The sequence below is a fragment of the Arachis ipaensis genome, chromosome B6, assembly GCF_059453495.1.
Source record: "Arachis ipaensis isolate K30076 ecotype BB chromosome B6, ASM5945349v1, whole genome shotgun sequence".
Taxonomy (NCBI): Eukaryota; Viridiplantae; Streptophyta; class Magnoliopsida; order Fabales; family Fabaceae; genus Arachis; species Arachis ipaensis.
The window spans coordinates 121,388,997-121,533,175 of record NC_142441.1 but is presented as its reverse complement, the minus strand read 5'-3'; the positions used below and the strand labels follow the sequence as shown (position 1 = coordinate 121,533,175).

Below are 144,179 nucleotides of genomic sequence, written 5' to 3'. Positions count from 1 at the left end.
TTTGACCAATAATAAAAATATTGAGTATTTTTATTACAAGAGTTTTAAAGTAAAATCTTTAATATCTAATTGATATTCTATTAAATAGAGAATGAGATTCTCTCCGTACATAAATACTAATACTCTATGTACTCCATCATGTTTAAGAAACATGAAATTTGATTTAATTGAATATCACTATTTGTTAAATATTTAGACTACATTTTAGAAATGTGGCTAAATTAACAAATTTCTCACTAAATCAATTTTTTACCCATATGGGATATGAAAAAGGCATAAACTGAAACTCAACAATATTAGTGTTTGGAGATGTCTTATGTGTTAAGAGATTGTACACCAATAGAATTGATATTAGGTCCAATAAATGAGATTTATTAGTTATCCTAAAGAAATAATGAGATTATTTTTATCACTCTTCTTATGATAAAGTGTTTGTGATAAGAGGTTAAACTCCTTTTTAGGAAAGGGATTCCATCTTAAAGAAAGAGTGGGAGTATAATTACTTTTATTAGAATTGTATACCACTCAATAGAGGATATACTTTCTGAGAGTATAAAAAGTTTGATCGTCAAACTAACTTTTTAAAAAAAAAAGTATCCTATTTGTATAATGATACAATTCTATAAAGATAAATCTAACGGTTGCTTAGATTTTTTATAATCATATTTAATAAGGATTGTCCTTAAAATAAAATTATGCATTACTGTAGTGGGAGATTTCATGTTTTGAGAAAACGTGATATTTATTATGCACTAGGTGTATTTTACAAAAAGTAAAGGTGTTTAAGGTCAAAAGAGTTTTGATAAACACAGATGTGCATTGAAAAATTATACACATGATTGATTGGCTCTAGTGCAAGTGGAAAATTATTGTGATAATAGTATGCCCAAGATCCAATCCATCATGATTGGCTCTCGTGCAAGTGGGAGATTGTTGGGAATAAGTAGTATGACCACAATCCAATCAATCACGTTTCAAATAATTTGTTATTGTTATTATATTAAAATGTTAATATAATGAGGTCCTTGATTAAATTTATAGATTTATCATTGTGATAGTGATCATAATATTGAGAGATAAATCTTTTATAATTTAATCTAAATTGTTCTTTGTCATAGGATTATTAAAAAGGACATTAATAATCCGGAAAGATCAATATATATATATAATAGTCTTCATTAGATGAAGATTAATAGATCTCATTTATTAAATTATATATATAGATGGTGCATATAGAGATATGACCATTGAACTGACTCATTCTGAGAATTTCTAATGGTTATAATTACCGTATATTTGTCAATAGGATATTCTCAAGATGAACATAGTAATAGAGTTTCCTTTGACCTGCGACTGTCATAGTAATTAACAATGTATTTATTATACTTTGATTCCGGACACCTAATACCCTAGGGTGCTAGTTGAATGGATATTGGGTATGATTTAAATACTTGTAGAATTAATGATTAGTCAATAAGGAATCCGTCAACTCTCGGTAAAGAATTTGAGCTCTATGATTATAATAACTGAGATGAATAAAACCTTGGCCAAGGGGATTGAATGAATGAAGAAATGAGTTTCTTAAGTCATTCACAGTTCATTATAATAATGGTAACAAGTTAGAGTTTGACAATTAAACCATACTCTAAAGGTTAACCAAGAGCTGGAAAGATGGAAGGAATTATACTTTGTTCTTCTAAGGTTCTTAGTAAAAATATATTACTTCATACTATCGAGTCGTTCAGGAGTGTTGCTAGACGCCAACCTTGATTAGTAAATTTAGTATGACTAATTTACTACCCGCTTAGTATTGAACCTATGGGGTCACACACTAACGAGTGTTCTAATCTTTGCTGTAGAATTATTTAATTATTATTTTGATTTGATCAAATAAATAATTATATTAATTCAGATGGAATATTATTATATTCTTTGCTAGCACCAAGAATATAATAATAGTATGATGATTGAGAATAGTAAATGAGATTTGAGAATAATTAGTTATTCTATTTGCAAACTTGAATTCTAAATTTGGATGAGATCCTAACTGATTCTGTTTCAAATTGAGTTATGATATGATTCATAAATTTGAAGGATTTAGATTTAGAATTTCAAGATATGATTTAAATTTGAATTGAGATTCAAATTTAAAATCAGTAACAAATCTCATACTATATATATGTATGCCAAGAGTACAGAAAATATATGTGAGAATAAAACATAAGGATTTTATTCCTTTACCTCTACGCACATAAATGTATGTGAGCCTAATTCTTGGAGAAGAATTTTATGGTGTGCAAAGAGTTGCAAGAGGTTTCTCAATTTAGATCAGATGTCCATTGGTCAATGAGTTGACAGCAAAGGTTGGTCTCGGTGTGGATACGCATAGTGCCTTCGTACCATCGAAGGAGAAAGTAATTTTTACTAAAGCGTCTAAAGGTATTTATATCTGATCTAAAATATATATTGTTTATTGGAATAAAGTTTAAGCACAAAATAGATCTTTAGGATTACCTTATTTTTCTTCCGCTGCGTGTTATGAACACATGGTAATCTTTCAGGTAAAATAGTTGATCCCTACGATGAGATATTTTACATGTCTCGGCGATTGGAGAAATGGCCCGAGCATATCTAATTTTTATTTTGCCAAGGGCTATGGTGAAGTAATACTAATGAGTTCTTCTGGGGATGCCACGTGAAAATTTGCATGCAGCTGCCAGAATGGACATTTTTTTGATGAAGTCAATTGCATCTCTTTATAAAGTTGGCCAATAGAAGCTGACTCACAGTACTTTCTTTTCCAACGACCTTGCCTCTAGATGATTTTTACAGATGTCATTGTGAATTTCATCTAAGACTTCTTTTGTCTTTGAGGTCGGGATGCATTTTAACAAAGGTGTAGATATTCCTCTTTTGTAAAGAATATTGTGAACTAGTATGTAGTTCTGTGATTCTCTTAATAGACTTCTTGCTTCACTTTCTCCTTGAGGAAGAATGTTGAACTTGAGATATTCTATGATAGGAGTCATCCAACTCAAATTCATATTGGAGACTGTTAACGTGTCTGACTTATTGACTTATTTTATCTCTAATGGTGATTGCAGCGTCTCTTAGATCAAACTTCTATTATTACCTCCTGACATTGTATTGGTTAGCTTGGAGAGGGCATTAGTTCGGCCATTCAATTTCCAAGTTATATGTCTGACCTCAACGTCTTGGGCAGCCTCGTAGGTTTAAGCTTTCATTATAACATCTTCTAGCAAGTTTCTTTTCTCCTCTTATAGTTGCTATTCCCTCATGAATGAGAAATTTCATACAAAGGTGAGGAGTGGTGCAGTGAGTCAATTTCAAGTTTTCCGGTCTATCAGGGCATTGTAGGTTGAGGCTACATCTACGACAATATAATCGACACTTATAGTTTGCACTTATAACCCTTTAATTTGCCAAAGATAGCGTATAGAGTAATGTACACTAGAGGTCGGATGGAAGAATCTCCCAAACTAAAAAGAGTGTTTGGACATCCTTTCAAATCTTTTTCCTTCAAGCCAAGCTTATTAAAGGCTGGCATAAATAAAATGTCAGCTGAACTTTCCTAATCCACTAGGGTCCTATGAAGATTAGCATTGGCTAGGATCATTGTTATCACCATTGGATTGTCATGACTAGGTATTACACCCCTGGCATCTTCTTTGTGAAGGTTATTGTGGCAGGTCAGGAGCTTCTTCACTTTCTCCGACATGGTAGACCTTCTTCAATTGCCTTATGCAGGAGGACTTAGTTATCCTACAAATCTACCAGCAAGCATATGAATATGCATGTCAAGTGTTCTTAGTGGTCATTATCATTTTTCTCTATCTTCTTCATTTCTCTTTCTTGGTGGTCATAGCGGGAACATATCCTGTAGTGCAGAGTCGTCGTACGACATCTACGTGAACTACAATGAACGCATCGAAAGAGGTGTCAGTGACAGTTGCTATAATAGTTTGACTAATCTATGCAACTGAACCAATATAAAAGGGTACATGGCTTACCTCATCCCAGAATAACTGATCCAACTCCCGACACCATCGCTGGACTATCTGCTCGTGCTGGTCTCTACTCTGCTGTGTCATGCCGATCAACCTGTGAACATTTGCATCATTAACCACCATTCAGTCAATCTGTCTTAATATTGTTATGCGAAAAATGAAGAATAATAAAACCAAACTAAACAGTTACCTCGCAGCCATAGGGTACATGTGAATCTATTGCTCAGGTGGACATCACTTAGGAAACTTCTGGTATATCCAAGATACAGCAAATGAGTGCATCCGGCGATGTCTGTGGTAGAGGGATGGACCACAGAGCATAAAAAATGGAATGTCTATGCTAGCATCGCAGATCTCCATGACAGAGATTAGCACCTCTCAAAGTCGTCCAGTAGTGGGAGCCAACGGAGATGAACCTGATTATTGGACTTATCAGTCATCAAATAACCCCCGATCATCAACAGTATGTAGCACCTCGCATACTGTCAGAGGGTGGCTAGATCATCAGTATCGGGCGGCATCTGCCGTACACGCTCCGGAAGCCATGTCAGCTTCAGGGAGAAAGACTCCTTCCTCTGTGCGCCCTGCTAGTGGACTACAGGAGGCCTAGCACCGAGTAGCTTTTTAACCAACTTCCAGGCCCCGGTCCCGTACCATGTGTTAAAGTCACGAAAGCAACCACGCACGAGTTCTCCATTAGCGCACAGCCCAAGGTGATATACAACATCATGTAGAGTGATTATTCACTTGCCCCACGGCAAGTAGAAGGTGAGTCTCTGGACACCAACGCTCAAATATAAAACCGTTTAATAAGAGAAGTAGAAAAAAAAAATTTTGTTTGAATCAGTGTAAAAATCGAAAACCAAATCAAATCAATCAAATTTTAGTTGATTTGGTTTGGTTGATTTCACAAGAAGAACCGGTCCAATTTTTAGAATATTGATTCCTAGTTTATGGTTCCTACAGCCTACTGTTTACCCTCACAAAAGGGTGGGAGTGACACTCTGAGGAGCCAAAAATGTGACGAAGCAACGACTTCTCCCATTCTCGAAAGGATCACGAAACCCAACTTTACTTTACAAGTTCAAATTTGATTAATCTTAGATAATACACTCATCTACCACTTTTCATTGTTCAAATCTAATCAAATATTTATTTATTATTAAATCCCTTTTCCTTTCTCCAATCACTTCCTGTTGCTGCTGAGATTACTGGTCCTATATTTGTTGTTGTTGATCTTGTGATGGCTCATTTGATTGCGTCACAGGTAATGAATTCACTAACCAATTACCTTCGTTTTCTCCATCTTAGGCAAAAGGGTCACTCCAAATGGAATCAAAATTTGATTTTGACCGTTTTCTCTTTTATATTTACTTTTGCTACCTGGTTTGAGCTGTGGGTGAATACAACTAACTTTGTAGACTATCGAAGTTTGGAAATTTGAGCTGAAGTAGGCCATTTTAAAAGGAAACTAAGGATTTTTTACCATATGTTTAACTTTGTTGTTTATTAATTTTGTCTTTCATAGTTGAACAAAAGTTCTGAATTGTTTTTTGCCACTGATTTTAGCAGGTAGCTGTGGCTGTTCCTCTTGGCAACGATTTGTCTCTCAAAAGAACTGCGCTTAAGGTTTGATATTTCTTATGATCCTTATTATTTTTCTGGCCTTTGACTTTTGGAAACACTTATTATATTTACGTGCCTTTAGTTTGTTTTAAAAGTTCCTTACATATGTGAGATTTCGCTTTGATTAGTGATGATTTTAGAAGCTCATGGCAGAACAATTATAGAAATGAATATTTTTAATGTATTACTTTGTCCAAATAAACATATACTTTAAAACGAAGAAGCAAGTTTGATTTTTGAAACCAATGGGTAATGACATTGCAGTTGTTAGAGTGATAAATTATGTTGGCTTTATTTTGTTTGAAACTTACTTTTGTCATTTTAGATATACAATTTATGTTTCTAAAGAAAATCAGCTCTTGATTTGCAGGTATCTAACTTAAACTTCCAGGATAAATCATGGGCACTGGTCTTAACTTTCGACCTGAAAGCAAACAACTCTCAACTAAGAAGTCGGCATGTGACATGCATGTCGGTGCAACAAGCTAGTGTACCCAAAGTTACAGTCTCCCCTTTAGAATTGGAAGATGCTAATGAACCTCCATTGAATATATACAAGCCTAAAGAGCCATACACAGCAACTATTGTTTCCGTTGAGAGACTCGTTGGCCCAAAGGCTCCTGGTGAAACATGTCATATTGTGATTGATCATGGTGGCAATGTTCCCTACTGGGAAGGACAGAGTTATGGTGTCATTCCACTGTAAGCAGTATCATTGAGTTATTTTTCTGTTGACAGTCCACAATGCTTGAATTTTGGCATGTAAAATGGACATCTTAAAAGATTTAGAATGATTTGGTACTAATGAATAGAATTTACACATGGGTGGCAAGGAGAAAATCCGAAGAAACCTGGAAGTTCCCATAATGTTCGGCTATATTCAATTGCTTCGACGAGGTATGGAGACAATTTTGATGGTAAAACCGCCAGCTTGTGTGTGCGTCGTGCCGTTTATTATGATTCTGAGACTAGAAAGGAAGATCCATCTAAGCAAGGCGTTTGCAGCAACTTTTTGTGCAACTCCAAGCCTGGAGACAAAATTAAAATCACAGGTGGGAAAAATCTCTTCTTATTTTACAGATTCTCAGAACCAATTTGTATTGCAATAGCGTAACTCCTTCGTGTACCTTCCTCAATTGGGTGGATTTCAAATATCTTTATTATTAACGTGCATGTCTTAGTTGTAATATGTTATTCAATTTTTACCCTAGGTTGCCCTACTGATTTATGAGATAGATCTAATTGGAATCCTCTGAAAAAAATTCAGCAGCTTTGAGGGAAGAATAATCAACACTCTGAAGATATTGATAGGGCAAACCTAGATTCTGGGAATTCTAAGTAAAATTATAGTCACTACATGAAGAAACAAGTTTCAATAAATAATTGTTGACACATATTAACCCAAACCCATTAGAAATATTTGGGGATTACAAATATATCACTATAACTGGTGAAGCACATGTATGCTCTAACCATACTACCAATAAATAGAAGCTAAAAAATTAACACAAAGTTATAAAAGGTTCCTTCTTTTTATTTTTCATTCACAACTTCGATTTTCACCATCCACAATGGTGTTGACAGCTTTGCAAAGCTATAGCTTATCAAGGTAATTCACTAATTCGATAATATACACCTCACATTATGATGTTGGGACTTGTTTTACTAAATGTATGGCACTATTTGACTTCTGTTTGGTTGGTTGTTAATCAATTAGAAGTTATGAGTGTATATCATATAATGTTTTCAACTAACATGACAAACAATTATTTCATTAGGTATAGACTGAATATTTGGTATAGTCATGAAAGTTATTTTATAGGATGTATAACAGATTGGTAAGCTAAACTTAAGATGATTCCATTAGCCTATTGACTCATGAGTCACAATGCAATTGCAAATGTATGTGAAAACTTCTTGTTGATTGAGAATTGAAACTGAGAATTGAGTTATCTACATTGGTTTTTGCAGGGCCCTCTGGGAAGATCATGCTTTTGCCTGAAGATGATCCAAATGCTACACACATAATGATTGCAACTGGTACTGGTGTTGCTCCATTTAGAGGCTATCTGCGCCGAATGTTTATGGAGTTAGTTCCTAAATTCAAGTTTGGTGGACTAGCCTGGCTCTTCCTTGGTGTTGCCAATATCGATAGTCTTTTATATGATGACGAATTCACCAAATACCTTAAGGACTATCCGGACAACTTCCGCTATGACAAAGCTCTCAGCAGAGAGCAGAAGAATAGGAGCGGAGGCAAGATGTATGTTCAGGATAAGATCAAGGAATATAGCGATGAGATCTTCAAACTTCTCGACAATGGAGCTCACATTTACTTCTGTGGTCTAAAGGGGATGATGCCTGGAATCCAAGATACACTGAAGAAGGTTGCAGAGCAAAGAGGAGAAAATTGGGAAGAAAAACTTTCACAACTTAAGAAGAACAAACAATGGCATGTTGAAGTCTATTGATAATTCTGCAGCGCAGAATAATCACATGCTTGCATTTATTTACCTTAAGTCTCAGTTAGGTGTTTTAATTAAGGGTTGTTTTTGTTTTTATTAATAATCTTCATTAGATAGCTTGAGTGAACTGTACATTGTTATCTTGATGAATACAAATTTAAAGAACCAAGTAAAGGTGGCGGTAGAGACATGTTTTGACCATTTTGCAATAAAGATGCATCATAGTTAATTAATATGATGTTCAAGCATATTCAATGAATCATAGTATCAAGAACTAGGCGATAACTCAATTGAATTGTAATAATACCATAGACGACAAAGGTGTTGTGTTGTATTTGTTTTTTCAAGTCTTTGCATGCCAGACAATAGTTGAATAGTGCAACCAGTAGACTTAGATTTGGATATGCAAATCATAGAACAAAATTTTAAATCTCTTTTACTTATGAGAGGATACATTAGTAGTGATTCAAATCTATATCATAGATTTATTTTGATCCGGGGCATCATGACATGGTTCTTTCTCTATACTTTCCAAAAAAATATGGACACATGTTGATGTGTTATACTCTATCAAGGTAAACAATGCCCGTAAACCCCGAAAATCAAAACAATACATTTACAAAGAAATTGACTTTCAAGAATCAAGCTCATAATAATGTACTTTTTTTTAATATGATTTTCAGTTTTGTGGATTGTGGTAAGTTAAGCATTGGAATGACTTTTTATTATTATCTACAACTTTTCATTAGTAAATACAAGGCTAAAAAGATGCCAAAAAGGACTTGACTTTATTATCCATGGTAACGAAAAATAGCAAATAAAATAAAAAAAAAACAATAAAATAAAAAAAAACAAAAATAATGAAGGTAAAAAAGACAAGAGAGACCGCGGTGATAAAAACTATTGACTAACAACAATGTCAACAAAAACACAAGGCAGACACAAAGAAACAATCAAACATATAGATTTGTATACGTATAATTTCAAAAATCTGTTTTTTTTTTTAAACAAAAAAGTTAGATTTTCATTGCAACAAGAATAAAAATAACGACACAATTAGAAGGAGTAACGTGGCAAAACTTCACTTTCTAATAGTTTGGTATCTATTTTTATATAATGTAAAACTATAAATAGATTTATGTATCTTGTAATCAATTTTAAAATAATGTAACAATTTTAAAAATATTAGACAATTATTACTATATAAAACAAGAATTTAATTTTTATTCAACTGTGCGTGTAAAAGAATTTTGCACAAATAATTAATTATGTATTATCGTATTAAGAAAAATAACTAATTTTTAAATTTATTATTTAAAAAATAATTTACAAATATGAACACAAATAATTAATTATGTATTATCGTATTAAGAAAAATAACTAATTTTTAAATTTATTATTTAAAAAATAATTTACAAATATGAATTTAATTGAATGACTATATAAGATTTGTTATATAGATAATGCAAAAAAAAAAAAAAAAAAAAACTCATAAAACAATATTATATAGTTTTATTTCTTTAGCTTCTCAGGGATCCAAATTTAGTTTGATCAAAATGTCATGATAACCCATGGAGGTGGAAGCTTCTGCATGTTTTTTGGCCCTCAAATTGGCACGCTCCTGATAATGTATGTAATCTTGTTGTCCATTTAGATGTTCAATGATAATACAAACTTTCTTTTAAAAAATATTAGAAGCGAGAAAATTGCCGTCTGATGAATTTTGGAATTTTTTTACTTCTCTACTAAGTCCGGCAACGTGTCGTCACTGAAGAAGTTTAATTATTAGAGTTAATAGTCAAAATCATCTCTGAAAGATATTTCGATTTTCATTTTGGTCCTCGAAAGACAAAATTAATTGAAATCGTCCCTGAAAGATATACGACTTGGTCACATTAGTCCTTCCGTCAGTTGGATGATGACGTGTTACGTTAAGTGCCACGTGGCATGATAACGACGTGGTGGGTTAATACCACGTATCACAAGATGATTGGTTGACGTGTGAGATCAGTGACACCTGGCACGCCACGTGTCATATCAGTAACACGTGGCATGTCACGTGTCAGTTGACATGTAAAAAAGTTATTTAGAATCAAAATAGCTCTTGAAAGTTAAGACGTAAGTCATTTTCATCCCTAAAATTTTAAAAATTAATCAAATTAGTCCTTATATAATTTATTTTTATTTTTTCTTGATAATATTAAATTTAAAATATTTTTTGATACTACTAATTTTAATAGAAATGTAATTGACAAACAAAAAATTAGTAATTGTATCTTTTCTTAAAAATTTTTTCAATAAAATTATCTCTCTCCTTTAATTCTTTTCAAAATCTCTTATTTTTTCTATTCTAAAACTTTTTTCTTATATTATTACATTTTGCTGGAATATATATATATATATATATATATATATATATATATATATATATATACTCAAAATCAAAATTTATGTATGTTAACCTAAACAAAGTTATACCACTATTTTTTTCTACTACATCTTTTTTTTTTTATTACGGTATTACTTACATATAGGATGTAATGGTAGTGATATTAAAAGAAAAATTATATAATCTATCTCAAACATATGAAACACACAAAAATTTATTATGATCTTTGCATGTAGTACGCTTAAGAAGCAATTCGTTTAGCATATATAATAATAATAATAATAATAATAATAATAATAATTAAGCAACAAATTTTTAATAGTTTGCAAAGTTTGAAATTGAAGCAAAATTTGTGGATCTTCTTGAATTTTGACTTTTAATATCACTACCATTACATTCTATATGTAAGTAATACCGTAATGAAAAAAAAAAGATGTACTAGAAAAAAATAGTGGTATAACTTTGTTTAGGTTAACATATATAAATTTTGATTTTGAGCATATAACTTTGTTTAGGTTAACAAATATATACATTTTTATTTTGAGTATATATATATTCTAGCAAAATGTAATAATGTAAGAAAAAGATTTTAGAATAGAAAAGAATAAGAGAGATTTTGAGAAGAATTAAAGGAGAGAAATAATTTTATTGAAAATATTTTTAAGAAGAAAAGATACAACTACTAATATTTTGTTTGTCAATTACATTTCTATTAAAATTAGTAGTATCAAAAATTATTTCAAATTTAATATTATCAAGAAAAAATAAAAAAATTATATAAGAACTAATTTGATTAATTATTAAAATTTTAGGGATGAAAATGTAATTGACTAATTTGGTGTTCTAGGTTCGATTTAGCTTGCGGAGCTTACTAGGTTTGAGTTGCTACGCGTGTGGGAGCGATAAGGATTCCCTAAACTTTAATTCAATTTTGATTCCATTAAGTAAAATCTGAATTTGGAATATATATGTGTATTAGGTATGAATTAAGTTCATATACATGCATTGGAATTGAAAAGTGAGTATTTGGAGGCTTGTTGGTGATTGAAGCTTAGATTGTGACTGGTTTCTTTGAGCTTGAGGGGCTTAGTTCTAACTTGTGAGGCTGCCTTGAATTGAATAAAGTGATCGGCCAAGGTATGGTTTAAGTTTCGCGCGTTTAACATTTAAGGTGTTGTGAAAACTTAGGCTAGAGAACCATATGTTAAGTTGAAATGGTTAAATGCATTAAATGATTAGCTTTGTGGAGATATTGGATAAATTTATGGTTGTACTTGTATTGGAATTTATGAGCATAAGTTGTTGAGATTATTGAATATGTGTTCTTGAAATTGAGCTAGTGTTGGAATTTATGAGCATGAGTTGTTGGTATTGAATATGTGTTCTTGAAATTATTAATGAAGGGTTGATGATGATGTTGATATATGTTAATGGAATTTGGTTGATATATGTTAATAAAAGGTTGATATATGTGTTGAAGGGTTAATATATGTGAATGGTTGATATATGTTAATGAAGGGTTGCTCATATATGTAATATATGTTGATATATATTGGTGGTTATGGCTTGTTGAATTAGTTAAAGATAATTTAGGAGTGGTTGTTAATGAAATGGGCTTGATATGTTATGAGTATGCAGGTTTTATGAATGAGGAATATGAATTTGGTGAAAATGAGGTTTGGAAGTAATTTGGTAAAAAGTGGGTTTTGATGAACTTTGGAAGTCCATAACTTGCTTCTCAAATTTTGGATGGAAATGTGATTTGTTTCAAATGAAAGGCGGTTTTGCAAACTTTTGAACGATATATATTTTGTGAAAAACGGAATTTTGTAGAGAAAGTTATGAATGATTGAAATTTAGGGTGAAAACTGTGTTTACAGTATACCAAAACTGGGTTTTAGCAACTTTCTGGGAATTCTGCCATTTTTTTGGAAAAACGTACATCCACGCGTACGCGTGGCCCATGCGTACACGTGGCGTGGCATTTTAAACGACGTATGCGCGAGTAGCCATGCGTGCACGTGAGAAGCCAATGTGCATGATCTCGCGTACACGTGACGTACTATTCTCACCACGCCACGCGCACGCGTGACTTCTGCTTGCTGCAAAACTGGATTTTTGGTGTTTTAAACCAGAGTTTCACTTCTAAACCTTCATTTTCCTTCCTTTTAGACTTAAGGTATAGTGCTAAGTCCAGTAGCTAGTTGAAACTAGGAAAATAAGATAACTTGGGGATGAAGTAAGAGGTAAAATGATGAGTTATATGAAGGAGATGAGAATGTTAAATGAAGTTTAATGCCATGGCTTGATAAATGATTATATATTGATTATGAAAATGATATGGCTTATGAATAATGATATCGGAGATACGAGTTTTCCTGGGTAAGAACCGTGGCATGCCACCACATGTTCCAAGTCGAAACTTGATACTCTGTTGACCTTACGTCGTAAGAGTGACCGGGCACGTATAAATTCCCGGGTATGGATAGCCCCCATTGAGTGATTTGAATGATAAATGAATGTGAAATCTATGCATAGACTCATGGGGATGCACGACGGGGGACAGTCTAAGGTTTTTGGACTTGTTGGGTTGGCTGGATAACCGACAGATGAGCCTCATCAGCCATAGGATATGCATACATCATGTGCATTTGTTTGTTTTGATTGCTCTGCATTTCCTGGGTTTGCCTAATATATACCTCCTACTACCTGTTATACTTGCTACTTGCACTATCTGCTTATTACTTGTGCGTGAACTTGTTTGGTTGCTTGTCTCTGCTGAATTATGGATTATGGAGGGACGGAAGAAAGGGTGAAGTGGGTTGGTGTTATGTTAGGTTTAAAATTGAGTAAGTTTAGGAAGGTCTAGATTTTCTACCCCTATTTATGGCTTCTATTTAGTAATTAAGTTTTACAATTGTACGACGGAGTTCTAAGATTGCCTCTAGCATTCCCAGGACCTTATTTATTATACGTGTGGCACCTTTACCATATTGAAAACCTCCGGTTCTCATCCCATACTGTATTGTTGTTTTCAGATGCAAGTCGAGAGGCTCCTCGCTAGGCGTCTGGATCTTTGAAGCGGAGTAGTCCTTGGGTTATTTTGGGTTTTATGATTGTATATATATATATGTACCTATGTACTTAGCTTACTCTCCAAGAAACTTGATTATTTTATTCCTCATAGAGGTTACAGCAGAGCTAGGGTCCTATTTCTGTATTTTGGATACTTATATATATATGTAAATATCCTCCGGCCAGCCTTGGCTTCGCAGGCTGAGTCAGGAGCTAGTTATGTTGTTTTCTTGACTTTCCTTTACTCTCTTGCTTATCTTTATCATTACCTTTCAAGTTTCTTAGCACGCAAGTAATTCTATTCCTCGAGCGTTGCACTTTTCATTTTGCGAATTTGTTTTACCCGTTTTTCAAGGCTTCTAGTATATTATCTTTTCCACTATTATATGTATATATTTTACTTTGTAGAGGTCCGTAACACCACACTACCTCTGTTCTACGACTTAAGCGTAAAACTCTGTGTAGTAGGGTGTTGCATTTTGGTATCAGAGCGGTTCGTTCCTGTGAAGCCTAAGGGACGGACTGACTATGCTTCTGGGCATACTCTGGGTGTCTGTACATGCTATTTAGGGTATCTAACTGATATATGTGGCATGAATGCTCATGAGCTTGCATTTGGGACTTTGAAATTCTGGACTTGAGATATTAAGATTGATCACCTTGATATTACTTGTTTGGTATGAACAGGAACCAAATGGCATCTCGTGGGCGCGGTCGTGAGTGCAATCGAGGTCGAGGACGGAGAGTTCATGAGGTAACCATACTGGTAGATAGTTTGACCGATATCGTGACCGCAATGACGAGTATTGTCGCTGCCATTGGTGCTGTTGCTTCTGCGACCATCCGAGTGATGGATGGGATGGAACCACAAGTTGAAACTGGCAATGATGGTGGTAATGAATATGAAGGTGGACATAATGTTCCGAATACAGGAGTTTCAGTGGGTTATCCGGAGCAAGTTAACACGGGTCAGGCAATGGGGGAGAGCTCAAGGAGGACTAAGGTCGCAAGGAATAATCGCCAGGAACCCTTCACAAAGAAAAAGGGACATATTACACCTAGGAGTCAAAATTTCAAAAAGAATAATTTTGCCACTTCACATTCCCAGCGCTGGAACAATGACCGAAGGAACAACAACCGTCCGAATCCAAACTCAGAAGGGCAAACTAGTACTCAACCGGATGACTTAAGGTGCCCAAGATGCAAGAAGTACCATCCAAACAGACTATGCAGGGTCGGATTAGGCGTATGTTACAAGTGCGGGAAGTCGGGACATATAGCTCGAGACTGCCCACACAGGAAACGTCGGGATGCAGTCAAAATTGATTCTCAGACCCGAGGTAACCATGAACTAGCAGTTGAGTTTGTTTGCTACCTTGCATATCATTGATATGTAATATCCATTTGTGAAGCATGACAAGTTTTGATGATTGTGGAGTCTGAGCCGATAGTTAGTCGAAGACTATTAGTTGTCGAGATAGAGTGATACTTAGCTAACTTAGAGGAGTGGCTAGGTTCTTGATAGATAAGAACCAGAATGATGTAGTGGAAGCAGTGTGGATTATACCTAAGAAATTGGAATTGTCGAGAGCTATGAGGAGTTGCCGTTTGAAATCCAGTGACGTTATGACCTCGAGAAAGAGGAACAGAGCGGATTCAACCTTTAGTTGCTAATGGATTAAGAGACGAGTCAAGGTGAGACCAAATTCCTATATGAGAGAGAGTTTTCGAGACCATTCTTAAAGATGTGCCAGGATTTCCACCTTAGAGAGAACGTGAGTTTGAGATAGACTTAGTGCCGAAAGCCAGATCAGAGTTGATTGTACCACAAGTGAAGACATCATTATAATCAGTAGAACTCAGGACCGAGTTGAAGGGAGTATTGGAAGGGAGAATCATTTAATTAAGTGTTTCTTTGCGAAAGCATGCCAACTAATCTTCACAACTTGATCTAATCTTTCTCTTATAGCTTATGTTGAAAACTCTATCTTGAATCTTCTCTTGTAAAAGTCTAATTCATCGTTCTTCTTATTTTATTCCTTACTCGTATAAAGTTTGTCTCTTTTGGAATAAGCCTGACTTCGCCCTAATATAATCATGTAATCCTGCAATCCTGGAAACCTGCGGTACGTGGAATTGCTCTCTTATGGAAACTCGCATTCCTTTAAAGCCAACTAGAATCTATTTAATTCGACCTGTCCTCTTCTTTCTATTCAAGCTTTGATTCAAACTTCTTCCCTGAGATGCAATTAGGTTTCCTTTCGTATGCATTCCATTAGTTATGTACAACTCCAGTTAACCGTATGCAGGACTTTCTTTTGAATTCTTGTGAACACTGTTCGTGCTACTCGTACGTCCCTTTGAACATAACATTTCTTTGAAAAATCAACTCGTACTGGATTCTGCGTCGCGCATAACTCTTAGATGCAACTATTAGAGTGTCAATCCTTTAGAGTAAGACTTTTGAACACGAAAATGAACCAGCGACATTACTAGGGATCTTAGAGCCTTAATCCTCGCCGATCGTATCGCTAGTGACTAAATAGATGCAACGAGGTGCACCGTATGAATAAAATATCAGGATACGATGGAAACCTTCAAACCATAAAAAGAAGATTGATCTTTATGCCAATGCTTGTATCACTTGAGCCTAATGAATCGTTTAGGGAATTGCTACGATGCATTATTGGAGGACTTAAGATGCGTGCTGAAGCGACATCGTGAGATCGTAGTAGACGCCCTAAGCAAGAAGTTTCTAAGGGATTCTTGAACGTTAATTCAAAGGAGAATATGTTAGAAGAGTTAAAGTTCTAAGTTGGAGAGTGAGAGTGTGGTTGGAAGTGTCGGACTAAATCCATTGCCAGTTTACAACATAGTAACGATGAGATACGGGACGCGTAACGAAACAATAAGGAGCCGCCAAAGATATCAAAGTCTGGTAAACAAAAGGGAATTAAGAAGAGGTTTATATGCCTAATGCAAATGCCGAAATAGAAATCATAGAATCAAGGACTTAGGGAGTGCAGTACTGGTAATAAGGAGCTACTAAGAGTATTGAAGCCTGTTGAATCAAGAAGATACCAAGAGAGAGTTATGTGTCCAAAATCAGAAGTTGGGACGAGAAATTATTGTCCAAAACTTACGAGAAAGGATTTTTGAATTTACCTTGGAACTGCCAAGGCGTACCATGAATCAAAGAAGATGTTTTTGGGTAATCAGAAATAAAGAATAAAGTGGCAATGCATGTGATGCCGTGTTGACGCAAGAGAAAGTAAAGGGGGACCACCAGAAATCATTTGGAATGCGGCAACCATTGAAGGTTCTACATCGGAAGTAAGGAAGAGTAATTATCAGTTTCGTAATAGACTGTCGAGCACTAGAATAGAAGATGGAGATTTACAGAGCGCTAAATGCTCCTGTATTGATAAAAACTAGAGCATCGAATACCTTAGTTCCTGAATTTAATAGCCGAGACAACGGAGAAGAACTATGCAAATTCGAGTTAACAATCTCACTATGAAAAGCCGACAAAAGAATTACACAAACCAAGGATGTCCTGAACTCAAGAAGGTTACCTTAACAAGCTGGAATCAATGAGTGAGTCAAGATGAAGGGATTGAAACCAAAGTGTTTTAGGACCTGGGTTAATGGCAAGGATGGACTTTTTCGGATTCTGAAGAAAATTAGCCCAGTGGCATATCAGGTAACTCTACCCCCATATCTTCCAAACTGGTACTATGTAACACATCTCAGTTTTAGGAGTACACCTCTAATGTCAATCACGTATTAGAACTTGAACTAGTGCAACTGAGGAAGTACCTAACGCTTCGAGTAACCTCGATTAGGATATATAATAAGATAACATTGCCAAGTAGCTAGGTAGAGTAGAAGTTACGTTAGTAGAAGATGCAAAAAATGGAACTAGAAGTGGGAAATACACTTAAGAACTCAAATCGGACAGGTGGAAGGACTAGCCAGACCTCCTTTCAGATAATTGAATCTGAATTTTGAGGGCAAAATTCCTAATTAGGTGGGTAGGATTTAAACCCCATAAAACTAGCAAATAGTTAGTCAATAAATTAAATTATAATAAAGCAAATTGAAAATGTGAATTTTATATTAAATTAGGATAGAGCTCATCAAAACAAAAATTTTGATACTAATTTCAAAGATTTTGGCCCAAGATTGGACCGAATGAGCCAAACCGGTTGAACCGGATCCAAAAATGGGCCCAAGCCCAACAAGCAGCCCATTAATTAAGAAGAGAAAACCCTCTTCTCCTCCTTCATTCAGCACAACGCTGAAAGCATGCCATGGTGAAAGGGGAAAGAAACATAACCTAACGCCACCATCAATCCACCGTAACTTCCTCATCTGGGCTCCGATTGCTGTACCATTTGCGACCACACGTCCGGTGGATCGAGCTCTACATTTCTATAAGATCAATTTCACCATTAAGCTCCATTTTAGTTTCAGAATTGCTATCCCCTTTTCTATTCTTGAAATTGAAACCCTATAGTAGGATTCTGCCAATTTGGTGTTCTAGGTTCGATTTAGCTTGTGGAGCTTACTGGGTTTGAGTTGCTACGCGTGTGGGAGCGATAAGGATTCCCTAAACTTTAATTCAATTTTGATTCCATTAAGTAAAATCTGAATTTGGAATATATATGTGTATTAGGTATGAATTAAGTTCATATACATGCATTGGAATTGAAAAGTGAGTATTTGGAGGCTTGTTGGTGATTGAAGCTTAGATTGTGACTGGTTTCTTTGAGCTTGAGGGGCTTAGTTCTAACTTGTGAGGCTGCCTTGAATTGAATAAAGTGATCGGCCAAGGTATGGTTTAAGTTTCGCGCGTTTAACATTTAAGGTGTTGTGAAAACTTAGGCTAGAGAACCATATGTTAAGTTGAAATGGTTAAATGCATTAAATGATTAGCTTTGTGGAGATATTGGATAAATTTATGGTTGTACTTGTATTGGAATTTATGAGCATAAGTTGTTGAGATTATTGAATATGTGTTCTTGAAATTGAGCTAGTGTTGGAATTTATGAGCATGAGTTGTTGGTATTGAATATGTGTTCTTGAAATTATTAATGAAGGGTTGATGATGATGTTGATATATGTTAATGGAATTTGGTTGATATATGTTAATAAAAGGTTGATATATGTGTTGAAGGGTTAATATATGTGAAGGGTTGATATATGTTAATGAAGGGTTGCTCATATATGTAATATATGTTGATATATATTGGTGGTTATGGCTTGTTGAATTAGTTAAAGGTAATTTAGGAGTGGTTGTTAATGAAATGGGCTTGATATGTTATGAGTATGTAGGTTTTATGAATGAGGAATATGAATTTGGTGAAAATGAGGTTTGGAAGTAATTTGGTAAAAAGTGGGTTTTGATGAACTTTGGAAGTCCATAACTTGCTCCTCAAATTTTGGATGGAAATGTGATTTGTTTCAAATGAAAGGCGGTTTTGCAAACTTTTGAACAATATATATTTTGTGAAAAATATAATTTTGTAGAGAAAGTTATGAACGATTGAAATTTAGGGTGAAAACTATGTTTACAGGATACCAAAACTGGGTTTTAGCAGCTTTTTGGGAATTCTGCCATTTTTTTGGAAAAACATACATCCACGCGTACGCATGACTCACACGTACGCGTGACATACTATTCTCACCACGCGTGCGCGTGGCCCACGCGAACGCGTGACTTCTGCTTGCTGCAAAACTGGATTTTTGGTGTTTTAAACCAGAGTTTCACTTCTAAACCTCCATTTTCCTTCCTTTTAGACTTAAGGTATAGTACTAAGTCCAGTAGCTAGTTGAAGCTAGGAAAATAAGATTTCTTGGGGATGAGGTAAGAGGTAAAATGATGAGTTATATGAAGGAGATGAGAATGTTAAATGAAGTTTAATGCCATGGCTTGATAAATGATTATATATTGATTATGAAAATGATATGGCTTATGAATAATGATATCGGAGATACAAGTTTTTCTGGGTAAGAACCGTGGCTTGCGACCACGTGTTCCAGGTCGAAACTCGGTACTCTGTTGACCTTACGTCGTAAGGGTGACTAGGCACGTATAAATTCCCGGGTGAGTGATTTGAATGATAAATGAATGTGAAATCTATGGATAGACTCATGGGGATGCGCGACGGGGGACAGTCTAAGGTTTTTGGACTTGTCGGGTTGGCTGAATAACCGACAGATGAGCCTCATCAGCCATAGGATAGGTATACATCATGTGCATTTGTTTGTTTTGATTGCTATGCATTTCCTGGATTTGCCTAATTGAATATATACATCCTGCTACCTGTTATACTTGCTACTTGCACCATCTGCTTATTACTTGTGTGTGAACTTGTTTGGTTGCTTGTCTTTGCTGAATTATGGATGACGGAGGGACGGAGGAAAGGGTGAAGTGGGTTGGTGTTATGTTAGGTTTAAAATTGAGTAAGTTTAGGAAGGTCTAGATTACCTACCCCTATTTATGGCTTCTGTTTAGTAATTAAGTTTTACAATTGTACGACGGAGTTCTAGGATTACCTCTAGCATTTTCAGGACCTTATTTATTATATGCGTGGGCACCTTTACCATGCTGAGAACTGGGTTATTTTAAGTTTTATGATTGTATATATATGTACCTATGTACTTAGCTTATTCTCCAAGAAACTTGATTATTTTGTTCCTCATAGAGGTTACAGCAGAGCTAGGGTCCTATTTCTGTATTTTGGGTATTTTGGATACTTATGTATATATATATATAAATATCCTCCGGCCAGCCTTGGCTTCGCATGCTGAGTCAGGAGCTAGTTATGTTGTTTTCTTGGCTTTCCTTTACTCTCTTGCTTATCTTTATCATTACCTTTTAGGTTTCTTAGCACGCAAGTAATTCTATTCCTCGCGCATTGCGCTTTTCATTTTGCAAATTTGTTTTACCCATTTTTCAAGGCTCCTAGTATATTATCTTTTCCACTATTATTGTATATATTTTACTTTGTAGAGGTCCATAACACCACACTACCTCTGTTCTACGACTTAAGCGTAAAACTCTGTCTAATAGGGTGTTACATCAACTATGTATATATCTTGAGACAAATTAAACCAACTTTTCTATCATCACTATCACTGCAATTTAAAATGGACAACTTTAAAAAATGAAACACAAAAGAATTGAAAATCGACGAAGAGAGTTTGTACGTACTCTATCAACTAAACTAAATAAATAACTATCATCAATAAAGTTGATTTGCAATTGGTGCCAATTATTGATATGAATTAGAAAGAACTTGTACATGTATTTTGTCCGATGATTAGGCAATTTTTGAACTAAATATTTGGTTTCTTGAGTATTTTGTGACAGTGTAAATTATGTGTGACAAATTGCCATTCATTCTTTTGCTTAGTGTTTGTTAATGCAGGATTTCTAACAATAGAAACCAAAGAACTAAATAACACTAATATGTGCAACCACAATAACAGCAATGAAATCAAAGGAGGATTAGGTTGTGATACACAGATCAGTATCACTAATCAAATATTCAAAGAGCAATAAAAAGAAAAGAGAAGCAAGGTAATGAAGGAAACTATAAAGGGGTGGCAAAGAATGAAGAGGTTATTATTATGGCCATCAACAGATAAAATGGTTTACTATCTAATAAACCAAAGAGTATGCCTAATAAAATTCCACGAAGTATTAAACATTATTCATTTAGACAGTAATACAGCATTATATGTTAACAATCTGGTACCTTTAATATTCTTTGCCTTTTGAGCTGATAACCCAGTATTGTAAGCATAAAAGGTGCCATCAAGATCTGCAAACATCAAAAGAAATATATAAAAAAATATTTTTTGAAATAAGAATTTATAAAAGTAGAGCGCTAGATCACTAAATTTCTACTATAAGACCACTTTCACTCCAACTTGCAGGATCAGACACCACCATAAGCAGTACCTTTCAACAACATAATCTACTTCTCTACTCTTCAACAATATTGGAAGTAACTCAACAATAGGAAATGGTGTTGAAGATCACTATGTCTCACCTGTTGAATTAGTTCTCTTCTCTAAAGCTTTGTTCCAACATCAAAGAAATACTAACTGCACTTCTAGCTGCACATCAACAGATATACCCGAGTATTCAAAGATTGAAAATAACTGTGCAAATATAGAAATATAGAAAAATTAATAAAAAACAAAAGAAAAAAGCATACATATAATCAGAAGCAAAGCATGAATGGTGGTGCAAGTGCTGAGGCAAAGGCAAAGTACTCTAAATTTGTGGAAGTTGATCATAGCAAACCTGTAAATAGATATTAAAATTGCCAAACCTCCTAAGCCACTCAATTTCAAAGGACAAATAGTAATTGAAACATATTTTTTTACCATATCAAATTTTAATAGATAAAAGCAAAGGAAACAAACAGCGACATCAATTTCAAAATTTTGAGCCTGGATACATTTCTAGATTAATTGGTAATCCAAACCAAATATGCATCAGATGAAATGCCACAAGAATAAAAAATTATAAAAGTAAGTGTTGATGGGGAGTAAAATATTACCTTCCATGCTCTGCCATTCTTCCATATAGCACTATGGCTCCTAGAAATAGAGTATGCTCCTCCTATGTCCATGTTCTCTTTGCTTTGAATTTACATGTGGTTTTCTTGTCTGCAATTTGAATTCGAACGAAAGAAGGTGGTTATGAGAGAAAGATTCAAGTGAGAGACATAATTAGAATTGGATGTGTCCTAAACTCTTCAATAAAATCAATAAATGAAGCCAAGAAGCTAACAATTATTCCTTTAAAGACAAAATTGTTTTATTATATACTAATAATTTGCACCTTGGAGACATCTCTGTCTAAGCTCCTGATAGTGTTGGAAAGAAAAGCATTCTCTTTCACCAAGTAGAACATTTGTCTAAAGCCCAATTTGTCTACTTGACGTTCCAAGATTCAAAATGTACAAAAATAAATACGCATCTAAATATTTAAAAAAAAAGGCTTCAATTTTCTCATTAAATTCCAAACTAAAAAGAATAGAATGGGTATGAGTATACATACAATTCTAGTAAAAGAATATTGTAGTAAGTGTGTTTGATTGTGTAACTACTGAATGTTATACATCTACAAATCAATGCTTTCAATGGCATCCTATAAAGCCTCGAATCTTTCAATAGCCGATTTTCAAACTGTATTTATACCATTTCTGGAAGAAATAAATAAATAATACATTCTTTAGCCAAAAATAATTTCTCAAAGAAAAAGAATACCTATTGAGGGTCCATTCTTCTTCCACCTTTGGCAGACTCTTTTTCCCTTCTGCAAGAAGAAGCAGCTGAACTAAGCATTGCTATTAAAATGTTTCCTTTTTCTTTACTCTGAAAAATAAAGAAAAAACATTTATAACAGCAAAACACAAATTTCTGGAACTCTGTTCTATGCTTTGTTTGTTGCTATGAACACCAAAACATGAAGTTTAATAAGAACATAAATACAGTTTAATAAGAATACATGTAAATAAACACTGTTAAAAAACGTAAAAACTTAAAAAATTAAAAAAGACCTGTTTTCAATTAAATACTCCTTGAGGCCAAAAATGAAAGCTAACAGTTCAGGGGAAAATAAGGCTACAGTTGGTGAGAGAAAGTGGAAAAGTGGACATCGTTGATGAGCTCTTTAATGGGGCTCTTTTATCTCCTTGAGTGCCAGTGCTGATGACGAACCTTGCGGGTTTTCCGGCTAGCTTCTGCTCCTTCCACGGCGACGACATTTACAACTTCTAGCTCTATTCTGATGAGTGAATGCCCAGCCGTCTCTGGTGACTTGAAACACAATTTTCAGTTGGTGAGATGAAGATAAAATGAAAAAGACGATCAGAGAAGAGAGAAAAAGGAGAAAGAGTGTCGAAAGAAGAGAATGATTTTGATTTTTGTGGGTGAAGGAGAGAGAAACCCAAAATTAGATAGAAAAAAGGATTGCCATCGATCCCGCTCAAATTATTGCAGTACGCTCCATTACCCTTCCATCGTTTTGGGATTGCTGATACTCTAACATGCGTTAAACACAATGGATAAGAAGGTACCTTAGAATTTGGGGGAAAATTGCTGCTTCTTTTCCTTTTCTCCATCAGGGACAATGACTTCTCAATCCATTATTAACCCCAATCATCCAATCAGAAGTTAGCATTTCCGTTTTCTTCCCCTAGATGGTCGTTTTGGAATTGCTGCGAGAATGACGCTCTTCAACTCACTGGGCAAAGATCTCCCCCGATAACACAAATTGAAATACAATTGTTTTCACGCGTCGAGCCCATGGAGGCGGAATCGGGGACACACTTTGGGTTGAGAGAAAATTCGCAAATCCTTTTCTTCTCTATTTTAGTTTTAGAAAAAGCAGGAACAGAAATTTTGGCCAGATGTCGATGGATTGGGTAGTAGCCTACTGTTGGGACTACCCAACTTTATAATAATAAATAGATAGATTATAAGAACTTTTTGAAAACATTTGATCCATAGAAACTAATTATAAAATATTTTTTTGTAATTTTTATTTTGTTATTAATGATTATTTTTTCATATTTTATTTGTTTATTACAGGAAAGAGTTAAGAGTTAGTATAAAAAGAGCTTGATATAAATTAGATTATAGACGAAGAATTTGATACTAATTAACTTGTTAAGTATTTATACAATTAGTGAATTACTTTAACTTACTTTGATGTATTTACAAGGGATCACTAATAAAATTTTATTTTATAAATGTTATTATTGCTTCTTTTCAACGAATCAAAATAGTTTGTAATTGTATTTTTATTCTTACTTATCGTAAAGTTTAAATCATGTTTACCATAACAGCCTTAAATCGAAAAATAAAAGCAAGATGTAATAGAATTATTTTCTGCTTATAGAAGAAAAAAATGATTTTCATTCCACAAAAGGAAAAAGAAAAGACATTCATAGAACAAAAATTATACTAGTAAGTCACGGGTGCATTCGCATGGCCTTATTCAAAATATTTTTTATTAAATTTAATCCTAATAGTTTTAAATGAAGTGGACAGAATGACTAAATTAGTGTTATGAATTATGATTGATAATAATAATAAATATTTGCTTCATAAGGGTAGTCTTATATTAGGATACAAACCTTCTTTTAAAGCATTTGTTGTATCAAACACTATATCTTTAATTTAGAAAAAAAAAAAAAAAAACACACAAAATATCTCTTTTAAAATAAAAATAGATTTTGTAGTTGACTTTATATGACAGTAACTTGTACATCTTATTTTTATATGAAGTAAAAGATAATTTTTTATAAATTAATTTTAAGATAAAATTAATATAAATTCTAATCAAAAGATTTTATCTTTTTAGTTTAATTTATTAGGATTATCTTATCATTTTTTTTTATTTTTTGTTGCATATTTGTACAATTTAAAGATAAAAATTTTAATATATACATATCATAAGAAAATTTTTATTGATTTTTGTCTCATGCAATTTTGAGCCTCAGTTTTGAAGATTTAAATTAAAAAAAATAAATATCCATAATAAATTAGAACACCCAATTTTTTCATAATAATGAATAACACAATCAGAAATTTCATTACTAAAAAAAATCAATCGATAAAGTCCGCTTCTATTTTTAAAAATTTTAAAAAAGTCTCTAATATTTAATTTATTTTAATTTTATTTTTGATGTTTCAATTATATTTTAAATATATCTTTTATTAATCTTTTAATAATCAACTATAGTCACTATTATTTATTTTAATTCTGATCTTAAATTAAAAATTCTAATGAACCCATGATTTTTTAATTTAGAGTAAAAATTAAGGTTAAAATTAAAAAAGATTAAAAGTGAAAAAAATATACTATTAAAAGAGTAACGAAAAGAGTATAATTAAAAGATATTTAAAGTAATTAAAAAAAAGTTAGTTATCTAATATTATTTATTAATTTAATACTTATAAAAAATTGAGTGAGTTTGATTAAATTACTTGTTACTTTCTTGAAAAATGGTGTCAAGTCAAAGCTTTTGTTTTTCTCAATTTCTCTCCCCTTCAAATGAAAAGCATTAGTCCTAATCATTGTTTTCTCTCTTTCTCCAAGACAAAAACAATGCCGACATCATTCCTTCATTCATACACACTACTCAAAAGATAATACCGTCGGAAATTGTTGCCGCCGATCTTTCCTCCGATGACCCTACTCCAGCGCCGGTGAACATTTTCAAAATACAAACGGAGAAAGGAAGAAATCTGAGACTCAACAAGAAAAAATGAAAAGGCAGGAAACACTTCTTATTGAGTCTGAACAGAAGAAAAAATCTGAACAAAATAATGAAGAAGGAAATGACGTCATCCAGCTCATGGTGGTTCCACCGCCGTGCTGGTCGCCCTCGAGCACCGCCAGGGTCACGGCGCGCGATGTTCACTGACTCCGGTTAGATTTCATAAAAAGTTGTTATTTTTTCCCTCCACATTTACACCACCTTCCATTTCCATTGTAACAAACTTTGCTGCTCTCATATACAATGAGTTTAAAGTTGAGTAAATAGTCAAATTGGTCCCCGAAAGATAGCTCGATCTCCAAACGAGTCCCCGTAAGAAAAAGATAATAAAAATTGTCCCCGAAAAATTTAAAATTGGTAACGTTAGTCCTTCCGTCAATGTTTCGTGAATTCTGTCAGTGACGCCGTTAACTGTTGCTTATGTGGTTGTCAGTGTGGCATATCAGCATACCAGCTTGGCGCAGAGTGGCTGGTGACAAGATATGTTTCCATATGTATGTCAAATTAGTCCTAGGTCTGTAAACCCTAATCCCCTCTTCATTTTAAATTGCCATTGTTGCTACAGCTTGAGATTGATTCTGCAGAGGCCGAAAATTCATGACCGATTGCACGATGGGTAGCGTAGGTGGGGGTCGCAGTCGACAAGTGTCGCAATCACACGGAAGCCATGCTTCGAGCTCTTCGCTGCGGTGGCAGAGGAAGAACTCCGACCAAGTTTGCTTTTGTGGGCTGAAGACAGTGATCAAGAAGTCCGTGACAAGAGAAAATCTTGATAGATTGTTCCATGCTTGTCCAAGATACCGGGTGAGTTATCAATGCAGTCTTCTTGAAACTTCAAATTATTTGAGTTGGATTTTGACATTTTGGTACCCTGATGTTGTGCAGAAGGGCAGCCACTGTAATTACTTTAGGTGGGCTGAGGACGACGAGTATGACAGATTAGAGCACTTAGGAGAAGTTAAAACTGATGCACAAATGGAGAGTGATGCTGCTTTGTTGAACCATAACATATCTTGGAGAATGATGACCTTAGAAGCTGAAGTAAAAGGACTTAGGATGCAACTGTATTTTGAATTAATAGTTGTGATTGTGGTTTTATGATTATCTGTATGTTCTTTAGTGGGAAGTGAAGCAGTTACTGTGAAAAGGTGAAAAGGATGATGCTACGAACCTTGATAGTTTTCTGTTGTTGTGAAAACCTTATATGTTCATGTTTCTTTACTAGTAAAAAGGTTATTTACATGCAACATTATATTGTTGTTGATCATAACATAATGTAAGCAAATCAGAATAAGCAGAATTAAAATTAAGTGAAGTAGGAATATCATAACATCATAACATCACCAATGGTGTACTAGTTTCCATTGTCTCAAATTCAAATAACAACATTGTTTTAACATGATAATAATCCAAAAGGTAGTAGCTGACAGTTGAAAGCATTATACCATAAAGGGCTATACAAAAAACAGGGCTATTGAAGATACCACAACTACCACATTGTTTATAAATGGTAAAATTTAGCCCCGACAAAATAACAGATACTAAATGCCCTATATTTTATGTCTTCAAGTCTTGAAGTCATTCCATGTCTTTTTTCCTGGGAGGTTTGAAACCCGGAGTTGGAACAAATGTCATGAAGCTGGCAAGTTTCTTGGCTGTTGCGGAGCTGCTACCCTTGATGGTTTCAGCAGATACAGCAACTGCTCCTGGAGAGGCATTGGTTGAGGCCTTCTTCTTTTTCTAGTCTGCATCAAACAGTTATCATCATTGTCTGAAATAAAAAATAGCTACAAGTAACCAATGCTCAAATTAAAACTCTTTAGAAGATTACCTGAGTGACATTGGTTGAGTTGTGGGATTGTTGTGTCAGTGGAAGCTGAGCATGCTGAGTAATAGAAATTTCAGTCTGTTCATCTGGAGCAGCTGCTGCTACTGCAGGTAGTGTCTGTATGGGTTGAGTGTGATCTTCCTTTTCTGCTTCTGGACCAGGTGCAGGTTATGGTTGTTGAACAACTGCAAGCTACAATTGCATCATCCTTGCTTTCTCCTGAGCATCGTCTTACTTTTTCTTGCTGCAAGTTCTCTTATTGTGGCCCACCTCTCCACAGTACATGCACCGAATTGGAGCATACTTCCTTTTCATTTTTGTCTTCATGTCAGTGGGTCCTTCATCCTTGTCCTTCCTTCTATTTGTTGTTGGTCTGCCTGGTTTAGGTTTGATAGGAGGTAGAACAGGTGCAGGAGAACCAGTTTTCTCCCATACATCTTGTCCCTTGACAGGATTAACATTGAATTGGTATGTTCTTCTGTAAGCATCCATGCTCAACCATTCGTGGCAATACTCCTCAGGCCTCTTATCATTTTTTTCTTGAATGGCTAATATTGCGTGCATACAAGGCATTCCTATATATTTCACACAAAAAAATTCATTCAGTTAAGTATGAATCATGGTATGCATATGAAAGAAGAAATCAGTTATGAATTCAACCTGTCAACTGCCAAAACCTGCAGGAGCAAGTATGCTTCCCCAAATCTACCACTATATTAGTAGGCCATCCTTAAACTTCGTAAACTTCCTCTTTCGCATCACCCGACTAGTAGGGAGCCCAGTTTCTGGATAACTTAATAAGAGATTATAGCCTACTTTGCTGAACTGGAGCAAGTTTTCCTTGATAACTCAGAAGCTTCAGTCTATTATCAGACATGCTTTTCATAACCATTCTTCGTACCTCCTCTGCCAGACTCAGAATAGGCTTACCTCTGTCATGCTTCATCTTTGCATTGAAGGATTCATAAGCGTTGTTGCAAATGTTGTCGACCTTTGGCCCTTCACTGAAATGGGCTTTGGTCCAAGCTTCCTTCGGCCACTTGGCTAAGTATTCCCAAGCTTTTTGATTAATCCTTTTGACTCTATTCATATTCCTTTCGAACTCAACCAGGGTCCTCGATCTTGCACACTCCCAGACTAAGTCCTTAAGTTCTACGCTGCCCCACTGTTTGGAGAAGTTCCTCCACAAATGCCAGACACAAAATCTGTGTGGAACTGCTGGGATGAGTTCTTTGACAGCTGGTATTAACCCCTGCACAAACAAATAAGCCCGACAAGATTTACAGTCATTACAATCCTCAAAGAAGCATCATTAAATAAAAAAAGTCCTTAAAAATCGAATCGTGATTCAAATTGGTCCTCACCTTTTGCATGTCTGATATGAAACACAAGTTCTTTGCCTCATATTCTCCCAGGTCTGATAGGAGCAGCTCCAAGAACCATTTTCAGTTCTCTTTGTTCTCAACATCAACAATTGCATATGCAATCACAAAAATGTGATTGTTTGCATCCTGTCTGCATGCAGTGAGAAGTTGTCCTCCGTGTAATGTTTTAAGAAATGCCCCATCTAGACCTATCAATGGCCTACAGCCTGCCTTGAAACCCTTCTTACAAGCATCTAGACAGACATAAAATCTCTCAAACTGAGGCGGATTATCAGTTATGGGAATCACACCCACCTGAACTGTGGAACCTGGGTTAGCAGTGAGCAATTCATGTGCATAATTTCATATCAACCCATATTGAGCAATCTCATCCCCTTCAACTATCTTCCTAGATGCCTTAAGAGCTCGGGTAATGCATGAACTATTCAGCTTCACGTTGCACTTCCTAACAAACCACTCATACACCTCCTTATGCTTCATCTTAGGGTGCTTCCTAAGTTTTGGGTATAACTTGTTCACAGTCCATTCCAATGTAGCAGCTCTATTTTTTTGCTTTCTTGCGCAAGTGTGATTGTCAACTAGTGTTTTTATCTGCCAGGAACCATCACTGGGGTTGTGTCTACAATATACTACCCATGGACAGTCTTCACACTTACAAACCGCCCTGACTCTAACCTTGTCATTCTTACAGAACCTAATATTCCTACCCCATTGTATAGTGTAATCTCTAGTGGCAGCCATAAAATGTTGCTTGGATTTGAAAACCATACTTACCTCAAACTTCAGATCACCAAATTTGGCCTTGTCATTATAATGTGGATACACAGCTGGCCCTTCATCTTCAGAGTCTAACTCATGGGCAGAATCTTCTGACTTCCATTCATCTCCATCTGATGATTCTTCCCAATCAAATTCGTCGTCTGACTTTGAAATTACATGAAAATACCATAAGATTTGTGTAGAAAAAAAATTAGTTGAATCAGATCTATTAAACAAGTAAATTCAATAACAGATACACAATTAATTATATAATACCTCCATCAGAGCATTCATCAGATTCGATGTCCTCATAGCTGGAGTCATCAGTGTCAATAGCTTTGTCCCTTGTTCTGTCAGCAGTAGGCCTAGGCTGCTCTCTGTGATCTACTTTCTTGGCCCTAGAAGACTCTACTTCATCAACTCCATTATCACTGTCACTACTGTATATGGAATCTCCTGCAATTTTTTGAGGCTTGTACAAACTGTCTTCAGCACTATCATATGAAGCATGAGATTCACTATCATCTGTAACTGGAGTTGCTTTAACCTGCCTTTCAGATCTTGTACTGGTTGTGGCTTTCACCTTCTTGTTGATCTTGTCGGCTGCTGTAGCCTTGCCACTCCCTTTAGCAGCATGGGGTTTAGTCCAAGGTTTGGGCTGCTGGATGGGCTTTTGCATGGGCTTAGTTTTGGGCTTTGGAGTGGGCTTATGTGTGGGCGTACATGTGGGTTGGGGGTTGGACTGAGGAGTAGGCTTAGGTGTAGGCTTAGGAGTGGGCTGAGGTGTGTAATCATTTTGATTTTCTTCATCAAGATATGCTTAAATATAAATTTTAGCTTACTTTTAAAACAACTAAAATGGTTATTTGGTCAACCTTATCAACTAAATACAACAACAATTATAGCATTAAAAAGGATAAGGATCGCCTTTTGAACAAAATTCATATAGCTAAATAGTTAAATTCATTTTAAAATATTTTTTTGTTATTCTTTCTCACTGTTGCTCTCATAATAGCAAATAAAAGGCCTTGCAGAGGAAAAATTAATAAAAAACAAAAGAAAAAAGCATACATATAATCAGAAACAAAGCATGAATGGTAGGGCAAGTGTTGAGGCAGAGGCAAAGTACTCTGAATTTATGGAAGTTGATCCTAGCAAACCTGTAAATAGATATTAAAATTGCCAAACCTATAAATGCCTAAGCCACTAAATTTCAAAGGAGAAATAGTAACTGAAACGAATTTTCTTTTACCATATCAAATTTCAATAGATAAAAGCAAATGAAACAAACAGTGACATCAATTTCAAAATTTTGAGCCTGGATACATTTCTAGATTAATTGGCAATCCAAACCAAATATGCATCAGATGAAATGCCACAAGAATAAAAAATTATAAAAGTAAGTGTAGATGGGGAGTAAAATATTACCTTCCATGCTCTGCCATTCTTCCATATAACACTATGGCTCCTAGACACAGAGTATGCTCCTCCTATGTCCATGTTCTCTTTGCTTTGCATTTGCATGTAGTTTTCTTGTCTGCAATTTGAATTCGAATGGAAGAATGTGGTTATGAGAAGAAATGAGAGAAAGATTCAAGTGAGAGACATAATTAGAATTTGATGTGTCCTAAACTCTTCAATAAAATCGATAAATGAAGCCAAGATGTAACACTCTCACTACCAGAAAGTCACGCTTCTGGCTGCGCCACTCTGATAGCAAGACGTATTACGACTACTTTATATACTTAATATTAAAATAGGAGCCTGTGACTTAACACCGTATCGCTGATTTTCTTGAAAACCGGAAATAAATACTTTATAATTAAAAAAAAAAAGCAGGCATAGATTCATATACAAGACTTCTTAAATAATATCTTATAATATAATATATATATAAAACATACACCTCCTATCCCTCTTACAAACTCGTAATAACAAAGATGAGGGAAGAAAATAATCTAATTAATACAACAACATATAAACCAAACGCAGTATAACTCTTCATAATGGTGCATCCGGTTCCTGAAAAGGTAAAGCTGTAAGGGGGTGAGAACCTAACCACATGGTCTCACCACGGAGTTTCAAAGTTGTCATAAGAAGATATTTAATAAGAAAACTGTTTTCAAGCTCCAGTGATTATCATTGCCTTATGAATCTTTTAAAAAAAATCCAATAGGTAATATTTCAAAAACCTTTTCAAAGAAACAATGTTTAATATTTCAGAAATCCGAAACCTTTCCTTTCTTATAGGAAAATCTCAATCAGAAACTAACCACGCAATCAAACAACATAATCATTAATTCAGCACCAAAGTTCATTCTCAAATGTAGCACGCCAGGACAAACACAGGCAAGACAGACAAGGAAAGCACAAGTAGGTAGTAGTTACAGCAAATAGTTCAAGTAGCAGTTAAGAACAGTTTAGCAATTAGGCAAACCAAAACAAGTTCAAACCCAAGCAAAGCATACAAATGCATATGATGCATGCCTGTCCTATAGCTGATGAGTCTCATCTGCCGATTATCCAGCCAACCCGACAAGTCTGAATTGTCCTTAGACTGTCCCCCGACGTGCATCCCCAAGAGTCTATGCATAGCTTTTTCTCAAATAATCAATATTGTTCAATGGGGGTAACATTCTCGGAAATTTATATATAGCCCGGTCACACTTACGTCGTAGGGTCAACAGAGTATCGAGTTTTCAACCTGGTACACGTGGTGGCAAGCCATGGTACTTTATCGAGGGAACCTCGTATCTCAGATAATTCAAATTCATAATCCACATGAGTAATTCAAAGATCTTATTTCAACATTCTCAACATCATCATCATTCATCAACTCAAATCTCATTTCCAATTTCATTCAAAACTCATGTTTCAAAGAAAATCCTCATCATCCTTCTTTCCATTCCGTTCATTAACAATTCCAATTCAAGACATAATTCCTTCTTTTAAATAAATCAATCTTAAAACATATAACGTTTAAAACCAAATCTTTTTAGACAATTACTTCAAACGAAACTTTTAATTTTATAAAATTTTGGCAGTATCTCCTCTAAAACTCGGATTTTGCCACTCTTTTCGGGTTCCAACCAAACCAAGCCAAACACCTGCTAATCACTCAAATCACTTCCAATAACAATTTTCACAACAACCACACTCAACACAAGGAAATTGCAAAATCCAGAATTCAATCAACCAATCCTATAAATCGCAATCTAAATCAACCTCATTCAACAACATTAATCAATAATTAAGAACTCTCGATTTTCTCAAACAGTTTCAAACCAAACCGTTCCTCAAACCCTGTTCGAACCATTTCCAAAATAGTAAATTATTCTCAATAAACAAACCGTTTTCAAATATCAAGTCCTTTCCAAATTTGTTTTTAAAATCAAATTCCGATATCAAATCGGGTTCAATATCAAATCAAATTTCAATACTAAACCTTTCCTAAAAATTGAATCGTTTCCAAAATTAAACTAAATGCCATTATTAAATCTCTTCCAACAACTCTAGAAAAACTACTTTAACAACATCATTCAACTAATCATAATATTCAACTTTCTCAATCAATCCATCAATCAATATAACTAATAACCTCATTCATCCAAAACAACTCAATTCAATTCATAAGACTTACGAAATCACCAAAAATGTATTTTACGCATTAATATCGATTTATAACAACTCTGAAAAGTAAACAAGTTTAAGAAAAGCGCCCCTACCTCAATGTCTCAATCGTAGAATTTAACTCAATAATCCCCTTTATCCCCAATTCATGGCCGCAGCAGCGATCTTAGCAGTTCCATTATCAATTATGACTTTGCAATAGATAAATCGACAGTGGCTAGAATGAAAACATATTTCTGTAATTAGAGTAAGGGTAGCACAGGGAAACCAAATAGTAGTAGAACAAAGGCAGAAACATTATAAATTTCAGAATTAAAGGAGTTGAAATCAAAATAGGAAGAATAGTGCTACCCGAGACAACAACAGCGGCGACTCCTTCTAGGCTTGACGGTGAGGTTTACGACAAAATCTTCAAAACAACTGGTAGTAGCTTCAAAGGAGACGGAACCGCAAACCCTAATAATTAGAATAAAAGCTAGAAGCAAGAACAGAACAAAAACAAAAAATAAAAACAGAACGAAAACCAAAAGCAAGAATGCTTGCCTCAGTTCATTTTCATAGTGGTGGTGAGCTCCCACAGCGACGACGGCTAGGGCTCTGGTGGCAATGGTTCCTTCAACGGCAGCGGTGGAGCATCCTTCGACGGCGATGGCTAAGAGAACACCCACCACCACGCGTTCTCCTCCTCCTCTGTTCATTCACGATTCTCCCTCCCCCTAACCTAATCGACGACGCAGCTTCAGAGATGCACCGAGGATGCGGTGGCAACGGCGACGAGGCTCGGGCTAGACGGGCCGACGGCGACAGGTCAGACATGCATCTCCTCTCCTCGCGGTTCTGGCGGTGGCTCGTGGATGGACCGGCGGTGACGGCTTGGTGACGACGAAAGCTACTTCTTCCTCGCGCTCAGCCATCTCAACGGCGACTGGGCAAGGCACGGCGACAACGGCGGCCTTCACGCCTGCGACCGTGACAACGATGGTGACGCTCCTCTCTCTCCTGAGCTCTCTCTCTTCGCGGCTCTGATCTCTTTGGCGGCGTGACGGCGGCGACCGTGGGCTCCTCGCCGGCGCCGTTCCTCCTCTCTTCTCCCTCGATACCCCTTTCTCCCTTCCTTGTCTTTCTTTCTTCAAGCTTCCCCTGTTTTCCCCCTTTCTATTCTTTCCCTTTCTTTCTTTTTTTTCTTCCCTGATTTCCCTGCCCCACTTCGTTCTTCCCTTTCTTTTGTTTCTTTTCTTTTTTCTGAAGGTCTGCATAAGGGTTGAGGGGGTGGCGGTGGTAAATTAGGATTAGGATGGGGTGTCTTAGATAGTTTTAATAAAATTAGGGGTATAGAGTATTAATTAAAAACCTAATTTTAATCTATTAAAATTACTTTGAAAATGTTATTTGATTATTAGTTTACTAATTGACTTTTAATAGAATATTTTAATTTAAAATTAAAGATAATATAATTAATTTTCTTTGTTTATAAAATTAAAATATTAAATTTTAGAATCTCTATTATTTAACTAAATTGTATAAAATTCATATTCTTTTGCTACTGTTAAGCTGTATAATTTAAATATAGAAAATTATTCAATAATTATAAAATTTAGTAAAATTTCTAATTTAATTGTCAAAATTTGATTTAATTACTTTTAATGAAATAATTTCTAAAAATAGCATCTTTAATGAATAAATAAATTGAAATTAACTCATAATAATATTTTTCGAAAATTATGGGTCTTACACAAGAAGCTAACAATTATTTCTTTAAAGACAAATTTGTTTTATTATATACTAATAATTCGCACCTTGGAGACATCTTTGTCTAAGCTCATGACAGTGTTGGAAAGCAAAGCATTTTCTTTCACCAAGTAGAACATTTGTCTAAAGTCCAATTTGTCTACTTGACGTTCCAATATTTAAAATGCACAAAAATGAATACGCATCTAAATATTTTAAAAAAAAAGTCTTCAATTTTCTCACTACATTCCAAACTAAAAAGAATAAAATGGGTATGAGCATACATACAATTCTAGTAAAAGAATATTGTAGTAAGTGTGTTTGATTGTGTAACTACTGAATGTTATACATCTACAAATCAATGCTTTCAATGGCATCCTATAAAGCCTTAAATCTTTCAATAGCCGATTTTCAAACTGTATTTATACCATTTCTGGAAGAAATAAATAAATAATACATTCTTTATCCAAAAATGATTTCTCAAAGAAAAAGAATACCTACCGAGGGTCCATTCTTCGTCCACCTTGGCAAACTCTTTTTCCCTTCCGCAAGAAGAAACAGTTGAACCAAGCATTGCTATTAAAATGTTTCCTTTTTCTTTACTCTGAAAAAATAAAGAAAAAACATTTATAACAGCAAAACACAATTTCCTGGAACTCTGTTCTGTGCTTTGTTCGTTGCTATGAACACCAAAATATGAAGTTTAATAAGAACATTAATATAGTTTAATAAGAATACATGTAAATAAACACTGTTAAAAAACGTAAAGACTTAAAAGAGACTCTGTTTTCAATTAACTGCTCCTTGAGGCCAAAAATGAAAGCTAACAGTTCAGGAGAAAATAAGGCTACAGTTGGTGAGAGGAAGTGGAAGAGTGGACATCGTTGATGAGCTCTTTAATGGGGCTCTTTTATCTCCTTGTGTGCCAGTGCTGATGATGAACCTTACAGGTTTTCCGGCTAGCTTCTGCTCCTTCCACGGCGATGACATTTGCAACTTCTAGCTCTATTCTGATGAGTGAATGTCCAGCCGTCTCTGGTGACTTGAAACACAATTTCCAGTTGGTGAGATGAAGATAAAATGAGGACGATGACCAGAGAAGAGAGAAAAAGGAGAAAGAGTGTCAAAAGAAGAGAATGATTCTAATTTCTGTGGGTGAAGGAGAGAGAAACCCATAATTAGATAGGAAAAAAGATTTCCATCAATCCCGCTCAAATTATTGCAGTACGCTCCATTACCCTTCCATCGTTTTGGGATTGCTAATGCTCTAACATGCGTTAAACACAATGGATAAGAAGGTAGCTTAGAATTAGGGGGAAAATTGCTGCTTCTTTTCCTCTTCTCCATCAGGGACAATGACTTCTCAATCCATTATTAACCCCAATCATCCAATCAGAAGCTAGAATTTCCGTTTTCTTCCCCTAGATGGTCGTTTTGATATTGCCGCGAGAATGACTCTCTTCAACCCGTTGGGCAAAGATCTCCCCCGATAACACAAATTGAAATACAACTGTTTCCACGCGTCGAGCCCATGGAGGCGGAATCGGGGACACACTTTGGGTTGAGAGAAAATTCGCAAATCCTTTTCTTCTCTATTTTAGTTTTAGAAAAAGCAGGAACAAAAATTTTGGCCAGATGTCGATGGATTGGGTAGTAGCCTACTGTTGGGACTACTCAACTTTATAATAATAAATAGATAGATAATAAATAGATAGATTCTTGCAAAATACACATGAAAATGACCCATGAAATGTGGATAGGTGTCAAAATGAGCTTAGCATTAATGTAATTTATTTCGTGAGAGTTAATGCAAATACAGAAGTTGACCTAATTCCCAAACGCTACAAGTGAGGTGAGTCTTGTAAGATCCGAAAAAATATTAACTAGTTAATTAATTAATTAATTTATTAAAAGTGAGCTAAGAGGGTTTAAATAGTTCGGTTTGGGTTAAAAATTTATAATTTACAATTTAAAAATTTATAGATAAAAATTTAACTTAGAAAATTAATTGGAGCGCGAAAATATAATTATTTATGGAAAAACGTGTACTGACATTATATTTAACTGTACAGACTTAAGTCTGTAACACTTATCTTTAAAATTTTGCCCTAGGTGGGTCAATAGGCGGAAGAATGAAAACGCCCCTCATTAAAAGTCACTAAAGTGACTCACCCTCCCGTTTCAACACACTTAGCCAAAGAGGGGACAGAGAGCTCGAGAGTGAGAGTGAAGATGGGGGAGAAATTCCAAAATCTAAAAACACTATTCATCTCCTAAAACACTATCCCCACAAGCCAGAGCTCCGATCAACGATCTGTTTGCAGCTACGCGTTCGTCTCAGATTTTATATAACTTTTGCAGTGAGTAATCACGAGAACCTTACTCCATTACTCAATTTTCATCCATTTTCGCGTTTTTGGTATGTGTTGGTTGAAATTGATAATTTGGTGCTTTAGGGGAAGCTCAATCTCAAATTCTAGCGAGGTTTTGATCCAAGATCATATAGAATAGGGTAAGGAATATTTTTCCTTTATTTCTCTCTAGTTTATGCGAAAAGCTGGTATAAACAATTGAGAATTTGATGTAATTAGATTAAATGGAGTAGTTTGAATGCTTGGCTTGATTTGGTGCGAATTTAAGTGCTTGGCTTGCTTGGTGAGGAGTTCGTAGAGATTCAAATTGGCCGGAGAAAAGGTTCAAGAGGTTGGAACCACCGTCAATTAAGGTACGGATTTTGGTTTCAAGTAAACACCATAAAATGTTATGTGAAAACCTAAGTTAGATGCCTTAGTGTGAATTTTTATGTTGGGTAATTGTTATATGTGGAGTGGATTTGTGGCTGGAGGCCTTGATTGAGTAAATTGTATGTTTTGGTTTGTGTTGAGGTTGAATTATTATCAATGAAGTAGAAAATTGAATTGTTGATTGATGGTTGAATGAAAATTGGATCGGAGACCATAATTGGATGAGTTGTATCCCTTGATAAGTTTAGCGGAATTGATTTGAGTCATGTAAACTATGGATATACATTGATTGTATTGTGGTATAATGGTTGAGCTTGAAATTGTTGTAAGTGATACATAAAACTGAATTTGGATGATTAATTGTTAACATAAGTTTGAATAAAGAAAAAATGATATGGTTTTGAAAATGGTTAAATGAAGGTTTGGATGATCAATTATTGATTTTGATTTTAATAAAAAATGACATTATTTTGGTAATGGAGATTTATGTTTGGTGAAAGTTTGTTGTTAGATGTGTTGTAGAGTGAAATGGATAGATATGGTTTGAGTTGAGTGTTGAAATGAGCATTTTGTATTGGTTTGGAAAGAAAAGAATATGAGAAATGGAAATTTTGGTTATGCAGAAAATTAGTGTAAACTGAAAATTTTGGCCAATTTCAATGGGGCATAACTTGGCGCTTGGAGTTTGGAATTGGATGAAATTTATGTTGAATTAAAATTGGAAATTTCTACTTTAAGATTGTCGAAGAATGGAGGGAAAACAATTTTTGTACTAAAAGTTATGAGTTTTTAAAGTTCGGACGTCACTGTTGAAAATTCTGCAGAATTGCAGAATTTTATAATGTGTGCGTGTGCACATAGCTGATTTTTGAAAAATACTATTTTTGTACTATTAAACTTTTCTGGTAAACTTGTAACCCCCTGTATCCTCTGTATGAACTCTAGAAATCATCTTTTTGACCTTAATATCATTAGGGATGGAATTAATGAATTTAAATTGGGGGTACTCCTCTATAAAACATGTAAAATAAGATGTATTAGATGTTATGGGAATAGTGGTTTGTCCTGCCCACGGTGAGGACGGTGACTTAGTCCCGCTCACGAAATGATAAAGTTGATTATTTAATAAAAGAATGGGGTTATGATGAGTTATATCTCCCAAAATTGGTTGGAATTGTGAATTAATTGTAAATGTGATATTGATTACTTGCTTGACCAAGGACGGTGGTATCGTCCCGCTTGCTCAGTATGCGGTTATTATGTGGGGATGGTGGCTTTGTCCCATCCACAGTGAGGATGTTGGCTTAATCCAGCTCATGGAATGATGAGATTGATTATTTAATAAAGGAATGGGGTTATGATTGGTTAAGATTATGATTATGATGAATTTGATGATGATAGTGAGTTTTGGTTGATAATGATTATTGATTGGCAAGGTCGTGGGTTTAGTCCCGCTTGCGTTACTAACATTGTGGGAATGGTGGTTCATCCTGCCCACGGTGAGGACAGTAGTTTTATTCCGCTCACGAATAGGCAAGTTGAAGATGAATGATTCCCTCTTTTGTTGCGGTGTGGATGTGAGGAAGGTGGAAAGACACTCTTTTCCATATTATTCTCTCATATTTCTATTGGTTGTAAGGTGAAAATATACACTCCTTCGAATATGGAAAGGCACACTCCTTCGTAATTCTTCTAGGAGAAGGTAGAAAGGCACTCTCCTTCGATAATATTCCTCCTGGGGATGCGCAACTAAGAGACAATGTCTGGGTTAGCTACTGGCCGGATGTGTCGAGTCTGGCACTTTAACTGACACGTGAGCTCACGGACAGTATGACAGACATGCATCATACTGCATTTGTTTGTCATTGTTTGAGTGTGCATAATTGTTTTGGTTTGCCTAACTGATTATCCTACTTAACTGTTAGTTGTACTACTTATTCTAATTGTGCTTAATTGTGATTACTTTGTATTCACTTTGTGTTTGTGATTAATCCTATTGAACTGAATATGTGATTGAAAGATCTTATGACTGAGGAAAGATGATGATGTATTGGAAATGATTAAGACTAGAGGTAGTCACCGAGCTGAGATTTAGCGGATTAACCATGTTGGGATTAGTTTTAAAATCCTAGGCTTGAACTTCTGTGAAATTGGAATTAAGATTGTTTAGAGGGTTCATATTTCTTTATGTAGTCTTTATTTGGAACTATTACCCTAATGGGAACCTTCGAGTTCTCACTCGTCGTGGATTTTCTATTTTTCAGATATAAGACGTGACGTACTGGTGCACGAAATCGTGATTGTTCGTTCCCCATCAACGGCGCCAAAAACTCAGCACACACGTTTGCAATCTTAAATTCTTTTTCACAATTTCAATACAACTAACCAACAAGTGCACTGGGTCGTCCAAGTAATAAACCTTACGTGAGTAAGGGTCGATCCCACGGAGATTATCGGCTTGAAGCAAGCTATGGTCACCTTGTAAATCTCAGTCAGGCGGATTCAAATGGTTATAGAGTTTTAATAATTAAAAAGATAAATAAACATAAAAAAAAGATAGAGATACTTATGTAATTCATTGGTGAGAATTTCAGATAAGCGTATGGAGATGCGTTGTTCATTCTGAATCTCTGCTTTCCTACTGCCTTCATCCAATCCTTCATACTCCTTTCTATGGCAAGCTGTATGTTGGGTGTCACCGTTGTCAATGGCTACTTCCCATCCTCTCAATGAAAATGGTCCTCTACGGTTTTCCGCATGGCTAATCAGCTGTTGGTTCTCGATCGTGTAGGAATAGGATTTACTATCATTTTGCGTCTATCACTACGCCCTACAGTCGCGAAATTGAAGCTCGTCACAGTCATCCCATCCCAGATCCTACTCGGAATACCACAGACAAGGTTTAGACTTTTCGGATCTCAAGAATGCTGCCAATTGATTCTAGCTTATACCACGAAGACTCTGATCTCACGGAAAGGAAGACTCTGTTGTCAGGAGAGGCAACCATGCGTCGTGGACCAGGAATCCAAGAGATACACACTCTAGCTTATTTTCATGTAGAACGGAAATGGTTGTCAATCACGCGTTCATAAGTGAGAATGGTAATGAGTGTCACATAATCATCACATTTATCATGTTCTTGTGTGCGAATGAATATCTTAGAATAAGAATAATAATGAATTGAATAGAAGAACAATGATACTTTGCATTAATACTCAAGGAACAGCAGAGCTCCACACCTTAATCTATGGTGTGTAGAAACTCCACCGTTGAAAATACATAAGAACAAGGTCTAGGCATGGCCGAATGGCCAGCCTCCCCAAATGGCATATGAATTCGAAAAAATAGGGAAAAAGACCCCTAGTACAATAGTAAAAAGTTCTATTTATACTAAACTATAGTTACTAGGGTTACAGAATTAAGTAATTGCAGAAATTCACTTCCGGGCCCACTTGGTGTGTGCTTGGGCTGAGCATTGAAGCTTTCACGTGTAGAGGTCTTCCTTGGAGTTAAACGCCAGGTTGCAGCCTATTTCTGGCGTTTAACTCTGGTTTGTAACCTGTTTCTGGCGTTTAATTTTAGAATAGGGCAGGAAGTTGGCGTTTGAACGCCTGTTTGCATCGTCAAAACTCGGACAAAGTATGAACTATTATATATTGCTGGAAAGCCCTGGATGTCTACTTTCCAACGCAATTGAGAGCGCGCCAATTGGGTATCTGTAGCTCTAGAAAATCCACTTCGAGTGCAGGGAGGTCAGAATCCAACAGCATCTGTAGTCCTTTTTCAGCCTCTGAATAAGATTTTTGCTCAGGTCCCTCAATTTCAGCCAGAAAATACCTGAAATCATAGAAAAACCCACAAACTCATAGTAAAGTCCAGAAATGTGAATTTTAAATAAAAACTAATAAAAATATACTAAAAAGTAATTAAAACATGCTGAAAACTACTTAAAAACAATGCCAAAAAGCGTATAAATTATCCGCTCATCACAACACCAAACTTAAATTGTTGCTTGTCCCCAAGCAACTGAAAATCAAATAGGATAAAAAGAAGAGAATATACTATAAATTCCAAAATATCAATGAAACTTAGTTCCAATTAAATGAGCGGGACTAGTAGCTTTTTGCCTCTGAACAGTTTTGGCATCTCACTTTATCCTTTGAAGCTCAGAATGACTGCCATCTATAGGAACTCAGAATTTAGATAGTGTTATTGATTCTCCTAGTTCAGTATGTTGATTCTTGAACACAGCTACTTTATGAGTCTTGGCCGTGGCCCTAAGCACTTTGTTTTCCAGTATTACCACCGGATACATAAATGCCACAGACACATAACTGGGTGAACCTTTTCAGATTGTGACTCAACTTTGCTAAAGTCCCTAATTAGAGGTGTCCAGAGTTCTTAAGCACACTCCTTTTTTTGCTTTGGATCTCAACTTTAACCGCTCAGTCTCAAGCTTTTCACTTGACACCTTCACGCCACAAGTACATGGTTAGGGACAGTTTGGTTTAGCCGCTTAGGCCAGGATATTATTCCTTTGGGCCCTCCTATCCATTGATGCTCAAAGTCTTGGATCCTTTTTACCCTTGCCTTTTGGTTTAAAGGGTTACTGGCTTTTTGCTCTTGCCTTTTGGTTTAAAGAGCTCTTGGCTTTTTCTGTTTGCTTTTTCTTTTTCTTTTTTCTTTTTTTTCTGCCATTTTTTTTCTTTCTTTTTTTTTTCGCAAGCCTTGTTTTTTTCACTGCTTTTTCTTACTTCAAGAATTAATTTTATGATTTTTCAGATCATCAATAACATTTCTCCTTTTTCATTATTCTTTCAAGAGCCAGCAAATTTAACATTCATAAACAACAAATTCAAAAATATGCACTGTTCAAGCATTCATTCAGAAAACAAAAAGTATTGTCACCACATCAATATAATTAAACTAATTTCAAGGATGAATTCGAAATCATGTACTTCTTGTTCTTTTGTGATTAAAACATTTTTCATTTAAGAAATGTGATGGATTCATAGGACATTCATAGCTTTAAAGCATAGACACTAGACACTAATGATCATGTAGTAAAGACACAAACATAATTAAACATAAAGCATAGTAAATGTAAAACAGAAAATAAAGAGTAAGGAGATTAAAGAACGGGTCCATCTTAGTGATGGCGGCTAGTTCTTCCTCTTGAAGATTTTATGGAGTGCTTTAGCTCATCAATGTCTCTTCCTTGCCTTTGTTGCTCCTCCCTCATAGCTCTTTGATCTTCTCTAATTTCATGGAGGAGGATGTAATGCTCTTGGTGCTCCACCCTTAGTTGTCCCATGTTGGAACTTAATTCTCCTAGGGAGGTATTAATTTGCTCCCAATAGTTTTGTGGAGGAAAGTGCATCCCTTGAGGCATCTCAGAGATTTCATGATGAGGAATTTCCTCATGCTCTTGTTAAGGTCCATGAGTGGGCTCTCTTGTTTGCTCCATCCTTTTTTTAGTGATGGGCTTGTGAGATGAATCTCTCCATCTCCCATGACTCAGAGGTGGAAGCTTTTTCCTTCCCTTTCCTCTTTCTAGAGGTTTCTCTGGCCTTAGGTGTCATAAATGGTTATGAAAAAACAAAAAGCAACGCTTTTACCACACCAAACTTAGAAGGTTTGCTCGTCCTCGAGCAAAAGAAGAGAAGAGGGAGTAGAAGAAGAAGAAAATAGATGAGATGGAGAGGTGTGAGTGGTTCGGCCAAGGGGGCTTGTAGGTGGTTATGATGTGTGAAAAGGAAGGAGTGATGGTTTGAATTTGAGTGGGTGGGTGTAGGTGGGTTGTATGATGGTTTTGGAGGAGTAATGGAGGTGATTGGTGGAGGTTATTTTGGGGAAGATTGTTATGGAAAAGTGTGAGGAGGAAAGAAGAAGAGAAGTGGGGGTAGGTGGGGATCCTGTGGGGTCCACAGATCCTGAGGGGTCAAGGACTTATCATCCCTGCTCCATTTAGGGGTGTAAACGCCCTTAGAGTGCAATCCTGGTGTTTAACGCCAGATTGCTGCTTGTTTCTGGCGTTTAACGCTAGCTTGATGCTTCTTTCTGGCATTAAACGCCAGTCTGATGCTTCTTACTGGCATTTAAACGCCAGTAAGCTCTTCCTCCAGGGTGAGCTATTTTTAATGCTGTTTTTCATTCTGTTTTTGATTTTTCAGTTGTTTTTGTGACTTCACATGATCATCAACTTACAAAAAACATAAAATAACCATAGAAAATAAATAGATATAATTAAATAACATTGGGTTGCCTCCCAATAAGTGCTTCTTTAACGTCAATAGCTTGACAGTGAGCTCTCATGGAGCCTCACAGATAATCAGAGCATGGTTGGGGCCTCTCAACACCAAACTTAGAGTTTGGCTGTGGCCTCCCAACACCAAATTTAGAGTTTGAATGTGGGGGTTTTATTTGACTCTGGATTGAGAGAAGCTTTTCATGCTTCCTCTTCATGGTTATAGAAGGAGAACCTTGAGTCTTGAATACAAGGTAGTCCTCATTCAACTGAAGGACCAACTCTCCTCTGTCCAGAGGACGTCCCATGAGGCTTTTTTCATTGGGACTCACGTCCTCCTCACTCTCTCCAGGTTCGGTCATGTTGGTCATGGTTATGGCCTTGCACTCTCTCTTGGGATTTTCTTCTGTATTGCTTGGGAGAGTACTGGGAGGAGTTTCAGTAATCTTCTTACTCAGTTGACCCACATGTGCTTCCAAATTTCTAATGGAGGACCTTGTTTCATTCATGAAGCTTAGTGTGGTCTGAGATAGATCAGAGACCATGGCTGCTAGGTCAGAATGGCTCTGTTCAGAATTCTCTGTCTGTTGCTGAGAAGATGATGAAAAAGGCTTGCTATTGCTAAACCTATTTCTTCCACCATTATTGTTGAAGCCTTGTTGAGACTTCTGTTGGTCCTTCCATGAGAAATTCGAATGATTTCTCCATGAAGGATTATATGTGTTTCCATAGGGTTCTCCCTTGTAATTCACCTCTGCCATTGCAGGGTTCTCAGGATCATAAGCTTCTTCTTCAGAAGATGCTTCTTTAGTACTGTTGGATGTAACTTGCAATCCATTCAGACTCTGAGAAATCATATTGACTTGCTGAGTCAATATTTTGTTCTGAGCCAATATGTCATTCAGAGTATCAATTTCAAGAACTCCCTTCTTCTGAGGCGTCCCATTGTTCACAGGACTCCTCTCAGAGGTGTACATGAACTGGTTATTTGTAACCATTTCAATGAGTTCCTGAGCTCCTGTACGGGTTTTCAGATGAAGAGATCATCCTGCAGAATGGTCCAATGACATTTTTGACAACTTAGACAGATCATCATAGAATATACATATGATGTTCCATTCTGGAAGCATGTCAGTAGGACACCTTTTGATCAAATGCTTATATCTTTCCCAAGCTTCATAGAGGGACTCACCTTCCTTCTGTCTGAAGGTTTGGATTTCCACTCTAAGCTTGCTCATCTTTTGAGGTGGAAAGAATTTGGCCAGGAAAGCACTGATTAGCTTTTCCCAAGAGTTCAGGCTTTCCTTAGGTTGTGAATCCAACCATGTTCTAGCTCTGTCTCTTACAGCAAAAGGGAAAAGCATAAGCATGTAGACCTCAAGATCAACTCCATTGGTCTTGACAGTGTCACAAATTTGCAAGAATTCAGCTAAGAACTGATGAGGATCTTCCAAAGGAAGTCCATGAAACTTGCAATTGTGCTGCATCAGAGAAACTAATTGAGGCTTAAGCTCAAAGTTGTTTTCTCCAATGGCAGGAATTGAGATGCTTCTTCCAAAAAAGTTAGAAGAGGGTGCAATAAAGTCACCAAGCATCTTCCTTGCATCTCCATCATTGTTATTGGGTTCGGCCATGTCTCCTTCTTTTTCGAAAATTTCTGTCAGGTCCTCTCCAGAGAGTTGTGCTTTAGCTTTTCTTAGTTTCCTCTTAAGAGTCATTTCAGATTCAGGATCAGCTTCAATAAGAATGTCTTTATCTCTGTTCCTGCTCATATGAAAAAGAAGAGAACAGAAAAGAAGAGAAATCCTCTATGTCACAGTATAGAGATTCCCTTATGTGAGTAGAAGAAGAGAAGAATAGAAGAATGAGAGGAGAAAGAGATGAGAGGGGGAAGAATTCGAAAATTAAATAAAAAAATAAAAAAATATTTTCGTTTTTATTTTAAATATTAGTTATAATTCGAAATTTAAAAAGAGAAACAAAATAAAATTAAATTAACATTTAAAACAATTAGTTAATTAAAAGGAATTTTGAAAAAGTGGGGAAGAGTTTTCGAAAATTAGAGAGAAAATTAGTTAGGTGGTTTTGAAAAAGATATGATTGAAATAGAAAACTTTTAAAATCAAACAAAAAAGTCAAGTAGTTAATTGAAAAAGATTTGAAAATCAAATTTGAAAAGATAAGAAGTTAGAAAAGATTTTGAAATTAAGTTTTGAAAAAGATGTGATTGAAATTTATTTTGAAAAAGAATTGAAAAAGAGATTTAAAAAGATTTGATTTTTGAAATTAAAGTTGATTACTTGCCTAACAAGAAATTAAAAGATATGATTTTAAAATTTTAAAGATTGAACCTTTCTTAATAGGCAAGTAACAACTTGAAATTTTTGAATAAAAATATTAATAGTTAGTATTAATTTCGAAAATATGAGATAAAAATAAGAAAAATATTTTTGAAAATCAATTTGAAATTTTCGAAAATATGAAAGAAAAAATGAAAAAGATTTGATTTTCGAAAAAGATTTGAAAAGATAGAATTTTTAAATTAAAAATTTGACTTGACTCATAAAAAACAACTAGATTTTTAAAACTTTTTGACTAAATAAAATCAAATTTTCGAAATTTATGAGAAGAATAAGGGAAAGATATTTTTTTTATTTTTGAATTTTTAATGAGGAGAGAGAAAAACATCTAAATGACACATGACATAAAATTTATGAATCAAAACAAGGAAAATATGCAAGAACACCTTGAATGTCAAGATGAACACCAAGAACACTTTGAAGATCATGATGAACATCAAGAACATAATTTTGAAAATTTTTAAGAAAAGAAAAACATGCAAGACACCAAGCTTAGAAATTTTCAAACTATAGACACTAACAAATTGAAAATACATATGAAAAACAAGAAAAGACTCAAAACATGAAAATGCAAAGATCAAATAAAGAAGATCATCAAGAACAACTTGAAGATCATGAAGAACATCATGCATGGGTTTTCGAAAATTTAAAGAAAAATTAAAAAGATGCAATTGACACCAAACTTAAAATTTGACACTAGACTCAAACAGGAAACACAAAATTTTTGGTTTTTATGATTTTATTAATTTTTTTTTGTTTTTTCGAAAATTATTTTGGGAAGAACGAAAAAGAAGAAATTTTTTTTGTATTTTTCAAAAATAAGAAATAAAAGAGCTTTAAAATAAAATAAAATTACCTAATTTGAGCAACAAGATGAACCGTCAGTTGTCCAAACTCGAACAATCCCCGGCAACAGCGCCAAAAACTTGGTGCACGAAATCGCGATTGTTTGTTCCCCATCAACGGCGCCAAAAACTCAAAACGCACGTTTGCAATCTTAAATTCTTTTTCACAATTTCGATACAACTAACCAGCAAGTGCACTGGGTCGTCCAAGTAATAAACCTTACGTGAGTAAGGGTTGATCCCACAGAGATTGTCGGCTTGAAGCAAGCTATGGTCACCTTGTAAATCTCAGTCAGGAAGATTCAAATGGTTATAGAGTTTTAATAATTAAAAAGATAAATAAACATAAAATAAAGATAGAGATACTTATGTAATTCATTGGTGAGAATTTCAGATAAGCTTATGAAGATGCATTGTTCATTCTGAATCTCTGCTTTCCTACTGCCTTCATCCAATCCATCATACTCCTTTCTATGGCAAGCTGTATGTTGGGTGTCACCGTTGTCAATCGCTACTTCCCATCCTCTCAGTAAAAATGGTCCTCTACGATTTCCTGCATGGCTAATCAGCTGTTGGTTCTCGATCGTGTAGGAATAGGATTTACTATCCTTTTGCGTCTGTCACTACGCCCTACAGTCGCGAGTTTGAAGCTCGTCACAGTCATCTCATCCCAGATCCTACTCGGAATACCACAGACAAGGTTTAGACTTTCTGAATCTCAAGAATGCTGCCAAATTCTAGCTTATACAACGAAGACTCTGATCTCACGGAATGGAAGGCTCTATTTTCAGGAGAGGCAACCATGCGTCGTGGACCAGGAATCCAAGAGATACACACTCTAGCTTGTTTTCATGTAGAATGGAAGTGGTTGTCAATCACGCGTTCATAAGTGAGAATGGTGATGAGTGTCACATAATCATCACATTCATCATGTTCTTGTGTGCGAATGAATATCTTAGAATAAGAATAATAATGAATTGAATAGAAGAACAATAGTACTTTGCATTAATTCTCGAGGAACAGCAGAGCTCCACACCTTAATCTATGATGTGTAGAAACTCCACTGTTGAAAATACATAAGAACAAGGTCTAGGCATGGCCGAATGGCCAGCCTCCCCAAATGGCATATGAATTTGAAAAAATAGGGAAAAAGACCCCTAGTACAATAGTAAAAAGTTCTATTTATACTAAACTAGTTACTAGGGTTACAGAATTAAGTAATTGATGCAGAAATTCACTTCCGGGCCCACTTGGTGTGTGCTTGGGCTGAGCATTGAAGCTTTCACATGTAGAGGTCTTCCTTGGAGTTAAACGCCAGGTTGCAGCCTGTTTCTGGCGTTTAACTCTGGTTTGTAACCTGTTTCTGGCGTTTAATTTCAGAATAGGGCAGAAAGTTGGCGTTTGAACGCCAGTTTGCATCGTCAAAACTCGGACAAAGTATGGACTATTATATATTGCTGGAAAGCCCTGGATGTCTACTTTCCAATGCAATTAAGAGTGCGCCAATTGGGTATCTGTAGCTCTAGAAAATCCACTTCGAGTGCAAAGAGGTTAGAATCCAATAGCATCTGCAGTCCTTTTTTAGCCTCTGAATCAGATTTTTGCTCAGGTCCCTCAATTTCAGCCAGAAAATACCTAAAATCATAGAAAAATACAAAAACTCATAGTAAAGTCCAGAAATGTGAATTTTAAATAAAAACTAATAAAAATATACTAAAAAGTAATTAAAACATGCTGAAAACTACTTAAAAATAATGCCAAAAAGCGTATAAATTATCCGCTCATCACAACACCAAACTTAAATTGTTGCTTGTCCCCAAGCAACTGAAAATCAAATAGGATAAAAAGAAGAGAATATACTATAAATTCCAAAATATCAATGAAACTTAGTTCCAATTAAATGAGCGGGACTAGTAGCTTTTTGCCTTTGAACAGTTTTAGCATCTCACTTTATCCTTTGAAGCTCAAAATGACTGCCATCTATAGGAACTCAAAATTTAGATAGTGTTATTGATTCTCCTAGTTCAGTATGTTGATTCTTGAACACAGCTATTTTATGAGTCTTGGCCGTGACCCTAAGCACTTTGTTTTCCAGTATTACCACCGGATACATAAATGCCACAGACACATAACTGGGTGAACCTTTTCAGATTGTGACTCAGCTTTGCTAAAGTCCCAAATTAGAGGTGTCCAGAGTTCTTAAGCACACTCCTTTTTTTGCTTTGGATCTCGACTTTAACCGCTCAGTCTCTAGCTTTTCACTTGACACCTTCACGCCACAAGCACATGGTTAGGGACAGCTTGGTTTAGCCACTTAGGCCAGGATTTTATTCCTTTGGACCCTCATATCCACTGATGCTCAAAGCCTTGGATCTTTTTTACCCTTGCCTTTTGGTTTAAAGGGTTAGTGGCTTTTTGCTCTTGCCTTTTGGTTTAAAGAGCACTTGACATTTTCTGCTTGCTTTTTCTTTTTCTTTCTTCTTTGTTTTTCCGCCATTTTTTTTCTTTCTTTTTTTTTTTCGCAAGCCTTGTTTTTTTCACTGCTTTTTCTTGCTTCAAGAATCAATTTTATGATTTTTCAGATCATCAATAACATTTCTCCATTTTCATTATTCTTTCAAGAGCCAGCAAATTTAACATTCATAAACAACAAATTCAAAAATATGCACTGTTCAAGCATTCATTCAGAAAACAAAAAGTATTGTCACCACATCAATATAATTAAACTAATTTCAAGGATGAATTCGAAATCATGTACTTCTTGTTCTTTTGTGATTAAAACATTTTTCATTTAAGAAATGTGATGGATTCATAGGACATTCATAGCTTTAAAGCATAGACACTAGACACTAATGATCATGTAGTAAAGACACAAACATAATTAAACATAAAGCATAGTAAATGTAAAACAGAAAATAAAGAGTAAGGAGATTAAAGAACGGGTCCATCTTAGTGATGGCGGCTAGTTCTTCCTCTTGAAGATTTTATGGAGTGCTTTAGCTCATCAATGTCTCTTCCTTGCCTTTGTTGCTCCTCCCTCATAGCTCTTTGATCTTCTCTAATTTCATGGAGGAGGATGTAATGCTCTTGGTGCTCCACCCTTAGTTGTCCCATGTTGGAACTTAATTCTCCTAGGGAGGTATTAATTTGCTCCCAATAGTTTTGTGGAGGAAAGTGCATCCCTTGAGGCATCTCAGAGATTTCATGATGAGGAATTTCCTCATGCTCTTGTTAAGGTCCATGAGTGGGCTCTCTTGTTTGCTCCATCCTTTTTTTAGTGATGGGCTTGTGAGATGAATCTCTCCATCTCCCATGACTCAGAGGTGGAAGCTTTTTCCTTCCCTTTCCTCTTTCTAGAGGTTTCTCTGGCCTTAGGTGTCATAAATGGTTATGAAAAAACAAAAAGCAACGCTTTTACCACACCAAACTTAGAAGGTTTGCTCGTCCTCGAGCAAAAGAAGAGAAGAGGGAGTAGAAGAAGAAGAAAATAGATGAGATGGAGAGGTGTGAGTGGTTCGGCTAAGGGGACTTGTAGGTGGTTATGATGTGTGAAAAGGAAGGAGTGATGGTTTGAATTTGAGTGGGTGGGTGTAGGTGGGTTGTATGATGGTTTTGGAGGAGTAATGGAGGTGATTGGTGGAGGTTATTTTGGGGAAGAGTGTTATGGAAAGGTGTGAGGAGGAGAGAAGAAGAGAGGTAGGGGTAGGTGGGGATCCTGTGGGGTCCACAGATCCTGAGGGGTCAAGGACTTATCATCCCTGCAGCACATGACGCTTTGTCACGCGTACGCGTAAGTCACGTGTACGCGTCATTGGACTTTTCACTGGCCATGTGTAAGCATCAGCCACGCGTGTGCGTCATCTGTCGAATGCACCAGTCACGCGTACGCGTCGTCCATGCGTGCGCGTCGCTACCAGATTCTGAAATACTTAATTTCTTGTGTTCCTTCCACTTTTGCATACTTCTTTTCCATCCTCTAAGCCATTCTTGCCCTGGAAAACCTGAAAACACTTAACTCACATATCACGGCATCGAATGGTAATAAGAGAAGATTAAAATTAGCAAATTTAAGGCCAAAGAAGCATGTTTTCAATCATAGCACAGAGTTAGGAAGGAAAATGTAAAACATGCGAATTATATACATAAGTGTGAGAATCATGGATAAAATCCACTCAATTCAATACAAAATAAACCATAAAATAATGGTTTATCAATCATTGCGGGTTGAAAAAAATTAGGGGACAATGTACTTCAATCATTTTAAATGTATTATTATTATTATTGTTATTATTGTTATTATTATTATTATTATTATTATTATTATGGTTTCTGTTTTTATCTTACTTTCACCTTGAAAAAATAAGTTATTCACCAAAAACCAAGTATACACCTTTCCAATTTACATCCGCCAAAAACTAAAACACAAGCCCATGCTCAAAAACAACAATAACCAAAAAAATATAATCCAAATTAATAATTCCTTAATACTATAATATTATCAGACTTCACACGGTAATCAATCTGTAAAAATTTCTGCCATCTGCCATCGCTGCTTTGTCTCAGAACTTGTCTTCTCCTATAAAAACAACAACCACACGTGTTCTTCTTTTTTAATGCCAACTCCTTTCAGCAGATGCTGAAAAACTTTTGTTTTAGCACCATAGTCGAACCCATTATATAAATCCATTTTAGTGATAGTAAAATAATAGAGACTTGTTTTAATTTAGCTTTTGTATTATTTATATTTTGAGTTTTTTTTACTAATTTTAATAAAAACCTCAATAACTAACCTTTTCATTTTCTATTGAAATGATCTTAGAATATTTTAAAATCTTTTTTGGATTATTTTAAAAAGAAAATAATTTATTAAAAGAGAATGTGAATATTTTATTTTATATTATAAAATCTAATAAAAAATACTAAAAATAATAAAATAATGGATAAACTATAATTTTTAGCTTTAAAGTTTGATAAAAATTTTAAAAATAATTTTAGATTTTATTTTATTTTAATTTTATTTTAAAAATTTTTTATTTTCATTAAATATATTTGTAGCGACTAATTTTTTAAAAAATTTAAAACTAATTCAATAATAATTTCACAAAAAAACCTTTAATATAAACAAATAAAACATAATTGTGATGTATTATTGATTGATTGGTTCTAAACGATGATGCATGAACACTGACATGGACACGGGATACGGACACGAGATACTACATAGGACACATGGACATATGAATTTTAAAATCTTATAAGACGCAAAGACACACATGACACACACACACACACACACACACATATATATATATATATATATATATATATAATATAAAGTATTTTTTAGATAATTTATAATGATATTTTGATAATTTATTGAAATTAAAAATATAATTTAATTTTTAATTATTTTTAATATTTTATTTTAATTATATAAAGTATTTAAAATATTTTTTTAATAAATAATAATATATACTATTTCTAAATTTATTTTAAGAATAAGATTATACATGTTGATACGTGATGATATTTAAGTGTGTTTAAAACTCTAAATATGTCCGGAGAAAAAAATTTATTTTTTATTAAGATACGATTGAACATAGCAGACACACATATCCAATAAGTATCGATGTATATTGTATTCGAAATATGTTCAACACTTGGATATAATAATTCAATGAAGTGATCTTGTTTCGTAAGTCTTAAATTAAAAAAAAAATTAATTATTAAACAAAATTAAAAATAAAATAAAATTTAAAAATATTTTTTAATTTTTCCAACAAAGTTCACATAAAAATAAGAAGAGAACTTATTGGTCAAGGTCTCAAGGAACAAGGATGATTTTTTCACCCTATCATCAATGAATTTCAAGTCCAATCACCGGTTCACCTCTAATATCAAATCATATTCTCCGACACACTCTCACAGTCCCACTCTCAGCAATGCCTTCTTGTACAGCCATTAGCTCATCCCCTTCCCGCTCCTTCACCTTCTTCACCATCGCCTCTTCCTCCTCTGACTCACCCAGGCCCATCTCATACTCACCAATTCCCACACTCTCCGAAGATACACACCCTCCCAGGCCCAAGCCCAAGCCCATTCCGAAGCCCACAACTCCCACCATCCGCTCCCGCCTCAGCCAGCTGTGTCAGCAGGGCGACCCACACCTTGCGCGCCACCTCTTCGACTCCCTCCCCTTCCCCTCCACCGTCCTATGGAACACCATCATCATCGGCTTCGTCTGCAACAACCTGCCCCTCCACGCCCTCCACTTCTACGCGCGTATGAAGTCCACCCCCTCCACGCGCTTCGACTCCTACACTTTCTCCGCCACTCTCAAAGCCTGCGCCCTCTCCCTCAACCTCTCCACCGGAAAAATCATTCACTCGCACTTCCTCCGCTGCTTCCAAACAAACCCTAACCCCAGCCGGATCGTCTACAACTCCCTCCTCCACATGTACTCCACTTGCTTGCCGCCAAACGCGACCCAACCGGAACGCGATTATGTACTCAAGGTGTTCTCCGTTATGCCCAAGCGAGACGTCGTTGCTTGGAACACCTTGGTTTCATGGCACGTCAAGACGGAGCGCCACGTGGAAGCCGTTAAAGCCTTCCGCCAGATGATGCAACGGGGAATAACGCCCAGCGCCGTTTCTTTCGTGAATGTGTTCCCCGCTGTGGCTGGGACTGGGGATTCGAGAACCGCACGTGCTTTGCACGGGTTGGTTGTGAAGTTTGGGAATGAGTATGTGGATGACTTGTTTGTTGTGAGCTCTGCTATTCTTATGTATGCTGAGGTTGGTTGTTTGGAACGGGCGAGGGTGGTTTTTGAGCGGTGCTCGGAGAAGAATACTGAGGTGTGGAACACCATGATTGCAGGTTATGTTCAGAATAACTGTCCGGTTGAAGGCATTGATGTTTTTGTTGCGGCATTAGATTCGGATGAGGCGGTATGCGATGATGTAACGTTTCTTTCTGTTATCAGTGCTGTTTCGCAGCTGCAGCAGGTAAAATTGGCTGAGCAGATACACGCCATTGTACTGAAGTGTTTGGTGGTTTTGCCTGTTATGATTCTCAATGCAATCATGGTTATGTACTCGAGATGTAGTTCTGTTGAAACTTCGTTTAAGGTTTTCGATAAGATGGTGGAAAGGGATCCCGTATCATGGAATACTATAGTTTCTTCCTTTGTGCAGAATGGTTTAGATGAGGAAGCATTGATGCTTGTCTGTGAGATGCAGAAGCAGAAGTTTGCTTTTGATTCTGTCACGGTTACTGCCCTTCTTTCCGCAGCTTCTAACCTTAGGAACTCACATGTTGGAAGGCAAACTCATGCATATCTAATTCGGCATGGGATAGAATTTGAGGGAATGGAGAGTTATCTGATAGATATGTATGCAAAATCTGGCTTCATTAGAACTTCTGAATTGCTATTCGAGCAGAATTTCCCGAGCGACAGAGATCAGGCCACATGGAATTCTATGATTGCTGGTTATACACAGAATGGGCTCAATGAGAAAGCGATTATAATTCTTAGAGAGGCATTATTACACAATGTAGTGCCTAATGCAGTGACCTTGGCTTCAATTCTCCCAGCTTGCAGCTCAATGGGAAGCATAGCCTTTGCTAGGCAAATTCATGGATTCTCCATTCGTCATTCATTAGACCAAAATGTTTTTGTGGGAACTGCTTTAGTTGACACATATTCCAAAACAGGGGCCATTGCTTATGCTGAAGATGTCTTTGCCAGAACACCTGAGAAGAATTCAGTCACATATACTACAATGATGATGAGCTATGGACAGCATGGGATGGGAAGAAAAGCTCTTACCTTGTATGATTCTATGCTGAGATCTGGCATTGAGCCCGACGCGGTTACTTTTGTTGCCATCTTGTCTGCTTGTAGTTATACTGGTTTGGTCGATGAAGGTCTTCAGATATATGAGTCTATGGAAGAAGTGCATAAAATTAAGCCATCCATTGAGCATTATTGTTGTGTTGCGGACATGTTAGGGAGGGTCGGGAGGGTGGTTGAGGCATATGAGTTTGTTAATGAATTGGGTAGAGATGGCAATGCAATAGAAATCTGGGGATCGCTTCTTGGTGCTTGCAAAAATCATGGATACTTTGAATTGGGAAAGGTTGTTGCAGAAAAGCTGCTAAATATGGAGAGAGAACAACGGATGGCAGGCTACCATGTTCTGCTCTCAAATATTTATGCCGAGGAAGGAGAGTGGCAAAATGTTTATAGAGTGAGGAATCAGATGAAGGAAAAAGGTTTGCAAAAGGACATAGGCTGTAGTTGGGTTGAGACATCTGGGTTTTTGAACTGCTTTGTATCTAGAGATGAGAAGCACCCTCAGAATGCTGAGATATATAAGGTCCTGGATCAGTTGACCAAGGACATGAAAGATGCAGGTTATAAACCATCTTTTGGTCCAAATTTAAATATGACTTTGGAGCCCAATGAATTAAAGTCAATGGTTTAAAACAAAATTTTATGAAAGTGAGCTACAAATAGCATTTTACAGCGTGCATTTGCTGAGGAAATGTCATGGTTGTCAGGGATAAGCATAATTGATAATAGTGGTCGCATATGCTTATCCAGACTACTGGGACTGCTGCTTTGTGACAACTAACTAGGCTAGCTATTTATTCAAAACAGATTGTTGTTGATTGCCTCCACCAATTCATGTACAATACAGTTGTACAGTTGTACAGTTGTCTTGAATCTCAGCCTGGGATGTTTATCGGTTGGTCCAGATCGTCCGTTATCCCTGCCAATGTTTTAGGCATGTAAACGGGTTGGGTTAGGTCAGGTTTGAGGGAGAATAAGAACCCATCTAATGAAAATTAATCTGTTTGGTTCGGATGGGTTGGCTCAGATCGTCAGTTATCCTGCCAATGTTAGTATGTTATACACATAACAATATGCACGTCCGTGCTGGAAATTCTGTGTGGTTTTTATTATCCAATAGTTTCACCTCATTTTTTGCATAGATAGTTAGATACCTTTGTTCCTGGTACTAAGTGTTCAATCTAATAATATTTTGATCATATCACCGCAACCAATGTCAGATGATGTAATTGGGATGTACATCAGGAAGTTAGCGTTTTTGTTGTGCTTCATAAAGTGACCAATGTAAGTGTATAAGATGCTGTAGGTGATTCCCCATACAAGTTATGCTAGAGGCATTGACCTTCCATAAAGATGATAAGTTGGAAGATAAACTGCATGGTTGGGATTGGGATTGTTTTGTCCTCTATAGATAGTTAGAAATTAAACTCAATACAAGTTAGTAAGTTACTGAATCTGATGTCAGTGCACATTTTGGGATGCTGTTAGAGAATGAGCAAGGGTCTGATGTTACTTGCTAGTGGAGAAATGTTTTCTGCACAAAAGCTTGACTTTGCTGCTCAAATCACCTGAATTTGAATCACATTTTACAATGGTTGCTAAGGTTTTCAAGGTAGCACTTCCCTCAATCTTTTTATGATTAGTTAGGGTAGCATATCTTTTGCTTGTTGACTAATGTTTATTGGGTTTTATTTATACAGACACTCTTACTGAAGAAAACGAGCTTTCCGTCTTCCCTTCAATGCTTGACACATTTGTGACGAAATTATTGGCTGCTGCTGAAAAGTCCAAGGCTTGAGTGGATGTGCTTATTTTCTACTTTTTGAAGACTTATCTAGAGATTCTTTCACACTTTTTGCTGATCATTCTCATGCTATAGAACTGATCCATCTGTCTACAAACTTTTTTTATGGGAACCTCATTGGTGAGTTTTCCTGCTTTTTTTTCCCCCCAAAACTATACCTGAATTAATATTTGATATTCAGGTACTGTAGATAAAATCTTACTATATATAGTTAAGGGACAAGGTAAACTTCCGCCCCATCTCATTTCATTTTATTATTCTTGTTTTAACAATCGATAAATGCATAGTGATCTGTTTCTTTTTCCCTCTAAAGTGAACAGGAGGCCTTTTTATTCCATCTGTTAAATTGACACCTATACACGAGGATAGATGTCCCTACTTCATAAATGATCATATCTACAATTATTTGGCCACTGATATGAGATGATACGATATTTGTCTCCATCTGACGTAAATTATAATTTTTTGATTGAGAGGTTGTGTCTGGCTCTGCCTGCGGATAAGCTTCGTATATGGATGGGAGTATGGGAGACAGGACGACCTCGCACATAGGATTTAAATTCTCTAAATTTTAAATTTTATTTTAGAGAATAAAGTGTGAGAGATCACACCATCTATTTTATAAGTGGGACTAAGAGTAAATATGAGAGAGAAACTATTTAATGGTAAAAAATTACATTTTATTTTTTAAAGTAAAAATTCACAATTTAGAGAATCTAAATTCTTCATATGATGGCAACACAACCCAAATCTACTGGTACTCACCTGTCCTTACCGGTTGGGACGGGTAGGTGCAAGGCAGGTTTTTGGTGGGATGGATTTAGGAAATATCCGTCTCAGTATAATATATAGAGTAAAGTGACAATTAGATCTTTGGATTTTGACTTCAGATTAATTAGTCCTTGAAAAAAAAAATATTAATTAGGTTCTCTACGATGGACATATATGTCCTTTCGTCATGGATAGTGCGAAACGAAATAGAGTTGTCCACGTATTTCGCTATCTACAATAGTGCGTGTTTCGTTGTTGCCACATGAAAATGAAAAAGATGTAGTTTTGAACCGTGAATCATTTATTATCTTTTGAGTCTTCATATAACCTTTATTATTTGCTTTTTATTTATTATGAATCCTACTAAAACAGGTAAAGTTTTGTTTCAAAAGTTATCTAGATGACGATCAAATATGTCATAGTAAGTAACACCACAGGTAAGTTTTTTGTGATATATTGATAGAAGGACATCATGTATTCATGTTTGCTATTGTGAAAGACCAAATTGGTATTTTTTTTAAAGATTAATTAGTTCGAATTCAAACTTTTTAGAGATTTAATTATCACTTTACTCTAATATATATAAATATATATAATACGTAAAAGAATTAATGAAATGATTATTAATTTCGATATTGTATTTGTTCATACCCTGGCCCAACGCTAAGGCCCAGGTCCAAACGAAAGGCCCAATCCAAAGGATTGAGCCTCATCCTACGCCGACCTCTGACCTACGAAGTCGGTTCTTGCCACGACTTGCTCTAAAGAAGTCGGGAACGAAGATTAGCTGGCAGATAAGCACTCACTCAAATGAGTAACTGCCCCTAAAATCTCTCCACCCACTTCCAGGAGCCATATCCTAACTTCCCTAAGATAAAGGGACGGTTATTCCCCCTTAAATGGTGGAACTACTCCAACGGTGGTTATGCGTTCACCACTATAAATACACTAACACTCCTCAGGTATCACTAAGCCCAATACTCTCTAGACATGTTTTGCTCCCTTGCTGACTTAGGCATCGGAGTGTTCTTGCAGGTACCACCTCCAATTCTCTCACACACAAGTCGGACGGAGGCCCTGGATTGCAAACCTGCTCAAAGGCTTCCTTCCTCAGACGATTGGGTCAACCCAACTAATCCAACCCAATAATCTCCGGTTACCCATCGTAACATTGGCGCAGTTGCCGGGGAACCGAGAGATCAGCCAGTAATGGCGGATATATTACCTGAAGATGGTCATGTAGCGTCAGATTCCGAACAAGAGAATCTGGATACTGGAAACAATGACGCAGATTTAACCCATCACCAAGGAACCAATGACCAACATAGGGAAGGCACCTCTGGGTTAAAAAATCCAAAGATGAACTCCTCGGAGGGCGCGAATCAGGAAAGGATGGACCACCCCATGCGACCGAACTAATGGGACTAGTCCATGGCCACCAAGATCGTTTGGAACAGCTGGAACGACAAAGGGAGGCAGAGAGGAATCTAAGGGAGGAGATGGCGAGACGAAGAGTTAGAGGAAAAACTCTTAAAACTAGAATCCCCCCTCAGAGGTTGGAACTCCCGCGGCGATCGAGAAGAGTCGCCCCTAGGAGGGGAGGACCCATTTAGTGAGGACATAATGAGGGCAAAAGTTCCAAGAAACTTCAAAAGCCCTGATATGAACCTCTATGATGGAACCACGGATCCGAAGCATCATTTAAGCAATTTTAAAAGTCGGATGTATCTGGATGACGCTTCTGATGCAACGCGCTGCAAAACTTTCCCGACACCCTATCGAAAGCGGCGATGAAGTGGTTCGATAGCCTCCCTCCAAGGTCGGTCACCAACTTTGAGGACCTCTCGAAAAAGTTCTTGATGAGGTTCTCCATCCAGAAGGATAAAGTAAAGCATGCACCGAGCCTCCTGAGAATAAAGCAGGAGGTCGGAGAACCTCTACGGGACTATATAGAAAGGTTCAACAAAGCATGCTTGGAGATTCAAGACCTGCCCACTGAGGCAGTCATTATGGGGCTAGTAAATGGACTTAGAGAAGGCCCTTTTTCGCAGTCCATATCAAAAAGGCACCCCACCTCCTTAAATGATGTACAAGAGAGAGTTGAAAAGTACATCAATATGGAGGAGAATGCCAGATTACGAGAGCCGAGTTGGCGACCGGGGCACCCTCCCTCAATAAAAGAGAGGGAGAGGGACCCCAAGAAAAAAGAGGAGGTCGGTCCCGATAGGCCGAGGAGATATCACTCCTATACTCCTCTAAAAGTCTCCGTAGTGGATGTATACAGAGAAATCTGCGACACTGAAAGACTGCCGCCTCCCAGACCCATCAAAAACAAAAAGGGAGGGAACCGCGGTGACTATTGCGAGTACCACAAGATATATGGCCACTCAACAAACGACTGTTACGACCTAAAAAATGTGATAGAAAAGTTGGCTAGAGAAGGCCGACTTGATAGATATCTCATGGAAAGATCGGAAAGTCATGGGAAAAGAAAGCGAGATGATGAGGACAGAAGAGACCCACCACCGCAAACTCCTGAGAGACATATACATATGATCTCAGACGGATTCGCGGGAGGGGAACTCACCAAGTCCTCTCGCAAGAGACACCTCAAGCGAGTTTACTAGGTCGGGAGTGAAGCCCCCAATCTCCCGACTATCTCGTTTACAAAGGAGGATGGGCAGGGAGTAATCCCTGGACATGATGATCCAGTGGTGATCACGATGATCCAGTGGTGATCACCATGATCCTAGCGAATGCCCACCTCCATAGAATCCTAGTAGATCAAGGGAGTTCAGCAGACATCCTTTTCAAGCCCGTGTTCGACAAACTAGGGTTGGATGAAAGGGAGTTAAGAGCCTATCCCGATACCTTGTACGGACTAGGCGACACGCCGATAAAACCACTAGAATTTCTACCCATCCACACTACCTTCGGAAAGGGAGAAAAATCCAAAACTCTGAGCATAGACTTTATAGTCATCGACGTAGAGTCAGCATATAATGCCCTAATAGGCAGAGCTACCCTAAATCGACTCGGAGCGGTGGTGTCTATCCTTCATCTTTGCATGAAATTCCCGACACCTGCGGGGATAACAATAGTATGGGGAGATCAGAAATTGGCAAGAAATGCTACAATGAAAGCCTGAACTTGAGGGAAAAAGGCAAAGAAGTCCACACCATAGAGCTCGGTGGTACGAGAGCCAAAGAAGAGCTGCGACCACAGCCAGGAGGAAAAACTGAGGAAATACAGGTCGGCAAAGAGGAATGGAAAAACACCAACATAAGGGCCAGCCTAGAGGAAGTCTTAAAGAAAAGGTTGACCAAGCTCTTAAGAGACAATTCTGACCTCTTTGCCTGGAAAGCTTCCGACATGCCAGGGATAGATCCCGAGCTCATGTCCCACAGGCTCTCAGTATATCCAGGGTCACGACCTGTACAACAGCGAAGGCGTAAGCTTGGCCCAGAACGAGCTCAAGCGGTGGAGGAGCAGGTATAAGCACTTCGGGAAGCCGGCTTCATCAGAGAAGTTGAGTATCCAACATGGCTAGCAAACGTAGTGCTAGTCAAAAAGCAAAACGACAAGTGGAGGATGTGCGTCGACTATACCGACCTGAATAAGGCGTGTCCCAAAGACCCTTATCCACTCCCAAGCATTGATGCTCTAGTGGACTCTAGCTCGGGATATCAATACTTATCGTTCATGGATGCCTACTCGGGATGCAACCAAATCCCGATGTACAAGCCGGACCAAGAGAAAATATCATTCATCACGCCTAGAGCCAACTATTGCTACGTGGTCATGCCTTTTGGATTAAAAAACGCAAGGGTCACATACCAAAGGCTGATGAACAAGGTGTTCGCTCCCCACCTCGGGAACTTAATGGAAGTCTACGTAGATGACATGCTAGTAAAAACTAGGGAAGAAGCCGACCTCTTGACAGACCTCTCGCAAGTCTTCGACACCATAAGGTTACACGGGATGAGGCTAAATCCCGCAAAGTGTGCCTTCGCGGTTGAGGCTGAAAAATTCCTAGGGTTTATGCTGACGCAAAGGGGGATCGAAGCAAATCCCGACAAGTGCAAAGCTATCCTGGAAATGAAAAGGCCGACTTGCTTAAGAGAGGTTCAACAATTGAATGGCCGACTTGCAGCCCTCTCCAGGTTCCTGGCAGGATCAGCACTAAGATCTCTTCCACTATTCTCTCTACTGAGAAAGGGATGTCAGTTTGAATGGACTCCAGAATGCGAAGAAGCATTCCAGGAGTTCAAAAGGTTCTTGAGCCAACCTCCAGTCCTAACCCGACCTCTAGTTGGGGAAGAGCTCGTTCTATACTTGTCCGTAGCAGACAAAGTTGTGGCATCAACGCTGATACGAGAAGATGAGGTCGGGCAACATCCCATATACTTCACCAGTAAGGTTCTACAAGGCCCTGAGCTGAGGTACCACAAACTCGAGAAGTTTGCCTACTCCTTAGTAATAGCCTCTCGAAGGCTACGACCTTACTTCCAAGCCCATACAATAAGAGTCCAAACGAACCAACCCATGAAGCAAATCCTCCAAAAGACGGATGTTGCAGGGAGAATGGTTCAATGGGCAATAGAGCTCTCCGAGTTCGACCTGAAGTATGAAACTCGAATAGCAATTCATGAGCGGATAATTTATACGCTTTTTTGGCAGTGTTTTTACATAGTTTTTAGTATGATTTAGTTAGTTTTTAGTATATTTTTATTAGTTTTTAAATAAAATTTACAGTTCTGGACTTTACTATGAGTTTGTGTGTTTTTCTGTGATTTCAAGTAATTTCTAGCTGAAATTGAGGGACTTGAGCAAAAATCAGATTCAGAGGTTGAAGAAGGACTGCAGATGCTGTTGGATTCTGACCTCCCTACACTCAAAGTAGATTTTCTGGAGCTACAGGAGTCCAAATGGCGCGCTCTTAATTGCGTTAGAAAGTAGACATCCAGGGCTTTTCAGCAATATATAATAGTCCATACTTTTCCCGAGTTTAGATGACGCAAAATGGCGTTCAACGCCAGCTCTCTGTCCTATTCTGGAGTTAAACGCCAGAAACAGGTTGCAAAGCAGAGTTAAACGCCAGAAATAGGTTACAAACTGGCTTTTAACTCCAAGAAAGACCTCTACACGTGAAAGCTTCAATGCTCAGCCTAAGCACACACCAAGTGGGCCCGGAAGTGAATTTCTGCATCATTTACTCATTTCTGTAAACCCTAGTAACTAGTTTAGTATAAATAGAAATTTTTACAAGTATATTTACATCTCTGGACGTTTAGTTCTTAGATCATGGAGGCTGGCCATTCGGCCATGCCTGGACCTTATCACTTGTGTATTTTCAACGGTAGAGTTTCTACACACCATAGATTAAGGTGTGGAGCTCTGCTGTTCCTCATGAATTAATACAAAGTACTATTGTTTTTCTATTCAATTCAAGCCTATTTCTTCTCTAAGATATTCATTCGCACCCAAGAACATGATGAATGTGATGATTATATGACGCTCATCATCATTCTCACTCATGAATGCGTGCCTGACAAACACTTCCGTTCTACATGAAAGCAAGCTTGAATGTGTATCTCTTAGCCTCCTGATTTACGATCAGAGTCTTCGTGGTATAGGCTAGAATTATTGGCGGCCATTCTTGAGATCCGGAAAGTCTAAACCTTGTCTGTGGTATTCCGAGTAGGATATGGGAAGGGATGGCTGTGACGAGCTTCAAACTCGCGAGTGCTGGGTGTAGTGACAGACGTAAAAGGATTACTGAATCCTATTCCAGTATGATCGAGAACCGACAGATGATTAGCCGTGCGTTGACAGCGTATTTTGGACCATTTTTACTGAGAGGACGGGAAGTAGCCATTGACAACGGTGATGCCCTACATATAGCTTGCCATGGAAAGGAGTATGAAGGATTGGATGAAGACAGTAGGAAAGCAGAGGTTTAGAAGGAACAAAAGCATTTCTATACGCTTATCTGAAATTCTCACCAATGAAATTACATAAGTATCTCTATCCTATTTTACGTTTTATTTATCTTTTAATTATTAAAACTCTATAACCATTTAAATCCGCCTGACTGAGATCTACAAGGTGACCATAGCTTGCTTCAAGCCGACAATCTCCGTGGAATCGACCCTTACTCACGTAAGGTTTATTACTTGGACGACCCAGTGCACTTGCAGGTTAGTTGTGCGAAGTTGTGACAAAGAACTAAGATTATGAACGTGCATATAAAGTTTTCAGTGCCGTTACCAAGGAATGAACGATCACGATTTCCCCACACCAGCAATCAAAGCCCAATGCCTCACCGACTTCATAGCAGAGTACGCGGGAGAACAAGAGAAAAGACCAACTATGTGGGAGCTATACGTAGATGGATCCTCAAACAAGACAAGAAGCGGTGCAGGCATAATACTATTTAATAAAGGGGGAACACATATAGAGGTTTCCCTCAAATTTGAATTCCCAGCTTCTAATAATCAGGCGGAATATGAAGCCCTGATTGCAGGACTAAAGCTGGCAGAAGAGGTCGGTGCCACCAAAGTACTGATATTCAGTGACTCTCAAGTGGTGACCTCCCAAATAAATAGAGAGTATCAGGCCAAAGACCCAAACATGAAGAGATACTTGGAAAAAAACTCTGGAGTACCTCGGGCGCTTTGTGGAAACCGAGGTCAAACATATAACTCGGGATCTCAATAGCAGCGCGGACGCCCTCTCCAAGTTAGCGAGCACCAAACCAGGAGGGAATAATAGAAGCTTGATCCAGGAAACTCTCCAAGAACCCTCTGTGGTGAAAACAGAGGACAAACAAGATGTCCTTGAGATAACCGGGCTAAACCTCGGATGGATGAATCCCTTGGTAGAATACCTAAAATTCGACATCCTCCCCAAAGAGGAAAAAGAGGCCAAGAAAATTCGGAGGGAAACACAATACTATACTCTGGTGAAAAATATCCTCTATAAAAGAGGAATATCAACACCATTGCTGAAGTGTGTACCGACCTCAAGGACGACTGAAGTACTAGAGGAGGTTCATGATGGGATCTGTGGAAACCACCTCGGAGCCAGGTCGCTTGCCAGAAAGATAATCCGAGCTGGGTTCTATTGGCCGACCTTGCAGAAGGATGCACAGAATTCGTGAAAAGGTGCCAACCATGCCAGCTGCACGCAAATTTCCACGTGGCTCCTCCCGAGGAGCTAATCAGTATAACTTCTCCATGGCCCTTCGCAAAATGGGGGATGGATCTGTTAGGATCTTTTTCCCAGGCCCCAGGACAAGTCAAATACTTAATCGTGGGAATAGACTACTTCACGAAGTGGATAGAAGCAGAGCAATTAGCCACCATCACGGCTCAGAAAAGTCGGAGGTTCCTCTACAAAAACATTATCACAAGATATGGGATACCTCATTCCATCACCACAGATAATGAAACCCAATTCACCGACTCTACTTTCAAAAGCTTGGTAACCAGTATGAAAATCAAACACCAGTTCACCTCGGTAGAACATCCACAAGCAAACGGACAAGCCGAGGCAGCTAACAAAATCATACTAGTAGGTTTAAAGAAAAGGCTGCAGGATGCAAAGGGAGCTTGGGCGGAAGAGCTCCCACAAGTGTTATGGGCTTACCAGACGACGCCACAATCTGCCACAGGGAAAACACCCTTTCGACTTGTCTATAGTGTAGAAGCCATGATACCAGTAGAAATCGACGAACAAAGTCCAAGGGTGATCCTCCATGATGAAGTCGGGAACATACAGGGGCACAAAGAGGAACTTGAATTGCTCTCCGAAGTCCGAGAGCAAGCCCAAATAAGAAAAGCGGCATTAAAGCAAAGAATGACTGCCAGATACAACAAGAAAGTCATTCGAAGGAGTTTCACCTCAGACGACTTAGTCTTAATCAGGAACAACATTGGAGTCAACAAATCTGGGGAAGAAAAACTCGCCGCTAATTGGAAGGGACCATACAAAATTAGGGAAGTCTTAGGAAAAGGCTATTATAGGGTGACCGACCTAAACGGCACCGAGTTACCAAGGTCGTGGCATGCTTGTAATATGAAAAGGTACTATAGTTAAAAGTGAACTCTACTCCCTGATGTACTCTTTTCCCAACTTCATGATTTTTTCCCAAAAATCAAAGGATTTTTTCTAAAGAAAGGGTTTTTAACGAGGCATCACAGTAGAGACTAAGGGAAAATAGACTATCAAAAACCCTTAGTAGCAGTAAAAATACCTTCCCAAATAAATAAAGATCTTTTACGATATCTCTTATAAATTCCTTCTTGCTTTTTTCCTTCTACGAAACGCGCCGACTTAAGCTTGACAAAGCGTGAAAATCCCATGAACCGACCTAGATGGTCGTCATGATAAAACGAAGAGGTACAAGTCGGTGTAAAGAGGTTATAAAAGTCGATCATGATAAATTTGGAAAGTATCTGACTTACAAGTCGGAAAATCGAGAAACCACAAAATGCATTGCAAAAATAATCTAAGTCATAAAGGCTCAATAAATCCAAAAAATTGGGTATAAGGAATACCAAAAAGAGACCAGAAAACCTATCGAAAGCACTAAGGCAAAGGCTGTTCCAAAGGAAAACTTAAGAGAAGGGGCAGTCAGCCAAGGAAAAGGTTTCTAAAACGCAAAGATCAAAAAAGATTTTTTTCGAAGCCTAAGACAGAAAAGCATGCACACAACAGACAGAGGTAACTTAAACCCTTATCCAAAAAAGGGTATTTTTTGTTAATGGCCATAAAAGGCTGAGAAAATGTCAGCAGAATACCATTACAAAACTAGGAAAATAAATAGTTTAAAAAAGAGGGGACCCACAAGCCGGGCCCCCAATAGCCACAATCAATTTTTTTCAAAGAACATCACCACCAGAGCCGAGAGGAGTAGTCGGAGCAGCACCAGAGTCAGGAAGTGTAGTCGAAGTGCCATCAGGACTAGGGAGAGAAGTATCCATAGGAGACGGAGTGGAGGTTCCGGGAGCTTTCGAGGAACTCGGAGCATCCTTTGGTCGGGGAGGAGACTCCATTATCCTCTGCTCCCGAGTCTTTAAATCTGACTCGGTGACATATTGGGGAGAGGGAGGAGAGACTATAGCCCCGTCAATGAAGACCTTGTCCAGATCCAAGGGAGAGAGATCCAGGTCGGGAGCGAGAACTCCGACCTGTTCCTTAAAGATCCTCCATGCTTCCTCGGCCCCATCAGCAATGGAGTCCTCCAACTCGGTATAGGCATTCTGAGCTTTCAACAAATCCTTCTTCACCGCCACGAGGTCCTCGAACAAGCTCGAATAACTCTCCTGCGCCTTCAACCTCAGGCCCTCCGCCATGTTGTATTGGGCCTACAACTTACTTTCCCTCTCCTGGAAGCCATTCCTCTCCTCCTTCAATTTGGCGACCTTCTCCCTCAGCCCCCTCTCCTGCTCCTGATATAAGAGAAGCCTCCCCTCCAACTCCTCAACCCTCGAGGAGGAACCCAGAGAGCTAAGAGGGGTCTTCTCAAAAATATCAAGGAACTTCGTGCACACCCCCGCCGCCCTGATACTCTCCTGAGCCAGAATAGTAAGGTGGTTCCGAACAGAAACATCATCCATACCTATACGGGTATGGGGATAGATGTACTTCCGAACGAATTGAGGTGCATCCACCTTGACCTCACCCTCAAAAGAAGAGCTAGACTCTAAAGTCTTGCGCTTCTTCTTTTCTGGCTCAGGGGAGGATCGGGGAGGAGGGGACGGCAGAGAAGAAGATGAGGAAGAAATGACAATGGGTTGAGTAGGGGTCCCCAAATTGCGAGAAGAGAGGGGAGGGGAAGGAAGGGAAGAACCAGCCGCCCTAGCGCCGCCGACCCTGGCGCGGGACCTCGCCTTGGCCTCCTGAACTCGCTGGTAAGACTCCCTGGAATTCTTCTTTGCCATCTCTGTAAAAAACAATGAGGTAGTTAAAATCAGAAAAACAAGTCAGTAAAAACAAGTCGGAAACAAGGATAAATAAAAGACTACCTAGTTGTCTTTGGACAAAGGTCGGCGACCCCTGGAAAAATTTTTTGGTATCCAGATAGGGGCCCTCCCCCATACTTCTCGGAGGAACCCCACAATGGCCGCCTCCACCTCATCCAAATCTTCCAAACTATATTTCTCACAGGGGGAGGCCTCTAACCAATACAGAGGGAAGTGAGGGGAAAGATTCTCATCCAGGAAAAAAGGGGTGGTGACCCTCTACGGCTTGAACTTTGAAAAAATAATTTTTGAAGTCATGGAAGGATTCATCGAAAAGGGTGAAGACTCTCTGACCTTGTATAGCTCGGAAAGACACCCACTGCTGTTTGTTATTTTGCCCACTAAAGGGCTTGGTCATGTGAAAAAGGAAAAAGAAAATCCTCAAAGAAGTCGGAAAGTCTAAAGCATGGCTAACAAACTGGTAAATTTTCAGAAAACCCCAGGAATTAGGGTGAAGCTGGGTAGGAGCAATACGACAATGACGTAAAACAACAATCTCAAAATCAGAAAAAGGCAGAAAAACGCCCAGGCGAGTGATCATACTCTCATACATATAGAAAAAATGAGGGGCTGCCTCAGAAGCCCTCCCGAAACAAACTCGGTCTTCCGGACCCGGGGCAAGCAGTTCATACTTTGGCTCATCCTCATCAGAGGTACAGAGCCTATGATGAGTGCGAAGGTTGATGATAAAATCGGTATCAACAAAAGGTTCTTCCCCCAGAACCGTGACATCCACCCACTGAGCCAGAATTTCTATGGAAGACATTTTTTCCTAAAAAGGATTAGTGAAAACCTACAAAGGAAAAAAGGAAAAGAATAAAAAACAGGGTCTCTAAGGGGCCTGGAATCAAACAGAAGCCTACAAGCCAACTCCTCTCTCTAAAATAAAAGTATGCAAATAGAAGCACTTTATAAAAAGAGAAGAGAGAAAAACTAATCTTCGCCTGGAAAAGGGATAGGGGCAGAGAAAGATGAATTCCTTCAAGTAAGAATTTCTTCCGAACAGAGGAGAGGAAGTTTGAAAATTCGCAGAAACGAAACAACGAAAGAGAGGGAAAGTATTTATAAACACGTTAGGGGCATAATGGTAAAAGTAGAAGCGGTCATAATAGGTGCATCGTTACCAAGGTAATTAATCCCTACGTATAGATACACGAACCTCTAACGGACGCGACGTTTGATTAGATGCGATTGTGAAAATTCAAAAGTCACGAAAAGTCACTTCGGTTCCAAATGATCACATCGGTTCCTCTACAGGTCGGCTACGACCCCGAGTAGAATACTCGAACCCAAGTCTTGAAAGAAATTGGGCTCGAGTAGGGGCACTGTTCATACCCTGGCCCAACGCTAAGGCCCAGGTCCAAACGAAAGGCCCAATCTAAAGGATTGAGCCTCACCCTACGCCGACCTCTGACCTACGAAGTCGGTTCTTGCCACGACTTGCTCTAAAGAAGTCGGGAACGAAGATTAGCTGGCAGATAAGCACTCACTCAAATGAGTAACTGCCCCTAAAATCTCTCCACCCACTTCCAGGAGCCATATCCCAACTTTCCTAAGATAAAGGGACGGTTATTCCCCCTTAAATGGTGGAACTACTCCAACGGTGGTTATGAGTTCACCACTATAAATACACTGACACTCCTCAGGTATCACTAAGCCCAATACTCTCTAGACATGTTTTGCTCCCTTGCTGACTTAGGCATCGGAGTGGTCTTGCAGGTACCACCCCCCCCCCCAATTCTCTCACACACAAGTCGGACGGAGGCCCTGGATCGCAAACCTGCTCAAAGGCTTCCTTCCTCAGACGATTGGGCCAACCCAACTAATCCAACCCAATAATCTCTGGTTATCCATCGTAACAGTATTATTCTTATAATTTTAGTTTAATTTATGTTATATATGTAATTATAGTTATATAAATTTTAAAATTTAATTTTATTTGTTGGATTTTAATAATTATACGGACAGATAGGTAAGGTAGGATAAAAGCGAGTTAGGATTCAACTTTTACTATTTGTAAATAGAAATGGAATGCACTTTTTACAAGTCATTGTAGAGTGGAGCAGAGTCAAATAGGACAAAAATTCACTCTTAGGTATATTGTTGTCACTTGTCACCCGTACTCCTACTTCTCATTTCACATCTGCAATTTTTTTCATCCTCATATTTATGAAAGGAAAATATTTCTCTCAATTTTTATTTTTTTTTTGAAAAGATATAATGCTATGAGATTTTTACAAGAATATTTATTTTAATAAAAATTACGTTCATTCTATTATAATTAAGATAAAATAGATTTAATATCTTTTAATTATATTATATAATAAAAATTAATAAATATCAAATACTTAAATCTTAAATAAAGTATATAATATAATTTTAAAACAAAAATTATTGTAGATTCTAAAAAATTTTTATTTAAAGTATTTTTTAATTTTATTTTATAAAATTGTCTATTATTTGAACGTTATTGCATGACAATTATTTTCTTTTTACTATTTTGGTTTAATAACGCACAATCCACAAGCCTCCATAACGACAATCTTTCTCGAGAAAGCTCTTCCTCATAGTTCCAAACTAACATGCCAGTTGCCACTTTCTGTACACGTGAAAAATGCTTTACATTTCTATATCTGCTATTTAATTCCTCAATTTTCATTCCTAAAACATATTAGCATGAATATTAGTTTTTAGCAGATGTATCACCGATTCATTATTGATAAATTAATAACATAAGACCTGGTAAGTTTTATCTTATATATCAGTATTTTAATAATAGTAAAACAAAAGATAATTAGACCAATTTAACTTATATTAATATCTTTTAAAAAGTAAATTATACTTCTTTTAGATCAAATTGAGTTATGTAATTTTCAATGGTTTTTTATTTAAATAAAAAAAATTTAATATTCAGGTCCACACAAGAAAAAAAAAAAAGAAAATTTTGCATCTACGCAATATATTTCTCAACCTAACTCTAATTCGGGGTGGCTAATTTGATTTTATGTTTCTCATCAACACGAAATCGGAGTGGATACTGGATACACGAGTTTTACATTTGTCTATTTATTCAAGCTAAATCCTAGTAGGTGGCCAAAATTCAGCTTGTTCGACATTATGTATGTCACTACCACGATTTAGTAACATTTTGAAGTTTAGTCTTTTTTTACTAGACTGCGAGAGATGTATAGGTTTCACTTTTTAATTTAGACGTGGGAGGGGAAATGGTGTAGAAAGCAGATATGGAATATATAAGTGCTTTACGCAATTTTGGTGTCAGGAGCAGAGTACACAAATCTCTAAATTTTTTTTATTTTTTAAATACAAATCAGAGGATTCGATTACCTTCACCAAAATTTAAATTTCCTTCTAATTGGACTGTCCTATTAGTAAACTTAATTTTTTTTATAAAAAAATCAAATAATCCGATTTCTTAATCTCTATTTCAGACAAAGCTATTCTCACATCTATGTTTAACACCTACATTTTTCACAATAATACACAATACACACTTCTTATATCCAAAAAAATGAGCCTATAGATTTTACGTTCAAATGTAATTAATATTCAAATTCTCCCATGATTTACATGCATGAAAATAGGATAAATATATATTATAATAAAAGCTGGTATAAGACAATCAGGTAATATTAAAACTATTTTATTTTATTTTGCTAAATTTTCCAAAGTTGTACATTTGCTTTTTATGTATTCGCCTAACTATATTTGATAGAGAAAAAAGGTTGATGTTCCCTATTTATCTAATGTATAATAACTATGATAATTAGTCAATTTTAAAAGATAAAATACCTAATTTGACCCCCTGTGTATTTACTGGAAAGAGACAACACAATTTTTAACTTTATTATTTTGATAAAAAATGATTCTTCTATTTAAAAATTCATCAAATACTAGAGGAGTAGAGGTTTAAAACCCACCAATTATAAATAAAACTTTCATTAATTTAATTGCTCTTTGTATTTAATGACTCTTTAAAAAAAAATGATTATGTTGTTTCAAAATAATAAGGTCAGGATTTTTAATTTTTATTTTTTTATTAAAAATAATAAAACTCAAATTTATGATTTCTTAAAATATAAAAAAATATTATACTATTTGAACTATAATTCATTAGGATCAAGATTATTAACTTAATAATCGTTGAATTGACTATTTTAATTTAGATAAGAATTAAAGAAATTAAGAGAAAAATTCAAATTAGCCCCTGACAATTACCTCGAAAGACAACGAGGCCCCTGACAAAAAAAACCTCAATCCGACTCCTGACAAAAAAATAAAACCCAACCCGGCCTCTGACAATTACTTCGAAAGGACAACGAAACTCCTGTGCCAAAAAAAAATAATGTTATTTTTTTTGGTACAAGGGCTAATTAGTCCAAAAAAAATTATCAGGGACCGGATTGGATGTTTTTTTTCTTGGGGGCCTCGTTGTCCTTTCGAGATAATTGTCAGGGGACCGGACGGGTATTCACTCAAGAATTAAAACTGTTTATATAGTGTCTTTTTTATTATCGTCGTCTTCCACTTTGTTCTCCTTAAGGTTTCGAGTTTTTCCGGAATAAAATTGAGGAAAAAGAAAAATCCAAAATCAAGAGACGAAATTAGGAATTTAGGATAGAATCTATTGCCTGTTGATTGTTGATTGTTGATTGTTGATTGTTGAATGTTGATACGGATAAGGTGATTAGATGATAGCAAAATACTGGCGTGGATCCCAGTAAACATTCTTTTAAATTTCTGTTATATATATATATATATATATATATATATATATATAATTTATATTATAATATAGTAAGTATAATATAGTATATAGTTTCAGGCACAATATCATATCATTAGATTAATACTTAATATAGTCACCAAAAAACAAGATTAATACTTAATATGGTTTCAGGCACCGCAGTGTCACACGCAACAACTGCTTCTGACTCATAGCGGTAGCGTTATTTGTGCACAAAATTCTCCGGTGGATGGGTTCATAGAAGTTTGCAGCTTTTCCTGGAATAGAAAAAGGTTGATCAGGGTTCAGAATTAGGCCGATCATCATCATCAACAACTCTTAATCTTGTTTTTGAGAATGGTGGTGTTGGTGTTGGTGTTGGAGGAAGGTGGTCAAGTGGATTTGGGAGCTTGATTAGAAGGAAGCAAGTTGATTCAGTTCAATTCAAGGCACATGGTGGTCATCATCATCAATTGGCTAGGAAGTTATCTGCTGTGGACCTCGTTGCTATTGGTAAACTATTCAAGACCTTAACTTTGAATTAGTAATTGTGATTGAGTTCTTGAGCATTTGTTTGGAGTATACGGTATGTTAGTTGATGCTGTAATTTGTAATGTTGTTGTTTACTTTGTATCTGTTATGTGTGTATACTGTACTTGAATATGATCATTTGCTTTTACTTTCCCTAACCAAGTAGGTTGTTGGTTTTGAAGCGTGTTTGAAACAAGTTTGGTGATATTTTTATTTAATTTATTTATTAATTTTGTCCCCCCCCCCCCCCTTCTTTCTTTCTTCTGTTTCTATATGAGTTTGTTGTTTTGGTGTTCTTGGTGGATATTGCTAGGGTGGAGTGCCTTGTCTTGTTTCTGGGGTTTGCAAATTCGAAGTAGGATTGTGCAGATAATTACTATATGAATTTGTTTAGTTTAGACAACTTGTTTTTCTTTGCTACTTCAAGTATTGTCTTTGATGAAGTTAAGTGAAAGTTAAGGAGTATTCTACCAGAACTAGACAATTTAGAGTAGATTTCACAAACAGGACAAATACTTGAAAAGTTTGTGCTCAAGTAATTTACTGATTTTTTGCATGGTAAATTATGCTGCTTCTTTTTTTTCTGAATCCAGCTGGTGAGAAAAGACTTGATTTTTGTTTTTGTTGTGGTCGCTAAGAATGACACCAAGTTTCTTAGGAGCTTTCTTACTTTATAGAAGCTAATTTGGTTTAATGTTCTTTTCTCTTCTGAATTATTCCGGTTACATTTTTGGTTGTTCATAAGAAACAACGCCTAATTGACACCACATATACAATTGCTAACTTTGGATTTAATTTGCATTTCCTCTAGTACCTGTGCATATAGCATTTATCTTCTTTGTACCAAACATATTCTTTTCCGGAGTTAAGTAACCATTCTTTGAAATCAGGGGTTGGATCTACAATAGGTGCTGGTGTATATATTCTCATAGGAACAGTTGCTAGAGAGCATGCAGGACCAGCACTTGTGATATCACTTCTCATTGCAGGAATAGCTGCTGCACTATCGGCTTTTTGTTATGCGGAGCTTGCATGTCGATGCCCCTCCGCAGGGAGTGCTTATCATTATGCATACATATGCCTTGGAGAAGGGTAAGTAACAATTAACTATAGGTATATTAATTAACTGAACTCCTATGTTATTTGAACTATAGTTATATTGATTAACTGAACTACTATGTTATTTGAAGAACTACTCTGGTAATTTTTCAACACTGCCAGAATATTTAAATGGTTAGTAATACTATCCTGCTACCAAATGTCTCTAACGGAGTGAGGTTAATGCATTTGGTGATATTGATGATTTTGTTTTCTGAAAAGAATTTTGCTTTGGTGATTACTATGTTTTCCTTGTTTGCTTTCATCATATTAAATCCATGATTTCATTATTGCTGCTATTCTCAGAGTTGCTTGGTTGGTTGGTTGGGGCTTGATTCTTGAATATACTATCGGTGGTTCAGCTGTTGCTCGTGGCATAACCCCAAATCTGGTTTGTTAGGATTTTTTACTGTTTTGTCTGAAGTGCGAACTACTTTTCCCTTTTTCCATTTGTTGCATCGTCGTATTAATTTTTGTCTTGCTTATTATAGGCCTTATTTTTCGGAGGGTGGGACAATCTACCTTTCTTTTTGACACGGCAAACATTACCAGGTCTTGGTGTTGTTGTTGATCCATGTGCTGCTGCATTAATTGTTATTGTGACCTTACTCCTGTGCCTTGGAATCAAGGAGGTATGCATTTTAAAATACAAACATGTAATCTCCCTCTTTCCCTCTCTAGTTTTTCACTTACCTATGTCATCTAATGTTGATGTTTCAGAGTTCAATGGCACAATCAATAGTGACAACAATAAATGTCTGTGCAATGCTTTTCGTCATTATAGTTGGTGGATATCTGGGTTTCGAATCTGGATGGATTGGATATGAGCTACCTAGCGGGTAACGTATGGTGTGTGTTTGTGTGTGGCTATCTGCATCATCTATAACACAACTCTGATTGATATAAGATGAAATGTCGATTTTATCTCAGGTATTTTCCTTATGGAGTGAATGGGGTGTTTGCTGGGTCTGCAATAGTTTTCTTTTCATACATTGGGTTTGATGCAGTCTCCAGCACAGCTGAGGAGGTAAATATTCAGTGCATCCAATCATTGTTGCACATTTCATTTAATTTGATGAATAAGAATGTCAGACCTGTCATTATTCCGGTAGCGCGGTTGTAGGCAGAATAATTCTTTGTAGCTGTCACAAGCATCCACAACTTTTCTTTTGTTCTTTGAAGTTGATATTGTTAAGTATATAACATTCATGTCTCTGTCTCATAGTATGACATCAGCATATGTGATAAAACAGTTTATAGTTTTGACTCTTATTGGTCTCCATTCTTTTAATGAAATGTGAATAATAGTTTAATCTTTCCAAAAAGATGGTTCTTTTCACTATTTAAACTTGTGAGTGGGTAATTGTTGATCTTTCTTAGGGAAACAAATAAAAAACGACATTCTCTTGATTATTGTATCTAAGATTTTCTATGTCATTATCATGCAGGTTAAAAACCCTCAACGAGATTTGCCCCTTGGCATATCAATAGCGTTATTTATATGCTGCATTCTTTATATGCTTGTATCAGCAGTTATTGTTGGCTTGGTACCATATTATAGGTTGGACCCTGATACACCGATCTCGTCTGCATTTTCTAGCTATGGCATGAAATGGGCCGTGTAAGGTTTGCAAGTGGCACACTGTTTCATTGTTTAAATATATGATGTCTGTTTCCATTTTAGTTTAAACTCCATTTTCCTCTTGGCAGCTATGTAATAACAACTGGAGCTGTCACTGCTCTTTTTTCCAGTTTGATGGGTTCACTTCTTCCTCAGGTGCTAATTTAATTGATTTGTTTAACATCTTTGTTGATTTTCACTTGGTCACGGTCTTCTTTGTTTTTTATTTATTTTTAAATTACTTTTCCCATTCATCTAGGTCCTATGATTGGTTTGGGTTATTTTATTTTCTTTATGAATGGTATAGCATTAGAATAAATGGTACAACTAGAAGTCAGGAACTGAGATTGGTCAAAATGTCAAAATAATCTCAAAATAACATTTTCTTATTTAAACTGCAAGCAAAGATGGATGTGGGTAAATTCTGAAAGGCATTTTGGTGTTGGTCTAAGGAAGTTTTTATATCATTAATTCATTATATACTTGGCATTTATGTTTGCAGCCACGAACTTTTATGGCGATGGCTAGGGATGGTTTGTTGCCCTCATTCTTCTCAGACATCAATAAACACACGCAAGTTCCTTTGAAAAGCACTATTGTCACTGGTGTCCTTGCAGCCACTCTTGCATTCTTTATGGATGTTTCCCAGTTGGCAGGGATGGTAAGTTCAGGTGGACAGGAGCTAGTGATGATAACTTGGAAGATGTGTTTTCCTTAGATTTTAAATATAAACCAGTTGATATGTTCTTTGCTTTGGGAATACAGGTTAGTGTGGGAACATTGCTTGCATTTACCACTGTTGCAGTCTCGGTTTTGATCATCAGATATGTTCCACCTAATGAGATACCTATCCCATCCTCGCTTCAAAAATCTATTGATCGGCATTCTTGTGGTGATGATGAAGATAGGGCAAGTCCTATAGATACTGCTAGTTATTGTGATAATCACCTATATGGCAAGTCAGAGGCTCTGCTTGGACAACCTTTAATTATAAAAGAAATCAAAGGTAAATATTTTGAATCTTCTGATCCCTTTATGAAATGGTTTTGGATAGATTTAAGAGTCTAGGCGTATCTGTAATTTTGCAAGTATAGAAAGGCTTCTTGTCCTGGTTGATGATTTATGTGAGATGGGATTGGAAATGTTACTCATTGGACTAATTGTAATTGGTGTGGATTAGGTTATTTCTGCTTGAATGCATTCAGGTAATTTTGCTGTAACTTCGCATTGTCTAAGCTGTTATGGTGACATCCCATAATTATGGCCCACCTAACTTGACAATACTCTACTTTGGGATCGGCTCAAAACACTACTTTTTTGAGTCAAGAAAGAGAACTGTAATCTCTACATTTTAAACCGGGAGCATATTTTAGTATCTCTTTTAACCTATTTTGAAAATTTCAATCTATATCTGTTAGGGACTTGGGTATTATTGGTGCCCAAAGTCTCACATCAGGTAGCATAGGATGATTGATGTTGTATTTAAAGAGAGTGGTTCTTCCCTTGTGACAGATATCTTTTAAGGTGTGGTTTTCCACTTTCCTTAGTTACATAACAACATCACATGCACACAAAGCCCATTTTGATTGTGTAGAAGTTTGTGTTTTTTTACTGTATCAATCTTTGCATGATTGCATCCATCTTTTATGATGTGCTAGTTAATGAACTTGTGTTTCAATTTATTTGCAAAGAAGAACAAAAGGAGAAAAGTAGGCGGAAACTTGCTGCATGGACTATTGCTCTTCTATGCCTAGGAATTCTCATAGTTGCCTTTGCTGCTTCAGCCAACAGGTGCCCCAGGTCTGTCAATTTTGGCAATCCTCATTCCTCCATTTAGATTAACATGAAAATCATCTTACTTTCCTTTTTAGAGATGGTTTTCCACTAAATATTGCTATTCTATTAGATATTTTTGGTTGACTTATTTGCAGTAAGTGTGTAATCATGTGGTATACATTTTTGTTAAAAAAAGTGAAAAGAAAAATAAACGAAGAAAGACTGTTTCATTTGGGTTAGCAATTTAAATGCCTTGAATTCCCTTTTGTTCTGCATATGCAGCATTTTGCGATTCACATTGTGCGGAGTGGGTGGAGTTCTTATTTTGTGCAGTGTTATTGTCCTTACCTGCATAGGACAAGATGATGCAAGGCACAGCTTCGGACACACAGGAGGTATGGGCATACGAATTAAAATATCTAAACTAGTCAGATTCTGATGCATTGGTAAAAAGTAAATTTTTGTAGCTAGCTCATTCAGATGTTAAACTTTAGCAAAGTGTAAATCTTCCTCCGTTGTTTGTCTCTTTTCCTAAGGAGCTTTTGCTGAAATCTTAATTGTTCCTGATACCTTATATTTCAGGTTTTGTTTGCCCATTTGTTCCATTCTTACCTGCTGCCTGCATTCTTATAAACACCTACCTCCTAATTGATCTTGGGTGAGAAATCTCTTCACATCTATGCTTCTTGTTTTGTGTATGCATAGATGAGTTTATGGACGATAAACACGAGTACCAATGTCTGACCACTCTCTTGTGATTGAATTTCAGAGTTGCCACTTGGCTGCGAGTGTCCGTGTGGTTGCTGATAGGAGTGTTTATATACTTATTCTATGGCTGCACCCACAGCTCGCTGTTAAATGCGATCTATGTTCCCTCAGCATGTGCTAATGAAATCCTTGGAATTCGAGAAGAACATCTAGCCTAGTTAGTATTCACACAGCAGGGACCAGAGTTGATGCATGACCTTCTCCATTTATTATTTATTTAGTTACACCAATTGTAAATTTACTATTCTAAAATCAGGACTTTGTTAATGGTAACAAATTGATGGGGGAGGAGGACCCTTATTGTTGCATTCCTTGTCTATATAGATAACTTATTTCAGTTATTTGTTTCTTCAACACTGCCTGTGAATTTATGTATGCAGAGTAGGTAAAAAAGAGGGCATTATTGCATAGAAGGAGAGGGAATAATAAAGATTTACAGAGTACTAGAGTTTCCATAAATAGACAAAAGTACACGAAAGAATTTAGAAGAGATAAAAGTACACATAAAAAATTCGTAAATATCAGAGTACACCTCAAATATTGTTTTTGATGGACAAAGTGCCATGTTGTAAGGGTTTGATGTTTACAAATTTTTAATGTGTATTTGTGTCTATTGAAAACAATCTCTAGGTATATTTTAATTTTTACGAATTTTGGTGTATATTTTTGTCAATATCAAATTCTTTCATCTGCACTTTTATCTATTAACTCATGGAGTAATATCATTTGCAATAATATTTGACAGAAAATTATAATTCCTTTCAGAAAACATAGTTCTCTTGTCTGATTTACTGCTGCCAAAATGCAAGAGAATAAGAAAACGGATGTTAAAGCAATAAATTATTTTGTTGTCATGTCCTCTCTCACTTTTCTTTCTGGTGAATAAAAAAATTTTACATGATTCAACTTCTTTGTTAACTAATTTTTATCAACATTTTAATAACCCGTGCTTTTGTTCATTTCATCTGAAAGGGTATGTATGTATAAGCAACAATTCAATTTTCACTGTAGATATAGTTGCTTATGTGACGTATAAATTCACTCCGAAACTCAGAATCATTCTTTGGATTATCTGACATTACCCAAATGCTACTCAGTACTAAGCATTGACAGTTTGACACTACTACCACACTTTCCATGAGAATTGGCACCTAAAATACATATGATATGCTCTCATCGGTGCTATTAATGCAAAGTACACATGTTTCACTCCAACAAAGAGAAGGAGCGAAAGGAGCTATTCATGTGTTGTGTGACACAGCACCTTTTTCCTTATAGACTTGTTAAGATACAGATGTTATGGAGCAACCTTGGGTAACAAAATGTTAATCATGATTTATTTTCTTTGTTAACTTATTTATACTTTGAGTATCAAAATACAGATGTCTTATAGACACTTAGAAAAGAATCAAAAGATTAAAAAAAATTTTGAAAAACAAGAGTTGAGAGTTCAAATATCAAAGTGGTGCACCCCAAAATCTAAAAGTAGTGAATGTATATGATAGATTAACGCCTTCATCCTTCATTCCAATACTTTCCTTCTATGCATTGTCTCCGTTATAATACTTTTCCAGCATACCTTATGGCTGCTGAAATATTACCTTGTTCATTAACCCCTCCTATCTACATAAACTTTGTAGTCTAAATTCCAAGAGTCAAAATTAGTGTTCCGAATCTCTGAAATTACACAAGCATGATTAGGTTGCTTTTCCAATCATCACACAACTTCTGAGATTGAGTTGAAAGCAATCCTTGTTTATCACATAGCTGAGTTGATTAGCAAATTTATTAAAACAAGTAATAATGGCACACAATAAATAGATACACCCAGCAAGTTGATTGCTGCTACCACACTTATGCTGTTAACAATATCTTTAATCATCCAACCATATAATACACTTTATTGAGACTGAAACTGTGCTTTCGCAAAAGCCAATCATTATTTAATTTCTTTTAACTGAACTGAACCCAACTCCATTCACTGCAAATTTCACTTGTTATTTGTGTTCTACTGTATGCTAAACTGTATCAAAGATTGTGCTCGTATAGCACCAATCTGGCTAAGGACAAGAAATAATACACAAATGTACTTGCAGCAACCCTTAGCTAATTTTGACAACCTAGTCACACATCATTCAAAGCATGACAAGAAGCTCTTCCCGTACACAATAAATAACAAGCAAGTAACTACATTACAATATACTTACCTGGACGTGGTCAATGAGTGATCAAGAAGACTCATGGCCTAGGTTGGTGACCTCCATTGCACTCTGGAGGGGTGCCAGCTTAAAGTCTCCCCAAGAGGGAGAGCTTACGTCATAATTTGTGATAGTGGGGCCTGCGTTCGCGCGGCCCCTGTCCAACTATAGTTTAAATTTATTAATATGTTTTAATATTTAATGTTTAATACATTATTTGACTGATTTTTCAGCACTAAGACGTCCGTAATGTATATGTAATGTGTATGTTAGGGGAAAAAATAGCTATGATTAAGCATAACTAGCGTATGGTACATGTAACAGAATATTTCAGCATAACGACACATGGATCTGTCATTGAATAGATGAATTCTCAGATGGAAGAAGCTCCTTGCAATTGCAAGAAGAAAAGGATGTGCGTCTTAAAAGGACTCATCAATTAAAGGTTACAACCTTGCAAGCTTCAAGGCTTTAAGAGGGGGTGGGGGGGGGGGGTGGTTTTTTATCCGCGTCTTCTCTGATGAATCCTTGCAATAACATATCTCTTTTTAAGGGAGATTATAGGATAGAAAGAGTTTTAGGTATACCGGAATATCGATGTTTCAGTTGTTTTAGTTGATCTGAATTATAAAAAATATATATAATATATATTAATTAAAATATTTGGAATATCGGTATTCCCAAGTACACTGATAACTTTCCTATAGGATATGCTTGCCATGAAATTGTAATATTCCGATACTAAAAGATTATTACCATTATTGGAAAAACTTTAAAATAACATAGGGACATATCATTCTACCCTCATTCACTTTTAGTGTAAAAAGTGCTTCGGTATTCCAGTGAGAAAAAAAAAATCTTGAATGAAGTCTGTCAAGTTAGTTCCACATCGTTGGAAGAAGAGCTAAGGTGCTCCGTGGTTGCTAGTTAAATAAGAAGGAAATAGCTTCGTTATAACATACTTACCTGGATGGGGTCTATGGGTAATCAAGAAGGCCCATCGCTTAGGTTGATGACCTTCATTGCACTTAGAAGGGGTGTTAGCCTAAGGTCTCCTCAAGTAGGAGAACCTACATCATAATTTGTGGTAGAGGGGGCACTTAGAAGGGGTGTTAGCCTAAGGTCTCCTCAAGTAGGAGAACCTACATCATAATTTGTGGTAGAGGGGGCCTGCGTTCGCGCGGCCCCTATCCAATTTCAGTTTAAACTTATGCTTTTGTTTTAACTTTTATTACTTTGTTTTTCTTTTTATGTAAGCCTCCTCACTTGAAAACTTAAGAACTAAGCAGCTACAGCGCACACTGAAGGCGTGTTATGTTCGGCCGCAGATAAGATCAAACAGCTCTGGCCACTGCAAGAAATGCCCCACTACTTGAATCAAGCCATGTTCCAAGCAAATTTTTAAAGGGCGTTGATAAGAGTAGAAACAAAATATAAATATCAAAAAATTTTCAAACCATTGTAATCTGGTAATTTATTATATAAGGCTTCAAAAGAGTTTTAAATGTTAAAATATACTATGGAACTCAATTTATTTAATAAACAGCATGATTGATAGCATAAAACTAAAAATTAAGAGATAAATTAAATTGAAACATGAAGATTCTTGCAACATTTAAAATATATTGATTTTTTACCGTACTATTTTGTTGAGGTATTTCAACACAACTTCATTGATGAATGATTCTTTTGGATGAATAAAATTCAGTAAGAAAAACTTCAAGACCATTATCGAAACGAATAATCTTAATTTTTGAATTGAATTAAGTTTCCACTAAAGCCAAAAAAATTTTAATACATTATGAAACCTCACTTTTAGATTTTAGTAAAACAATTTAAGTGAATCAGCTAAAATCATCTACTATAATTAAAAAATATTTATGATAATGAATAGAGACAATTCTAAAAAGTCTCCAAATGTTAAAATGTAATAATTCAAATAATAGCATTTACATGATTTAGACTAGGTAAAAAAAAAGTTTTATTTGTTTAGAAAAAAGCATACATCACAAACTTTATTTTGGTGGGGTAAAATAAAAAGGTATTACCTATGTAAAAAATTGATTCGTTCTCCATAAACATAACCCAAAGGGAGATGCCACAAATATAATGATGGGTGTGATGGTGTGTGAAGTTTATTGAAGGAAAAGATATGGTGGTGTCATAGGCTTTGTCAAGGATGTACAATCCTTCTTTTAATTTACCAAACTAATAGTCTTCAATGTGTTTGATTCTCGTAAAAAACATGAATGTTGAGAAAAAGTGAGATCACATAGAAGCATTGAAGTAATTTTAGAAACAGAAATTAGATTGAAATAAAACATTGGCAAATACAAGATATCATTCAAGAATAATGATGTTGAAAATTTGAGAACACCTTTATATTGTACAATAACTTGTAACCCATTTGGCAAGTGAACAATAATAGGTTTAAATTTTGTATAAGAAACAAAATTTGACAATTTTGAAGGTATATGATCAGTGGCACTAGAATCAATTATCCGAACACGAGAAAAATTAGAAGAAGATGCAATATTGTTTAAAATAGAGAAAGTGTATGAAGAACAAAACAAATGAATACCCAAATTTGGGCTAGGAAGCAGTCCAATTTGAAAAGTCGAGTCATTTTCACTACAAGAAATATCATTAAAATCGACGGCCAAATCGACGGCTAGGCCGTCGATAATATTAAAAATCAACGGCAAAATGGACGGCAGTGGTGGTCGCTATTAAGCTTGTCGATTTTTTAAAATTCTAATAAAATCGACGGTATGTCAAACCGTCGATATATTTTAAATAAAATCGACAATTCTAGCGTCGATAATATGAGGTTAAGTTTTTCCCATATTAAGTAAAAGCGACGCGTCTGTCGTCGATGATATTAAATAAAATCGAAAACTAACTGTCGATTTTGGATTTATTAAAATGGACAAGCATACCGTCGATTTTGGACTTACTAAAATGGACAAAAAAACCGTCGATTTTTAACTTATTAAAATAATGGACAAGTGAACCATCGATAAAATTATAAAAAGATTGACAACTTCTCTGTCTATTTTTTATTTTCTTTTGTCTATTTTGAATTTAAAAATCGACATTACTACCGTCGATTTTAATAGCTACAGTTTTTTTTATTATTTGAAAAATAATAGTCAATTAAATATTAAATATGAGACAAATAAACTTTTAAATACAAAAATAAAATTTATATTAAATAATGAGTTTACATATCAAAACAATAATAAACAATCCTCTAACTTAAAGATTTAAAACAAGATAAATAACTAAACTCCACTAATAATACAAAATATTCAAAACAAAGTAAATAATCCTACTCGTACTCATCTAAATAGTCCTCATCTGAGTCATCGAGATCTTCAGAATTATCCTCCATATGAGCGCCCTGTGATTGTCCTGGGGCTGCAAGATAGGTGGGACTTTTCTTCCTGGGGCTGCGCTTTTCTGGGAGCTTGGAAAAGTAAAAGGAGGAGGTGGAGGGACACATGATCTAGAACTACTAGGACCCATGACCCTCACATACTCAGTCAAGCTACTAAGTTGATGACTAAACTGATCCATTTGTGAGTTACTATTGTTGAGATCCTCACGCAAGGATTCAACCGTCTGTTGCCACTCTCTTTTCTCCCTTTGATAGCGGTCTTCAAGCTCTCTATATTTAGCGGCATGTTGTTCAACTTCCCTATTGAGTATTATGATTTGTTCTCTAAGATCCAAAACATCAGTGCTGGTGGTCGTGGTTGGCCCATCAACTCGGGGTCGCACCATGAAAGAGTTCCTTACCTCACCCATGCCATATACCCTACCTCTTCGTTTTTCACCCACTGTCTCAATCCATATGCTTTCCTCAGAGACAAGCGGTGGATTAGTTACACCAGCCTCTATAGTAGCCTGTCGCTCTTGCTCAGCCTGAAACATGCGCTCTTGAAATGTCTCCTACAATGATTGGTAAACTAGTTTAAGTATCAATAATAATGCAAAAGTTAAGAAGATATGTGACAAAAATAAGTCCAAAATTACAATGAAGGAAAGTATTAAGTCATTTTTTTTTCACATTCTAAGTTACACAAAAAGCAATTACAATGAAAATAGGTAAGTTACCTTTGCCATTCGGGAGTGTTCATCAACCCATTGAGTCCTATCCTCTTTGCGAGTATGGGTGTGCTCAAAAAACTCATCCATACGCGATGGTCTTTCAAGCGATTGATTCTACATAATATAAGTAATAATCAAAAGAAAGAAGTTGATATTATTGTCAAGGTTTAGAAAAAACTCAATTTTTGCATTATTACTAGTCAAATAACGTTCTTGCATAATTAGGCAAATTAGAACAATCAGCAAAAAGGAAACAATCAAGGGATCTGTATGCATTTGTGTTCATAATAACCAAGATAAATACTATGTATACATATAACACAATGATTACCTGACTATGTTTCCATTTCATGTCACCTAACACAATCTCCACCAAAAATAATATTTAAATCACAAATGTCAATGATGTTTCAGTTTACCCTCGGCAACAGAAGCCGTAAGATGATGCATATGACATGAAGCTTTCTCCATGAGTGTTGACTAGCTCCTAATGTGACAGCAAAGTAAAGATAAACACTGCAAAGGAGAACTAGTAGAACAAGAGCTGACAAGAGTGATCCCGTGCCTCTCCATGAGTGTTGACCAACTTCCCAGCTCATTCTTAATTAAGAAGGTACCATTTATTACACACAATAGGTTTATTACTTTTAAACTAGTCAATTTGATTCTAGATTCCTCGTTAATAGATTTTATTTTGGCATGAATATCTCTAGAACTTCACAAAACAGTGAGACCAGGTAGGCCCATTCGTACATATAACATTATTTATAATCTTTAATTGTTAGCATCTCATCCATCATCAGAGTTGTAGATTTCATTATTTCTATCTCTCAAAATCTATCAAAAAATTAAATAGAACAAGAATGTGTCTCATAAAAATCCTACTTCAGCTAGTTGTTCAAGCTAGGACAAACATACTAAGGAACAATGAGAAAAACAGTGCATCAAACCAGATTACATATTTTTTGTAAGAAGTATTCATAAACATCAACAAACTAGATTCTAAATCATTTCAATCTCATATCTAATTCTAAATGCAGGTGCTAACAATTTGAGTCTATAAACAACTTACCAAGCGTAACCTCGCTTCTGGAAAGGTGGTGCCTCCTGCAGTGTGAAGAGAGGTACCTCGAGTTGATTTTCTAGCAGCTGTATTTCTCACCTGTAATTTCCTATAGGCATCAGTGTCCCAACGTCTCATCAATTCACCAAGAACTTCTGGTGGGATCCAATATGGACGGGCTCCTTTTTTGCGAATGGCATGGAGCATACCTCGTAGGTGCTTGGCTGCCCTGAACCTCCAAGCTTGATAGATGTCATCCTCTTCTGTATCAAGAATGTCAAAGCATTTCTATTTTAAAAAAGAAATAACATCTTGCTATTATATAACATACTATAATATATAAGATTGTAAAATACGTAAAAAAAGATAGATAAAATTTACCCTCCATTCTGTCCACCATATTTTTCAAGTATCATCATCTCCCTCATCAAAACTCAGCCAAGACTTGTTGTAATTTTCCTTAAAAACTTGAGAAATGCGCTTCAAGCCAGGCTTAGATGGGTGCCAACTACATCAATAATTTCAAGGTATATCTGTTCAGTGTGATAGGCAATTTTCATAATCATAGGAACAGTATAATTGAAAAAGAAAAATGAAAAATAGCTTTTAAGTTTGAAAGAATACTCTTGAATTTCCAGTAAAAAAGTGTGAGGTCCCGACAAGTTCTCACAATAAAATCTCATAATATATAGAAAGGGACATTAGCTTATATCATCAATATCTATATACCACCAACATTAATTTAAACTAAAAGAGGAGATCAGAGGGATTATTGTGTATATTCCTTGGCCAATGATTAGCAGAAGTTTATATCAGCTAGCCTAGATTCTAACTAATTATAAAGACATATTATTTCATAAAACTGAGACATGCTATTCATAAAATTTAAAGCAAATAACAAACCATTTGGCACCATCATATCTAAGCTTAGGAGCACTTGTGGCGGAGTGACCAGTGGCAGTGGATGTTCCTGGACCCTGAGTATCTTGGGTACCAGTAGATGTGGATTATTTTTCCCCACAAGATCCTGCTCGACTGGGAGCTACGATAGCTGGATCACTCTGCACACCATGTGAGGCAATGTTGGGATGCTCATTGGTTTGTTGAGCGCATAATCTTGGTGCACCCGGAGTAGGCATCATGTGTATCTGAGGCTCCTGACGAGAGGGGGTAGTAGTAGCAATAGGTGGCAGTCTCCCACTAGTCGGAACAGTCATGCCTGATGATGACCCAACGAGAGTGTATGGATCTGCATGTAAGTCAAGCGGGCGACCGGTAGAAAGCCTAGGCCTCCCCTTTCGGCCTCGGCCACGACCACGATCTCTGTCTTTACCAGAGATATGTATAGTAGCTGGATCACCCTTTTGGCCTCGGCCTCGGCCACAGCCACGACCACGACCGCGATCTCCGTCTCTACCAACCATATCCTGTACACATTGAAATTAGGTTTTAATAGAATGAAAATTATTTTTTAATTAAAAACTTGTCTCTTCAATGAAATTAACTTTTCACCAAAAGAAAATTTTCCCTATATAATATGGCAGCTTGTATTTTTATGTGTGTGTGTGTGAAATAGTAGTAATATGGCAGTTTATAATAATGGAAGAGATTTTTGGTCAATGTAATTGCATACAGCTATGTGATTATATCTGGCTAGTAAAGGGCACGTTAGTATTAATCATTTGGTTTCCATGACCTAGCAATTCTTAAAAATAGTAAGAGACAGATCAAGAGAGAAATTGGCACATCACATGGTATATAAATTCTTATATTATTCAAAATTTCGGATCACAACAGCATCTGACATAACATGGATTGCTGGAAGCTTGTCATACGCATGCACAAACACTAGCTAATACAAAGAGGCAAGGGAAAAAAAGAAGGGGAAAAAACCTCTGAAAAGCAATAAGATTGAGAAAGTAATATACCTGGGCAGATGAAGTCCCTCCTGAACCCAATGTTTTACCCTATAGAGAAGTAAAATGCCACATGAAGGTTAATGGAGGTAACAGATGCCTAAACAAACAAAACATGAAGGTATAACAATAAAATTGAAAGAAATGTGAATTTATCTTCATTTCCCAATTAACTTGAGTAATTTTGCATATTTATAGATCTTATAGTTAATGAACTTTTAAAACTGCAAGGTGAAAACTTCTCTGTCTGGCTTATCATATTGTTACAGGATGGCTATCAACTTGCTTGGGAGTTGGACAATGCTTGGGAACAAAGTATAAAATTAGGATCTAAGATTGACATTAACCTTGAGGTATCGGACACACTCATATCTAATAAGATGGAAACACATCATTTTTTTTATTTGAATATAAGGCTTTTGAAAATAATGGTTAATCATACAGGAATCAGTTCTGAATGTTGATTTGATAATGAATCTGTTTTGGCATTGTTGCTTTCAGATACGAGAGAGAAAGAAGGCTACAAATTGCCATTATTCACGGAATGGCTAGAATGGCAGCTATGATTGCTTCCACCTACAGAGCATACTTGGGAGTTGGTCTTGGCCCTTTAGAAGTAGGAAATTCTTGTTCATAATTGGCATCATGAAGAAGAAACTGAAGGCGACACTTTAAATTTAAATGCTGCTAAAAACTAGCACGATTTCTTTCCTCACTGTTGTGATGAGCAAAGCAGTGTAAAAGCGGAAGAGAGGAAGAATACTAAACTGAAGTTTATTCGTTTGTGTGAGTTAACTTTACAGAGATACAAACTACTCCTATTTATACATAAAGCTAACACTCTTATCTTAACTAACGAACCCTTATCATTGGTAATTAGTAATTACATTCATAAAGAACTCTTATAACAGGTACATCTGTGTGGCCAAGTCTTTTATGCCATAGTTCAATTGGGTTATAATTTTGTTTATTAGTTAATAAAGCATATTTAGATGAATCATTGATATTAGGTAAACCAGAACCAGACTTGCAAAGAGTAAGAAAAGGAGTAACACATTTAGACACAGGACAGAATGAGTAAGCCTACACCAAATAAGCTAATTAGAAATAGTCAAATGTGAATCATGCATTCTTAGCTACACATTTTCTTACAACACTTGACTAGTTATTAGAAGATGCCATCATGTATAGAATATGTTTAATTACACATGTAACAATACATAGATATTAGCAGATGCCATCATGTAACATATTACATTAACTCCCAAGTGATCTTCAAATACCAATTTGAAAAAAAGTTCATTAAGATTAAAGATCAGCAAGCATGCCACTAGCTAAACCCGGACGCTAGCGACCAAAAGGTTAGCTCAATGTTTTTCTTTAAACCAAATTTGGTAACCTATATTTTACAAGGTCACGATTCCACTAGTTCGCACAAAAATGTCACTATTCCAAGTAATTATTCACACATACATCTAAAAGAAACCACCTAAAATCTGCGTCTCAAATATCAAATTGATTTCATGAACTTAAGGTCCTAAACTACACAACCTCTTCGAATCGGTTGCTAACTCTACTAAAACATACTCTGAATTCACCAATAAATTTCTCACAATGTCTTGATCATAATGATAACAAGTCCTTCTTTATCTCCATAATTCTTAACTAACCCTTAACAATCCCTAAATGTGCCTAAATCTTAATGAGCTACCACAAGTGTTAGGCCTTATGGTGTATTGGTGCACGAAATTGTGATCATCAACAATGGCGCCAAAGACTTGGTGCTCTCAAACGTGAATCACACTTTGTCACAACTTCGCACAACTAACCAGCAAGTGCACTGGGTCGTCCAAGTAATACCTTACGTGAGTAAGGGTCGATCCCACAGAGATTGTCGGCTTGAAGCAAGCTATGGTCACCTTGTAAATCTCAGTCAGGCGGATTCAAATGGTTATGGTGAATTGATAATAAAAATATAAATAAAATATAAACTGGGATAGAGATAATTATGTAATTCATTGGTGAGAATTTCAGATAAGCGTATAGAGATGCTTTCGTTCCTCCTGAACCTCTGCTTTCCTGCTGTCTTCATCCAATCATTCCTACTCCCTTCCATGGCAAGCTTATGCAGGGCATCACCGTTGTCAATGGCTACATCCCGTCCTCTCAGTGAAAATGGTCCAAAATGCGCTGTCACCGCACGGCTATTCATCTGTCGGTTCTCGATCATACTGGAATAGGATTCAGTCATCCTTTTGCGTCTGTCACTACGCCCAGCACTCGCGAGTTTGAAGCTCGTCACAGCCATCCCTTCCCGGATCCTACTCGGAATACCACAGACAAGGTTTAGATTTTCTGGATCTCAAGAATGGCCGCCAATAATTCTAGTTTATACCACGAAGACTCTGATCTCATGGAATGGAAGGCTCGGTTGTCAGGCGAGGCAACCATGCGTCATGAACCAGAAGGCTAAGAGATATGCACTTAAGCGATTGCAAGTAGAACGGAGGTGGTTGTCAGGCACGCGTTCATGGGTGAGAATGATGATGAGTGTCACGGATCATCACCTTCCTCAGGTTGAAGAACAAGTGTATATCTTATATAAGAAATAGGCTTGAGTTGAATAGAAAAATAATAGTACTTTGTATTAATTCATGAGGAACAGCAGAGCTCCACACCTTAATTTATGGTGTGTAGAAACACTACCGTTGAAAATACATAAGTGATGAGGTCCAGGCATGGCCGAATGGCCAGCCTCCAAAACGTGATCCAAGGATCAAAAGATAATCCAAAGATGTAAATACAATAGTAAAAAGTCCTATTTATACTAAACTAGTTACTAGGGTTTACAGAAATGAGTAAATGATGCAGAAATCCACTTCTGGGGCCCACTTGGTGTGTGCTTGGGCTGAGCATTGAGCTTTACACGTGTAGAGGCTTCTCTTGGAGTTGAACGCCAGTTTGTAACCTGTTTCTGGCGTTTAACTCCATTTTGCAACCTGTTTCTGGCATTTAACTCTAGAATAGGGCAGGAAGCTGGCGTTAAACGCCAGTTTGCGTCGTCTAAACTCGGGAAAAATATGGACTATTATATATTTCTGGAAAGCCCTAGATGTCTACTTTCCAACGCAATTGAGAGCGTGCCATTTGGAGTTCTGTAGCTCCAGAAAATTTACTTTGAGTGCAGGGAGGTCAGAATCCATCAGCATCTGCAGTCCTTCTTCAGCCTCTAAATCTGATTTTTGCTCAAGTCCCTCAATTTCAGCCAGAAAATACCTGAAATCACAGAAAAATACACAAACTCATAGTAAAGTCCAGAAATGTGATTTTATTTAAAAACTAATAAAAATATATTAAAAACTAACTAAATCATACTGAAAACTATGTAAAAACAATGCCAAAAAGCGTATAAATTATCCGCTCATCATGTATCATACTTAATAAACTCTCCTTGAACTTTTTTAATCTTATATCACTCAATTGGAACCAACACCAAACAAGATAGAAATAGCAACTACTCAACTATCTAATTCTTTTTTCAATTATACGGAACAAATATACATAAACATAGAATTCAGATGACAATAGAACATAGAACCATGGTCACGAACTTCATATAAATAACTCCAAACAATAAAATTCCAGATAAAACATGAAAGATGCAAAATCAGGAAATTAAAAATGAAACCTCGAAGCATGCCGGAATCATTTTCGGGAGGAGGATCAGTTCGGGGAGCTGGAGGTGGACCGGGGGAAGCGGTGCGGCAGCTGAAACGGCGTCGCCGAAGGAGGACAGTGGTGGAGAGTGGGTGAACAGAAGGAGTGAGTGAAGGAGAGAAGAGAAGGAGGTTCACGGAAGAAGAAGGGGTAACCGTGACGGAGGAACGACGACAGTGGAGAATGACGGTGGCGCAACCGTGAATTTGGGGTAGAACAAAAGGGAATTGTGTTTCTGGTGATTGGGGAATTTGGGGATGAAATGGTGAATTTGGGGGAATTGGGTTCTGAACTTTGGACGCCGAATCTACACCGTTTTCTTAATTTAGAAAGCGATCTAGATCGTTTATATTTATTGACGGTAGATGTTGTCGATATTTTAAATAACAAAATCGACGCCATGTTCGTCAATTTTAAAATAAAAGTATTTTTCCCTCCTTGTTTGTCGATAGTGTGACGATAATAGTGTGAAAGTTAATTCATTATAAATATATCAACAGCCTGGCTGTCGATTTTAATAATTTATTTTTAATTATGTATTTTTGACAATATCGACAGCAAGCTGTCGAAAAATATCGACGGCAAAAATAGCCATCGATTTTTGGCGTCGAAAAAAGGCTTTTTTCTTGTAGTGTTTTATCCTTGTTTTCTGAGGCATGGGCCTTCACCCGTTTCAAAAAAGCCACTAGAGTTGTGTGCTAAGAGGAAATGAAGCTCATTATTGGCTGCTCCTGGACTGTCTTCAGTGTATCCCTACCCCCTTTGAATTAGAGTTTGTGACGAATGTGGCAAGGAAGAAAGGAAAGAGGCCGTGACACTATCACAGAAGAAGGAGCCCTGTTGCTGAAGAGGTGCGATCGTCCTAGGAATCGCGGATGCCGGGGGGGGGGAGGGATTGGGCTTCCTATAGCAAACGTCCACAATATGCCCCCCTTTTCCACAAAACGTGCACAATTTGAAAGGAAAAAGGGAATGAAAAATCCAAGAAAGCTCAAGGTTGTTAAACCGTTCCCCGGTTGAAAAAAGCAGATCATTAGGAAGAGAAAAATGTATTATACTGGTGAGAAAACTATGTTTATTTTTAGAAATAACTTCCATGGTGAATAATCTGCTCTAAGAATGGTAGTTATTTCTTATTAGAACAGGAGTAACAAGAATAGATGTAAAATTTTTGCTACGATGTATATAATAGGGACTAGATTGGTCTTGAGAGACGTCCATGGTATATGGTTAAGAAGAAGGAAAAGATAATGGTGTTTGAACATTAGGATTTGAAGTTTTAGCCAATTGCTTGGGTATGAACAGAGCCGTAATGGATCTAATACTAAAACAAGAATTAGGCAGAGAAGTGTAAAGATGAATGAAGTGTGTATTACTCTTTCATTATTGATTAATGATTACAAAAGTTATATATTATACAGGAAGAAAAACACACAGCTTAGCAAATCTGTATAACAATTAACAAATCTAGAAAAAGAATCTTATCCTAATAGAAAAGGTGAGTCGCCACATTCTAAAACAAAAAATAAGAAGCATGAGTAAAAGAAAATTAACAAAGAAGGAAAAATTGTTTATTCTGAGTTTTGAATTTAGGCCTGATTCTTGGTGCACGAAATTGGACTCCGCAAGTTTTGCACAGATAGATCGGCAAGTGCACCGGGTCGTCTAAGTAATACCTCAGGTGAGTGAGGGTCGAATTCTACGGAGATTGTCAGATTGAGCAAGTAGTGTCTATCTTGTAGATCTTAGTCAGGCGATTAGAAAAGATGATTGTTTGTTTGAAAGCATAAACAAAATAGTAAAGGAAACGAAATACCAGATTAGTGTGAAAGCGATGATAGATATTCAGTTAAGGCTTCGGAGATGCGTATTCTTTACGGATTAACTTTTCTTACTGTCTACTTCAATAATGAATGATTCATTCAATAGCAGCCATAATTGACTAACTCATGTAGCATCCTCATCAAGTTAACTCATGGCTTCCCACTATAGCCGAAGGTGAAGCACTAAGCAATCCACTCCCCTTCGCGATCATACTCAAAACGCCACAGACAAGGTTGGATCTTCCGGATCAGGGAACGCTGCTTCTCAGACTCTAACCTTAATGCCACAGAGACCTCAGTAACCCAGGGTCAACGAAATTTTATGTCACTTATCCAAAGTCGCCCAGGCACGCTCTTGGAATCTGCAGTACACTCTCTAGCTATGGTTCAATGCTATCCGGGTCAGGACTCACACGGAACCCATGTAGAACAAGGACGATTGTCACGGGTCATCCTCAATTCATGAGATGAAGAACGAAAATGCACAAGAGAATGAAATCAAACGTATATTAAAATAGAAATAGTAATATTATTAATCCATGAGAATCAGCAGAGCTCCTAACCCTAACTTAGGAGATTTAGTTGCTCATGCTTTACAGAAACCAATGGTGAAATGTACGAATGGGAAAAGATCCTTAACAGTGGTGATCTTTGTTTTATATATACTAACCTAATAGCTAAGAAGTACAAAAAGTATGACAGACTAGACTAGAGGTGCGAAAATCCATCCTTGGGCCCACTTTGGTTGAGTACTTGTGCTGAGCTTGGCGTCCAACTTAGGGAATGGGGCGTTGAACGCCCATTAGGGAGTTGATCCATGCTTCCTTGCTTCTTGGTGGGTGTTGAACGCCCCAAAAAGGGTGGTTCTTGGGCGTTCAACGCTGGCTTGTCTCCTTGGGGCGTTGAATGCCAGCAAGGGGGTAGCTCCTTGGCTTGGGGACAAGCAAACTTTTAAGTTTGGTGTTGTATAGTGCGCTCTCTATTTACCTTATCATCAGTGGCACCATAGGGAGATGAATGTTCTTCATAGAGGAGCACAGCCGAAGGAATGAGATGGCCACCAGCATAACTGAAGTGGTTGAATTCCTTTCATTCTATTTCTCCTTCCGTTCTTATTTTGTTGTCTTCTGTTTTCTGTTGCTTTGATTGCCTACATGATCTTTGGTACTTTCAGTTCTTAGATTTAGTTTCATTATGTTATTTGCTTTTAATTCTAAAAAGTTTCTCATGTACCGCTCACTAAGCTAGAATTCAAAAGAAAAACAAGAAGAAAAAGATGTATTACATGAGAAATAGAGTTTATATGAAAGAGTAGTCTTATTTACTTAAATGTGGTGGTATTTTTGTGATTCTGAATGCATGACATGAACCATGCATATTTGAATTTGAATCAAATGATGTTGATGTACAAGGAACAGGAATTTAGAGAACTATTATGAATTCTCTGAAGTAAACAAAAGCTTAATCCTTGAAGCAAAAGAAACAGCAAAAGAAAAATAAAAGCAAGGTCCAAGCTAAGGCTTTAAGTTCCAATGATTAGAGTGGTCAGACATGATTAAAAGCTCAAAGAGTTATTTCTCTAGTCATATGCTTGTGGTGTAAATGTGTCAAGTAATCCTTGAGATAGAGCACTAAGAGTCGAGATCAAGTGTATTTAGCAAAGTATGCCAAAGGCTTTGAGCACTACTGCTTGGGAGTGACTGAAAGAAAAATCAGAACTAAAAGAGAGTTCCCCATTTAAGTACTTGTGGCATTTTTGTGTCAAGTAAAGCTTGAAACAAAGCATTTAAAGTCACGGCTAGGGAAATTTGTTGTGTTCAAGGATTAAGCTGAAGTATAAAAGATTAGAGAATTTATAATATTATCCGGATCTAATTCCAAATGACAGTGACATTCCTCTTATTCAAAGGATAGTGAGATGCCAAAACTATTCAGAATTGCAGTGTATAAACTCCACTTTAAGAAGAGACAGGAGCTTGATTGAACACTCACTTCTCATGCAAATTCACACCCTAAGCCTATATTAGTTTTGGTTGCTTGAGGACAAGCAACAATTCAAGTTTGGTGTTGTGATGCGTGAGCATCTTTCCTATCTTTTCTTAGTGAATTTGCATTCAAATTTGTGAGTTTAATCAAGATTTAAATACTTCTTAGCCACTATGAATACTACTTTGAGTTGTGTACAATTCTGTTTATTTCAGGTAGCATTCGGATTGATTTGACGGAGTTTTATAGAAGAAGAGGCAGAAAGTGGATGATGCTGTCAACCCTGACCTCCCTGCACTCTAACGGATATAACTTGAGCTATAGAGGTTCAATTGACGTAATTCCAGTGGAATTAGAAAGCTAACTTTTAGAACTTTCCAACAATTTATAATAGTATGCCCTTCTTCTTTATTTTGTTCGGCCAATGTGGCGCCTAACTTGGAATTTCCCAAGTTAGGCGCCATGATTTCAAAGTTATTAGGTGCCAGGAAGGCCAAACCAACGAAGTTAGGCGCCATGAATGTGAATTTAGGCGCCAGTTCAACGTAAAGCACTCCCAAGTTCACTGCCATAGTGGCGCCTAACTTGGAAAACTCCAAGTTAGGCGCCAACCTTGAATCAAGACATGGTTCCCACGCTCCTCCAAGCATTCATTCGAAGATCTTTTATTAATTTTGATTAAAACTTTATTTTAATTACAAATAGGAAAATATATTATTTAGTTTTAGAAAATATATTTTACATTAATTAGGATTAGATATAAAAGGAAAAAGAATCAGCCCTTCATCTCTTCTCTTTGCTCATACCTCATTCCGCACTTTACAGTTTTTCAGAATCCTTATTTTCTCTCTGAACCATGAGCAACTAAACCTCCACCATTAAGGTTAGGAGCTCTGTTTATTCCATGGATTAATACTATTACTGTTCTATTTTAATTCATGTATTGATTTCAATTTCAAGAATTGTTTTCGTTCTTTATCTTATGAATTTGGGTGGAACGAAAGTATGACCTTTATTCTAATTGAGTTCTTGTAAAACTTGGAAAAGCTCTTTACTTGAACAACAGCTTGAAAATAATTTCTCCTAAATTTCTAATTATCTGGACTTAACAGGATACGTGACATATAATTCTCTTATATTTGGGTAATTAGGATTCCTGTGGCATATAAACTAGAATTGAACTTAACCTTCTAATTGGAATCAAGTGACCAAGGAATTGGTGGTTGATGAAGGTTAGAGGAGACTAAAAAGGTCTAAGAAATTAGGGTTTAGTCACATATAGTTTGCCATGAATTGAATCTTGCATGATTAAAATAGTTGGTAAGAAAAGTTAATCCGAAAAATAAATATCTCTGAAACTTTAACTTTTTTCTCTCATATTATTCACACCAATTTACTGCTTGCTTTCTGATATTCTAAATTTACTGTTAATGCATGCTTGTGAACTCTCAAAACACCATTTTCTGTTTGTCTAACTAAGTAAATCACATAATTATCGTTGCTTAGTCTATCAATTCTCGTGGGATCGATTCTCATTCATTTGAGGTACTACTTGGTATGACCCGGTGTACTTGTTAATTAATTTGTGAACTTTAAATTCTGCAGGATATATATTACCAGCCCTAATTATCTATAGAATATATTTTGGACTTTAATTTTTTTTTTGGGCCCTTTTAAGTTATACACTAAGATACGAACAGAAAGTATAAAAAACTAAATTTTTATTAATCAATTTTAGTGTTTTAGTTTAAAATTTAGGATTTATATATGATTAAAAGTTTATGTTTTAAAATTTAGAATTTAAAATAAATAAATTAATTTTTAAAAAATTAACTGATAGCTAAAAAAATTAATTACCTAATATTATTCTTTTAAATACAACCAATTATCTATTAGAATATTAATAAATAAAAGTTAAAGCATCATTAAAATTTATTAGTATTTTTAATGATTAGTCTAATATTTTGGTCTAAAAGAAAAACTATGACCGTAGAATGAAATTCGGGCGCCCAAAATGATACAAAATTAGGAAATGCGTATATTTGAGTGCCCCTACTTGCAAGCAATCCTGTGGATAAACGCAGTTCATGTATTAGCATAGAATGTAAAGCATGCTTCCCAACAACTTCTCCATCTTTGTCAACTTATCCCTTTCTCCATGTCATCATCTTCCTTGCATTGTATAATCGTAGCTTTTCAATCATTTCTTAGGCACAAATAACGTGAGAAGGAGCGACCACAACATAACACACTGGTTAAAAGAAAAAAGAAACAATAACAACAACCACTTTTTTTGTGCCCATAATTCATTTTGATTAATTATAATTTGTAATTGGGTTGGTTGGTTATTGTGGGCTGACCAAAGCTTGTTCCCTAACTTTTGATGGGTGTTTGGGTTTGTTCATGGGGTCGTTCAAATTTTTTACCAGAAGAAAGCAAGTTGATTCTGTAGAAGTTGAAACCAAGGGTCTCCTTGCCAAGGAGTTAACTGTTCCTCATCTAATTGCAATTGGTAATCAATTCATTAAATAATTCTTTATTACTATTTTGATTCTTTAATTGATTGATGATGATATATTAGGTGTTGGTTCAACAATTGGTGCTGGAGTGTATGTTCTTGTTGGAACGGTTGCAAGAGAGGAAGCAGGACCAGCTTTGACAATTTCATTTCTGTTGGCGGGAATAGCAGCTGCTCTTTCAGCATTTTGTTATGCAGAACTTGCAAGTCGCTGCCCTTCTGCTGGGAGTGCATATCACTATTCATACATATGCCTTGGAGAAGGGTACTTTCTTTTATTTTAAATAAAAGTTTTGCTTTATCCTTCTTCTTTCATTTCAATATGTGAAAAGCCAAGGGAATGAAGAAAGATTGGTTTCTCTTTTATCTATCTATTGGCAACTTTGGTTTGGAGATATATATATATATATATATATATATATATATATATATATATATATATATATATATATATATATATACAGATTGACAGTGGGCTGTATACATTGATCATCAATTGAAGCAATTACTTTGTTTGCAGTGTTGCTTGGCTAATAGGCTGGGCATTAATACTGGAATATACAATTGGCAGCGCTACTGTTGCACGTGGCATAACCCCTAATTTGGTATATATATTTCCATAACGGACTGTTGATTATATCACCCTAGTCCAACTATATGTTTTGTGGTTGATCTTTTATAGCCTTCTTCAATGTTTTTAATGCAAGTTGGTTAAAGTAAGTGATATAAGTATTCACATTAATCAGGCTGCGCTTATTGGAGGAGCAGACAAGTTGCCCATCTTTTTATCACGGCAGCATATTCCTGGAATAGATATTATTGTGGACCCATGTGCAGCAATTCTAGTATTCATTATAACCGCACTCTTGTGTATTGGGATTAAGGAGGTATTTTTCTTTAAATTGTCTCCATTCCCAAATATGTTGTACCAATTAAGAAATATTTGATACGTACATGCAGATTGCAGTAGTGCAAGGCACAATTACATCAATCAACGTATGCGCTTTGCTTTTTGTCGTAACAGCCGGAAGTTACTTGGGTTTTAAGTTTGGATGGGTTGGATATGATCTTCATAATGGGTACCTATCTTTTCTTTTCCTTTCAAGAAAAACTAGTTTGAGTGGAAAACTATTATTTCTTGAGTTTAACTTTAATACACTAATAGTATATTAGATGGTTATTCAGACATTAATTATCATTAAAAATAGTTATTTTTTCTTGTAATGTCAGTGTATTAAAATTACATTCTTATTTCTTTTATTAAACTTATTTTTGGTGATAAGCCATAGAGTTTTTATAGCGATTAAAAAGATTTTTATTGATGATTGTTATAATTGTTACTAAATTTTTTTAATAACATATAAGATGATCAAAGTTTAATTGTCTATTAAAAGTTATTTTTCTTATTACGGTTAAAAACAAAATAAATTATCAACTAAAATAATTTTTTTGGTAATGTTTGATAAAATTTCCATTCGATACTACTGAAAACATGAGCACTTCTTTTTAATTATGATCTGTTTGTGTTTTGCATATGCTATATATAGGTATTTTCCTTTTGGGGTTGATGGAATGCTTGCTGGTTCTGCAACAGTCTTTTTTGCATATATAGGTTTTGATGCAATTGCTAGCACTGCTGAAGAGGTATTGTATTGTACGCATTTTCAATTATATATATTAGAGAAAATTCCATTCTCCTTTCCTGCGAGATACTAAAATGACACTCCTTTCCCCTCTATTTTATAAATGTACATCTTTCTCTCTTCTAACTTTTAAAAAACCTCCTCTTTAATCCATTTTAAATTTTTTGTGTTAATTAATGTTAACTTTATCCATTTTTTAAGAAAAAATAAATTAATTTTTGAGAAAATGTCCATTAAACAAAATTTTATTTTTTATCATTAAATTTTACTTACCAAAATATCCTTTAATAAATTATTCTTTTATTGATTAAATTGTATTTTTACCAAAATATTTTTTAAAAAATTAATAATTAAATTAATTTTTTCTAAGATACCTATCTTTCAATAATTTTTAAATTATTAAATTGTGATTTTACTAAAATTTTATTAACAATTATTTTTATATTTACTATTAATTTTTTGATATCAATATATATTATTTTAACATTAAATACAAAAATCTTACCACTGTTAATATGTATAATAATTAATATATATTGATATTAAAAAATAATTTTACTAAAATTTTTTTATTTAATGTTAAAATAATATATATATAGATATCGAAAAATGAATAGTAAAATATAAAAAAAATTGTTAACGAAAATTTTGGTAAAATTATAATTTAATAATTAAAAAATTATTGAAGGGTATTTTAGAAAAAATAATATAATTATTAAATTTTTTTAAAAATATAATTTAATTAATAAAAGATAATTTATTAAAGGATATTTTGGTAAGTAAAATTTAATGATAAAAAATAAAATTTTTGTTAATGGATATTTTTTTAAAATAATTTTTTCTTAAAAAATGGATAAAGTTAACATTAGTTAATACAAAAAATTTAAAATAGACTAAAAAGGGGATTTTTTAAAAATTAGAAGAAAAAAAAATGTACATTTATAAAATAGAGGGGAGAAGAGTGTCATTTTAGAATCTCGCAGGGGAGGGGAGGGGAATTTTCCCTATATATTTGTTGAAACATCATAAAGACATAAAATATAATGGTTTTATTTGATGGATGAGCAGGTGAAAAATCCTCAACGAAACTTACCACTTGGTATCGGTGGAGCCCTGTTTCTATGTTGTGGACTTTACATGATGATTTCCATTGTTGTTGTTGGATTAGTACCTTATTATGCAATTGATCCAGATACCCCAATTTCATCTGCATTTGCCAAACATGGCATGCACTGGGCAGCGTAAGTTTATTATATCAATCATGCTATATATATAATCAATAAATATTATTATTTTAAATCAGTATTTAATCATTAATAATTTATATTAATATTTATAAAGATTTATACACATAAAATATATAATTTATATTTATATTTATTAAAATTTACACATATAAGTTTAACACAGTGTTCCTTCATATATATATAAAATCATATTTATTATAATTTACACACATAAATTAATAAAATTTATTTGTTTTTAATATTTTTAGTAGCCAAATATTAATCAATTAGAATTTAAACATATAATTTAACACAATTTTCACTCATATAATCACATTTATTATAATTTACACACATAAATAAAATTTATTTGTTAAAGATAATTTAATATTTATAGTGGCCAAATATTAACCAAAATTTCTAAAAATTAAATTAGCGACTTCCAAAATTTTATTGTGTACTCATGTGTCTAATTTGTCATTAAATTTGGATGGTTCAGTATTATCAAAGTCAAATAAACTTTATTTCTTATTATTTGATTGCAGATACATTATAAATGCTGGAGCTTTTACAGCTCTTTGCTCAGCATTGATGGGTGGTATACTTCCTCAGGTAAATAATTAGTAGTAATTTTGTTGTGCTTTGCTTTATATATGAATGGTAACTATAGTAACACATTTAAATGGATAATGTGGTGTATTGAATTAACTCAAGTATAGTGTATTGGATTTCATTTAAATTGTTATATTCTATGTATAAACTCCGAAATATTAAGAAGATAATAATTTAAAATTATTTTATTTAATTTAATTTTATTAATATAATATTTATAATTCATATTTATTATATTTAATATTAATAATTATTTTATTAATAATGAATGAATATAAAATAACTATAAACTGCTTTTGGCTTATTTTCATGCCCACAAACATTTTTTATGTTTAAGTTGTTTGTTCATTTCATTGCAAATTTCCACCATTTTTTTCTTATAAAGTATTTCATTTGCCAGAAAATTTTGAATTTTCTTTTTTAATATTTTTCAGCCACGAATCTTGATGGCCATGGCAAGGGATGGGTTACTGCCACCATTTTTTTCTGACATAAATAAGCATACTCAGATTCCTGTGAAGAGCACAATAGTTACTGGCCTTGGTGCTGCAATCCTAGCATTTTTTATGGAAGTTTCTGAACTAGCAGGGATGGCAAGTCCTCTTTCTTAATTTTTGTTACCAACATATATATTTGCACACAAATACACATAATAATTAATTTGATAACTGATTTTTTGTATGTGCATAATATTTTTGAATAATTATATGTGTCAAAAATGTAAATTATATATAAATCTATTTTTATCTTATGCAAACTTTTTATTAGGTCTAAATAACTATTTAACTTTTAAAGATTAGGATTTTGACAAAATAAACTTTAAAAGATACAAATGACAAAAAGACTCTCTAAATGTTTGACAAACTAAATCAAACATTTCGTCAATTTATTATATATTTATATAAGTTTTAGTTTATTTTATTAAATAGAGTATATTTTTGGAGATCATCATTTTGTCATTTGCATATTTTAGAGTCTATTTTATTAAAATTATAATATTTTAGATGCAAAAAACGACTATTTACATTTTTTTATTACTCATAAAGACTCGAATATTATGGGATAAAATTTACTGATTATCCCAAAAGCTCTCTTTATCTCTGTCTATGGTTTCAGTAGCAATTTTTATGGCATGAAACTAGTGTTATTATTAATCCGAATGTAGCATCTGTGTATTGCAGGTTAGTTTGGGTACACTCTTTGCATTCACCATGGTGGCAGCATCTGTATTAATTCTAAGATATATTCCTCCAAATAAAGTCCCATTGCCCCCTTCTCTCAAAGACTCTATTGCTGCAGTGTCAAAGCAATATGATGATATAAACAATGCAAAGACTAGTTCAAAATATGAAAACACAAAAGCTGCTGGTACTTCTGAGGACACAAAACCTTTAATTGTCAAGGATGATGATGTTGGGATTGAACGTTCATTTTTTGCTGAATATTTTACCCTCAAACGCTGTGAGTTTTGACCTTTACTTCTTACTTTTTAGTAACCTATAAATAATGTTATTTTAGTGCCCAAGATTTGTAATGTGTGTTATTTAAGTAGCAAATACCTTTCCTGTTCATAATACACACATTGGGGTTTAATTTGATTCAAACTATGAGCATATATAAAGAGACTTGGAGTAACAATCAAGTTGTCTCTGTCATCTTAAGTTCTCAGTCCAAATCATATAAAAAACCAGTCACTGATGTAATTATCAAATGGACTATGCTCCGTGTGTATATTAAAATTAGTCACCAAAGTCAGCCATTAATATAAACTACACGTTGGAATACAAATACATATTGAAAATAAATTAAATCACATATATATTTATACACAAATATATTGATAGTTGATTTTAGTGGCTGATTTTGGTGTACGAATAGTATTTTTGTTAAGGAAAAGTATAGGGTACCAACATATTATCTGCCAACTTATTACCAATAATAGTTAATTATTATATTTTAAACACATATATAAAGAGACACATCTAAAAAATATATCTATAAAGACACTTCTATTAAACACAGCTATAAAACAGATATTTTTGTTAGACACATCCATAAACCCACTTCCATTAAACATAGTTATAAATAAGAGTTGGCAGAAGTTGGTAGAAATGCTGTTGATAACGTAACGAGATTGGTTAGTTATTGAATAAACTAGTTACATTATATTTTTTGGATATGATCTTTTCTCAGATTCTGCATTAAGATGAGATATTTGTGTACTGTGCTGCCAAATTATGACCATATATAATTACTTTATTGTAATTTTTGAACTTTTATTTATTTATTTATTTTTATGTGTAGATGTAAATAACGAAAATAGGCGCAGAGTTGCTGGACGCATGATAGCACTTACATGCTTAGGGGCATTTGTCCTCACATATTCATCTTCTAATTTATCTCTTCATAGGTTAGTCCAATTGAATATTGCCATATATTTTCTCAGGAACTCATATAGTTAAATTTTTTTTCTTGTTAAGGCATTGGGGGCATTTTTTTCATGTTCTAATTAAGTTGTTTTATTTGTCATTATTTTTATAACTACTACCAGTTTTGTTCGCTTCACATTGTGTGGAGTTGGAGGCATTACTCTTTTATCTACTCTTGCCTTTCTAAGCAGTATGGAGCAAGATGATGCAAGTCAAAATTTTGGGCATTCTGGAGGTATGGCCCTAGCTACCATTGTGTTGTTAGCGAGTGTTCCATTCGTATTAATTAATGAGGAGTGCTAGGCTAGTAATTTTTGTTATTTAATTTGTAGCTATTAATAAGTAGTCATCAATATAATTTTAATGGTGTGAGATTTCATCCAATGACTCACTTTTCTTTTGCTAATTACATGCTGGTCAGAATTTAATAAAGTTGCTGCCCCTAAATTTTTTTTTAATTAATATTTAAGGAATGTCATGAAGATCATTTTAATTAATGTTATACTATTGAATTCTATCATCATTAGTATAAAAAAAGAAATTAATACTCTCATATTAATATCTTTTTTCAGGTTTTGTCTGCCCATTTGTGCCACTATTACCCATAGTTAGCATTCTCATCAATTCATATTTACTAGTTAATCTTAGGTAAGTATCAATGCTGACAATTTTAATTTTAATTTTAATTTTAATTTTAATTTTAATTTTAATTTATTTCTTTATATAAGAAATTAAATTTTTTGATATGGGTGCCAAGGTTGAGGTGTGGTGCTAGATAATTATTGTTCTTTTTTATAATTTTACCAAATTTTGAATGAAATTTTTATAATTTAAAAATTTGTAATTGAATATTTATAATAAATAAAAATTTTAATTGAATTTTATTTACTATTTTTGTAAAAAAAAGTGTAATTTTAATAAAATAACAATTTAAAATTTTTATAAATTACATCCAAATTTAGATGATTATTTGCAGTCAACATAATAAATAGTTATTTTTATTAATGTGACATTGTATAATTGGCTATATATATATATAAATTTACACTAATATTATATTAAAATTAAATTAAAAAAAATCTTAAAATATCATTTTTTTCGTAAATTATATAAATTTACACTAATATTATATTAAAATTAAATTAAAAAAAATCTTAAAATATCATTTTTTTCGTAAACTATATAGTATATATGAATAATAACCCTATTATATGTACACTATAATCAGTCACAATATAACATACACAATAAAAATAAGTTAAACTATACGTATAATTCTACATAAATATATAAAGATTAATTTAGTAGCTGATTTTTTATGTACACATAATATTTTTTATGAATAACTATGAATATTTAATTTCAATGTACAAGTTGTATATATAATGGTGTTGTGTATGTGTTTCAGCATGGGGACGTGGTTGCGCGTTTCTGTATGGCTAGCAGGAGGAGTGCTAGTTTATGCATTTTATGGCAGAACTCATAGCTCTTTGAAAGATGTCATTTATGTGCCAGCAATTCAAGTCGACGAAATTTATCGAGCTTCCAAAACTTGTCTTGTTTAAACCTCAATACGTTAGGCTCTAAGGAATTTATGCCACAAAAGCATCTCTCTACGATTTGTGCTTATCACTTGTTTATTACAAGAAAGAAGGCCAGGCTATTCCTATCTGACTTAAATTTTTATCTCAACTATTCTCATTACTGGTTGTTACAAGTTGAAAGATGTCATGTTGAGTGAGTAGTGTAGAGCTAGTTTTGTACCATGTAAATATCTAAAATTGTAAATAGAATTTTCGTTGAGAAACAGTGAGAGTAAAATAACAGGTCAGAAACTGATAGCTATATTAAAAGTGTATCTCTATTGGGAAGGCAATATATGAAGAAGCATAATAAAATATGGCTACATAGGAATGTTAGGATAACCAAGTTTTGTAATTTGTAATTATCAATTAGTTATTATTGATATTTTTAATGATGTAAAATTTTATCTAATAAGATGAGATTACTCATTTTTTTTTTTTATGGTTAAGTGTTGGGCAAATTTTAATAAAAATGCTAACTCACTAGACTTTCTCTAAATTTTGTAATGTTTATAAATTTAGTGTTAAAATTGTCGAACTTATCTTTTTATAATAAATTTTAAATATTTAAAATTTATTTATTTTTATATTTTTTAAATTAAATATTAATTTTTATCTTTTTTAATAAATTATATATATATATATATATATATATATAAACACCATAACATCCACCATAAAATATTCTCACGGCGCTCAGTCGCTCACGTTATTCATTTGTCGACAGTTAAGTTTTTCAAGAAAATTTTGCAATTTACACTAAGTAGTAAGTATCTTTTTATTTGCATTTCTGTCGTTAATTAATTTAGAGCAATGTTATCTAACTAATAAAATTTATTATTTTTTACTAATATTTGATCAATTTTAAATTTTAATAATATAAAAATAAAATATTAATAAAAATATTGACTAATATTGATAAAAAGTGTTGACTCCTAATATTTTTCATTAATTTATTAATGCACAAGAAGATTATTACTAAGGTAGCATTTATTTTGAAGTATTAGGACGGAAATTAAAAAACTAAGAATCAGTACCATGTTTATTAATTCAGAAACTGGTACTAAAATTTTAATCTTTGTCCCTAAAATTTCAATATTGCAGTACCTCTAAAAAATGGGAATATAGATGACTAAAATTTTTGGGGACAGAAACTGAAACTTTAACAACATTTTATACCTAAAATACCTCAATTTCAATTAATTAATTCCAACTTTATTCTTTGTGCAAATTAAATTAGAACATCATTCTTATTTCAACTTGTGTATGTTCTCATACTCTGTACGGGATAATACATAAAATTATATAATTTTTTTAAATAAATTAAATAAAATATATATAGTAATTATTATTATAAATATTTTACAAAGTTATAATTAAAATCAAACTCTTAGAATTTTTAATATTAAAAATAATTAGTATTTGTCTTAATCAATTTGAGTTTGTTGAGTGATCATCTCACTCATCTGTTCAAACAATTATTAGGAGTTAGAATCTCACCTTGTGTGTGTAGCAATTCATTGACTAGCAGTAAACTCTTAATAAATGGAGCATCAATATATGGTTAGACTTGACAGGAGTACCCGAATATATGGGTACCCAACTCGTCCATACCCGGTTGGAGAGGGTAATAACTTACCCGAGTCGGGGCAGATTTTGCTCAGGACAGGGCATGGTCGGGTTTAGGGTTTGCCTCACATCACAGATTTAGTGATTCACAGTTTCAGTCCATACTCTATAGCCATGCAAGAGAAACCTAGTCATCCTCACTCATAGTCTTCTTCTTCTCGACTTCTTCACAAAAAAACCTCATAGCTCCCGTCATTGTCGTTGTTGAGCCCATTGCTGCCTACCCCCTTCACAGCTTTCATCTTCCTTCACAACTCATGTTCTGTTACTGTCGCTACTGAGCCCGTCATCACCTTTCTCCTGCCGAGTCCCTTTTCTCTAGGTAAATTCTCCCTCTCTCTCTGTGAGTCTGTTAAGTTTTTCTCTTCTTCTTCCACAGACTTATCACTTAGTCATCGTCACTATGAGCCCTGGCATTGCCGTTGCAGTTTCATCTGAGCCTGTCACTGAATAAAATAGAAACTTTATTTAAGTTGGACCAGTTGAAAATAGGCATGCATGAGATCAGTTTTGCACGTAATTTCTGAATTTCTCATCCAATTTTGATCTATGTGGTTGAGTATTTTAGTATGGCGATCATCGTGGTTTCGTTGTGACACTAATATGATAAAAACTGCGGTAATTTTATAACTAATATATGAGACAGACCAGATTATTAAAGTAATCAGGAAAATAACATTTAGATGTGTGCAAAAATTTATAAGATGTGATTATCTCAGGAACATATATATATGTATAGCCCAAGTGAAAGATCGTTAGAAAATTATTATTTCTTAATATATTTATGGATAATACATATATTAATTTTAATCGCAAATTACATAATTTTACATTAAATGACTTATATAACGGTGATCTCATTTATTGTCATAAATATTAAATTAAATAAATTATTATTTTTTTTGATTTGGATAAATGAGATTAAAACCATAGATACTATTTTATTTGAGTTTTAGGGTTTAATAAGTGTCACACTCAAATGTAAACAATGACTTCAGAATTTTGGTCTCCAACACATCAAACTCGCCTGAGTTATATTTCTTAATAATTTAACATGGATGATATTGAGATTGAAAAATCCTAAAATTTTTAAATAAAATAGAATTTTTATTCAATCAAATGATGATAAATAATTTTTTTGAATTAAATTATATTAATGTGATCATTGGATGATAAAGAATGCTAAATAAATAAATAAAGAATATTTTAAGAGCATAGAAATATTAAATTGTCATTTCACTTTACCTTTTTAATCAACGACAATAAATATCTTGAATTAATTAAATTTTTACAAAAAATTATATACCTAAAATTATTTCATTTCTTCAAAAATCTTTTAAACATATAATGGTTCAATGAGATGTTGACTATTGAGAATTGAATATAATATTTTTAAATTCGTATTTTCAATAAAAAAGATGCCCTTAATTCTATCCATCCTAAAAAATTCTATATTCACTGTTACTTATCCATCTAAATAATTTTAACATTGATAGAATATTATTTTTAGATACAAAAAATTTAAAATATATTTATTCTATTTCAAAAATCAATATTCATATTTAACTTAGGATTTCAACAAATATGAAAAAAATATTATATTTTTTATTTAAAAAAATAAAATATCTATAAATATATTTTTGTGTTTTAGCTTTAAATTTTTCAAAAAAATTTGACAAGTTAATGAAATCAAATCGTATTTCTATAACATATATAAGAATGTATATTACACATAAATAAAAAATATTAGGTGTAATAAGAACAAATACATAAATTAAAATAAATTTTAGAAAAATAAAAACTAATAAAATATTAAAGAAAAAAATATAAATAGAAGAGAAACAAAATTATCAGACAGAAAAAAATAATTTAATAAATTTTATGCATGTGTATATAAAAAAAGAATAAAAAGAAGATATACAGTACCTTATTTAATTTAGCAAGATTTATGAGAATGAATGCATAAAAATAAAAAAACAAAAATTAATAAAAAAAACTAAATATCTGAATTAATATAAAAAATAAAAAGTAACAAAATAATAATAATTCATCATAATCTTAATCTTTTATTATAATTAATTAATAACAACATAATTAGTCTACCATCATCTTAATCCAATTTAATATAATTAATTCTAATTAAGTAATCAAATAAATTAAATATAAATACGTCTAATATAATCGTATAAAGAAATAATAGATTTTTTTATATAATTAGACATATTTTATATATAGTCACAAAAAAAAAGACATATTTTATATATATAAATATTCAGGATAAAATATCACTTTAAAATGAGATTATTATTATTATTAGTAACATATAAATATTAAAATTGTATTAGTGCATTAATTGAAATACATTATTAGAATAAAAAGTTGCAAGAATTAAAATAATTGAAATTTATTAACTTTAATTAATTAAATTAGCATAAAATAAGAAAAAGATTATTAATTATATTAAATAAATTAAAAATATTACTGAGCAAAGCAAATGTCATAAGAATTATATTACTAATTAAAAAAATTAAATTAATCAATTCAAATTTTTATTTTTTAATAGAGAATTAAAGATCACCAATGAGTAAAAATAAATGAGATATAATAAAAATTAATTTTGGTAGTATAAATAATTAAATTAAATTATTATATACAATTTTTATTTTTTTATCTTATTATAATTTAAGTTAACATTAATGGTAAAAAACTAATTTTAAATAGTCCCAATTTGTATTTTACAACATAACTAAAGCACAATTCATAATTTTTTATTTTGTGATTAATCAATATTTTTTAAATTTTTTAGTTAAGTCTTCTGTATTTTATGATTGATAAATTTTCTCTACAAAACACAAATTTGTGATGAATTATTACAATCACAGTTAATTAAAAAAATCAAGAAAAAAATTACAAAAAATCAAATAAAAGATAAAAAATAGAGTAAAAATTTATTTTAAAACTAAAAATTTGTCAATTGTGTTAGAAATTTAAAAAATTTGTATCTTATTATATAATTAATTTTACTCACTTCAACTTCATATTATCTCTTTGTATCCAAAAAAATATATAATGTCACACTTATTTCAAAAAAGATGAAAATTTTCAAATACACAGTATAATGTATAATTTAAGAACAATAAAATAAAAAATATCTAAAATTTTATAATAATATTTGAAATTTTCAATGACGATAATACAAGAGTTTAAATCTATCAAATGAATTCAATAGTTACCCTTTGCACATCTTATTTAAATTTGAATTTTAAAATTTAATTTATATCTTCTTTTTTCTCCTAATATAAATTATTTTTGACAAAAAATAGGAAAAAAATCTATTAGACCAAAAAACTATTCTATCAAAGAAGTATTATAGGGAGATTTATAATTAAAGAAAATAATAAAAGTATTAATAATCATAAAGAAGAAAAAATAAGCTCATATTAAAGAATGTTAGAAAAGAAATAATAAAATTCATATTGATAATAATAATGCTGAGTAATGATGTTACTACTTTAAGCTTCTAACCTCCGTCTTTGGCCATCATTTTTTTTTTGCTTTTTTTTTATTTAAATTATAAAGTCATACAAAAAATAAAGAACAATTCAAGAAAACGAAAAGAGCAAGATCAATAGTAACTATACAATCAAAATACATAGAAAAAAATAAACTATTATATGATAAAATTAATATGAGTATATTTTATCATTAAATAAACAAAGTTAACACAAAACAAAATTACACGTAAAGAACAAAAAAAGAAAAAAGAGTTAAAATATCCAAAATGATAAAAAGATTATTTTTATAATTTTATTTTGTCATGTTTATATATATATATATATATATATATATATATATATATAAAACAACGAACTTCTAACTAAATTAAATTGTATTTATTATTATTAGAAATGGTAAGAGAGAGTAGTAGAGAAAAAGTTTGTGTGCATTCAAGTTGTGTAGAATGATACAATATAGAAGGGTATTTATAGGTGCTAAGAGAATCAAAATAATAAAAACGTAATATCTTATAATAAATATTCAGATATGTTGAATAATGTTAATTGATCTAATTGATCCTAATTATACTCTAACAATTATATTCAATTAATTAATATACATAATATTAAATTGTGTGATACTTAAATATCTAATCAAATCAATTAGTTAATATAATTAATCTATCATAATAAATTGTATTTAATGAGTTAAAAGAAATAAATCAGAAAATACTTTCAGAAGTATACCACGTCAGCTTTATCATTAAATGCAAAAATCCGATTTTTATATAATAGAACTAGTGTATGTTCCCGTACTCTGTACGGGATAATATATAAAATTATATAAAGACTTTTAGTAAAGAAAATTAAATAAAAATATATATAATAATATTATAAATATTTTACAAAGTTATAATTAAAATCAAACTCTAAGGATTTTTAATATTAAAAATAATTAATATTTGTCTTAATTAATTTGAGTTTGTTAAGTGACCATTTCACTCGTCCGCTTAAGCAAGTATTAGGATGTTCGAATCTCACTTTGCGTGCATAGCAATCCATTGGCAAGCGATTGACCCTTAATAAATGGAGTATCACTACGTGGTTAGACTTAGCAGGAGTATCGAAATCCGTGAGTATCCGACCCGTCCCTACCCGGCCAAAACGAATAATAACTCGACCCGAGGCGAGGCAGGTTTCGTTCAGGGCGAGTGTTCGAGCGAGACAGAATGGGGTCGGGTTTAAGGTGTACCCACCTCAAGGTATATACATATAAATACCTTTTATGGGTTAGAATTTGCCTCACATCACAGATTCAATGATTCACAGCCTGAGTCCATACTCTATAGCCACATCAGAGAGACTCAGTCATCCTCACCCAAAGTCTTCTTCTTCTCGGCTTCTCCACAGAAAACCACACAGCTCTCATTGCCATCACAGCTTCTGTCGTCTCGCTACTGAACCCGTCACTGCCTACCTTCACAGCTCTCGTCGCTGTCGCTGCTGAGCCCGTCACCGTCGTTGTTGAGCCCGTCGCTACCTTTCTGCTGAGCCCATTTTCCTCTAGGTAAATTCCTTAAGCCCGTCGCCGCCTTCCTTCTGTTGAGCCCCTTTTATCTAGGTAAATTCCTCTCCCTCTCTCTCTCCCATCACATTGTGAGTCTATTAAGTTCTTCTTTTCTTCTTTCACAGACTTATCACTTGGTCGTCGCTACAGCTTTGTGTGAGCCTGTCACCGGAGCCCCTTTCTCCTGAGCGTGTCGCTGTCTTCCTCCTCTATTTATCTGTCTGCAGATAATTTTTTCTCTCTCTCTCTCACATTATGAATGACTGAATCTGTATTTCATTGAATATATGTAAAACCCGGTTAATTAATGACTAATTATCCCATAAATGAGAATCTATTATAGAAAGCCAAAAATGTAATTTTTATGGCTTAATATGATAGAGGAGCTTGAGACGAAAATTTTGATACCAATTTTATAGAAATCGACCCAAGATTGGATCGAACGGATCAAATCGAGCCAACCGGACCCATATTGGGCCCTTAGTCTAACCAAACTAAACCTAAAACCCTCATTTCAGTACTTTCTCTCCTCACTAAACACAAGAACACGCTGAAATAGAGTAAGAGAGGGGAAGAACACTCTCTCAAAGTTCTACCTCTCATTTGATCTTCAAACCACTATAACTTTTGATCCGGAGCTCCGATCTCCGCACCGTTTGCAGCCACGTGTTCACCGCGGAGAGATCTAAAAAATCCACTACTTTATACTTGAGGTAAGCCACGAAATTAGTCCAGTTTCTCATCCCTTAAATTCGAATTTTTGGGTTAAAAGTGTTGAGATTTTGGGCTCTTTGATGTTATAGGACCCAACTAGCTTGAAGGAGAAGAGTAATCTTGTCTCCTTGATCCTTTGGTGTGGTAAGATTCTCAACCCTAGTGGAATTTGATAATTTATGATGTTGGGTATTGAGTTGTTGTGTTTGGATGTGATAATTGTGGCTTAGGTAGTGCGTATGTGAATATTGAAGCTTGATTGAGATTTTGGGAAGGTTGGAAAAGGACTTTCGTGTGATAAAAATCTGTTCTTGGAGGTGTTGAGACCTTGAGGGCTTGTGGAAAAGTGATTTGGAAGTGCTCCAGATTAAGCGGAGAAATCGGCTAAGGTATGATCTCGGTTTCCTGTATCTAAAATGTAATGTGGTGTGAAAACTTAGGCTAGAGGCCCTAAGATAGGTTTTGAATTGTTGATGTTGTTGAATGGTTGAAATCAATTGTATGGTCATATATGTGATTATGAATATTGATAATTTGGTGGTGTGATGCATGAGAGATATGCATGTTTGATATATGATTGATAATTAGTTGAGGTTGAAATGTGGGTGAAACCATGTTGAGAATGAGGGTGGTGACAATTGTATGTATTGATGATTGATTGGAAATGGTATTGTTGGAAATTGGAATGAGGAAAATATATATAATGGTATTGTGTTTTAAATTGGATTATTTGATGAGATTGGCCAATATAGTGGGTTGATGGTTATGGTTTTGATAAAAATGTTAACATTTAAGTTGAGAAGGCTTGAAGTTGATTTTTGATATGTTTTGGTTGATTTTCAAAAGGGTTGGAATTAGTTTGTTTTGAAAATGGCTCTTTGTGGTTTTGTATGAAAATGTAGTTTTTGGGCATACTTTGGCGGAGCATAACTTGGACTCCGGATCCCTATTTTGTGTCAAACTTATTTAGAAATGAAATTGGATCCGGGATGTTTATGCCGTTCGAAGAATGAGCGAAAAATGATTTGAAACGGAGAAGTTATGCCCATCGGAATATTGGGATTTTAAACTGTAAATTCTGCAGCTTTTTAACTTAGAAAAATTTTTGGCAGAAAGCACTCCCACGCGTAGGCGTGGCCGACGCGCACTGATGCATTCGCATATTTGCTATTTTAACTAGTTAGTTTGGTTAGCTTTAGTTTAATTTCATTCATTATTACTAAAATAAACAAGCAATTTTGTGAGTTTTCTCTCCATGCATTCATGAACCAAGAACTAAGTAAAATTTGGCATAATCCATGCAAATGATTCAAGGAGTTTATAAACAAGTTGATGTGAATGATTTCCTTGAAATTCATTGCATAAGATGGCAAGACTTTGAGGAGGATTTTTGGTTTATGTTAGGTGATGAAGCAAGAAGACAATGGAGCAAGAAGGCTTGAAGATACATCAATCTTTGCAAGGAAACAGGGGAGTGCACGTTGCCAACTCCAGCGTGTTTGTGAACAACGCCAGGATCTTGAAGCAGAGCAAGAATTGGAGCTCGAACACGTTGCCCAGCAGAGGATGAACTAGTGTGTTCATCAGCAACGCCCACAACAATGCTAGGCCAAGAAATGCTAGGCCAAGGAAGGCTCGAGCACGTTGTTGGCTTGGGATAACATGGGGTGTTTGGCAATAACGCCAGCAACAATGCTGGCCACTCCAAGGCATCTCTGGAGAAGCTCGAACACGTTGCCCAGCAGAGGATGAACTGGCGTGTTCATCAATAATGCCAGCAACAATGCTGGGAGAGTTGGCGTGTTCCTTGGCAACGCAAGGCCAAGAAATTGGGCCAAAGAAGAGCTCGAAGACGTTGTTGCCTTGAGGTTAAACTGGCGTGTTCATCAACAACGCCAGCAACAACACCCAAAGCTAAGAAATTGGGCTAAAGGAAGTTAACTGGCGTTGGCACTAGCGTGTTTGGTAACAACTTCACCAACAACTCCAGCAAAGTTGGCAACTTGACCTCACTATCTTCAAAGATGCATAAATTGAGTTACAGAGATCCAATTTGAGTGCTTCTAGTTGTGTTGGAAAGCTGACATCCAGACTTTCCAATGATATATAATAGTCTATAGTGTAGCATGAAATGAAAGCTCAAATCAGAGTCATCTTTAGGCCCCAAAGACAAGAAAATGAAGATGAGATTCAAGGAGGTATGAATGAACCAAAAAGAGGCTCGAACACATTGCTAGGCAAGGGATGAACTGGCGTGTTCCTTGACAACTCCAGCAACAATACCAAGGCCAAGAAATTGGGCTAGGGGAGTTCACTAGCACGTTGGCACTGGCGTGTTTGGCAAAAACGTCCCAACCAAGGTAGCCTGACCTTACCCTCTTCAATGGAGCATAACTTGAGCTAGGAAGATCCAATTAAGATGATCCAAAGTACATTGGAAAGAAGACATTTTGATCTTTCGAATTATATATAATAGTCCATATTGAAGCAAAGGATTGAAGCTCAAAGTTCAGGCAACATCAATCATGAAAAGTGAAGTTGGAAAGGAAGAATGGGCCAAGTATTTGGCAACAACTTGGGCAACAACGCCCAAAGCACCAAGCTCCAAGCCCAGGAAATGCCATAGCACATTGCCAACGTGCAACAAGGCTAGCGTGTTTGCCAATAACGCCAGGCCATTGGGCCAGAAGCAATGGGAATGAGCTCTGCTTCCTCTATTTGGCAACAATTCTTCCATTAAGCAAAATCAACAAGAGCAAGGCCCAAATTTCTAACCCAAATGGAGAATCTCAAGGAATTTTAGGAATAGTATAAATAGAAAATAGTTTTGTACTTAAAAATGACTTTTTTTTTTTACTTTTACACGGAGACACTTTTACTATTACACTATCATTTTTTTTACTGCATCTCACCTGTCTTCTATTTTGTTTTTCTTGCAACTTTGAATTTGAGTTTTAGAAGGAATACTTCTTCTTCTTCTTCTTCTTCTTCTTCTTCTTCTTCTTCTTCTTCTTCTTCTTCTTCTTCTTCTTCTTCTTCTTCATTCTTCTCTACACTTAGTTTAATTTTCATCTTTGCAATTGTTGTTAAAATTTGAGCTATGATTCACTAAACCCCATTATCATTAGGGGGAAGAGCTCTGTTTATTTGAATGAATTGATAACTCTTCTTTTCCTTCTCAATTCAAGTGGTTCATCCAAGAGAAAACTCTTGTTCTTCAAAGATTCAATCACCATCGAGAGAGGGGTTGCATCTACATGAATTGTGTGATGAACTTGAGAAAGGAGTCACCTAATTCAGTTTAGAGTTCATCCTTTCATAATTTCCTTGATTAATACACCTTGGGTTGGTATGTGAGATGTAATCACCCTTGGTTGAGATCCTGAGAATTGTGTGGCTTGAAGGATTAGTTAATGAGTTTCATCTCTTCTCATGAACAATTAAATCACGAGAGTGGCAATTGATTGTGTTGATGATAAATTGAGTTACTAAGAGATTGGAATTCAATTACCTACAATCTGCCATGGATCTATATCCATGATTGAGAAGGAATTGATCAATATCAATTCATGAGAATTTGCATCTCTGATCCCTAATGATCTCTCCATCATTAATTATCATTTCCTTTGTTCTCTAGTTATTTGATTGCCCACTATCCAATTCCCTTTTATATTAAAGTAATTTAGCATTCCTGCCATTTAAATTCAGCTCTCAATTACTTGCAATTTATTTTCTGCACTTTATATTCCCGCGTTTTTACATTCTTGCAATTTACTTTTGATGTCATTTAAGTTTCTTGTAATCTAAGTTTCCGTTATTTACTTTCAGTCATTAAATTTGCTTCCCTTTACTTTAGTTCTTTAAATTTCTTGTCACTAAATTCCTTGCAATTTCTTTTAAGCATTCAAATCTCATGAAATCAAAACAATGTTTTCTTAACTAGAATACCATTTAACTAAAGTTGCTTAATCCACTAATCTCCGTGGAATTGACCTCACTCCGGTGAGTTTTACTACTTGATACAATCCGGTATACTTGCCGGTAATTACGTGAATTCTTAATTTTTACGTATCAAGTTTTTGGCGCCGTTGCCGGGGATTGGCAAAGATTAACAATGATTAAGTGAATGGTAGTTTAGATTAAGCATTTTTATTTTCTTTGTTAAGACCCACTAACTGTTTGATATTTTGTTTCATTAACTTTAACTTCACTCTAGCAATAGAGTATTTTACTTGTGTTGTTGGTTTGGTTGTATGTCAGAAGCAAGGAGAGAGGTCTCCACCTTTTGTGAGAGTGACGAGAGAACTCTCCAAAGATTGAGAAGAGAAGCAAGAGGGAAAGGAGTAATCGGTGAAGAAGACTCAGAAGGAGAAGACCAAACCATGGAGGGCAATCTGCATAACCATCCTGAGGGAGTTGCCAACAATAACGGCCCACCACAAAGGAAAGTTCTAGCTTCTTACACTTTCTCCAATCCCAGAAACTGTGGGAGCAGTATACTCACTCCCAATGTTCACGCAAATAACTTTGAATTGAAGCCTCAGCTTATCCCTCTGGTGCAAAACAATTGTTCCTATGGAGGAGGTCCCCTTGAGGATCCAAATCAACACCTATCTGTCTTCCTAAGAATATGTGAAACTGTCAAGACAAATGGTGTGCATCCAGATATTTACAAACTGCTGTTGTTTCTATTTTCTTTAAGGGACAAGGCATCTCAATGGCTTGAGACATTCCCCAAAGAAAGCATCAACACTTGGGATGATTTGGTGAATAAATTCCTATCTAAGTTCTACCCACCTCAGAGGATCATCAGATTGAAGACGGAGGTGCAAATATTCACTCAAATGGATGGGGAATCATTGTATGATGCATGGGAAAGATACAAAGCTCTGATTAGGAAATGTCCACCTGAGATGTTCAGTGAATGGGATAGACTTCAAAATTTCTATAAGGGGTTAACTCTAAAAGCTCAAGAGTCCTTGGATCACTCTGCAGGAGGCTCGCTACAATTGATGAAGACAGCCGAGGAAGCCCAGAATCTCATAGACATGGTAGCAAACAACCAATATTTCTATGCTCATCAGAGGCAACGCTGAAGAGAGGAATTTTGCGTGGTCTAGAAATTCGCAGATAAATCCTCGTTGCAGGTATAGCTTCTAAACCAACAAAAGTCCTTTCTTACAAACGTTTTGGTTGTCACAAGTAACAAACCCCTTTGAAATTGATAACCGAGTATTTAAACCTCGGGTCGTCTTCTCAAGGAATTGCAGGGAGGTGTTCTTATTATTGGTTATGAGTCTTGTAAATTGGGGGCTTTGAAAGTAAGAAACAGGTAATTTAAATGACAAGAAAAATAAATTAATAATAATAAAATCTCTTGGCAAGGTATTAGAATTTGGAATTTCTATCCTAGTTATCCTTATCAGGTGTGATGAGAATTGGGTTTTAATCCCACTTAGTTAAGTCAAGTGGACTAATTAGCTTGATCCTCAAGTCCTAGTCAATCCCGTGGGAAGACTAGCTTTAGAGCGATCTAGATCAATTAGTAATCTGCCAATTTCAACCACTGCTGAGTTTGACAACTCAAGTGTTACCAATTACTTAACCAAAGCCAAAAGGAAAGAGAATCTACTTGAATGAAAATAATTTGAATACATAAATTAAAGAGAGCAATCGTAATTCTGAAATACCTCAAAATATATTAAATAGAACATTCAAATCTTAACATGGGAAGGTTCATAAGCTAAATTGGAACATTAACAAGTAAAAGCATTGGAATAATTAAAAATAGAAGAGAAACATTAATTAAAAGAAAATATTGAACCTGGTATTGAAGCAATAAAATTAAAAAGGAATCCTAATCCTAAACCTAAGAGAGAGGAGAGAACCTCTCTCTCTAAAAACTATATCTAAAACCTAAAACTGTGTGTTGTGAGCTTATTATTATGAATGGATATATTCCCCCACTTTATAGCCTCTAATCTGTATTTTCTGGGCCAAATACTGGGTCGAAAATAGCCCAGAAATCGCTGAAGAAGAAATCTGCCACGCTGATTTTTGCCACTGCGACGCGTCCGCGTGGAGCACACGTTCGCATCGCCTAGCGTCAGAGCAACTATGACAAATTATATATCAAATTGAAGCTCCAGACGTTATCTTTCCAACGCAACTGGAACCGCATCATTTGGACCTCTGTAGCTAAAGTTATAGTTGTTTGAGTGCGAAGAGGTCAGGCTGGACAGCTTTAGCAATTTCTCCAACTTCTTGTATTCCTTCCACTTTTGCATGCTTCCTTTTCATCCTCTGATCCATTCCTTTTCTGTAATCTCTGAAATCACTTAACACACATATCGAGGCATATAATGGTAATAAGAGAGGATTAAACATAGGGAACTTAAGGCCAAAGAAGCATGTTTTCAATCAAAGTACATAATTAGGAAGGCAAATGTAAAACCATGCAAATAGTATGAATAAGTGGGTAAGAACTTGATAAAAACCACTCAAATGAGCACAAGATAAACCATAAAATAGTGATTTATCAACCTCCCCACACTTAAACATTAGCATGTCCTCATGCTAAGCTCAAGAGAAGCTATAAAAGTGAATGAGGAAAGTAAGAAAGTATGAAATGCAACCTATCTATATGAATGCAACTATATGCTAAGATGTTTCTATCTACTTGGTTAAGAATAAACAAGTTCTCCAAGACAAAAATAATTCAAATTCCACTAATTCATATCATATAATAAAAGACAAGTAAACTTGTAAGAAGATAGCTCATGAAAGCAGGGAACATAAAATTAGGCACTGAACCTTTACTAGTAGTGTATATCACTCTAACTCTCAAGTGTCTAGGGTCAATCACTCTACTCTTCTCTAGTCATGCTTTCTAAAACTTTGTTCTTCATCTAACCAATCAACAAATATTTAATGTTCCAATGCAAACATCATGAGGTCTTTTTAGGGTTGTAATGGGGCTGAGGTAAAGGTAAGGATATATGTATGGCCAAGTGAGCTTTATAAAGTGAATCCTTGATTAGTCTAAGATCTCACCTAACATATACATACTTTATACAATTTTAAAATACTTTACCTAGCTACCCAAATTTTTCCCACTTTTGTATTACATGCTCATGTATCAAACTTATTTTTGAATTTTTGTCCCATGTGCATTGATTCTTTTTATTTTGCATTTGGGGTAATATTATTTTTCTTCTTTTCTTCTCTCTCTTTTTTTTTGTATCCCCTTATTTAATTACTTAATATATTTTTTCTTTTTTCTTTCAATACACGTGGTAATTTAATTATTTTGATTTCACCTGAGCATGCTTCCCAAATTTTCAAATAATTTAATTTCCTACTTTTTTATATCATCCCATGTTCCCATAAAATTCTCCATACTTAAATTATACACAATATCTATCTTAAGCTAACCAAGGATTTAACTTGGGATTTTTATTTTATTTTTCTGCTTAAGGCTAGTAATGTGGTTATGAAATAGAAGGGGGTTAAAAAGTTCAAAGTGGCTAACAAGGGTGATGTAAAAGGTAAGCTTATTTGGGATAAGTGAGCTAATAATAAATAATGGCCTCAATCATATGCAAGCATGTAAATACACTAAATAATGGACATATAGAGTGGAACAAAGTAAAGATTACAATCATAGAGAAGAAAATACACAAGAATAAAAATTTATGGTTAAATAATGTAACCATGTAAATAAGCTCAAAATCTCACGGGTTGTGTGTTCTTTAGCTCAAAAAACCATGTTCCAAATACAACTTCAAACAAATTTAACATAAAAATTTTTCAATTTTAAATTAGTGAAATTTTTCAAAAAATAGGGTCTTAAAAAGAAACTTATTATTTTTCAACCAAGCAATAGCTAAATGCATAAAATCAAACAAACATGCAATTAAACATGCAAATGCAAAATGAACAAACAAAGAAAATAAAACAATGGTGTTGGAAAGAAAAAAATAGCTAACCCATGGAGATCGGTATCGACCTCCCCACACTTAAAGATTGCACCGTCCTCGGTGCATGCTAAGATGTACAAGTGGACGGGCTGCTCCAACTGATGCTTTTCTCCAAAGATTGTGCAGATGGACTTGTCTGTCTCCCCATGTAAACGTCTTCCGGTTTCCTTCCGGGTGGCCATCCTGAAAGAAAAAGGGAAGAAAAGTAACCCAGAAGTAAAGATAAGAAAATAAATGAAGTATGGGTGGGTTAATGCCAATTGATAAGGGTCTCATTTACATGGAAGCTTCAACATGTACGTGAAAAAATAATAAAAGCACATGGCATACCAAAGGTGCAGAATTTGCAACAATGGGAAAGAGAGTGGGGAAGGAGAGATAATATAAATTCATGTCAATGCAAAAGTAATACAGATATAAAAGATTGGCATTGATTTAAATAATATTACCCAATCAGAATAAAACAAGTCACTAAGCACCCAAAATAATTCAAGAGAAGATGCAACAGTTAAATAAGAAAATTTTAACACCAAAGGAAAAATAATGAATTTAGAAAAGAAAATAAAAATAAGCACAAAATTAAGATACAATGAATGAAATATGCAAATAAATTAAGTAAAATAAAATGAAAGATAAAAAGAATGGGAAGGGAAAGAAGGGAAGAAGAAGTAAGTAAGAAAGGAGAGAGAAAGAAGAAAAGATAGAAGAAATTAGGATTAGAAAAGAAAAGAAAAGATAATTGGCGCTGATCTAGATAAGTTGTGCGGCGCAGGCGACGCGGATGCGTGGGTCACGCGATCGCGTGACCTGATTTGTGCGATTGGCGCGAGTGCAGCCTCGCGTTTGCGCAACTCTCTGTTCGAAACTCTTTTCACCAGATTTTTGGGTGACGCGGTCGCGTGGTTGACGCGATCGCGTGGATGGCCATATTTGGAAAACGACGCGGCCGCGTGGGGAACGCGTTCGCGTGGGAGGGCTTGGGCTTCCAGCACGAGTCCAGCCCTATTCCAGCCTAACTTGCTGCCAAACACCCATTTACGTCGATTTTTAGGGCACGCGTTCGCGTGGGTGACGCGGACGCGTGGGAGGTATGTTTTCAAAAATGATGCGGATGCGTCAGCGACGTGGTCGCGTGGGGTAATTTGTGCCAAAGGCACGCCTCCATCCACGCTCTCGCGTGACTCTCTGTTCAATTCTCTTTTCTTCAAAACGTACTGGTGACGCGGACGCGTCAGCGACGCTGCCGCGTCGCGTGCGTGTTTTTTTTTAATGCAGGATGCAGAATGCAATGCTAATATGAATGTTATGCAAAACTCCAGGTTCAATACAATAAAATAAAATAAAACTCAAAAATAAATAAAACTAAATAAAAAATGAAAAAGGAACGATCATACCATGGTGGGTTGTCTCCCACCTAGCACTTTTAGTTAAAGTCCTTAAGTTGGACATTTGATGAGCTTCCTGTTATGGTGGCTTGTGCTTGAATTCATCCAGAAATCTCCACCAATGTTTGGAATTCCAGTAGCCTCCGGGATCCCAAACTAGGCGCAGAAAGCCTTCAAGTAAGTTGAAGCAAGTGACAAGGCCCCAAGAGTGTTGATTGCTGGACTGAATTCCGGGGTCCCAAACCTTTCTTTTACACCCGTCTTCTTGTTGATCATCATGATTCTATCCGGGTGATAAGCAATCTGAATTCTCACTAAAGCATCCAAACAACTTCCTAGACCCATTCAGTTGAGCTTTATACCAACCTTTGTATTTAAACTTTGAATATGCAACCATGTTGAACCTTGCTTGACAACTCCAACCACTAACCATCTTCCTCTTACTCTTAATGCCACAAAGAGCTCTAAGTTGACCATCCGTCTCCAGTAGCCCATATTCAAGTGGAATTAGAAAGCTAGGGGGTATGAATTTTACCTACTTGAATGTTGTGAAGGATGATGACAACTTAGAGGGAGGGGTCTCCAATAACTTTGGCAAGGTGATTTCAAGCTCCATTCCCTTGTGCTCTTTGACAACTTCCACCTCTTTGCAAACTTCTTTAATTTCAACCTCTTCCTCTTGGTAGCTTTCTTCCAATTCAATCTCTTCTTCATTACTTACCAAGGGCACAGGAGGTTGTGCTTCTTCTTCTTTAATTTCCATCTCTTGATCAACCTCTACAAAGTCTTCAACCATGATCTGCCTTGGAGGTTGTACGCTCTCCTCAACATCAACATCAAACACCGTGGAAGGAGGCTCTGTGACTGGACTTTCCAATGGAGGTACAACATCTCTTAAGTCTGCAACCACTTCTTCCTTTTTAATAATTGATGCTTTGTCCAGTTGTTTAAGTATAAAATCGTACTCATCCTCGATGATTTTCTTTCCATGACAACTCCTTTCAACTACTCTTTCATCTTCAAGGGTCTCTCCTACCTTTACCCGTAGGGCCTCCTCTAGCTCCTTATGAAGTATGGATTCGCGAAGATGATTCCTTTTTTCCTGTTCTATATCAATAGCATATCTCATCTTGCTCTTGGATTGATGGATGTCGGTGCTCTCCTATGGAGGGTGGTGATGGGATGAAAAGATCATTATGTGGTTGAAAAGGAAGTGCACTAGAGTTTGAGGGTTGAATATTGGAGGTAGATGGTTGGTTCATGCAGGATATAAGATTTTGGAGTGTAGAGGTGAGACCAATGATGTTAGAGATGAGTGTATTATTATCCAATGGAGGTTGGGGTGGATCTATGTATGGTTCATTTGGTTCATAGGGTGGTTGGTATGGTGGATGTGGGTTATATGGTTGGTGTGGTAGATATAGGTTAGGGTCATATGGTGGTGTTTGGTGATGAGGGGCTTGTGAGTATGGTGGTCCAGAGTTGTGTTGAGGAGGCGGTTCATAATCATGTGGTGGGCCTTGTTGGTAATTACAAGGGGGTTCACCATATTCATCATCTTGGTATGCTCCCTAGAATGGCTCTTGACCATAGTAGTTTGGTGGTTGTTGGTTGTCACGGAAGGGTCCACCATAACTATTGTCTTGGTATGCATTGTGGAAAGGTCTTTGTCTGTGGTACTGTGGAAGGTGTTGTTGCCGGAAGGGTTGATCAGATCCTCGTGACTCCTTCCATTTTTGATTATTTTGACCTTGATGCATGTTTCTGTTATAATTTCCATTCCTTGCAACAACATTGGAACAAAACTCAAAGCGAGAGGGGTGAGAACTCATAATAGTAAATAAAAATTAAAAACGAAAATAAAAACAAATTTTAAATTAAAAGGTTATTGAAATTTAAATTTTGAAATTTGAATTTTAATTAATTTTTTAAATTTGAATTTTGAAAATTGAAATTTGAAATTTGAAATTTGAGTTTTAAATTTTGAATTTTTTTGAATTTAATGAGGAGAGAGAAAATACAATAAAATGACATTAAACTTAAAATTTTTAGATCAAAACGAAGAAAACAACTAAGAACAACTTGAAGGTCAAGATGAACACGAAGAACAACTTGAAGATCAAAATGAACACCAAGAAAAAAAATTTTTGAAATTTTTTTTAATAACTAAATAAAAACCAATAACCTCTTAATTTATGAAAAAGCAAAAATAAAAACAAAAATAAAAACAAATAAACAAGCAGAAAGTAAATATTTACAATAACCAATAATAAGGCACACGTTTGCAATTCCCCAGCAACGGCACCATTTTGAAGAGAGGACTTTTGCGTGGTCTAGAAATTCGCAGATAAATCCTCGTTGCAGGTATAGCTTCTAAACCAACAAAAGTCCTTTCTTACAAATGTTTTGGTTGTCACAAGTAACAAACCCCTTTGAAATTGATAATCGAGTATTTAAACCTCGGGTCGTCTTCTCAAGGAATTGCAGGGAGGTGTTCTTATTATTGGTTATGAGTCTTGTAAATTGGGGGTTTTGAAAATAAGGAACAAGTAATTTAAATGACAAGAAAAATAAATTAATAATAATAAAATCTCTTGGCAAGGTATTAGAATTTGGAATTTCTATCCTAGTTATCCTTATCAGGTGTGATGAGAATTGGGTTTTAATCCCACTTAGTTAAGTCAAGTGGACTAATTAGCTTGACCCTCAAGTCCTAGTCAATCCCATGGGAAGACTAGTTTTAGAGCGATCTAGATCAATTGGTAATCTGCCAATTTCAACCACTGCTGAGTTTGACAACTCAAGTGTTACCAATTACTTAACCAAAGCCAAAAGGTAAGAGAATCTACTTGAATGAAAATAATTTGAATACATAAATTAAAGAGAGCAATCGTAATTCTGAAATACCTCAAAATATATTAAATAGAACATTCAAATCTTAACATGGGAAGGTTCATAAGCTAAATTAGAACATTAACAAGTAAAAGCATTGGAATAATTAAAAATAGAAGAGAAACATTAATTAAAGGAAAATATTGAACCTGGTATTGAAGCAATAAAATTAAAAAGGAATCCTAATCCTAAACCTAAGAGAGAGGAGAGAACCTCTCTCTCTAAAAACTACATTTAAAACCTAAAATTGTGTGTTGTGAGCTTATTATTATGAATGGATGTATTTTCCCACTTTATAGCCTCTAATATGTGTTTTCTGGGCCAAAAACTGGGCCGAAAACAGCCCAGAAATTGCTGGAGAAGAAATCTACCACGCTGATTTTCGTCACTGCAACGCGTCCACATGGAGCACGCATTCGCGTCACCTAGCGTCAGGGCAACTATGGCAAATTATATATCAAATCAAAGCCCCGAACATTAGCTTTCCAACGCAACTGAAACCGCGTCATTTGGACTTCTATAGCTAAAGTTATAGCCGTTTGAGTGCGAAGAGGTCAGGCTGGACAACTTTAGCAATTTCACCAACTTCTTGTATTCCTTCCACTTTTGCATGCTTCCTTTCCATCCTCTGAGTCATTCCTGCCCTGTAATCTCTGAAATTACTTAACACACATATTGAGGCATCTAATGGTAATAAGAGAGGATTAAACATAGGAAACTTAAGGCCAAAGAAGCATGTTTTCAATCAAAGTACATAATTAGGAAGGCAAATGTAAAACCATGCAAATAGTATGAATAAGTGAGTAAGGACTTGATAAAAACCACTCGAATGAGTACAAGATAAACCATAAAATAGTGGTTTATCAAACGCCAACCCGTTCAAAAGAAGGGTGTGTTGGAACTAGAAGGAGTGGACACTATCTTGGCACAGAACAAGTTGATGCACCAACAAATCCAGCAACAAATGGAAATTATGGCTAAGAGAATAGATGGCCTCCAACTAGCTTCAGTGAACACAACAAATCAACCCTCAATTGAATAGGGTCAAAATGAAGCAGGCAACGTTGAGCAGCAACAAGAACATGTTCAATATGTGCAAAATGCCTCAAATTCTTCTCAAAATGACTTCTATGGTGACACATACAACTCATCCTAGAGGAATCACCCCAATCTGAGATGGGGGTGATAATCAAAACCATTGGCAGAAGAACAACAACTCCAACCATTCCTGCAACACAAACAGCCAAAATCATTCATCTAACAACACTAACCAATACAAGAAACCACAAAACACATACCAACCACCTCACAACAACTCACAAACTCACCAAAATACCTTCCCCGCACCAACATCCAACTCACAAAGCTATCATCCCATCTCCCCAAATAACTTCCAGCAACAACAATCACACCCTATCATACCACCAATTGACCATCATGAAACTAGGATCTCAAGTCTTGAAGCAGCCTTACAAAACCTTGCTCAAAGCACACAATCAATTGCTCAGACCACTCAAAATTTGCTCAAAGGACAAGAGAGATATGAAGCCACCATGAGGAAACTTGAGCGACAAGTGGGACAATTAGCCAAACAAGCTGAACGGCCAACCAATGTACTCCCAAGTGATACAATCCCCAACCCAAGGGAAGAATGTAAAGCTGTGCAGTTGAGAAGTGGCAAGGTAGTTGGAAGAGAAGTCAACAAAGAAGCAATAGGGCATGAAGTGGAAGATACAATAGACAAGAAGGAGGATGAAAAGGCATCAACATCCAAAAAGAGCAAAGAACTTGTGGAGCCACTAAGCAAGTTGCCAACCCAAAACAACAATGCCAACAACAAGGAAATTGTGAAGCCATAACAAGAGGAAAGAAATGAAGGGGTAAAATCTTATGCACCCAAACTCCCTTACCCAACAAGGTTACACAAAGGAATACGAGACCAACAATTCCCAAAATTCTTGGAAATCTTTAAGAAACTTGAAATCAACATTCTATTGGCCGAAGCTTTAGAGCAAATGCCATTATATGCAAAGTTTCTTAAAGAATTGATCACCAAGAAGAGAAGCTGGCAGGAGAAAGAAACCGTGCTCCTTACTTAAGAGTGTAGTGCCATCATTCAAAAGGGACTTCCACCGAAACTTAAGGATCCAGGCAGCTTCCTCATACCATGCACAATTGGAAACATGGCCATTGATAAATCACTTTGTGACCTGGGAGCAAGCATTAACTTAATGCCTCTTGCCATGATGAAGAAGCTGATGATAGAAGAGGTTAAACCTACAAGGATGTCACTACAACTTGCTGACAGATCCCTCAAAATACCAAATGGAGTAGTGGAGAACCTCTTGGTAAAAGTGGAAAACTTTATATTCCCAGCCGACTTTGTAGTGTTGGACATGAATGAAGAAGGGAGTAACTCGGTCATTCTTGGTAGACCTTTTCTGGCCACTGCTAGAATAATCATTGATGTGGAGAAGGGGGAGATGATCTTCAGAGTACATGATGAGCAGATGACCATAAATGTCTTCAAGGTAATGCAATATCCAGCTGAGAAAGAGAGCTGCATGAGGATTGATGTGGTGAATTCTTTAGTTGAGGAAATATTTGAAGCAAGCCATCAAGTGAATCAGGAGGAAGTCCAGGACATCCATGAACAAGAAGAGAACACATCGCAAGCACCAGAGGAACCAATTGAAGCCAAGAAAGAAGAGGCGCCACAACAAGAGTTGAAACCACTACCCCCTCATCTTAAATATGCATTCCTTGGTGAAAAGAATAGCTTCTCAGTGATCATCAACTCTATATTGAGTGCAGAGGAAGAAGAAAAACTCCTTGTAGTGTTGAGAGCTCACAAGGATGCATTGGGGTGGACCATTGATGACTTGAAAGGCATAAGCCCTGCCATATGCATGCATAAAATACTCTTGGAGGAAAATTCTAAACCAGTGGTACAACCTCAAAGAATGTTAAATCCCACAATGAAGGAGGTTGTTCAAAAAGAAGTACTAAAGCTACGTAAAGTTGGGATCATTTACCCTATCTCTGACAGTCTATGGGTTAGCCCAGTGCAAGTAGTACCCAAGAAAGGCGGGATGACTGTCATTGTCAATGAGAAGAATGAGCTTATTCCAACAAGAACAGTGATAGGATGGAGAATGTGCATTGACTATAGGAGGCTGAATGATGCCACACGAAAGGATCACTTCCCCCTCCCTTTCATTAACCAGATGCTCAAAAGGCTGGCTGGCCATGCTTATTACTGCTTTCTTGATGGATATTCAGGCTATAATCAAATAGTAGTTGACCCCATGGATCAAGAGAAGACCTCCTTCACCTGCCCTTTTGGAGTTTTTGCTTACAGAAGAATGCCATTCGGATTGTGTAATGCCCCAGCTACCTTTCAGAGATGCATGTTATCAATCTTCTCAGACATGGTAGAAAAATTTATTAAAGTCTTTATGGATGACTTCTCCGTTTTTGGTGATTCTTTCAATGCTTGCTTGCACCATCTTACCCTAGTCTTGAAAAGGTGCCAAGAAACCAATTTAGTTTTGAACTGGGAGAAATTCCATTTTATGGTACTCGAAGGAATTGTTCTTGGTCACAAAATTTCAAGAAAGGGTATAAAGGTGGACAATGCAAAAGTAGAGATTATAGAAAAATTTCCACTGCCAACAAATGTAAAAGCTGTTAGAAGTTTCTTGGGCCATGCTGGATTCTATAGACGATTCATCAAAGATTTTTCTAAAATAGCAAAACCACTAAGCAATTTGCTGGTGGTGAGCAATCCTTTCTCCTTTGATGATGAATGTAAACATGCCTTCGAGACTCTAAAAGCTAAGCTCACCACGGCACCAATTATCACACCCCCAAGTTGGGGATTGCCTTTTGAACTTATGTATGATGCAAGTGACCTTGCAATTGGTGCTGTGCTGGGGCAGAGGAAGGACAAGAAGCACCATGTCATCTACTATGCAAGCAAAGTATTGAATGAAGCTCAAAGAAATTATACCACAATGGAGAAAGAGCTACTAGCCGTGGTGTATACTTTTGATAAATTTAGGCAATATTTGATTAGATCTAAAACCTTAGTTTACACTGATCATGCTGCTCTCAAGTATCTAATGTCAAAACAGGATGCCAAACCAAGGCTAATTAGATGGATATTGCTTCTACAAGAGTTTGACTTTGAGATCAAGGATAAAAAGGGTAGTGAGAATCAAGTTGCTGACCACCTATCAAGGTTGCCACAAGGGACGAGTCAAGACACCTCTCAACCAGTGAATGAAAATTTTCCAGATGAGCACCTCTTGCAAATTCAACAAACTCCTTGGTTTGCGGACATGGCCAACTACAAAGCAGGAAGGAGTATGCCACAAGAGTATACAAGGAAACAAGTTCAGAAGCTGCTACATGAAGCTAAGTTATTCTTGTGGGATGAGCCCTTCCTATTCAAAAGATGCCCATATGGAATGATTAGAAAATGTGTGCCAGAGGTTGAAATGAAGGACATACTATGGCACTGTCACAACTCAAGCTATGGTGGTAATTTTGGAGCTGAAAGGACTGCTGCAAAGGTTCTCCAGAGTGGGTTTTATTGGCCCTCTATCTTCAAGGATGCTAGAGAATTTGTGAGTCATTACAATGAATGCCAAAGAACAGGAGGATTGACAAAGAAGAATGAGATGCCTCAGAAGTTCATTTTGGAAGTGGAACTCTTTGATTTATGGGGAATAGACTTTATGGGACCTTTCCCTCCATCCTACACATTCAAATACATCTTGGTGGCAGTGGAGTATGTTTCAAAATGGGTAGAGGCAATAGCCACCACCACATGTGATGCTAATGTGGTATTGTAATTTCTAAGGAGAAACATCTTCACTAGGTTTGGAGTACCGAAGGGACTTATAAGCGATGAGGGAAGCCACTTTTGCAATAAACAATTGAACTCTCTCCTCCATATATATGGAGTAACCCACAAGGTAGCCACACCATATCACCCACAGACAAATGGACAAGCTGAACTTGCAAACAGAGAGCTAAAGAGAATTTTGGAGAAAACTGTGAGAGCAACAAGAAAGGATTGGGTGAGGAAGCTGGATGATGCACTTTGGGCATATAGGACAGCATTCAAAACCCCATAGGAAGATCTCCATTTCAGCTGGTGTATGGAAAAGCATGCCATCTGTCTGTAGAGCTTGAACACAAAGCTTTTTGGGCCACTAAACTATTGAATTTAGATGCTCAAGCAGCAGGAGAAAAGAGGTTACTACAACTCAATGAATTGGAAGAATTCAGACTGGAGGCATATGAGAATACCAGAATATACAAGGAAAGAGCAAAAAGGTGGCATGACAAGAAGATCTCTCCAAGAACATTCGAACCAGGCCAAAAGGTGTTGTTATTCAACTCAAGACTGAAGATCTTCCCTGGGAAGCTGAGATCTAGATGGACTGGTCCATACACCATCACCAAAGTATCTCCTCATGGCTATGTGGAATAACTTGATGAAACCTCAAAAGAGACTTTCACAGTCAACGGGCATAGGGTGAAACTTTATCTTGGTGGCCCTTGGAGCAAGGAGGAAAGAATACACTTATTAACATAAGCAAGGGAGCTGCAATATCAAGCTAAGGACAATAAACAAGCGCTTCATGGGAGGCAACCCATGCACAGGAGTCTTTTACTTTCATGCTTTAGTAATTAATAATAAAAGGTTGAACCATATACATCTAAGGGAATAACGATTGAATTAGCATATAGTGTGTGTAGGGTACTAAGTTTGGTGTGGCTAATCTTGAAGCAAGTGCAAAAGTTATTTTTAACACTTAGTCACAAACTAAGTTTGGTGTCCACATATACACGAAATGCTAGATCATAGAACAAACATGTAGCCATTTCCCCTAGGCATATGGAAGCAACCATTAGATTTCAATTTTGTCTCTTTTTGCATCATAATCCCTTTAAAAATTGTAGTATTAGTCCAAACATTACAAGGAATTCTAAAGCCTCTATATTCTTGTTGCAGGAAAGTGAAAGAAAGAAATGATGGGAGAATCTTGAAGCGGAATCACGGATACACATACAAGAAAGGAGAAGTCACATGTGCCTTGGGTTTTGTGCATTGGGAAGAGCACCTTCACATGCATTAGCTAGAAGATTCATGCTCCCCATGACTTGACCGAGCCATCAAGACTAACATTCCATCATCAATGTTGCCATAACACTCCAACAACAACCATAAAACCTCACTTTGTCCTCACGCCTATATCTACTACTCTCCATCACCACACTTCATCAATTCACCTCAGCCGAAATCACACTCACCCCATTAATCATCTTTGTTTTACAAATCTTAGCCTTAATCTTGAAAATTGCTATGCAAAGCTCATAAGGCACCATTCTCCTTAAAGACTACCCAAACCATCTCCACTCCCTACCCCCCTTCACAATCATTTTCAAGCCTTCATTTCTTACCTTATGAACCTATCATTCTAAGCCTCACTCATTTACATTTCTTGTATGCTTGAGGACAAGCATTTCTCTAAGTTTGGTGTGGAAGATTCGGTCATCAATTGAAATCCAATGGCCTCATCATCAGGAGCTAAAAAAGGGAAAGGCAAGCAACCCATACAAGAGCAAACCGCATTTGATGAGAGAAGGTTCAAATCCAAAAACCATGAGCGCATCTTTAATTGGATGATAAGCAAAGACATTATTCCGGAGGTGCCTTTTAAGCTAAGAAAGGAGGAATACCCTGAGATACAAAAAGTGATTAGAAAAAGGGGATGGGAGCTTCTCTGTAATCAACCTCAAGTTGTAAGTATGCCGCTCATCCATGAGTTCTATGCCAATGTCATAAAGAAACCTGATGATGAAGAACCATACTTGAGCTATGTAAGAGGGGTGGTGGTCCACTTTAGCCCAGACACCATCAATAGGGTGCTAATGACCAAGCTAAAATGGTTTAAGCAACCCTACTATGAGGAGAGGATTGGATATGACCCAAGGTGTGTAGATGTGTTAAGTGATCTATGCAAAGTGGGTACAGATTGGGTGTTGGATTCACAAAAATAACCACTCAAACTTAGAAGGGGTGATCTTGTACCTCAAGCAAAAGGATGGCATGATATAGTGAGAAGATCATTAATCTCCACCTCAAACAACTCAGAGGTGACAGTAAATAGAGCAGTAATGATCCACTGCATAATAAAAGAAAGAGAGATCAATGTGGGAGAAATCATAGCCAAGAACATCATTCACATAGCTGAAAATGTCCAACAAGATAGTTGGCTAGGATATCCTAGTACTATCTTGCGCTTATGCGAAGAGGCTTGAGTACCACTTAAAGAATTTGAAGACACAGACGTGGTGTCCATTGGGAAGCTTATCACCAAGGAAAGATTAGAGTATGTCACCACAGTCCAATTAGAGAGGCAGCCTCTAGCAAGAAGAAAGAAAAGGAAAGAAGCAAGACTAGAGGAGGAGCATGAAGAAATGGAAGAACCAAGTGCCTTGAACATGAATCAACTCCAAGCCGCTTTGGAAGGAATCTCTGGGCAATACTCACAAATTCAAAGAAGTCAAGAGGAACACGCTCAACAACAAAAGGACCTTTGGCAATTGATGGATCAACAAAGAGGAGTTCAAGCTCAATGGATGGATCAGCAAATGCACATGATGGAACTACAACAAGAGCAATATACCAAAATGCATGAAGCCATCAACAACTCAACTGCTGAATATGAAAGATCCATGAATAAGGTAATACAAGAACATGTTCAGTTGAGGAGAGAGCAAGCTCAACAAAGGGAACTCTTCCAAAGGATAGATGATAGACAAGACACCCTTTACAGAGAATTCAATGAAAACAGAATGTTCAAGGAGGCCAGACACATAGATAGAGTTGAATATGATATGACCACTCAAGAAAAGCTCAGCTACATTTGTGGGACACTCCCAGTGCTCAACCAACAAATCCAAACATTCAATGAAGCACACAAGGTGTTGGAAGAACAAGAAATCTCAAGGGTGAAGTTCAACATTCAAAGGCTAAAAGATAAGATGGTAAGCTCAGGGATATGGAGGAAAGTGGAGGAGGGTTCAACAACAAAACAACAAGGAGAAATAAGAAAGAAGAAAAGGGAGGATCCAAAAGGCAAAGGAAAGCAAGGAGAATCAAGCAAGGGAAAGGAACCCAAAGCTTAAAGGTGGTAAAGTTCTTTTAGTATTTTAATAAATAAAGAAGATGTATGTCTGAAACATGATATACCTTCTAGGATTCTTTTTATGCACTTTCATGTTTTGCACTTTCATGATTACAATATGCATTTTCATGTTTACATCATGTATCACGCATATGCTTGGAATGTATGCTTGTCTTAAGCCCTTTTGTTTGATAATTGAATAAAAGATGTAATTTGAGCAAGAACAGAGAGAAATCTAGCCTAGTAAGAATAAAGTTTTTCCTATAAAAGTGCTAGTATACTTGCTTTCATTGTGAATGAATCAGGGATCAAGAAATCAAAAGGATGCTTGCTCACACAAGACTAGTTGGTTGAAGGTTACAAGACTCAAGAAGTTAGAAGCACAAAAGTCCTTGACAAGAAGTTGTAATATAGTGGTGAAAAGAAAACAGAGAACACAAGATGAAAAGCTAGGCATCAATGACAAAATTTGGATATGTGTCTGTGGTGATTGATGTTAGCGGATATACTTGGGCTAGTAAATCCGAGGGGTGCTTCATCACCCGATAACTTGAGTTAACTAACTCGGGATTATCGATTGAAAACTCACATTCAAGAGTAGCCCTACAACAGAACATTTAGCAGCCCAAAGAGGTGCTGGATACCACTATCCAAGTAAAATCTCAAAGTTATATGCCTGTAATTGAATGTATTAAGGAGAGAGGCTTGAGTTAGTAAATCTTTAAGAGTGTTTCAACATTTAACAACTTAAACCAACTGGTTTGGGATTGTTGATTGAAAGCTTATGCTAAAAAGCCGCCTTAAGACAAGATTTTTAGCTCAAATTAAAAAAAAAAAGCAGAAAAAAAGAATAGTTGAGGATTATATGCTAAGGCGTGAAAAAGGAGTCTAGTGAAGCTAACTAGTTTAGTATTGAAGCAAGCACTTTACTAAAGAAGTTGAATTAGCCTTGATCATTTGCATTGAACAAATAACTACACAACAGAGGATGACAGATTTATTGAAAGAAGTTCCTCTCTGTTAAGATACTTAACTCGTTCATCTTAAATTCTGTTATCAAATTATTTATCTCTTGCTTGAGGACAAGCAATATTTTAAGTTTGGTGTTGTGATGCATTCGTATATTTGCTATTTTAACTAGTTAGTTTGGTTAGCTTTAGTTTAATTTCATTCATTATTACTAAAATAAACAAGCAATTTTATGAGTTTTCTCTCCATGCATTCATGAACCAAGAACTAAGTAAAATTTGGCATAATCCATGCAAATGATTCAAGGAGTTTATAAACAAGTTGATATGAATGATTCCCTTGAAATTCATTGCATAAGATGGCAAGACTTTGAGAATGATTTTTGGTTTATGTTAGGTGATGAAGCAAGAAGACAATGGAGCCAGAAGGCTTGAAGATACATCAATCTTTACAAGGAAACAGGGGAGTGCACGTTGCCAACTCCAGCGTGTTTGTGAACAACGCCAGGATCTTGAAGCAGAGCAAGAATTGGAGCTCGAACATGTTGCCCAGCAGAGGATGAACTAGCGTGTTCATCAGCAACGCCCACAACAATGCTAGGCCAAGAAATGCTAGGCCAAGGAAGGCTCGAGCACGTTGTTAGCTTGGGATAACATGGGGTGTTTAGCAATAACGCCAGCAACAACGCTGGCCACTCCAAGGCATCTCTGGAGAAGCTCGAACACGTTGCCCAGCAGAGGATGAACTGGTGTGTTCATCAATAACACCAGCAACAATGCTGGCCACTGAAAGGTAGTCCTGGAGAGTGGTCTTGAGCGTTGCCAACGCTGGGAGAGTTGGCGTGTTCCTTGGCATCGCAAGGCTAAGAAATTGGGCCAAGGAAGAGCTCGAAGACGTTGTTGCCTTGAGGTTGAACTGGCGTGTTCATCAATAACGCCAGCAATAATGCCCAAAGCTAAGAAATTGGGCTAAAGGAAGTTCACTGGCGTTGGCACTGGCGTGTTTGGTAACAACTTCACCAACAACTCCAGCAAAGTTGGCAGCTTGACCTCACTATCTTCAAAGATGCATAAATTGAGTTACAGAGATCCAATTTGAGTGCTTCTAGTTGCGTTGGAAAGATGACATCTAGAACTTTCCAACGATATATAATAATCTATAATGTAACATGAAATGGAAGCTCAAATCAGAGTCATATGTAGGCCCCAAAGACAAGAATGTGAAGATGAGATTCAAGGAGGTATGAATGAACCAAAAAGAGGCTCGAACACGTTTCCAGGCAAGGGATGAACTGGCATGTTCCTTGGCAACTCTAGAAAAAATGCCAAGGCCAAGAAATTGGGCTAGGGGAGTTCACTAGCACGTTGGCACTGGCGTGTTTGGCAAAAACGCCCCAACCAAGGCAGCCTGACCTTACCCTCTTCAATGGAGCATAACTTGAGTTAGGAAGATCCAATTGAGATGATTCTAAATGCATTGGAAAGAAGACATTCCGAGCTTTCCAATGATATATAATAGTCCATATTGAAGCAAAGGATTGAAGCTCAAAGTTCAGGCAACATCAATCATGAAAAGTGAAGTTGCAAAGGAAGAATGGGCCAAGTGTTTGGCAACAACTTGGGCAACAACGCCCAAAGCACCAAGCTCCAAGACCAGGAAATGCCATAGCATGTTGCCAACATGCAACAAGGCTGGCGTGTTTGCCGATAATGCCAGGCCATTGGGCCAGAAGCAATGGGAATGAGCTCTGCTTCCTCTGTTTGGCAACAATTCTTCCATTAAGCAAAATCAACAAGAGCAAAGCCCACATTTCTAACCCAAATGGAGAATCTCAAGGAATTTTAGGAATGGTATAAATAGAAAATAGTTTTGTACTTAAAAATAACTTTTTTTTAGACTTTTACACAGAGACACTTTTACTATTACACTATCATTTTTTTACTGCATCTCACCCGTCTTCTATTTTGTTTTTCTTGCAACTTTGAATTTAGAAGGAATACTTCTTCTTCTTCTTCTTCTTCTTCTTCATTCTTCTTTACACTTAGTTTAATTTTCATCTTTGCAATTGTTGTTGAAATTTGAGCTATGATTTACTAAACCCCATTATCATTAGGGGGAAGAGCTCTGTTTATTTGAATGAATTGATAACTCTTCTTTTCCTTCTCAATTCAAGTGGTTCATCCAAGAGGAAACTCTTGTTCTTCAAAGATTCAATCACCATCGAGAGAGGGGTTGCATCTACATGAATTGTGTGATGAACTTGAGAAAGGAGTCACCTAATTCAGTTTAGAGTTCATCCTTTCATAATTTCCTTGATTAATACACCTTGGGTTGGTATGTGAGATGTAATCACCCTTGGTTGAGATCCTGGGAATTGTGTGGCTTGAAGGATTAGTTAATGAGCTTCATCTCTTCTCATGAACAATTAGATCACGAGAGTGGCAATTGATTGTGTTGATGTTGAGTTACCAAGAGATTGGAATTCAATTACCTACAATCTGCCATGGATCTATATCCATGATTGAGAAGAAATTGATCAATATCAATTCATGAGAATTTCCATCTCTGATCCCTAATGATCTCTCCACCATTAATTCTCATTTCCTTTGTTCTCTAGTTCTTTGATTGCCCACTATCCAATTCTCTTTTATATTAAAGTAATTTAGCATTCCTGCCATTTAAATTCAGCTCTCAATTACTTGCAATTTATTTTCTGCACTTTATATTCCTGCATTTTTACATTCTTGCAATTTACTTTTAATGTCATTTAAGTTTCTTGCAATCTAAGTTTCCGTTATTTACTTTCAGTCATTAAATTTGCTTCCCTTTACTTTAGTTCTTTAAATTTCTTGTCACTAAATTTCTTGCAATTTCTTTTAAGCATTCAAATCTCATGAAATCAAAACAATGTTTGCTTAACTAGAATATCATTTAACTAAAGTTGCTTAATCCACCAATTTCCGTGGGATTGACCTCACTTCGGTGAGTTTTACTACTTGATACGATCTGGTATACTTGCTGGTAATTACGTGAATTCTTAATTTTTACGTATCACGCACGCGTCATTTTCAAATTTTCACTACACACGCGTGCGCGTGGCTCACGTGTACGCGTCGATGAGCGAATCCAATTGGCCCAGCCAAATTCCCGAGAGTTGTGCCTGGGTTGTGCATATTGTAAATAATTTTTAATTTAACAAGTAGTTGACATTGAATGCGTGTTACTTAATGTAATTAATTAAATTCTATTCAAATATTTTTATTCTGCATAGGTTGGCAGGACTGGGGCAACAAAGTAAAGATCGTCATGATGGCAGGATCCAGACTCTACGTCGTCGCATCGATGGCCTCACATTTAACCAGGTATGACCTTTTTTGGTTTCTATATTATTTCATGCATTGGTATGTCGCTCCTAATTATGGTACTTTAACACTATGTGAACATTTTCAATGTACATCATACGAGGATTTCCAGCTACGTTAGATTGTGCCCAACTAGCTTATGAGTGAATTGCTTGCAACGATAGTAGTATTTAAGTCTATCCGACTCCAAAACTCTGTACTCCACATTCCATCGAATACTATAGTTCTTCACTGCTATTAGAACTACATCACAGTTCCTGAACTTATAGCCAACTTGAAATTCCACCCCACTATCTGTATTGTAATCCTTCCCTTCACCGGCATTCAAAAGATCACTCAGTTGCATTGCATCCAAATTCAAAGTGTGATAATGACTATGAACTTTTGATAATTGAGAAATGGCCAAAGGGGGAGGCAGGAGAAACCGACTAACACTGCCGGTAGGAGTCTCCGGCACATACTCATTAGCGAAAGCAGTATCGCTAGACAACTTGGACCCAGCAACATAAGTTGAATCACCCTCACTATCGGTGTCACACTATCATGAGGCTGGATGTAGTAGTGGGTCGGTGTAGCCTCCAGTGGGACAACTTCAGGACTTGAAGGAGACGGCCCACCACCAGCAACTATGTCATGAACCACAGCATACAACTCCATCACATGTTGTGACATTAGCCATGTATGTACGTCGAACATGACCCTCAAATGCTGATCCCATCAATCCAAAATAACCTGTTGGTAAATTCACCATTCGGAAGCACGTGCAAAAATCTATATGCAACCTGCCCAACCTCTTTGGTATCTATTCCCCCGTATTGCTCAGTATGACCATGTTTAGCGCATGTAGGGTATCAATCCGATTGGTGCGCAACATGACAGTCTTATCAGACTCGAAAATCACTCCCTTCATCACTGTGTTTTACTATCCTATTGGGATAAATCATAACAAAAATAAATTAATTATTCTCCATCAGAACAAAACAAAAAGAAGAGGAAGAAAAGATTGACTTGTGAATTGTGAGGAGATGGTTGAGGGATAGGCTCTATAAATAGAGTTATTCTCCAATATATCTTAGGTGCAAAGACACCTAAACCATAATACACATATCCCAGGTGCTGAGACCCAAATTACACCATTGACTATATCTCGGATATTGAGACCCCAATCAGAAAAATCTTATATATCTCGAGTACTAAGACCCCTTTTATAGTTGCCACATATCTCGGGTGCTCAGTCCCCGATCCATAATAACACATATCTCGGGTACACTCAAGATATGTCTCGGCGTCACCCGGTCATAGCACGGAGTCTCAGACGTCGAGATATGTTCACTTTTTAACTTACCCCTCAGCATCCGAGATGTGTAAGCATACATATTTTTGTAAATACCTCACATTTTATGTTTTTTTTTGTAATTTATATATTTATTTAATTTAAATAAAAAATCTGATGCTAAGAATGGACATAGCGGTTAAAAAAAAGCATCCTCACACCGTGTGTGTTTTTAATTTCGTTATTAATTTGTTTTTTAAAACTAGATAAAAAAAATCTGACGTTGCTCTAATTTGGAAAAAGTAGACAGAAACAAACCAATTACGCTCATTAAAGGACAAGTCAAGCAAATCGACACATTCAAAAACTGCATTAGAGACACCAAAATCATCATCGAATCCACCATTGTTGAAATCAACAAAAATGGACATAGCCCCTTGCAACACTGATGGGGTGGAAATCAGATTCCACACCAAAACTCACCAGCAAGTGTACCGGGTCGCATCAAGTAGTAATTACTCACATGAGTGAGGTCGATCCCACAGGGATTGATGGATTGAACAATTTTAGTTAGGTGGTTAGTTTAGTTAAGCAAATAATTGTTGATTTTAGTGAAACTTGAATAGCAGAAGCTAAATTACATGGAAATAAAAAGGAGAGGGGAAATTGTCAGAGTCTAAAGTGCAGAGAATGTAGATTAAGCTGAAACTTAAAGTGCAAGTAATGTAAACGACTGAAACTTAGACTGTAAGAAATGTAAATGGCTGAAGCTTAAAGTGCAAGAAAACTAAATGACTGAATCTAAATTGCTGAGAAATGTAAATTGCTTGAAGAGTAAAAGGATTTGGGTGCTGGGATTTCGAATTGAATAAGGAATTGCAAGTTAAAGCAGATCAGAGAGCTGAAATTCAGCTCAGCAGCCAAACAGAAATGTAAAATTGATTGAAGAACCAAACAGCAAGAAAACTTAACTCAATTACGAAATTCTAAAGAGAAATTGAAGATCAAAGAAGAGAAATGAGATTAGACAGCAGATCTAAATCTCAATTGCTCTTTTAATCAAGTAGAAAAGTAATTGCAAAAGAAAATGAAAGTTAGAAACAGCAGAGAAGATTAAAACCAAATCCTTAGATCAATTGAGAGGAAGAGTAGAAGATGATTCTCAGAATTTGAATCAATGGAGCTCCTCAATCTCAATTCAAGATCTAAAACAAAAAAAATTAAAAGTTGCAGAAGAAGAAAATGAAAACAGAAAATTAAACTCAAATCCAATCCTTAGAACAATTGAGAAGAGAGGTAAAAGATGATTCTCAAACTTAGAATCAATGAAGCTCTTCAATCTCAATTCAAATTCTAAGAACAGAAATTAAAAGTTGCAGAAGAAAGAAAAAATTGCAGAAAGAAAACCAGATCCAATTCCCAAATTTAGAACAATTCAAATCCAAGTGAAAACTAAAATAAAGCTAAAGGTAAAACTCAAATGAGCCAAAAAGATCCTCTACAAATCAAATGAACTCCTATTTATACACTTTCTAATTTTTGGTTTTTAGGATTTGGAGTGGGCTTTTCAAATTGGTGAAGAAGTGAATCCAAGATGGCTTTTTAATTGAAATTGGACCAAGGGTGCTGGCTCCAGTGGAGTGCTCAGTGAAGTTAAATAACGTAGTGCTCCCTTGCTTGTGTCAAGCCCTTCGAACCAGGCCTCATACATAGCGCTCAGTTTAGTAAGGCAACGTAGCGCCCCTTGCTTGCATTCGTTTCCTTCTTCGAGCCCTGGCCCTTTCATTTTGGGACAATTCTCCTTGTGATGTAGCGCTCAGTTGGAGTAGAGAATGTAGCGCCCTTTGCTTGTGCGCATGGTTCCCTCTTTCGAGCCCTGGCCGTTTCCTTTTGCTTGCTTGCAATTTCCTCATGCCAAGCCTTGTAGCGCCTTGCCCCCATTTCGAATCTTGGTTGCCCCATTTTGTGAGTGTTGCGCCTAGCTTTCTTTGCATGAAGGCCACAAAAAAGGTAAATGAGTTAACGTAGCGCCCTTGCTTTCTTTGGTTCCTTTGAGCGCTCCGTTTGGGCACTCAACGCAGCGCCCTTGCTCCCCTTGCTTGGCCTCTCCACACTAGCGTTCATTCTTTGAACGCTCCGCTCAATTAGTGAGTGCTATGCTTGGCCTTGTTCCTTGAGTGCTACGCTTTTATATCCTGGGCCATGGGCTACGCTTTCATGGCTACAGCCACACTTTGGTTGAGCATGCTTTTCTGGTTCTTTCTTTTCTTCATCATTTCTTCACCTACAAGTAATTAAACCAACCAAAAAAAGCATCACCAAATTCATAAGATCTCTGCATTAATCATAAAATCAACTAATTCTAGCTTAAACCCTATGATTTTGTGTCAATTAAATGATGGTTGATTGGTTTAACATAACCATGCAAATATACTCCAAATCACTTACTTATAGTGCAAGAAAGTGCATAAAACCTAATGAAACAAGTGAAAAATGCTTGAAAAGCTAGCATAAGATGACTTATCATCAAACACATCAACCACATATCTCACTACCCAACAAATTTAGAAGGGGCCACTTTGAGACACTCTAATCCAACAAAATAATCATTACTAGCAAGAAACACCACTGCCACTAGAAAGAATAAAATGGATGTGATAGTGAAAGACGCCACATTTGCCTTTTCCTCTTCGTCGTCTACATTGGAATTTGTTGGACAGACCCTACACTCTTTTGCGATTCCGATGACGTCAAGATTAGACCTTATTGCGCTGCCACATGAAGGATTACCATGTGTTCATTACACGCAGCGGAAGAAAATAAAGTAATCCTTAAGATCTATTTTGTGCTTAAACTTTATTCCTATAATATAATATAGATCAGATCTAAATACCTTTAGACGCTTTAGTAAAAACTTATTCTTCGATTGTACGAAGACTCTATGCGTATCCACACCAAGACCAACCTTTGCTGTCAACTCCTTGACCAATGGATATTTGATCTAAATTGAGAAACCTCTTGCAACTCTTTGCATGCCATAAAATTCTTCTCCAAGAATCAGACTCACATACGTTTATGTATGTAGAGGTAAAGGAATTAATAAAACTCTTGTATTTTATTCTCATCTTCGTCTCTTTCCTCTATTCTTGGCATACATATATATAGTATGAGATTTGTTACTGATTTTAAATTTGAATCTCAATTCAAATTTAAAACATATCTTGAAATTCTAAATTTGAATCCTTCAAATTTATGAATCATATCATAACTCAATTTGAAACAGAATCAGTTAGGATCTCATCCAAATTTAGAAATAAAATAACTAATTATTCTCAAATCTCATTTAATATTCTCAATTATCATACTATTATTATATTCTTGGTGCTAGCAAAGAATATAATAATATTCTATTTTGAATTAATATAATTATTTATTTGATCAAATCAAAATAATAATTAAATAATTCTATAGCAAATATTAGAACACTCGTTAGTGTGTGACCCCATAGGTTCAATACTAAGCAGTTAGTAAATTAGTCATACTAAATTTACTAATCAAGATTGGCGTCTAGCAACACTCCTTAATGACCCGATAGTATGAAATAATATATTTTTACCAAAAACCCGAGAAGAACAAAGTATAGTTCCTTCCATCTTTTCAGCTCTTGGTTAATCTTTAGAGTATGGTTTAATTGTCAAACTCTAACTTGTTACCATTATTATAATGAACTGTGAATGACCTAAGAAACTCATTTCTTCATTCATTCAATCCCCTTAGCCAAGGTTTTATTCATCTCAGTCATTATAATCATAGAGCTCAAACTCTTTACCAAGAGTTGACGGATTCCTTATTGACTAATCATTAATTCTATAAGTATTTAAATTATACCCAATATCCATTCAACTAGCACCCTAAGGTATTAGGTGTCTGGAATCAAAGTATAATAAATACATTATTAATTACTATGACAGTCGCAGGTCAAAGGAAACTCTATTACCATGTTCATCTTGAGAATATCCTATTGACAAATATGCGGTAATTATAACCATTAGGAATTCTCAAAGTGAGTCAGTTCAATGGTCATATCTCTATACGCACCATCTATATATATAATTTAATAAATGAGATCTATTAATTTTCATCCAATGAAGATCATTATATATATATATATATATATATATATATATATATATATATATATATATATATATATATTGATCTTTCTGGATTATAATGTCATTTTTAATAATCCTATGACAAAAAACAATTTAAATTAAATTATAAAAGATTTATCTCTCAACATTATGATCACTATCACAATGATAAATCTCTAAATTTAATCAAGAAATTTATTATATTAATATTTTAATATAATAACATTAACAAATTATTTGACACATGATTAATTGAATTGTAGTCATACTATTTATTCTCAACACCACACGCCCACACCCCTTATTCGCTCCATGCTCCTTGAATTCTGACTCTGCTTTGAAATTGGACCACTATCCCTTAGTGCCATGCTTTCTGTATCACTGACTACTGGGCTCACTCCTTTAGCTAAAGTGTAAGGATTTGAAGACATGTGAGTACTTTGGTTAAAGGTTGGATTGGATTCTCGATAATTTGGATAATCTCTACTCTTCCTAATAATTTGTCCTTTAAAATGGGTAATGGTAGTTTGTGTTAATGGGGATGGATTGATTTGAATTTTTGGATGTTCTAAGAAAAATTAGGATTTTAAAAGGTTGAAAAGAGGATTGAATGATAATTTAAAAATTTAAATTGCTTTTTAACAAAGTAAAAAAAAAATTTGACGATTAGATATTTTTGTATAACAGAACTCATCTTTTATGGGTATAACATTAGTTTAATTTTTTTTTGTGGTTAATTTCGTCAACGTTCAAATCTTTGATAGTAAAAAATGATGATTTACTCAGAAATAAATTATATTTGAAGTTTGACATTAAGTTAATGAATAAATCATCAAAACTGTCCATGAAAGATTATAATACTGACAAATCTAACCATAGAAGAATTAAAACTAACTTATAAACATAAAAGATAGGTTCTGGTAGATAAAACTATGCAAATTATAAAAAATTATCAAAATTTTTTAAATTATCCTCTAATCTAATCTAACTACTTCAACTTTAACTCTATCCTATATCTAATTTTCAATACTTCATTATCTCCCAATCCCCTTCTCATAAAAGTAATTGATTGCTGGTTAAACTGTAGTTTATTCGACATCAATCAAGAGAGAAATATTCTCCACACATTTCTGGCAGAGCTCAACAAGTCTCTGAATTGCAACTTGCAAGTTCAAGATCAATATTCTCTTCAAGGATAAGTGGCTCTAGTTTCTGTTGAGTGTAGTATAAAAGGATTGAATCAACGAATATTGATAAGGAATCTTGCTTCGATGGCAAATTGAACGAAATTTTTTTTTTTTGTTG

General features: G+C 35.6%; 8 protein-coding genes, 2 non-coding genes and 1 pseudogene across 18 annotated transcripts; 10 read left to right on the top strand and 1 right to left on the bottom strand.

The window, feature by feature from the left end:
- The first annotated feature begins 5,010 nt into the window (after positions 1-5,010).
- Positions 5,011-8,352, top strand: LOC107604790 (ferredoxin--NADP reductase, root isozyme, chloroplastic). Of its 2 annotated transcripts, none has more exons than XM_021104747.2 (5): positions 5,011-5,295; positions 5,601-5,657; positions 6,025-6,353; positions 6,483-6,706; positions 7,626-8,352. In XM_021104747.2, exons 1-5 carry the CDS (start codon positions 5,272-5,274, stop codon positions 8,123-8,125), a joined length of 1,134 nt encoding a protein of 377 aa, XP_020960406.1. In that variant the 5' UTR covers positions 5,011-5,271; the 3' UTR covers positions 8,126-8,352. The 2 variants fall into 2 exon arrangements, with proteins under 2 accessions (XP_020960406.1, XP_088347763.1); XM_088491637.1 differs by having other exon boundaries at positions 5,121-5,295; positions 5,598-5,657.
- A 5,925-nt stretch (positions 8,353-14,277) lies between these two features.
- On the top strand, positions 14,278-14,973 carry LOC148562526 (uncharacterized). The gene has a single exon (XM_088490905.1). It carries the CDS (start codon positions 14,278-14,280, stop codon positions 14,971-14,973), a length of 696 nt encoding a protein of 231 aa, XP_088347031.1.
- A 30,366-nt stretch (positions 14,974-45,339) lies between these two features.
- Positions 45,340-45,447, top strand: LOC148562525 (small nucleolar RNA R71). The gene has a single exon (XR_015887095.1). It is a non-coding gene; the product is annotated as a small nucleolar RNA R71 (small nucleolar RNA).
- A 7,818-nt stretch (positions 45,448-53,265) lies between these two features.
- LOC107604789 (Tetratricopeptide repeat (TPR)-like superfamily protein) lies at positions 53,266-57,394 on the top strand. The gene is made up of 2 exons (XM_016306479.3): positions 53,266-56,890; positions 56,979-57,394. The coding sequence occupies exon 1, from the start codon at positions 53,363-53,365 to the stop codon at positions 55,907-55,909; it is 2,547 nt and encodes an 848-aa protein (XP_016161965.2). The 5' UTR covers positions 53,266-53,362; the 3' UTR covers positions 55,910-56,890; positions 56,979-57,394.
- A 2,249-nt stretch (positions 57,395-59,643) lies between these two features.
- Positions 59,644-60,480, top strand: LOC148562524 (uncharacterized). The gene has a single exon (XM_088490904.1). The coding sequence runs from the start codon at positions 59,644-59,646 to the stop codon at positions 60,478-60,480; it is 837 nt and encodes a 278-aa protein (XP_088347030.1).
- An 11,359-nt stretch (positions 60,481-71,839) lies between these two features.
- LOC107647204 (cationic amino acid transporter 2, vacuolar) lies at positions 71,840-78,773 on the top strand. 8 transcript variants are annotated; one of them, XM_088490150.1, is made up of 16 exons: positions 71,840-71,910; positions 72,400-72,582; positions 72,800-73,138; positions 74,047-74,248; positions 74,561-74,645; positions 74,746-74,886; positions 74,975-75,093; positions 75,185-75,281; positions 75,703-75,875; positions 75,965-76,031; positions 76,378-76,536; positions 76,641-76,881; positions 77,567-77,675; positions 77,934-78,046; positions 78,234-78,309; positions 78,421-78,773. In XM_088490150.1, exons 7-16 carry the CDS (start codon positions 74,981-74,983, stop codon positions 78,575-78,577), a joined length of 1,305 nt encoding a protein of 434 aa, XP_088346276.1. In that variant the 5' UTR covers positions 71,840-71,910; positions 72,400-72,582; positions 72,800-73,138; positions 74,047-74,248; positions 74,561-74,645; positions 74,746-74,886; positions 74,975-74,980; the 3' UTR covers positions 78,578-78,773. The 8 variants fall into 8 exon arrangements, with proteins under 8 accessions (XP_088346276.1, XP_088346279.1, XP_088346277.1 ...); XM_088490153.1 differs by having other exon boundaries at positions 71,857-71,910; positions 77,570-77,675; XM_088490151.1 differs by lacking the exons at positions 71,840-71,910; positions 72,400-72,582 and having other exon boundaries at positions 72,602-73,138.
- Positions 78,774-80,618: 1,845 nt separating this feature from the next.
- LOC148562523 (U1 spliceosomal RNA) lies at positions 80,619-80,778 on the top strand. The gene has a single exon (XR_015887391.1). It is a non-coding gene; the product is annotated as a U1 spliceosomal RNA (small nuclear RNA).
- A 797-nt stretch (positions 80,779-81,575) lies between these two features.
- LOC148562522 (U1 spliceosomal RNA) lies at positions 81,576-81,747 on the top strand (annotated as a pseudogene).
- Positions 81,748-83,962: 2,215 nt separating this feature from the next.
- Positions 83,963-86,193, bottom strand: LOC107647203 (uncharacterized). The gene is made up of 4 exons (XM_016351315.3): positions 86,175-86,193; positions 85,803-86,056; positions 84,737-84,844; positions 83,963-84,571 (listed from the first exon to the last, which is right to left on the bottom strand). Exons 1-4 carry the CDS (start codon positions 86,191-86,193, stop codon positions 83,963-83,965), a joined length of 990 nt encoding a protein of 329 aa, XP_016206801.2.
- An 11,320-nt stretch (positions 86,194-97,513) lies between these two features.
- LOC107647201 (cationic amino acid transporter 2, vacuolar-like) lies at positions 97,514-105,478 on the top strand. Its single transcript, XM_088491421.1, has 14 exons — positions 97,514-97,747; positions 97,817-98,018; positions 98,274-98,358; positions 98,500-98,640; positions 98,714-98,832; positions 99,301-99,397; positions 100,465-100,637; positions 101,168-101,234; positions 101,669-101,827; positions 102,416-102,695; positions 103,539-103,644; positions 103,786-103,898; positions 104,236-104,311; positions 105,072-105,478. Exons 1-14 carry the CDS (start codon positions 97,639-97,641, stop codon positions 105,226-105,228), a joined length of 1,884 nt encoding a protein of 627 aa, XP_088347547.1. The 5' UTR covers positions 97,514-97,638; the 3' UTR covers positions 105,229-105,478.
- A 21,614-nt stretch (positions 105,479-127,092) lies between these two features.
- Positions 127,093-129,768, top strand: LOC148562521 (uncharacterized). The gene is made up of 2 exons (XM_088490903.1): positions 127,093-127,965; positions 129,046-129,768. Exons 1-2 carry the CDS (start codon positions 127,093-127,095, stop codon positions 129,766-129,768), a joined length of 1,596 nt encoding a protein of 531 aa, XP_088347029.1.
- The last annotated feature ends 14,411 nt before the right edge of the window (positions 129,769-144,179 follow it).

Coding starts and splice junctions, on each gene's coding strand:
- LOC107604790 (XM_088491637.1), top strand. CDS start 5,272: ATGGCTCATTTGATTGCGTCACAG. Junction 5,658..6,024: donor TCAAAAGAACTGCGCTTAAG/GTTTGATATTTC, acceptor CTTGATTTGCAG/GTATCTAACTTAAACTTCCA. Junction 6,354..6,482: donor CAGAGTTATGGTGTCATTCC/ACTGTAAGCAGT, acceptor TACACATGGGTG/GCAAGGAGAAAATCCGAAGA.
- LOC148562526 (XM_088490905.1), top strand. CDS start 14,278: ATGGCATCTCGTGGGCGCGGTCGTGAGTGCAATCGAGGTCGAGGACGG.
- LOC107604789 (XM_016306479.3), top strand. CDS start 53,363: ATGCCTTCTTGTACAGCCATTAGCTCATCCCCTTCCCGCTCCTTCACC.
- LOC148562524 (XM_088490904.1), top strand. CDS start 59,644: ATGAAGTGGTTCGATAGCCTCCCTCCAAGGTCGGTCACCAACTTTGAG.
- LOC107647204 (XM_088490150.1), top strand. CDS start 74,981: ATGGCACAATCAATAGTGACAACAATAAATGTCTGTGCAATGCTTTTC. Junction 76,032..76,377: donor TGGGTTCACTTCTTCCTCAG/GTGCTAATTTAA, acceptor TTATGTTTGCAG/CCACGAACTTTTATGGCGAT. Junction 76,882..77,566: donor AATTATAAAAGAAATCAAAG/GTAAATATTTTG, acceptor TTATTTGCAAAG/AAGAACAAAAGGAGAAAAGT.
- LOC107647203 (XM_016351315.3), bottom strand. Junction 84,845..85,802: donor CAGAAGCGAGGTTACGCTTG/GTAAGTTGTTTA, acceptor TATATTATGTAG/AATCAATCGCTTGAAAGACC. Junction 84,572..84,736: donor AACACTCCCGAATGGCAAAG/GTAACTTACCTA, acceptor CAATCATTGTAG/GAGACATTTCAAGAGCGCAT.
- LOC107647201 (XM_088491421.1), top strand. CDS start 97,639: ATGGGGTCGTTCAAATTTTTTACCAGAAGAAAGCAAGTTGATTCTGTA. Junction 98,019..98,273: donor TACATATGCCTTGGAGAAGG/GTACTTTCTTTT, acceptor CTTTGTTTGCAG/TGTTGCTTGGCTAATAGGCT. Junction 98,833..99,300: donor GGATATGATCTTCATAATGG/GTACCTATCTTT, acceptor TGCTATATATAG/GTATTTTCCTTTTGGGGTTG.
- LOC148562521 (XM_088490903.1), top strand. CDS start 127,093: ATGGCCATTGATAAATCACTTTGTGACCTGGGAGCAAGCATTAACTTA. Junction 127,966..129,045: donor CTATCTCTGACAGTCTATGG/GTTAGCCCAGTG, acceptor ATGTCAAAACAG/GATGCCAAACCAAGGCTAAT.